This window comes from Apteryx mantelli, chromosome 15 (genome assembly GCF_036417845.1).
Source record: "Apteryx mantelli isolate bAptMan1 chromosome 15, bAptMan1.hap1, whole genome shotgun sequence".
Lineage (NCBI taxonomy): Eukaryota > Metazoa > Chordata > Aves > Apterygiformes > Apterygidae > Apteryx > Apteryx mantelli.
This window is the reverse complement of record NC_089992.1, coordinates 16,203,982-16,348,160: the sequence shown is the minus strand read 5'-3', so window position 1 is coordinate 16,348,160 and position 144,179 is coordinate 16,203,982. Positions and strand designations below refer to the sequence as shown.

The following is a 144,179-nucleotide window of genomic DNA, read 5'->3' as shown; positions in this document are numbered from 1 at the left end:
CTTGCTCTCCCCAAAACGGCTCTTTCAGTCTCTTTTTGAAGATCAGTGAATGTATTTGTCCTGCACAGCAGGATTTCATCACTTTTGAGTTAGAAAAGATGGGAATTTCAGTGCTAATACAGCAACATTAGTCTCTAGACTAGCGAAATGCATCTGTAGAAAGGGAATGCTCTGGGAATAGAGATATTAGAAGAGAAATCCCCTAGTCGTGTCTCGGCTGAGCTGTTGCACTCTTTAAAATAGACATTTGGAAAATGGTAAGTAAAATAAGTAAGAAATGATAAGTAAGATCCCAGTCCTGCAAACACTCTTAAGGCTTCTGCCCTAAGCACTTGTCTTTGTTTACAGTAATGGGACATAGAATTAAACCCAATGTATTCATTGTCATGGGTTTCTATGTTGTGCTGACCAGAAGCCTTGATACATGCATCAGACTTAGGTATTCCCAGCCACTGGGTACACGATTTCCAACAGAGAGCTGGGATGATCCTTGGGTGGATATTCCCAGAGGAACAGAAGTGAGGTCTCAGTCAGTTCACCTGAGTGCAGGTTAATCTCTTAGCAATTAAATAATTCCCTTCAGTGTCTTCAAGTTAATTGTGTCAGAACAAGCTCCTCTTTGCTTAAAAAAATTATTCTGGATCTATTTCTTCTTTGCATTAGGTCAGATGCAGTTGCATACAATCATGTAAACTGCATGGAAAAGGCTGCCATTTTTCTGTCACCCACTTTGCGCATGTGCACAGACCGTATAAAACGCAGTTGGTTGTACCACAGTGAGCTAAACTGGCCTCCATTTATTGGCCTACCTACTACATAAAGGAAAATATTCCTCATTCAGTGTTAATACAGGCATATAAAAAGCCTGGGCTGAATCCTGCGCTCAGTCACACTAAGAAAATGTGAAGAAAACACCACTAGTTTAAGTAAGAAGTTAAAAAAGGATCTTGGAGAGCAGAGTGCGGCCCTCTGTACTGCAGCATACCCCAGACCTGTCTGGGATAGACTTTGCAATACAAATCTTCAACAGCAATAATATTCATCAGCTGAATCAGTAATGGAGGAGGCTTAAAGGTGACATTTCACCTCTGCTGAGGCTGCGCGAGCGGGCAGTGGCTGCGGCTCGGCTGGCGTGGCACCCAGCGAGCCGTGGCAGGGCCAGGCCGGCATCCCGGCTGAGCGTGTCCCGCTCAGCAGTGGCATGAGGATGCCCAGTATCTTGCCAGTATCAGGCCGGAAAAAAAGTTAAATTCTTCTTTACTACTCAGGAAATCTCTTCTGTAGACAAAAGGGGACCCTGACCTTATTTTGGGCCTCTAGGCACTACTGGCGTAACTATCAAACCCGACACTAGAAATTGCCTTACAGCTGAACACACCAAAAAAGTAAAGAAATAAAAAAAAAAAAAAAAGAGGTGAACCGATGGTGAGATACGTGAGTACAGACATAGCTTTTGAGGCCCGGTGACCACTTCCACCACAAAAATGCAACCGGGAGTCTGGCCCACTTATTTAATGGCGGTGCCCAGTTAACGACACGCTGCCCACAGCAGCAGGCATGAGCAGAGTGCTGTGGGGTGCAAGGCCAGAGCCCAGGAGGGTTTTGGTGCCCTTTGGGAAAGCAGCGGCAGCGGGGGGTCAGCACAGGCGTGCTGCTGCAGGGCGCTGGGTCGCTACAGCAGGGGCTATGGGGTGTTGTTTAGTCTCCGGCACACCATCAATTTTGTGGAATAGATGCAACTAATTTCTTTTTTGGTCCTATGATGCCAATACTGCTGTAAATAAGCGTGATTACAATTTGACATTGCTGGGAACTAAATTCACAAGGCACTAAATAATAAATATATTTAGACTGAAAGCAACACTGAAATTATATATCCTGTACTTTCCAGTTTATCGCAGTACTCTATGATCCTGCAAAGATGATGCACATCTGCTGAGCTTTACTGCAGTGTGTGGGCCCATCAGTGTCTGTCGGGTACTGGTAGATGCACGTTTTCTGGAATGTTTTTAAGGCTGAGGTCCCAGTGGGTTTAGCTCTGTCCAGTTATTTAACAGGGTCAAACAAAAGATCTCAGCGGAGGCACTCCCAACTCTGTTTATGCGATTTGCACTAAGTAGAAATTGCCACAAAACTGGAAGATACCACCACGTACACAAACCTTTGTCCTACCGTGCCAGTTTACATGTGCACTGATGCGGTTTTACCGCAGAAGCACACCACTTAGGGATTTCAGATTGATCGAGCTGGGGGCGAAGACGCGGCGCAGGACGGGCTCCCGCCGCAGGGCTCCCCAGAAGCACGCCAGCGGCGGAAACGCTGTGTTTTGGGAGCAGGGCACTGCCCGGGCTCTTCGGGAACGCCGCCCGGCCCCGGGGCGATGCGCGCCCCGCGCAGCGGCGACGCGGCATCGCGTGTAGAGGCGCGCAGACACGCACGCTGCTTGCGGGGCCGGCGCGCCGTTTCCGCGGCCCCCCGCGCAGAGCCGCGCGCAGCGGGCGGCCGAGGCGCGGAGGCCGCGGGCCGCCCCGCAGCGCGGCTGCCGACCGAGGCGGCCCCCGCCGCGCCCCGCCCCGCCCGCGCCGGGCCTCCGCGGCCGCGCAGCGCCCCCGGCCCCCTCACGGCGGCGGCGGCGGCGGCGCGGGGCGGCCCGTGGGCGCGGGCAGCGCCGAGCCTGCGCACTGGGCGCCCAGGCTGGCACGGCGGCGGCGGCGGGGCGAGGAGCGGCGGCGGCGCGGGGCTGGGCCGGGCCGCGCCGGGCCAGGTGCTGCGAGGCGGCGGAGCGACCCTGCGCGGGGGCGGCGGCGGGAGGCCGGGCCGCCATGCGCCCTGCCCCGGGCCCGGCTCGCCATCCTGCGGCGTAGCGGCGGGAGCGGCTCGGCTCTGCGCCCGTGATGTCCCCCGGGCCGCGGGGCCAGGCGACTCACTCGAGGGCTGCGGCAGAGGCCTAGTGCGTCCCCCGCCGCCGCCGCCGCGCCGCCCATGGCCGAGGAGCAGCAGCCGGAGGCGCAGCCGCCGCGGCGGCTGGCCGGCACCCCCGCGCCCGGCGGGGCCCTGCCGGCCCTGGTGCCGGGGCTGCAGGGCGCCGAGGCCAGCGCGCTGCAGCACAAAATCCGCAGCTCCATCTGGTAAGGGCGGGCGGGCGGCGCGGCCCGCGGCGCTTCCCGGGCGCTGCGGTGTGGTGCGGGCGGGTGTGTGTGTGTGTGTGTGGGGGGGGGGAGATTGTTTGTTTAACGCGCCCGCCCGCAGGCGCTGCGCTCCCCCCGCGCGAAGGTCGGTTACGCGCTGCTGCGGGGGGGCGGCGCGGGCGCCTTTGTGCCGCGGAGCGCGGAGCCTTCCGCGCCCCTCCGCGCCCCGCGCAGGTGGGCTTTCTGCGGGGGCAGCACCTCCGTACTTCATTTTATTTCATTTCGCTTCATTTTGTTTCATTTTATTCCATTTCGGGTTTTTTATTTTTTATATTTTATTTTATTTTATTTTATCTCCTCCGGGAACAGCCTGCAGCCCCCGGTGCTCAGGGGCTTGGCTGGCGGCGTTGCGTGTTTATGTGCATTTGCATTCCGCGATAATGGCAATTTCGGCGTGGCCCTGTGGGGAGCGACGGGGACGGTCCCACCTGCCGCGGCGCGGCGGTTCCGCGGCGCGGTCCCGGGCTGCTGCCTGCGAGCCTGGTTTCTATATTCAAATGAGACCCCAAACGCGGAGCGCGAATGCAGCAAGGAATGCAGCACGTCGCAGTCGGGGGCATTTCCCAGCCCTTACAGACCTCTCCTCCTCTGAGTTTGCAGGCTGGCAATTGAAGTGCAATTTTGGCTGAAACTTGTCACCGTGGTCTGCAAGTACCTGCCCAGGAATCCTGTTTTTGTTTAAAAATTAAAACAATATTCATAATAAACCTGCATTTTGCTTAACTATGATACTGATTTTATGTGTGTTTGGGGGAAAGAGGTAAACTGGGTTTAGCTTGCCCTGCAAATAAAATTTATTATTATTTTTTTAATTCTGCAAGTGGCTGTCACCTGCAGTATGTACATTTTTTTGGTATTCTTTTAAAAGCTGCTTTTACCAGAGAGGGCTGATACAGTATTTTGAGTCTGGACCTGTGTAAATACAGGTTATTTGTTGTATATAGTATTTATGTATAATATACACATACACACATGTATATGCACTTTGTATGTGTGTGTATATATATATGCATTTATTCATCTTAATAAAGATATATTGATCTAGCCTGCATATTGCTTCATAGTACAGTTAGCTTTTATAGTCTGAGCTGATGTGGCTTTAAGAGAAAGAAAATCTAAATATAATGTTTCCTTCATTTATTTTACTGTATGGCATAGTGAAATTGCATTTATTCTTTTTTTTTTTAAATCTAAATAGTGAATAATAATTGTTACCTTTTGTTTTGTTTTGCTTTTCTATGCAACAAAGTGACCTTAAGAAGGAATACAAACTGCAGAATTTCCTGTCTATTTAGATGGTGAAATCTTCACACTGTCCTGATTTATTATGGGATTTTGTGATGTCCGTTTCTTCTCTGTCATTTTCTTCTCTTTCCATGAACATGCTGTCTGGAAAGCAGCCTGAGAGCGTGTTTACATTGCATTCAGATTAGGTATCATGTCCAAGTTGAAGACAAAATGGCTACTAAGTAAAACCTCTCCTTTTATTATGGGCTTTCTTTTAAAGGAAAACGAGTGCACGTGTTAGCATTTTATATCAGATTGCTCATTTGATTCAGGTAGGCTCGATGAACAGCCTGACTTTGCTTTCAGTGCACAGGAATGTAGAGTTTTGCCTCATGTAGGTGGCCAGGCTGGTGCCAAGTGTCTGTGTCCAGCAGCGGCTCCGCCAGTGCCTCCAGCCCTGTCTCCTGGCAGTTTAATAGATATTCCCCACATCGGCCTGACCTTTCCTCCCTGGCCACCCGACAGCTTTCTGCACGGGGCTGCAGCTTCTCTGCTCCTTTCAGACAGTATCAGTTCCTCGCAGCTTATACTCTAGATATGTGGTATTTGGAGATAAGGTTATTTTTATAATAAAACTTTTCTTTGATATGTTCAGATCTTACTTTTGTCTGCAAATAATAGAAATTCTGTGTGTTTCCCTGCTTCTGGATTACTAGCAAGCAGTCTTCATTTGAAACTCCAGTTTAATGTTAATTTGTGTCTTAGTGTAGATTCAGTTATTCTTTTTAAGCAGAAAGGATAAAGAGCATTGCAAAGGAAGTCATGCATGCTGCATTTAGAGTAAACACTGGAAGGTCTCTTCTTCCCTATTTGCCGCCTGGGATCTGGTATTCTTTTAGTAGGTGCAGGGTGCTGGTAGTTAATAAACTGCACAGGAGATTTGGGAAGGCTTGCTGTGAAAATGGCAGGACTCTATTGTTAAAAAGAACTAGGTATGACTTGTTGAGGAGAGCTTCCTCTTTTCTGTATTCCCTCCTCTTCCTCCCCCCTCTTCCCCTGCCTTTCCAGTTATATGTGCTGGGAGGCTGGTGGGTAGAATTCCTCCTTTGCTTCCCAAAGGACTTAGCACATCTAGATTAGTACTCTTTTGTGTAGTTTCCCCCACTCCTTCTCCTGCACTTGTTTGTGCATAGTGGATGGATGTTTTTAACTTTTTTTTTTTTTTAAAGTTTCTAGTCCTCAAAATGATTGTCAATGAAAACAGTATAGCAAAATATAGCAGCTACTAAAATACTGGACTTGAGGATGACAAACAAGTCTGTGCTTGTCCTTCCACTGTACAGACAAATATAAATATAGTATGTGATGTAGGCCTCAAGCGGGACAATGAGTTATTCATTATCGCAACTCATACTTAATTTGTTCTGTTTATTAAATTAAGATGTAGTTTGACAAAAGTAGCTCAAGCAGTTGTGAACATGCAGTGTCCCTTAAAATCAAACAATAGATGAAGGCCTGCTGGTTAAATTTGACGGCATGGTCAGTATATGTATTGAAGACTTTAAAATGTGCTGTCTGTATTTTTTTTTTTTTTTTTTTTTGCATACCAAGTCACCATTAGTTTGGACAGAGGAGAGGAAGACAGGAGTTTGTATGCTCATGGTTAAAAACAAATCAGGAAGTATTTATTTGCATTACAACTGTATGTACAGGTATGCCAGATAGTTACGGCTGATTAATTATTGTAACCAGACAGATGTTGAAGTTCATTACTGTCTAACCACATCTTTTTCCCAGCTGCCCCACTTGAACACATCCAGCGAAGTGTTGTCTGTTTTTATTTCTTATTATGTATATAACTTGCTCAGACAGTTGGATGTGTTCTTGCAGTGTCAATGAAAAGGACAGAAATAATATTAGACTTCTTTTCCCACTGATGGATTAGAAGTCTAGACGAGAAAGGCTACATCTTGCGGAGCCTAGACTGATTAAGGTTGGTTTGGGCGGGTTTGTGAATTGCCCCAGTCTTTGCTGGACATGGGTCCTTAATCTGCCTGTGTTTATTTCCCTTTAGATTCATTAAAGCTTTTTATATTTATTAATAGCTTTTTGTCCAGACGTTAGAGCCTGAGGGTGGGAAAACCTCCCCAGTCAGCTGTCTGAGCATATAGACTAACGGGCTTTCAATTATTTTCTTTGGTTGAGAATACCGTATTACCAAATGTGTGTTACTTGTGTGTGGTGCTTCTGTACACAAACATGTATTAGTAAAGACCGAGTCAACTCATTACTCCGTTAGGTCGCTGAAGAATATCCTATTGCTAAAGACGGCCAGTAACGTACATACGTAAAAGGAATGAGGCCGGAGGACTGAGCTGCGCAGATGACGGAGGGGGAAAAGTGTCTGCTGAGGTTCTGCTCTGACGGGGGTCAGTGAAAGAGGCCAGGGACTTCAGGCACTTCGATCCCTTTGCTCACTGCACTGAGCTACAATCCAGTCTGTACATGGCCTAGGAGCATTCAGACAGTAGGGTTTGTTTTCTTGTTCACTGTTTTGAATAACTGGGGATGATTCTTAAATGAGTACTTGTTTACTGTTGTAAATAGTAAACTACTGTTTGCATCTGTGCACGCGCTGGCCCCAGTTTCTTTCACCTAGCCTGGATCTCAGCTTTTTTGTCCTGAGGGCATCTGTTCTGATTTGAATATAATAATTTTGCCTGAGATTAATTTCCTTCCTCCCCCTCCCCAATATTTCACGTGTAAAGCATGCTGGAGACCAGGCAACGTGGATCTTGAAACACAAAGCGTTGCTGTTGCAGTATTTTGAACCAGCCGTGGGTGTGGGCTTCTGATCATAATTTTGTCCTCAAATCACTCTTCTAGCTAGTAGTTTTATTCCAAAGCCACATCAGCTGGGCCGCTTAGTGCCAAAATTATATATGTTCTAGGGCCCAGTTTGTCTTGTGTTGAAGGGAGTAGGAGGTGAATCGTGCCCCTGTTAGTTCTTGACTCGTGGTATTGTGTTAGAAAACCAGATTAGCTGATTTTAATAGCAGTATTTTCTAATCTTTTGAAAGCTCCATCCTTTCTTATGACTGAAATGAGTCCTGCTCCCTCCTGCAATTGCATCTATCGCTCCTCATTAGTCATCGTGCGCGAGTGGGGATTGTTGCTGATGGCTCTGCTGTCGAGTGAGCGTCCCACCATTTGGAAAATGCCATTGAGACTTCTCACAGTCGGAATTGCATCTTATCTGTATGCTTGGATGAGCAGGAAAAATGACTGACAGTGTTGGTATTTTTAATGAAATACCTGGCAATGAAGAGGGAAGCTCAGAGGGTATGTGTTTCAGGCTCTTTGCAAATGCAGGCGCAAACAACTTTTCAGCTGTTTTCTTCTGCAGTTGAAATTCCTGTAACACCCTTTTTTTTATGTTGGGGGTTTTTTTTGTTTGTTTTTTTTTTTTGGAGTCAGGTTGGATTTGTGTGTAGCCAGTCCATCTGTGTTTCCGTTTCCTGTTGCTTGGGAGAGGGGTGCAGGGAGTAAGAACAACAACTAGATTTTGTTAAGCAATCTATCAAAATTGAGTGGAGAACTTAAAGTTCCTGTAACTAATTACAGATTCTTTCTGGTTATCCTGTGCCTTCAGCCCCAAATCCACCAACCACCACTGTTCCCTTCTTGATCCTTGTTAGCTCACTGTTGGAGGTGGGAGCAAAACTTGTAATTCTTTTTTTAAAGATTTCCCTACTGTTGTGAGGAACAGTGGATTATTATTGACAGATATAACAGAAGGCCACATTTATTTCAGTAAATCTAAGTAACATTAGAATTGTATCTACTCCTTCTCAAAAAGTACTTTGAGCCCCTCAGTTAAGAGGTGCTGTAAAATTGTGAATATTTCTTGTCACTAGCCCAGTTTTCCCTGCCTTTATGGTTGTTATTTACAGATAGTTGTGAGACTTCCCTGTCCTGAATGTGTTTCCCTACGTGGTGTACAAGCAGTCAAATACAGGGAAAAATTTGAGTGGTGGGCTGTATTTCAGACTTGTTCTTGATTATTTCCATGGAGGCCAGCCTTCCTTGGCATAGCGTTTAGCTGAGTGTAAATCTCCTTCACCCTGTTTCCACAAATGGACAGGAACAGAAAGAGAGTTTTTTCATCCAACTCCATGTGTTTCTGTATGAGTTGGTCAAGGTAGCTCCTGGCAGCCGTTCTGCAGAAACATGCCCCGAAGGTGAGGGCCACCTCTAAGGGCAGATATTTCCTTTAAAAAGAGTCTGTTTTGTGCGCCTGTTTTGCTTTGACAGTAAATGAAGCTTAAACAGTGTGCCCAGGCATAATCATATGTGTTGCTGATCTCTCCAATTTGAGGGGAAAAAATCCTACACCATTTGTCACTTTTTCTCCTTGGTGTCCTTCCCTGGAGGATGGCCGCTCCACCGCTGTGGTGGGCATCCATCCCCTTGGGCAAAGCCCAGGTAGGGCAAAGCACTTGCTGTTCCTTGCTGAAAAGCAGCCCCTTGCTATTGAGCCTGGTCCTTCTTGGCAGCGTGGTGGCACGCGGTGGCCAGCAGTGCCCGGGCAGCGTGGGAGATGTGCACGGGGCGGCAGCTTTCCGGACGGGTCCTGGCCACCATGGTGGTGAAGTTTCTGGGTCAGCAGGTGTGGAAGCCAATTTGGTCTGCAGAAATTTTTACAAGGTTAGAAAATAAACCTGAATAAAATGAATGCTGACCTTTGTATAACCTTTGGAGAATGGAGTTGAGGTTTTATAAAATATCCTGGCTCCGAATATGGCAGAACAGCTTTATAGAAAGAAGCTGTTGTTAATTTACTTTTAGGAAGACTGGGACCACTCTTGTTTGTGATTTTGTTTTTCTTTGTTTTAAGAAACAATAGGATCTAATAAAGTATATGGGGGAGAAAAACAATATTTGAGTAATAAAGATTTGGCTAAGTTTTACTACTGTTCATTTAAAATGCATAGGAGTGCATTAAATTGTTGACTTCACAGCATCAAACATATGCAATTCCTTGTTTCATAAACATTTCACTTTCCACCATTGGAGTTCTCTTTACTGAAGAACATCAGACAGTGCAACGTTGTGGTGCTGAACAGCATTTCTAATGAGTTCTTAATAAGCACCAAATTGCAGGATTGTCTTCTCAGGCCTCCATAGCTGGATTCCCTGAACTTGGGTCAGTTCTGTTTGATTGGCACCCGTATGTATACCATTGGCAAGTAGGACTCCAAATCTCTATCTAAAAAGAACACTCAATCCCTCCTGAAATTTTCTGGATGCTGTATAAATTTATCAGAAAAATACTGTACCTGGGTAAGATGATGGTACACCTCAGGTTTGGGTGATCAGATTTATACTGAAGAACTGATTATTCTTTTAATTGTTTGGGACTTGGGGTGGTTTTCTTGGTCCCTTTTTTTCTTTTGTCATTTTGAGAGAGGGTGTTGAGCTTAATGTTTTTATACAGATCCTCTAACTTATGTATGTTGCCTTCTCTTGTTACTCCACTCTGCAGCTTGCCAAACAGAAGTATTTGGAGAAGGGCCAGAGCTGCAAAATTCAGATCAGGATCCAAATTTGGATTTTTGGTTCAAGCCTCTCTAATATCTAATATTACAAAGCCTCATATATAAATAAGATACTTCTTATTTTTTAATTGCAAAGATGGGGAGATGGACACAGCTTTCTCGCATGCCTCTCAAGCAAGTCAAAATAGAATGTTGCATTGCATGTTTGAAAAGTTATCATCAGGTCATTTAAAAGGTAAACTGAATAGATAAAAATACAATGTTCTGTCATCCAGAAGGAGCCCAATCAGAAAACCAGCACAAATTGGTTCTCTCAAGCCAACAAGAAAAATCCCTTGAACGCATCTAGAAATTCTGAAGGTGTTGGAATGTTTTGGGATTTTAGGGGGGTTGTTTTGTTTAAATGAAGTTAGTCAGTATCTCAATTTTAATGCTTTCTTGATTTAATGGAAAAAGGATTATCTGTCATCAAGTAGGATGCTCGTTATCAGCTGCTGTGCCATCAACAGGCTTTCTGTAAACTGCCAAGTGGTTTTTTTGTGTGTGTGTGTATTTAATCATTAAGACAGTGGAAAAACATTCAAAACTTTCCTAGTATTTTCCCTGTTGCCTGTTTTTAATTGCTTGTGGTTGCTGCACTGACGTTATTATCGGTGAAAGGCTGGGGAGACATTGGTGTGGTTGCAGTCAGGAGAGGAGATGGTCTCTGTCCATATGTGACCCACCCTGTGAGAACTCTTGCACTGCTCTTAAATGACCTGTGGAGTTCTCATTTTGTAGCTGTTTGGACTCACACCTAGAGAAAGGTCTAATTTTTCAGTTTAGAAAGGAGAAATAAATTTTGGGTACACAAACTATTTTCAGGCTACTTTTTAAAGCTGTTAAAAATACAGACTTTTTAAAACACCCGGATTCTGTTTGCTACATAATGTACATTACTAGATTCAGAGATTTTTGGAAGTTTTGTTGTGTGTTGTTTTTTCCGGTAATGTTTGTTACTGATACTGCAGTATTATGTGACTGTCTGACAGATTTCTCTTGAAGCTCCCTACTCTGAGGTGGCCATTTAGACAGGGATAATTTTAAGTCTGTTTTTCAATATATACTTTCAATATAATGTGCTGTCAACATTGTAGAGACAATTTCTTTTTTCATAGGTGAGCATAGGAATTGGCCCTTTTCTCCTTATGCTGCTTTAAATCTTTTATTTTTTTTTTCCCTTCCCTCTCCTGACCCTAGAAATAAATAAATTCCCAAACCACTTGGGAAAACATCAGGAAGCCCAAGTAACTGGGAGACGAAAGCAATACACACTAGTAAAACAAGAGTGGGATAGTAATGTTTAAAACTTCCTTTAGAACTTTGTGCATAGTAAACAAGGAATAGAATGTAAACTAGATGTTCTTTTTACATAAATGCTTTTATTTTTGCATCACATCCCATACATTAATTTGAGAAAACTGAAGGGTGTTTTCCTCTTACCTTTTAACAAAAGAATATACATTGTTTGCAGCTGCCATTTTAAGTGGGTACTGCTTACAGGCTAGAATATAAGTGCTTAAAATTGGCTGTGGATATTAATATGAACTTTTTTGGGAAGTGCCCCTACCACCCTAAGCATTTTGCTAAACAAAATGTTTTAACTATCTTATGTATAATGATAATTTGATACAGCTGCAGGGGAGAAAGGTCCTTGTTTTGGTTTTAGTTTAGCCCCATATAGTAGTTATGATGAGGAGCGACTTTCTGCTTGTCCAAAGTGGGTTGGGTGCCATTTCCTCCTTACTGAGCCACGAGGCAGTCGTAAATTAACTTCAGCTATTGGTTCAGTGACTTACGGACACTATTGGTGTGTTGAGAATGATGGTCTAGTTTGGTTTGTATGTAGAAGGAGATTAACCCAGCTGACACTGTAAAGGGATTTGAAGTGTGGCATCCTTTCAAGTTTTTATCTTGCCTTTATATATTGCTGAGGCTACGTGAGATGTTATCTTTTTCTCACTGTAGCCTATGAATGTACTCTGTTGTGAAGTACGTGGCTATTGCAGAGACAGAGGTTGTGTCTAAGGGCAGATGTTTCTTCGAACATGCCAGTGTTCCTCCAGAATGACAGATTCTGCTCTACTTTCCCTGCAGGTGAATGTGGATTATATCACTTACTGATTGTTAGGTACTTCCAGATTGGGAAGAAAATCTAGTTACTGGAGAGAGCTCTGTTATTAAATGAGGCATCTTCGTATTTCCCCTTAGAGGAAATTTGTGGTTAAATGTCAAGGTCCATAATTCATGGCTGTCCTTTTTGATGGATAGTCTCACAGGCATGGGCAATCCATATTTCTTAGTCAAAAATTCCTAAGTGCCATTAAAAGCTTGTTGGGACTCTTGCCAGTGAAAAAGTTGGATTGCACTGGACAGCAGGAATTACAGCAATTGCATTCATTACTTTGGTTGCCTATAAAGCAGTGAATTAACTTATTTTTAAAGCTGTCAGCAATACAGACAAACTATTGGAACTTCTTAATACCAGGTTGTCTGGAAGTGTCTGCCTCAAGAGCATCTTTCTTGGGCTTGAGCAAGAGTTAGCTTGTGCCTGTGTTGTGCTGTGTTCCAGGATAGGCGATTTGTTCCGCATCACCACCTTCTTGCCCTTGTTTGGAAGTCACCTGAAGTTACTTGGAGTAGTCTTTCTGGCTTTAATGAACCAAATCCTGTATATTTTCTCCTTCCTCTTCAAAAATGTTACCATATTAAAATACAGAGTTAAAAGAAAGTTATTCAGTACCAGAAATTACAGCCTACTTGATTTGAAAGCCCAAAAGTAGAAAGAAAAAAAAAAGATTTATCTACTACAAATTCCTTTTGTTGATGGAATCATAAGACCTTTTTAAATCTGTTTTGAAAAATAGTCATGGCTCCCTCCTCCAGAACCAGATGTTATGTTTTATTTCTAGTTCTGTTGAGAAAAGTATTCAAGTAGCTTGGCTTAAGCTGGGGGAAGAATTGGGCTTGGTGGTGCTTGGTCCTGTTCAAGTATGGAGTCTGAGGTATTTGGGAACGATCTGAAATAGGACTTGAAGCTTTTACTTCAGGGTTGGACATCCATTACATAGGACCACTTTATCATTCGTGCTGGGGATGTGCATGCTGCGGTTTCTTTAGCAGTGCACATCAGCATCAGGTGCCCGTGCGTTTTCCTGTTCCAGCCACGAGAAGGAGGCTGCCTTTCTGGACAGAAACGCTTGCCGAAGCGAGCTGTGTTTGTTGGTACTTACATAGGCAGGAGCTTCCGCCTACAACTACAATCTCCCACGCTCTGTTTAGATTCAGATGTTTCGTACTTCTAGCAGTGTTTCTCAATGAAAGGTAAACAATTACTCCATGAGCCTTATGCTGATTATATAAAAGTCTGTTGCTGCAGATGAGGAGCATGTGATTCGTCCCTCCTGTGCTCAGCCCTGGGAACCGCAGCACAGGCGTCTTTGGTGTTGGTGGACCTGTGTGAGTCGGCATGCGTCGGTTGGGCGAGCGCCTGTGGGCAGTGCTGTGCTGTGCACTGGGATTCTGCGTTTCTCTGCCTGCGCTGGAGCATGTGGTCTCGTAGGAGATGGCATGGGCTGGACATAGCAGAAAGTGTAGACCAGGGCAGGGCATTCGGCTTCTGAATGTAAGATCATGGGCTTTTGATGCTCCAGCTAAAGAAACACCTCTTTGGAGTAAAGTAGCGCCCATCACCTTGGGATACAGTCCCAAGAACAAGGGCAAGGAACCTTTCTTTTGCTGAGGGCTAAATGAACCTTAGGACTTCCAAAGACATTTGGTGGGTTGCAGATTTGTCATCCAGTGAAAAGCATGAGAAGCCCCTTGGGACTATGGGCCACATCCCTCCCTTCTGCTCTAGCAGGTTAGAGCAAGTGAGGGTTGCAGAAGCACTTTGCTGCTGTCCCCCAGAAAGAGTGGAGTGTCCAGATGAAGACCAGATTTGGATGTGTTGGAGCTGGGCCTGCTGAAAGGACCGTTGTGCCAGCTCTTACTCCATCTCTGATATGAAGAACAGTAGTGCATCACAGAGCAAGCAGTGTGAACGTACAGGTGTTGTAAGAGACACAGAAGGCCAAGTTCATGAAACGCTGGTGTTGGAGTTGCTACCAAGCTTGGTTAGTCTCACCCTGAACTACAGGTCATTGCGTGTGGAGTATGTCTGTGACTGTCTGTCTTTCCTTGCATGAAAGCTGCAGTTCTTTATACTATGAGACTGCTGGAAGCCAAAGCCAACAATCATTTTAAAATAATTTTGCAAGAGTCAGAGACTGTGCCCCAGGAACCTTTTATCTAAGCTCTGATGAAGTATGGTGTTTCTTTGATTAAGGATACATAAAAAGTTAGTGTGTTTTCTTTACAGTTTTGATTTTTTTTTTTTAATTAAACCTATTTGCATTTTAAATGGTAAGTGTGTTAGGGCCTACACTTGTTATTAGTGGTCATGTAAACTAAATAAATCAGTTGATATTTAAAAGACAAATTAGTCAGCTGACAGTAATCACTAGTTACGCACCTGGAACCATGGTGTGCGGGAGAACTAAGCCAGCTTTTGCCTTCAGGAGCCTGCTCTGCAGAAGGATATTCATTATGTTTGATTACAATGGTATAGTTCAATAATCATTTCATATACAGTTGAGAAATGAATTGACAGCTGAGAGAAAAGTGTATTTGCCTCTTCAAGTCAATGACCGAGTAAAGTGGGATTGTCAGATCTAGTTCTAAAAACTTGGAAAAGGGTATTTTGAACAGTTGAATTCAACAACTAGAGATAGCTTACTGAGTCAAATAAAAAATGCTAAGTAATTAATAAATGTGCTGAAGACATAAGAAAAAACTTTTTCACTTTTTACAGCCATTTGGAAATGCTGGTTTGTGTGTGTTTAGTTACAATGGACCAAAGTTTGTCTAAATGCAATTTAGAGTGGAATTTCAGTTAAAAATCAGTCTGGTGAATAATATTTCCATTTTCTCATACAAAAATACTAAAATGCTGGACCTGAAGACTTGGTAACCTGAAAAATTAAGTCCCTGACCCATGAAGATACTCAGACAACTATCTGTTATTGATTACTTCTGAGTAAAAGTTAGGTGTCTGATTACCTTTATAGATATGTGCCTGAATGTACACTATAAATAGTCAGTTCTCCTGGTTAATAAAACTTTACAAAAATTGTAACACCACTGAGAATCAGCATCTTTCAGACCAACTAAGAATAAAAGTGTGAAAAAAAGATAAACTTTTCTGTTTAGTACTATTAAGTTTAAGCAGTCCCCACTTAGCTTTCATTACACATGAAATGGGCAGTAACCTGCATCTTTTCCCTCCCAGAAGCTTGCTGCTTTTGGAGGCATCAAGAATGTGAAGGTTTCTCGTCATCATGGTTCTGTACATTGAAGTCAGTGAATCTTGTAGCTTAACTAAAAACCATTAAAAATTAGATGCATGTACAGTGCTTCAGTGTGTGAAAGTCCAGTTTCTATAAATGGTTAGACACATATGTACATACTGGGATGTTGCCTATCAACAATTCCTATATGTTCAGAGTAAACTATTTATCATGGGGTAGGTGTTTGCAGCACAACCTGATAATTTGTATTTGTCACTTTACAGTGATTCTTGTCATTTCAGAAAAGTTCTTAGTTACTACTGAATACTTTATTAGCTTTGTGTCAAAAGTTGACCCAAGATATTCAAGAATGGGGACCTAAAATTGAGCTTCTAAACCTTTGTTTGTGACACCACTTGGCTTCAGACTCCAACATGAATCTGCTGATCGGAGCTTTTAGATCTCTATTGGCAAAGATGGAGCTGCTTATATGTTTAGTAAGTTTATCTGCCCCCATGTTTGCATTTTGAGCTTGTGACTTTTTTATTACATTAAGAACATTAATGAGACCACTGATTTGTCCTTCAAAAACAGCATACAGTGTGTGAGGCAGAATTTTAGATTTTATGTAATAGTAGGACAATTTTAAGAAACAAGTAATAACATTCATATTAGTTACCTCATTTAATAAATTGTGAAGGAAAAACAAGTAGTAGTATGTTACTTGAGCCATTTTATTGAATCCATTTTGTTTCCAGAGCAAATGCATTACCCTGTAGAGGTAAGGAAATAGCTCAAACACACTGTATTTTTCTGGAGGAGATGGTCCTTTCCTCAATTCTGTCAAACTCAGAAAAGTGAGCTACAATTTTGACTTCGTTAATTCAGCTACTCAGTAAAGAAGTGACAAAGCAGCATACAGTTCACCCTGAAAATTGAAATCAAACTTAGTTATAATAATCAGTAAAAGACATTTTAATTTCCTTAACAGAGGCATCTACTCTCCCACTGGCACGTTCACACATGACCGTGGTTCACTGGAGTGAAAATCCGGAGTGACTGATTCTGTAGTGCTATTAGACGATGTCTCTTTTCAAAAAGAGCCATCAGATAGCAATCACAGGTAACATTAGTGTGAGACTTCCGTACAAGTATAGTTCAGTAAATTGTTAGATGCTTGATGATAGCCAGTTGTCTGCTGCAGCCTACAGGTGAGTTTCTACAGTGCGAGAATCTCAGTACATATTGCTTTAGTAACTTTCTGTATAAATCCATCCTAAACTTAATCTCTGGTGTTACGATTTTTGGAAATTCACAAGTTTAATGCAATTTTTCTGAGATCTGTTCTAGATTTAGTGATGGGCAGCCTTTTTTGTTTCTGCCTGCTTTACTAAGTAAGTCATGGTATAACTTCACGGTCTTTTGGGAGAAGTTTGGGATGGACATATTATGAATAATGAAACCATGAGAATGTTCTGCAAGTCATCCTAATATGGTGCTAAACCCAATTTATAACCTGCATGCTTTCAATATGCCATACGAGGGCAGAACGCGTGCTGTCTGCTATGTTTTTGCAAAGAAAACCGATAATATGAGAACTTTAAAATAGATTTCAAAATGTTTACTGGCAACACTATGCCTGCAAAGCAGGAATATTACTTAAGAAGATAATGGCCAATTTTTCTTTTCTTTTTTTTTTTTTTTTTCAGTTGTCTACAGAAGTAGGATGGGCAGTAGATCTGTAGTGCGATCTGCTTACAGGGCTGATACAGACTGCATAGGTGGTCCTCTGTGCTGAGGAGATGAAGCAGGGAACCCTAAAATTGTGGGTATTAAGTACTGATTAAGTGCCTGCTATTGATAATTTCCATTCCAAAGTTAGGTTTTAGAGGAAAGATGTAGTCTGATAGACTTGTTTGTTCATTCATCACAGTTGCAGAAGAATTCTAGCAATGAAGGAGGCAGTGGGTGGAGTGAAGGTGATTGAGTGAATGGTGCTAATCTTCCTTAAACTTGTCATTTATATAACACTGACAGTGCAGTTGCTTGTTCTGGTTGCTGTGAAGCTGCATAAGCCTTATGGGTTCACAAGTCAGGTAGTTTGCAAATGTAATCTTGTGTCAGAACAATTGGTTGCATAGCGCAGGCTGACATGCTCATTTGACACGTTTATTTAAACTCCTACCACCTCTGAGTGAATGCAGCTGTTCAAACGTAGCTTTGTAGGTACAGACTGAATTAGATGCATGCAGGTACAATCTTACATTGCTTTAACTTAATTAGATTTTGTATGGCTTTAATTTTAAGCCAGCACACAGGTTTAGACAAGCTCTTGAGCCTGCAAGTAAACTACAGTTCATCTGGGTTGCAAGTTAAGGGAGCTCAAGCTTTGCAAAAGAAATCCTTCAGAATTGGAGTAGCATGTGTTTGTAACTCTTCTCTGAAGTTCTTAAGCTTTGGAATTAAAAGCATTTTAAAACATGTCATTAGGAATTTTTCTTTTTTTCCCCAGAAAGAGGGAGGAAAACTTGCAGAATACACTACTCTAGTGTTCCATGAACTGACCTTTGAGGCAGGCAAGACACTTCTGGCTACTTGCCACTTCTTATTTGCAGATACCACACAGTTTCTGTGTTTGGAGTGGGATGAAGTCTGTAACTAGAGGCAAGTGAGAGATTCCCCAAGGTGCAGGTACAGGACTGAAGGATGGAGGCCTGAAGGAACCTATGACTGTTGAATGGAGATGAGGAATTTTTTGGTTTTGAGATGAGAGGTTGTATGGCTGCCACATGTCAGGCAGCAATGCCATATTAATCCTCTATACATTCAGCTTTTAAATTTTAACCACTCCAAAAAAGTCAAGAACAGGCAGCAGGGTTATGGGGTATGCCAGTGAGCCCTGGCATAGGTCAGAGAGATAAGTTGGTTTTCCTGTGATGGAGGACCCATGCCCATCTAGCGTAAAATAAATGAACCTTTGTGAGTAGGCAGGTGCTTGGAGAGTGCTTGTAGATATTCAGGGCATTACTCAGCATAGGGAAACCTCAGAGGTAGCAAGGATTGCATTCCCTGGAAATAATCAAGGTCAGCAGTTGGATCTGGCCCAAGGCCTACAGGTTGCTCCTTAAGGAGGGAAAAAAGTATGTAGAACAATTGTGTGGTGGAAAGCCATGAGAGGAGAGGAACTAACTGGAGAGAAGAAGGAAGACTGTACAAATACGGAGATCAGGGTGCTGGCAGAAGTGGTGGGAATAGGATATTGCAGGGAATGTCAGGAGGTGAGGGCTAGAGAAAAAGCTGGATTTATCTGTAGAAAAACAGGCTGTTGCCTGTAGGTGGATTGTTCAGTGTAAGAGAGGAAAGAAATGGGTGGCTGTGGCATGGAGGAAGAGGAAAAAGCGGGAGCATCAGAGAAGACAGCAGTGGGGTGTGCAATGGAGTGATTGTCCTATGGGTTAAGCTGAACCTCCTCAGTGCAGCATCTGTGGGGGCTAACCAGCCCCTATTATAGCCCTTAAAATCCTTTTGTACTTTCCTAGCATGTTTCAGGCCCCAGGTAGCATTGAAATAGTAGTGATAGTGTAAAGGGCCGCTTATACCTTGAGATGGGATCAAGCAACCTTTCCAGATTGGTAGCAGGAAACCTGCGGTTGTTGCTGACCCTGCTGGTTTTGTAGAGGGGCTGATTGCATGGAGTGTCTGGGTGCTAGTTTGTCGCTTTGAGACTCCTTGAGGCGTGGCGGTGGCGTTGGGTGCATGCTCAGCCCTGGCCTTTGGAGTATGGGAGGTGCTGCTTCGCTTTGTGGGCTAGCCCTCACTGGATAAAGCCATGAAAGAGGTTGGGTATGACTGGGTATGGCACTGCTAAACAGGGGATCCCTTCCTGGGTACCAAATTAACAGCTAGTAGCAAACCTGTTTGTTAACCTGTTTGTTAACAGAAGGCGACTAGGAAGGCTGCGGGTAGTGGAAGTGGCTAAGGGCATCATGAGGAGTAAACATGAAGAAACACACCTGCTATCAGCAGGCTTAAATCTGCTGTCCTGGCACCTGCGCCAGCATGGAGGAGTGTGTGTGCTTGCAGCCTGAAAGGGTAGGAAACCATTGGGATAGATCCTGTTAACATCATAGGCTTTTATAGTGGATTAATCTGAGCTTTGTATAACTATCTGTGTAATAAAAAAAACCAATCTGATGCAGATTTTTACATGTATGGGTGTGTATTAAAGCTAAGCAGAGTGTAGAACCATTCCCATCTTTTCAGGAGTATGTATGTCATTTCATTTTGCCATCAGCCGTTCATAGCCACCATTTCCACAGGAGAAGGATCCTACAGCACTAGGTCTTTATTCTGCTGCGTGATCTGTTGTGTAGCAAGGTGCTCCATTCTTCTCACCGCGTCCTGTTGGTGAGGGTGTATGGCTCTAAATTCATGGAAGTGAAGTGTTTTTGTCTTCTCTGAAGTTGGTAGTACAGGGGATTTTTGTGTGCACGTGTTTTGTGGTTTGTGTGTTTTTTTTCTTTTCGGGGTGGGGGTGGAGGCTGTGCTGATGGGGAACGTCACCTCTTTAGTTCACGGGGATTCCTGTCTGGAGTCTTGTAGGACAAAGGCCCGAGGCAAAAAAATCTCATCAAGGTTTATAGCATCTCCAGTTCTGACCCCTTAGAAATACTGCCCTTGAGTAATAATGTTGTAACAGGATAAGGCTTCTGCTGAATACGGGCAAAAATTCTGTAGCAGATCTTTTAGCTGTCTTTAGACCAAATTTAGAAACATCGAAAGATTTTTGTTTTAATTAGTTTTGAAACCCAGAAGGCTTCATCCTGAAATAGGTCAGCTATTATGATAGATGATTTGACATTTAGCCACAAACCTGCCTATCTGGTGACTGTATCCATGCTTTCTGCTTTTAGCAGGACCTACTTTAGATGCAGAGTTCCTATTCAAGTAGTCTTCCCCCCCACCCCCACCCATGTAGCTTTAGTGAGATCACCGTGTGCTTTCTGTATTTAGCCTTTCTAGGCAATTGATCTTTGCAGCCTGATCTTAGAATACCCTGCAGTGCCTCATCTAGATTGTTAATAATAAATATAGGATGCAGCTCCTCTGAAGTCGTATTATCTTCCCACATAATGTACAGAGGGCATCACATCCTTCGAATAGTGTGTCCTGGCTGGAGAGAGACCTCCTGAATACACACTGAACAATACGCACTGATTTTATTTCAGACCAGTGCTGAAAGAACCAAGGTGAAAGGTGCGTATAAGCATTTTCTTTGTCTATTCTAAGAGTTCATTAAAGTAACTTGTGGCAAAATACATATGTTAAAAAAGACAGGTACTTCAAATGTGAATATCTTGTTGCTGAAATAGAGCACCTGGCAGTAAGTGGTTGTATAAATTCTTCCCAGTTATTGTAAGAATTGTGGGACAAGTCTTTAGTGTTGAATACTGTTAGATTTCTTCAGAGAGCTAAAGGCATTGTTTAGAGATCTAAATTTCAGACCCAGGCATTCTGCTGTCTGCCAACTAATTACTTCTTGGTTGTTCTTCACAGTTCATTACAGTGGACTGAATTTGAGATTTGGGCATTTTATTAGCAGCCTTACCTTCTTTTTTTGTTTAGCTATTCATATAATTGGCATTACTTAGTACTCATAAAATTGTCATAGTCTTAGAAATAGTGAAGGGATTAAATTTAATGTTTATCCTGTGTTAAACACTTTGCTTGCGTTTGCTCTAATAACAAGTATTGAAGCCATATTGGACCAATTTTAACCTGCACTAACTTAAAATGTAGCAGCATGCCAAATATTACTTTTTTCAGCACTGTGATCCAGTATTGTTCCTTTTTTGTGTCTGATCTAAAACCGGTCTCACTTACTTTCTTCAGCAAGTGGAAGGACATAGGTTAGGTTACAGGGTACATCAGTCAGTTGCAGCTAGCCCTTGTTCCACTGTTTTATCAGTTTGCTGTTTTTGTTGCTTCCTTATTTTGCTAAGAAAAGTGGTTTGACTTGGATTAAGGAGGAGTCTGCCTTCAAGCTGAAAGAGCCAATATTTACCAGTTGGTGAATGCTGCCTTTGTTTACTCTTTGGAGACCTGAGAGTTGGATACCTCTGTAAGTCTCCAGTGGAGAGAACTCTGTGGCTATTTTTATGCTTTAGGGAAATAACAATACCTCTTGTACTTCCAAGGCACACTTAAAGTCCCTGTAGCTTTTATCTGGAGTAGGAATATTTTTGCATTTAAATACCAAAAGATTTAATTTGTCTTATATTAAATGTTTTGCTTGTGTTTGCTTGCTTTTGTACTGTGTTCAGGCAGCTTAAAAGAGTAGGTTGAGGTAAGTTTGCCACTACTGGTAGCTGTCTTGTTTACAGTTCTGGATCTGCTTGAGACCAGGTCTGTCTTCACTTGTACTAATATTACACTTATTCAAAGATTTCATGACCTGATGTTGTAAGTTGGCATTTTAGAAGTCAGCTGGGCTAGCTTAAAATTGCAACATACAGCAGAGGACAAGGTGCAGCTGGATGTGACAGAAAACTGCTGTTGCATATAAAATGAGTTATCAAATTTACTTTAACATACTTATTTCAGCGGATCTCTTGAAAAATTCTTGAGAGAACTTGGAGCGCGTGCAACAAGTAATTGTTTCCTTTCCGCCAGGAAGTCCAACTGTGTTTCCGGCAAGACGTGTGGCTTGTCTGATAAAGATTTTCTTTTTCCCTGTTTTAAAGTAGTCTTCAAATACAAGGAGGACTGTTATGTTCCTGTCTTCAGAACTTCCCCTATGACTCTCACTGTTTGTTTGTTTGTTTGTTTGTTTTTGTGTTTGGAATAGTGAATAGTCTGTTTTAGTAGTAGTATCCTGTGGTATCACTGAGAGGCTATTTCAGTGTTATGCTGAACAAGACCTAGCCACCACTGAAAGGACCGATCCTGCAGCTCTGCCCTTCTGCCTTGTGTTGCATCATGGGGCTGTAGGATGAGAAGGGTAAGTTAATTGATTCAGTGGAAAACTGATCTGTTAAAGAAATGATAAATTTTCTGTCAGCGACCAGATCCAACACAATTGAATCCAGCTTATCTCTGGCTGTGCGATTTGCGTGATCTTGCAGAAAGGCATTCTGATGTGGGGAGGAAAATGAACTGCTCCTGTTCAGTAACAGCTCGCAGTTAGGTGGGACTAAGCCTTGCTTGGAGTGGCACCTGCGGATGAGTGTACTAGGGTGTGACTGCATCTTAATATATGTATTGGCAAGGTATGTTTTTCCCACATCCTTCTTCCTTCAGTTGCACATGGTATTTAGCTGGAAGTGGGATAGGTAGTCTGACATAATTCTGTCTAAACTGATGTTTTGAGAATTCAGAAATAGAGTTTCGCTAATATAAGCTGGATTTCGGTGTATTGGGGTAGGAAGATTAAATAGTTTTGGACTAGATAGTGCTAATTTAATCCTTGAATATGTTTAAAGTCACATGGGGCCAGAAGTCATCGATTATTTTTGTTTACAAGTAGGCACATCTGAAAAGACCAACTTTTGTACACACTCAAACACCCCACCACACACACTGTCACTGAAGTCACTGAGAGCTGCAGAGCTTGAAACTTTCAAGGACTGGCCTGTAAAATGTCCTAACTGGTCTTTAAGACAAGGTTGAATATCTGCAGGGAGAGGAGGCTGCAGGCAGGGACAGAGCCCCTAGGTGGCATCTGAAGCCGTGATTTTTGGCTCTTTCAGTGTCGCACGGTAAGAGGTGAGGATGGGAGGAGAGTGGGTAATTCTGTAATGCCAAGGTTGAGCTGCGGAAGTGAGCTGCCCGGGTGCACTTTCCATGTGCAGTAACCATCTATAGCAGCCTTAGCTAGCCTAAACTCGTACTCCATTAACTGGAAGCGTATGTAATCATCACTTCAGTAATTCAGACACATGTATTAACCTTTTGTAACTCTGCTTTCTGAATATTTAATTGAAATGCTTTTACAGCCATTTTACATCTTGTATCAATGCGAGCCAAGCCAGACAATGTAACGTGGCATATGTTAAGATGTTAATTGAGTAGCAACACGCATAGGCGGCTGTTTCATAATTTTCTCCTTAGATGATCCTTGGCTCCCGTTTAACACTTCTTTGTGCTTCTGAGTGGAATGTTACATGAAGATATATTTAGAGCTGTTACTCTAAGAAAGAAAAGCATTAATTTAGTAAGATTAAGAATTAAGGGCCGAATCCTGCAGGCACTGTTGGGACGCAGTGCTTGTCATGGTAAGTCTGTAGTAATAGCACCTTTCCGATAGTACCACCTACTGCAGTGCGGTTGGTAATCCTGTTATTGAGTGGTTCCTCACAGCATGCAGAATAAATAGACTTTTCTTAAACATCCTCTGACATTGTCGGAGTTCTGGAAGAGGTATCTGGATCTCTCCAAAAGGATGTGTGTTCAGTTTAATAATTATTCCCTCTATTTTAACATGGCTTTCGCAAAGATGACTTATTCTGGATAAACACTGTTGGTATTTAGTAATGGAATATAACTTGCTTAACTTGGGAACGAAACAGATTTTTGGAAGAGTCAAAGAGGCAGCAGGAACCCGAGCAGGAAGAAGAGCTCCTGGTTGCTCTCAGCACCAAAATACCCCGTGACCAGGAGGCAAGAAGCCTGCTGCCCAGAGAGGCCAGGCCGGGCTGCGCACGTAGCATTGGCCCTCCACAGGAGCAGCCTTTTAAAGACTGCCTAGACCTTATCGTTAAATAGTTTGACAAATGGCTCTTGGCGATCACCTGGGGGAACGACTGATGCAGTGGGAAATGGAGACTTTTCATAGCTGAATAATTTTTAAAAGGCCATGTGGCCACAATATTTCTTCCTTGGCAGCCGGCTCCAACTGTTATCTTGGGCATTGTTCATTTTCATATGGAAGGCTTGTTTTCAGACAGCTGAGTAAAAATACTGGGGCAGCATTATGCCACCATACGGTATGAGTCGTACACGTGGGCTGCAAGTGAGCTTTTGGGAGAATTCCTTACGGCCGTTTGAGCAGGCCCTGCTCCTCTTCCTCCTTCAGGGCTCTGCTGGATGATTGCCTTTTTTCCTCTTCTTTCTCCCACAGAAAAAGAACTTGTGTTTTTTCCCACTTTTGCCAAAGAAAACTAATTTTAGAACTTTAGAAACCTCTTATTATTTTTAAAAATTTATTGATTTGGTTAGCTAAAGAAGCCTTTGTTAATTCTGTAGTATCTGGCACTAACAAGAGACTGTTCTGTGAGCATCAAGACTGCGGACAGTGGAGTAATGTGATTAACCATCTACTTTAGAGCTTAAATACTGGAATTTAGACTGGGTACTACAGTGTTCACTGTGCCATCTTAGGGTGTCTGTATGACCTTAGTATCAGCGGCAGGAGCCTTGCAGCTTCAAGGTTTTTCCTGCCCTCTTAGAAGGTAAGCTGTGTGTGTTGGTGGGTGGTTTTTAACCAAGAGGAAGAGCCAAAGCTCTTGCACCAATACTTAAATGGGAGAGGTGATAACCTTTAACAGACCAGATCCTGTGGTTGGTCTTTGGCATTAATGCACCCCGTCTGTTTCTGGTTGTTATAATCCTTGAGACTGTGAACAGTTGTAGGTGGAAGCTTTCAGGGAAAACGGCTTTGTGCCTTTGAAGAGGGTGCCCTGTTGCAGGCACTCTGGAAGAAAAGGTGATGGGAGGTTGAAGGCACTAAACCCGTCACCGGGGTTTGGAGAAAAGCTGCTGTGTGGAAGCTTTAGTAAACTGCTGTTACCTGCATGTAGGGATTTTTGTTTTTGTGTATTTTCTTGGGGTGGTGATTAGTTAACAGTGCTGGTGATAGGTAACTGCACACTCTGTTTTCTTTTTTCTTTCTAGCTTGCAGTTTTTCTTACTGTATACTGTATGGCAGGTGGTAATACAACTAGATGCATGTGTATTGGCAGCTTGGAAGCCCTGCAGTGGGAAATCCTTGCTGTCCGGTCAGCAGTGGTATCCTGTCTTTGTAATATCTGCGATGTGGTATTAGCAGTGACAGAAAGTGGTTCCTTTTCATGGATTGCATTAGGGTTAGGCACAAATAATGTTTTCCTTAGGCTGTCCAAAATGGAGCCAGCACAAGTAATAAAGCTACAGAGTCTGTTTTCAGGAGGATGTTCCAATTTTATGCAAATATTTGTAGTATTGGGCTAAAGAGGATACAGGATATTTGTTGTAACTTCACTGATAGCATTACAATCTTAATGAAAAAGTGACTCTGGGCTTCCCAAGGATCATCTAGTCAAGCTGTTAGGATGTTTTGAACAGTAATTGTGGCTCCGTTTCTCCCTTGAATTTTGCCAGATTGAATTTATTGACATTATTCACATCTTTCTTCGTCTGAGGGTTAATTTTATTACTCTATGGTCAAAACCTTGCCCTGTGTGACTTTTGGGGCTGGGACCTTCCCTGTGGGAGCTGTGTGCCAGTCTCCTCCTGGAGGTGGTGCTGTCCCACTCCTACCAGATCCAAAGCTGTGAGAGCTGGTTTGCTGGTGTCACCTGTACAGGGGGGCCTGTGAAACAGGAATGCTGCTGCAGCTGATTGGCATTCAAACAACGTGTTCACTGTGCATGCATGCTTCTGCAGGATTTGTTTTGCTGCTAGCTTTAATATTAAATGATGAACGATTTGCAATCAAAAAGCTGATAAGGGTTAGTTCCAGTGATTGCACAAGCTCTGAGAAGGCATATAGAGTTAACTGGGAAGTAGCTGGTAGGTTTGAGTGCTTTCTTTTTCTCCTCCCAAGTACCTTCCTTTTTCTGGTCTCAGACATAAGGCTTCTCATATCGCTTGTGGCTATATGACTTCAACTATTTACAGCATTAAGGAAATACTAAATATTCTTCGAGCAACTGGATTCTGCTGCCTCTTGTAACACGATATTCCCATATTGCTTAGAGTAGTTAAACTATTCCTGAAAGTTAGGTATTGCTTAATTTGAGAAAGGTTGGCAGCATCTGGTTTTATGCCACTTCGGAAAAAAATTAATTCTCCTTGCCCTCTCTCCGACTTTCCCCTCCATCTCTCCCTCAGTGCAAAATAAACCCAGCTGAGCACCTGAGAAGAGAACACACTCTTCATTCTGCTCGTGCCAAGTCAGGGTCATTAAAATGGAGCTGTTTGAGTAGAAATACATAAATAGGTCAGGGAAAGCAGACACACATACTTTGGCATAAGATAGAAGAGCAGTTTGAGGAAATGCTTTAGTCTGATTTTTTTCTTTTTTTCTTTTTTTTCTTTCCTTCCCCCAAGGTATCTTCAGGAATTTGTCAACGTGGCTTCAGCATTTAGGAGCTGAAGTTATTGCAGCATTCAAAACTTAAGTTCAAAATTCTCTCAAAGGTCTCAGGCTGGTCTCAGACCTAAAGGTTAAGTCAAAAACTGAGGATTTTAAGACTGGCTAGAGTCAGCTATCGAGCAAAAGCTGTCACCATGTCTTCCTTGAGAAGACAGAGGGCTGGAAGTCTCCTCTAATCACAGTGGGCTTTTGCAGGAAGCAGCTCTCTTAAGCACTTCTAAACCACAGGCTAAGAAATGCCCTTTTCTGTGCTGTTTTAATAGAAGCTGAGCTCTTGTTTTTGAGAATTCTGCCTGATGGCTGATGATATTTTTTCAGAGGTGTATTTGTTGAGTCAGGCTGTAGTTTTATTTTGGCGGAGTTCATGTTTTTGAGTAGGATTTCCCTTGACAGTAGAATGGAATTACATCTCTTAAGTAGTTTAGTGCATCTTAACTTTCCAACAGTTTACATGATAGCATCCACTTAATAAAAGTTTCGTCATTAATTGTGATAGTCATTAATTCTTTTGTTATAAAGTTTTGATTTATAGTTTTATACTGTCAGGTTCTTATGGTGAATTGAAACCTCTTGCAAACTGATAATTTGAGAACAGCTGTAAAAAGAAGTCTTCTTTATTATCACTCATAGGAGACAGCCTACCCTAGATTCAGGAAGGTTCCTTCTTATCCTAGATAAAATTGCTCGACTATGCCTGAATTAAGTTTTAGGTCTAGTAAGTGAACTAGTTTATTTTAACTTCAGGGAGACTTTCAGCATAAAGAGCTGCAAAGGAATGAACAGTGTTAGCTGTGCTTTTTGGTTGGGGCTGGTTAGTGACATGTAGATCACAGCAAGCCCCCAGGTGCTGCTAGAAGCAGCTGTCCAGGAGAAGCAATGTTAACTGTTGGCTTATAGTATAATTTCTATTTTTAGTTTTCAAATGGGCTCAAGTCACTAACAGATTCAAATAGTTATTTTCATTAGTGAGAACATTTATCGCTTTTGGTGCTCTCCTGCAGCCGTTATGAGACATGTAGCAAAGTGTGTGGATAACAGCCTCCAAATGTTAGAAATAACATCATATAGGGCTTGATTCTGCTGTGCTTTTGTGATTGCTGGATATAGGAGGCCTACAGAATTAACAGTTGCTGGAAGTTTTCCAAGACAGTTGACCAAGTTAAATCTTGGTGCCGGTAAAACTGAGCACAACTGGTGCAGTTACTGCAGCTGAAGTATTAAGTAGTGGATGCATTTCACAGAGACAGAAGCAGACTTATTTGTAAACTAACTTTCAGCTTTCAAAATACATCTGTCCTGTAAGCCTGCAAAGGAAAAGGTAGGGTGAAGTAAACAAAAGTGGCAGATAAATTGCAAATAGGATGATTGTTCCTTCACTGCATCTGTCACTTGCCCTTTTATTTTCCTGGTATAATGGAGATGGTGCATCTTGTGAGTTCACCAGGTGGAGCTTCTCTGGGCGATGTTCCGGACCATGGAATGGTCACTGTCCCAGCAAGTTCCCAGTATAAAGACTGGTTCTTCAGAGTTGCTGTTGCTTAATTTTCACATGGAACGACTCCACTGGCAGTAAATAGGACTACTTATGTTAGCGGGCAGAGGCTTTGTAGAATCAGGGTATGCTCACCTGTGCTCTGATTAGGGTGGAAGAAACCTCAGTTTACCAGTAAGAAATTTTAACAATGTCTCCCCTAATAAACTAGGGAGCACAGAACAGGAGATAAAAAAAATTGCTGTTAAAATAGACATCATGCCTGCTTAATGCATAGGACCTTTGCCTTTTAAATGGCATGACATCTGCTTGCACGTTGGAAGACATGAACTTGGCTATGCTTTTTGTGCCACCATTTGGCAAAAAGGAAACATTACTCCTGCCCACCAGAGTTCAGTACAGGGGGTGTGTGTGTGTATATGTATATGCATACATATATGTGTGTGTGTGCGCATGTATATATATGTATAAAAATTGTATTCACTGGTCCTATTATTGCTCTTCTGCTTGTCCTTCCAGACACTATTGGTCAGTACTGTGGGAACAGAGGTCAAAACTAGAAGAGCCTGAACCAAATTTGAGAGTTTCCATTTAGTGGCTCAGACTGATTTTTGGAGATAAAAGGAGAGCTCTAGGGGTCTCCTGCCCAGTTGCCTCCTGAAAAGAAAGACTTGCCTCTTTCTTTTTGCAAGAAGAAAATATAAATGCAAGCAGGCATGCTTATGGGCAGTGTGACACAGTCTAGTAGGGCTGTCAGTCATGCTGGCCGAAGCATATTCTCCTGAAAAATTTAACGCGTGATGTTGTGTGCAAGCCTGTGGAATACAGGCTGTGTTCGGCCTGAGTTTGGTCTGTTCATCTCCCTGCATCCCCTTACCTTCCACGCTCCTTTTCTGCATTAAGCTAGCATGTGAAGCCTATAGCAAGGTTTAGGTACCAAAATGGGCATGTGCGCCTGAGCCCTGTTGCCCACTGTCATGAGCAGCACTTTGTAAGAGAGGCTGTGGATTTGTAGCAGCCCAGGGGTCATGAGACCTGATAGGGACACAAGACAGGGGAACAGGGTGCATTCCTGGGTGAAGAAGGTGCTTGTGCCCAGAACAGTCGGATGTTTCGGTTGACTTTTGTCAACATGCCTTGGTCAGCTTTGAGTCTGGAGCAGTGATCTCCCTTAACAGCAGCAGCAGGTTTCTATGCTTGGTGTCATTTGATTTTTGTAGTAAGACAGTGAGATGACATTTGGGTGCTCTTTTCCTTCTTCAGATACTACATTAGACCTAGGCCCCTTCCCCGGGCTAAGAAAAGCTTCCATTTTACTGTCTTTAACACTCTCTTCTCACAAATCCCAGATGCTCTGCTTTATCCCTTCCTTGTCATCCTTGAGCATCTACCCAACTGACTGTCTTCTCCTAGTGCAAAATCAAATGCTGGTGTATCTGCTTCAGTAGATGTCTGCTCTTCTTACCTGTTGAAGTTTTGATTAAATTCTGTTGTTATAGCTATACGCAGTTCTTGTATGGGAATGGGCACTTCCACGTCAGTAATAGCAGCTCTGGCAGAACAGAATTTAGACCTGGTTTCAAAATGAGGTACTGTAGCAGACTGGACAGCCTAGCTCCTGCCTCTGAGCATCTGGTGCAACAGTAGATGTTGTTTCAGTGGGTCTGCTTTCTGTTTCCCCCCTACCACCCCTCCCCCCTGATACTAGAGACTTTTGTTTTCTTTATTTCTTGCTTGTGATTTAACATTTCCATCAGATACCTTACTTGATCTGTCTTGGTGACGTAGCGATGCCTGCATAAAAGTAAAATAATTGATAGTGATGGGCTTTGTTCTGTGTTAACAGTAGGCTGACTTGTATTTTATTCCAGTAGGAAAAGATTGCTCCCTAAACTCAGAAACTAGTTGTTTTAGTGCTTGTTCAGAAGGTGTCCAGCATTACAGACTATTGTTTTTTGCACATTAAAGCTCCTGCTGCTCTTCACAGCAATGGTAAATACCTTCAGATGATGCAGAGTCAGACCAAGCATGTGAAACACAGTCTTAAGAAACACAGAAGTTGCTTATGGGTGTGTTTATGTGAAGTATAAGAAGTTCCATACCATTTGCGCTCCTTGGCACATTTACTGAGGTCATTTATGGCATACTTTAATTTGAGTCTCCACCCAGTCTCTTTTTAATAAACCAACTGGGAGGTGGTGAGATGAAAGTGGAAAACTAAGTTTTCAGTGGAATACCAACTGTGCCTGCTTTGTACTAACTCTTTGGAAAACTAGAAACAAATGCCTTGAGGTGGTGGGATTTTTTGAAGCAGGGTTTTTTTTCTTTGTGCTCAGAGATGAACAGGTAAAATGCATCTGCATTGTGGAAGAGCATACAATCATCTGAACCCAGTGCTGCGAAGTAGTGACATCCCTCCCGACAGTTTGGCTACTTGGGTAGTAGCTCTCAATTGCAATGATACTTAATTAAAACATATACACAGTTTCTTATATAAACTGCTTTTATATAAAAGAGCAAAAAGGCAAGTATTATGACAAACAGTTACATTTGGAGTGACTTTCTACAAAAAAGTAGCAGGATGAGTATTCTTCCATAGATTAGCAGGATATTTCACAGCAAGAGATTAAGCCTCTAGTATAGCTATAGCAATTCTAAAATGTAATATTTTTGTCATTACTGTTTAGATTAATTCAAGATTTCTATTCTCTCTTTCTTCCCTCACATCTAGCAAAACTGTACAATCTAAAGTGGACTGCATTTTGGTAAGTACAACTCCAGAACGCTTTTTAATATTTGATAAAATTGTAAGGCCAAAATAGATGGCTCTGGAGACTGACAGCTATTATGAAGCCTTTTCTTGGTAATACTTTAATGTACTATGCTAAATGTGATCAAAAGTAGTTCCCATTGCCAAAAGAATATATGATGTGGGTTTAGTGTTCATTTTCAGGGGGATTTTGCCCTCTTCACAAATCAGCAGCATGATTACTATGCTGGCCATGGTTTCCACTTGTAGAGCTGTCCATATAGATAAGGCATGGAAAATGTGCCCTACTGCTTTTGTAAGCATGGTTATATTCAATACAGGGTTATGTATTGCACAGATCAGCATCTGCAAGAAGCAAATTGTGCCCTCAGGTTCCATTGCTCTTTTGGCTCTTTGTTTTGTTATAACAGTGATTATTGCCCTTGACTACTTGTTGCTGCTTCCTTAAAGCAGTTGATTAATGGCCAATATTACCTTTTAGGGAAGGAACTGTATTGAACTGCGTGTTTTTACAAAACCTGGCATGCTAATGTCCTGGTCCATGAAAATCTTGCAGGTGCCATAATTGTCAGATTTTTGTTTTGTTTCTTTAAATCCTGCCAACCTCAAAAGTTGCACACCATTTGAGGTATTTTCCCAGAAATGAGCAATACTACAGGTGCTGTTCAGTTATGCTTCTTAGGACAGAGAGATGTGCCATTTTTGAAGAAGAAAAGCCCTTTAAATGTATAAGCATCTCCTTCCTTTGTGCATTTGAAATAACAGGATCTAGACTGTCAGAAAATATTATTTCTGGGAAACAAATACCTAGGACTAACTCAGAAAGTGGTTTTGCCTGCTTCTTTAATAGTGAGCAAGCTCTAAGTTTCTTTAAATCAGAGTCTGAGTTCATAAATCTTAAGACTAGAAGGAACTACTTACTCTGACTTTCTGTCTTTGGCATTTCATCCAGAAGTACCAGCAGGTAAGATAAAATGATGACACAGACAACCATCTGGATACTATCAAATAGAATCTATCCAGCTGAGCAGAGCAGGAATACCTTAAAGTCAAGTTGTCAAAGGCTAATTCAGATGGCACGGAATTCTTTCCTTACAGTGTTGTCTTAATTTATTGTGTCCAGAAGTTTAAAGCTAACTGTATTGTTGTATTGCAAACAAACTTTGGACCCAGTTTTACCTATGCTTAAAAGAATTCTTGGCTGCATCTGACTAAACAAATGATGCAAAATGTCCTTTTTTGTTCCCCTCTTTATTTTTCAGTGGCATCTGTGGACACAAAGTAGGTGAATATAAGATCTTAAATTTGTCTTCAGTGGCAAAAGGGCAAATTGCACTTGCAAAACTACTTAACGCCAGCTTTTTCTGCAGTACAAAATGGGAAGTGGGGGAGGAATTCTTTTGTAGCATCAGAGAAGGAGTAAATAAGTAGCAGACTAATCTGCTTCTTGGAAATCATTTTTAAGATGAGAGTACAGTAGGACTATTCTTGTATTAAAATCTGCAGACTTGTGGGCCTAGACCACTGAAGCTGGGAGTAGGTGGCAGTTTGTCTAAGCCAGTATTTCCATTCACTCGTATAGGTCACTTGTGGTCCTCCATCAGATGGGCAGGCCGTTTTTCTGAATAGCGCCCTTGCACCCGAAGCAGGCTCCGTAGCCTGACTGTGAACAGAGCAGCAGTTTGATGGTCCGATTTTCTGTTTCTGATGCTTCCTTGCCTGTCCTGCTGATGAGTTCAGAGAAGTCCCATCAGCAATGGCAAGGCCACTCTAGCGTAGTAGAGGTTAGATCTAGTGCTGTTCAGATAGTTTAAAAGGCAAAATCCAAGGTCAGAATAGTTTCAGGAGGTAAATATGAAAGCAAGGTAAACATTCCAGAGAGAAACATTCTGCTAAGATGGTTTCTGCGGTTTCCATGGTTTTTTTAAAGCTGTGAGCTGCAGCACAGAGTCTAAAAGTGTTTAAAACTAAAAGGCCATGAATAAATTGTTCTAAATTGCTTGTGAGGAGCTTCCTTTCAGGCCTTTTTGTCCTGCAGAAGGTGAATGAGCAGGCTCCTCTCTGGTTGATATGATACGTATGGGTTTGTCGGAGTGCTCCTGTGATTGGGGTATTCAGACATCATCAGTACCCAACTGCCTGCAGAGAGTCTGAGTCCAAGTTTATGGCCAGATCCATACATTTCCTTTAAGTGCGTGTTCTTACACGTTGAGTTCAGATAGAAACCTCGTCAGAGTCTTTGAATCAGTCTCATGAAGCCTGCAGGGGCAATATCTGTGTTTCTTTTACCCTGAAAAGGAGGTCTGGGAGCAGCTTTCAGTTATATTGGAAGGGTGCTGATGATACCTTAAACTATTTAAACTTCATCAGTTTGCCAGCAACCTTAAAATAAAAAACACCAATGGAGGAAAAACTCAAACTGCACTTACTGTTGTTTGTGTTTGGCAGCACGAGCCCCAGCCGCAGTGCGCAGAGTAGCACACATACACGCAGAGACGATGCTCTTTAGCGTAGAGGCTGCCTAGTTTACAACAGGGTAACAACAAAGAAAAGGGAAGAGACAAAGCTAATGGCAGTGGTCTTTGCTGTGGGGGCAGCTAACAGCAGAGGACTATAGAAAACAGCTAGTAGTAAGGGTACTAAGACTGCAATTTTTATTTGTACAGGAGACCAGAGTTACCTGCCTTAAGTTTTGTGCTGCACCGTTTGCATTCTGACATATTGTCAGGTTCTGGAAGAGCATAAGAAAATCATTGTGTGCTGTGCAATCCAGAAAAGATAATTAGCAAGAACTGTGGTGTAAACAGCCATTAAAAATTCATTATAACATCTTTTTAACTGTAGTAAACGTGTCTAGAAGTAGATCCTCTTATGACTTTGCTTGTTATGTTTGTTGCCACATACTAATTGAACTCTTGAACCTGATTTAAAAAATGGTGTGATCCATATAATCACTTAGCAAGAAGGTGAAGGCTTCTTTCCTTAATCTGCTAAAAAGAGGTCAGTGCTGGTGAGAGATTGCTGGATAGATGGCAGTAATGACCAAAGCCACTGATTGTTGGAACAGTTATAGTGTAGGCAGCACAAATACATGGTCTGCTGCTGCTGAAGCAATATGCCCGAGTCCTGCTGCAGACAAGGTGGTTAGCTTGTCGCTGCTTTTTGGCCCTACAGAAAACAAGCAGAAGCTCTATGAAGCTTTGGCAGCTGTACTTGGATGCTTTGTCAGTACAAAGCTGCCATGTATTTTTAGGGCTTGTTTGGAATATTTAGCACCTGAAGTATGTTTCTGTTGCTTCTGTTCAGATATAGCATACCAGATGTGTTTATGAGCAGCTCTCTTTTAAAAATAATAGCTTCTGTTTGAAGTATTAGCAATCTTATAGCTATTTTCCAACTTGATCATATTCCCAACAAATCACCTGACCTTGAGCAAATTATTTAACCTTTACTTCTTGCTTCCCTTATTCAAAGTGGGGAGATTATTTGCTTGTCTACTTTGCTATTCTTAGTCTGATTGTTCAATAATAGATGTTTGTTCTGCTGAAATATGACAAGATTTAGAACCAGTCTGCCACTAGGTGCAAGTTACATTGCCATCACAATAGCCTTTTTTACTTTCCAGGCCTGAGAGTTTAGTTATAGTTGTATATAAATACCTAAAAATGTAGATCTGAATATGAAGATCAGTCCATTTTCTCTGAAATAGTAGTATTGCAAAAAGCTTGCAGCAGTGCCCCGGCCATTGACTCCTCTTCACCAAAATTCTAAGACAGAAATAACTTGTAGTTCTACCTTCATTATGGAAATGTAAAATCATTCAAATTTAATGCTGTTCATCGCTGTGTTAATTAAAGAAGCTCTAACTCTGCTCACCATTCCTTGTATTAGTAGTAGTATCCTTCCTCATCTTATTTTACAATTGGCCTGACTGAATATTTTCTTCTTTAAAACAACCCAGAAAAAGCACAATCCCTGGAGATTTCCCTGGTAATTCATTTTGACAACTTTAGGGTGAAACTTCCCTAACAGTTGAGAGCTGCCAGCAGATCAGCAGAGTGTTCTGTGATACTGGAGACTCAAGTTCAAATCTAGGTTCTCCAGTTCAAAGCAGGAACATGAATAAACTCATGTTTCCTACATCACAAATGAATTCCTTAACCACATTCTGGGTTGAGCTGGTGTTTGTCTCCGTGTGCTGTGAAAAGTTTCAGTGTCTGGTTATTGTCACTCAGAATGGAACCAGATGTCAAAAACTGCTATTAAAAAAAAAAAAAACGAAAAAATTATTTTGGCCATCCTGTTTTTCAAACCTGTTTATTTGCCCAAACAAAATGCCAATTAGAATGAAAAAGAAAGTTACTTTTGTTCCTGAGAGCCTTGTTCTGTATCTTTCTTAGGCAGCAAAAGGACAGATTCGTTTGGATCAGATCTGTGCAGTTGCTGTTTTACAAAGATAAATGGATCTCTGGTTTAATTTGTTTGCTATATGTTTTGTGTGTTTCTTTTGTGGAATCATGACTATTGAAACAAACAAACAAAAATCTCAGTAAAGACACCTGCTTCTTGATATGACACTTGAAAGTCTTTGCTGATCTGTGAGTTCAGGTTTCTAACTCTTTGTCCTTAGTTTTTCTGTGTCAAAGTATAAGATAGATAACTAAGATATTTAGAATAATGGACATATTTTTTGTGTTAACTGAAGGAAAGTTGTGAAATAAGTATGAACACTGCCTGCTCCACATCTTCACCGAATCTTCATTTGATGTAATTCCAGTTAGAGATTATAGGAGATGAACATAATGTGTGAAGACCTAAAATAGCAGAGGTGGTGCTTTGTGAGGGCTTTACACCTTGGTCCTGCAACCAGTTTAGCACTCTTATATAGCTTTCTAATGCAGCCTCAAGAAGCATGGTTTATAAATAACCTTTGGAGAATTAGACACCCTTTATTTAACTTGACAGAGAGACTCAAGCCTTTAAGGTCAGGAAACTTGAAGCAAAATTTTTGCTTAGGTCCTTTTAAGTAGTGGAAGAGGATTCCCCAGACATTTTACATTCTCTGTGGGTTTTAAAAACTATTGTAGCATAAGCTTTGAAGGGTTACACAAAGGGGAATGTTCTTCCAAGAAGATGCCTGCCTCGCAGTCTTCTCTTGATGGTGTGACTCTTTTCCCTGCTGTTCCACATAATACACAATTTTGATTTTCACCAAACATGATATTGACTATTTTCTTAGGAGAAAAAAGAAACTTTATATTTTGTGGTTTTTTTACTCGTTTATGTACACATCCAGCTTACCACAAAGGAAAACTCAGGATGAATGAATCTTTTAATTATTATTTTTTTCCTCTTTTTCTTTTTCCCTTGGTCAGAGATTCCTAGTCAGTAGGCCAGGTGAAATGATCCTCTGCTTTACCAATGCTTTTATGACTGCATTAAGAAATTCAAAGTTTTGATACTTTGAGCAGTCTCAATAATATAGTTGTTATTGAGTTTGCTGGAGACTTGGCACTGAGAACTGGTAGGTGTCAGCTGAGGTTAAAAAGAAATTATACTTACCAAGGTTGTGAACTAAATTTCGAGAGTTTTAGAAACATTTGGAGAAAATAGTCTACACAAAACATAGTAGTTCTGTTTCCTGAATCTACTTGTGCTGATTGCCAGGTTCCATCTCTTTGGTGCAGCTCCTTCGTTTTTAAGGTGGTTAAGTCTAAATAGATTCAGGCTCATCTAATAAGCTTAGGTTTATCTAATTATCACCCAGGTAGGATTACCTTCATGAACGGCCTCTGAATCCCGGCTGCATATTAATGTTCCTCTCTCCTGAAAGATCCTGCCTCCAGGGCTCCCCCCAAAATGCTGAAGGAGTTGTCCAAAATGTGCTGCCGGTGGCAAGGGGTAGAAAAGAGTGGGTTTTCGATGAAAACAGTGAGACAAAGTTATTACCCAGCTTTCTCAGCGGAAGACGTGAAAAATTCATAATCCTTAGCTGTCTGAACATCAAGGATGCAGTTTTGCTGACGAGTGAGTTGCTGGGTAGCTTCCACTGTCGAGAACGGTTTCTCTAATGTAATCCCAGTCACGTTTCTTCTCTTGACATAGGTTGTTTCTCAAACGAGGGGCTTCACCAGGGTGGCCTGCATAGCCGTGCCTCTGCCACTCGGGCAAGGCCTCCTGCCCCCAGCCCCTTCTTTCTGCCAGAGCTGCAGCTCCGGGAGAGCTAATGGGTTTAATATTTCCTAAACTCTTAATATTTCCTTAAAAACCTCACCCTTTATGTTGTACGGTAACACATTAGATTTGAAAGAGAGGCTATCTTCTAAGTCCTTTTGTGGATTAACACGTACCACATGAGGTTATCTTCTTACCTGAACCGTGTCCTGGGGCATGCTTCTCTGGCATTTGCCATTTAAACCTTTCCTTGAAGCAAAGGCGACATAATAAATGCAAATTTTCTTGCTGTTGTTATATTTCCTTTAAATTCTTTCATTGAAGAATTTGTTGCTGTTTTCAGTAGTTTCAATAGGGTTTGTTAAAGGGAAGACCAAAGGCTGTGATTTGTGCAGAGAGAATTTTGCAAAATGCACCCATTAAGAAATTGCTCTTTGGCTGTTTGGTGGTTTAAGCACCATTGCTGTGTAAGCTGCTGCAAAAGCCGCACAGAAATCGGTGTCAACAAATTTCAGGAGTTTGTCAGAGAAAGAAAACAAATGTTGTGGTTTGCTGCAGCTTATAGAAGCAACAAACCTAGCGTATGTTACCTGGCTGCTGCTGGAAATGTTTCTGTTGGCTCTGAGAACGTCTGTCACATTGCTGGTGGCCCACTTCTGTGAAGCTGTTTCTTCGTCATGTTAGACAGCTGGGACTAGAAAGCTCCTGCGTTCTCCACGCTCCCTTACCAGGCAGCGCTTTCCTGGTGGCGCGGGTGGCTTAGGGAACCCCCATGTTCAAGGCAGCCGCCAGCAGAGAGGAGGTGGGAGCTCGCCTCTGTCTTCTCCTCTCGTTAGTTATGAGCCACTGATGGGCGATGGGTCTTGACCTGGCTGGAGCTTGGGAAAGACTCTGCCCAGCCTTTGTCGGGTGGGGACCCCTGGCTTGAAATGCAGTTCAGGTTTTTAGTTTCTTCACTCAATTCTGTTCACTGCTGAAGGAAACTGTCAGGTCTCACTGGCCATTAGCCCTGCCGCCTTCTTTTCCCTTTAGAAAAGGCTACATTGGTTCTGCAGTATCTTCCTGAAGGAGTATCCCTTTGCTCCTTGCTGCATGGAGGCCAACCAATAAGGCTCAAGTACGTTACCACAACTGATTTTCCTAGTGTGCATAGAGGAAATCAAGGTTCTGCTCCCAGAACGCTCACAATTGCATTCTTTCACATCAGTAACTACTGCCGTTATCTGGAATATGCTGTTGTGTGACAGGTTCTGACTCTCAAACTCAACTCTTATTGTTTGGTTCCCCACCCCCTGCTTTTTCTCCCCCCTCCCTTTTTTTTTTTTTTTTTTAAACAAAACATTTTTGTTATCTAGCAAGAAGTTGAGAAGTTTACAGACCTAGAGAAACTCTACCTCTACCTTCAGCTGCCTTCGGGTCCCAACAATGGAGACAAAAGGTACGTGTGTGACTTGTGTGTGCGTAAAGGAAAGCAGCTAATTCTGAAAACTTTAACTTCCTTGGGACTTATCTGTTCAGAATGCATTTACATGCTGTGTTTGATAGAAACAGTCTTTAATAAATGTTAAGGACTTTTTTTTTCCTGTAAGTTTTTTTTTTTTTTTTAACTTTGAAATCTTTAGTGCGTGGGTAGTTTGTAAACATAAATCTCCTACCACATAAGGCTCATCAAAGAAAGTGTTTTGCAGTCTAAGCATGATTGTTCCTTCCCTTCTTATGTAGGAAGTGATAATGCAGCAACGCAAATGTGATGGTAGGGGAAAGAAAGAATTCATAGTATTTCTGGTAATATTTGTTTGGTTAAAGTAAGATCTAGAAAACCAACCTGGAGATCGCAACATCCCCAAATAGCACAGGATAATTATAGGCAGACAGGCGCCTACTGGAAGTACTCTGAGCTCTGCTGAGAAAGTTGGATGTTTCCAAAGACTGAGCAGGCTGAAGCTCAGGTGGTCGGTAAGAGACAATAAATGTAAGAGGGGAAATAGCTGAACTCTCACCCGTCAAAGACCCAGAGTATGGAGTCACTTTGCTAAACTGTAGGTGAGAGAGGAAGATGACAACTGCCCACTTGTGAAGGAAGAGCTAAATGTGTGAGGTGCTGGCTCTCTTTCTCTCTGGTATCTCTCCATCTGTGTAGGTGGTCCATTTTTAAGTTTTGTAACCAAGGAGGAGCTATAGAGTGAAGTCTTTTATCAGAACTGTTTCTTCTTTCACTAGTGATCAGATCTCCATGTCATCTAGCCGTGCGCAGCAAATGCATGCATTTTCTTGGATACGGAATACCTTGGAAGAACACCCTGAGACATCCCTTCCCAAACAGGAGGTTTATGATGAATACAAGTGAGTGCTCCTAAACTGAATCCATATATGCGGCTATAGCAAGTTCTGTGACACAAGCTCTACAGATACTCCGTTGATGTACATGTACAAGTGCATATAGAAGAATTAGGCCTTAGGTACTAATGTAACTAAGAATATGCTAGCTACAGCAAGGCAAATCCTGTTCATTATTTCTGCCATTGAGGGTAGGACTGTACTGTTTAAAATGTGCATTGCATACACTGAAATAAATGTATAAGTATTTCTTAAAAGGAAATATCAGTATTAATATTGCTTTTTTGTGAACAAACAGTGGCATTGGTTAAAAAGCATCAATTATTCTCTTACAATAAATTTTTCGTCTGGCTTTATGTACATATATACACATACACGTGTGTGTGTGTGTGTGTGTGACTGCCTTACCAGGATGAAGGGTTGAATTTCCAATTTCCTCCTGGAAGTGGAGCTATTCAAAACCTAAGATCAAGCCCATCATACCTTTCTCTCTGGAATAATGCATAACTACTGGACCTTCCTGTGGCAACCCTGATTTCTCTAAAGGCACAGTATATCTGAATGTGTATGGCACCAGTAACCAATCCACTGCAAGTCTGTGCTGTCAAGTCTCAAAGCTACCACGCAGCAAGGAAAGCGATTAGAACCGAGGAAGAGGGAGTATCTGACAGAGGTTGGATTTGAATTCATTTACAGTATGTTCCCCACAGGAGGAGGGGAAAAAAAAAAAAAAGCCCAGTTGCCTGAAGATAAATAAGAATAACAGATCTGTGATCTAGTATGAGTATTTCCATAATCTGAACAATTACAGTAATTTGCAGGGAGCCGAGTCCCTTCACCTCCTAAGTGCCTACAGAAATCAGCCCTTAGTAATTGTTATTGCTGGGTTTCCTTATGCGAATACTTCATTTTAATTAACTCTCTCTGGTAGAGTTTTTTTACTCTGGCTGAGCTGAAACATGATGGCATTAGCTTGCCTGGGGTTGATAAACATGCACGTACCTATTTCTGAAATCTCACCATCAACTCGAGCGGTGACGCAGCCTGGAAACACAGCCAATAGCACAGATGTGCTGGGCTGGCCAATCCCCGCACAGACAGCTACTCACGCAGACACAGCAACAGCGGCAGCAGCTGCTGGGCGGGAGAGGAGTGGAAGCGTTATTCTTAAATATATTTCTTATTAAATAATTTATGGCCTGCTTCAGCAACAAATCTGCTTGGCTTCCATGCTGTGCCAAGCTGCAGATGCCCGGAAAAAATCATCATCTACAGATTGTGTAGTGTGAAATTTGGATGGTTTTTCTATGTAGCTGCATCAAGTATTTGTGTATTGTATTTTTTCCTAACAAAATGAGGGTGGTAAGCAAATTTTCAGGAAAATATCAAATGTTTGGAATCTGTTCTCTTTGAAAGCATCTGTTCTGTTTTTAAAACACTCAGTTTCTCTGAATATTTTCATGAGTTATTCTTGCACACCAACGGAAGAATAGGCTTGGAGTGGGAGGTGGGGAGCAGGCATATAAATAGATATGGGAGTGAGTTTTGATAAATCATTTTCTTTACCTAGGGGGTTTAAGATATATCAAAACTCACTTCTGTCTCATTTATGTTACCATTTTCTCTCCTCTGCTTGCAAAGATAGATGTTGCTTGAGCTCACAGTAAGCAATTTTATGCATTCTACACACAAATCAGTGTTTCAGAAGCGTGCTGCATTGTGCTAGCATCTCAATTCCTGCTGTAAACTTGGGTCAAAATAAATCTTACAAAACTGCTGGGCTTCTGCATCACCTTTGATGTGATTTTTCTATCTTACTGAAATGAGACAGACAGGTACTCACACTCTACACGAATCCAGCATTGGCAAGTGTTAATAGCATTGCCAGCTCCTTTGCATTTCTGTAGGCTCTTGTCTCTGAACTAATTTAACACAGTGATTCTTCCTTTCTGTATTCTTTCTGCTTTCTTATTCTTCTAATTGTAAGCCCACGTCTCTAGGTAAAAGTGAATAGATTTATCTTGCTTTTAAAGGGGTAAAATAAATGAAAAATGCATCGGAGGATAAGGTACTAGTGCTTAAGAAGGTTGAGACCTCGCAGCTGAATTTCAGATGGGAGGTAGATGAGAGATACTTCACCTCTCTTGTTGGCATTGTCGTGATACTGTTTACACTGACAGCGTAAGTTGTGCCATAAGAAGATTTTTTTTCTATAGGGGACACGTTTCTTCTGTCAGCTTTGGGACTTATGGGAGAATACAGATTAGAAAATATTATAGGGACTCATGGGGAGCTGCTTAACATGTAATACAGAATGCAGAGAGTAGATGCTTCTGCCCATCAAATTCTTCCACTGTTTTCCTACAAATCAGTTTTACTGAGGCACCTTCTCCCTATTAGTAAAAATCCTTTCACAGGAATCCAGGTGTAGGTCTAGTTAAATCTAGAGACTTAGGATTTAGAGTCTGAGTGCAGTCCTGCAGTATTTATGCAGACAAAACCCCCATTTGCCCACAAAATGATTTGTTGAGCCTTCAGTAAACAGTTGTGTCCTCTTTCTTGCTGCTACTACAGTGATCCAAGGAAATGAGTCGTATCATTCATATTTATTTGGTGCCCAAAGATTCACTTGATACACTTAAGTACAAATTAGGAGGTCTTTGAGTCAGCCCATATCTCTTTCTTCTAGTCTGTAAATTGTTAATTTTTGCTTTACTGGCTGCTGGGCCTGCTACTTGATGTATAGGTTGCATGCACTAAATGTTAAGGATGTTAACCAATAAGTTAGAGGAACATTCAGAAGCTAGAACAGAAGAAGGCAGTAGATCTAGGAATACTATGTATGTTAAACAAATATATAGTATGTTAAACAAATGAAATGCACAAGAAATATGTTAATCTTGTTCGATAACACCTAACCAGTGTTTTATATAATACTCCCTGATAGGAACAGCATGGAACTTACTGTACTTCTGTCACGAGCAACTTCCTATATATTCCCTTTAAAAGCTGGTCAAATTCTGTCTAAAACAGTTGTTTCCCACCTCCATTGCTGCTGTTGGAAGTCTGACCTAGAATTTTATTTCTCTGATGGTTTTAAACCTTCTAGTTTCCATCCTACCTCGTTTGAAGGATTCATTTCTGTGCCAGCATTGTTCTTTTGCTTAAAGAGAGCCAAGCTCTTCCTAAGGTTCTTCACTCTAATCCATTTTTAGAGACCGGTTGTTTTGCTGGTTTAAGCCAAGGTCTTTGTTTCTTCTCATGTAATAGGCTCTTTATCAATTGCTATTCATAATAACCTTTCTGCACCTGTCTTGTTGAATTCATCTTTCCTGAATATGGCATGCAGAATGCATACAATATTCTGTGTGAGATTTTGCCTGTACCTACAGCGACAGTAATACTCTCCTATGTCTGCCTCAAATTCTGCTGTTGTTTTGCACTGAGATTGTATCCACCTTTTTATCAGCTGCTATTGATAGATCATAATTAATAACAGGATGACTAATACATTCATTTTCTCTTTTGCCATATTCGGTTGATGAGTGCCTACTTAACAGCAACAACTCTTGCTGATTCTCATGTGTATTATTTTGCATTTTGAACTATTTAATTTATTCTTTTTCTATTCCTTCATCAAGGCTTTTCAGCTTTTCCCTGTAACAACCTAATCACTTTCTGTATTAATGATGCCTCCAAACATTACAGAATGAGATGATTTTGCCACTTTTTTCTGCTGACATCATTTAATACAGCACTAAGCAAGATCAGTAGCAAGACAGATTTTTGAGGCACTGTGTATGTAGCTTTTCTCTGGCCCTTCTGTTTCAATACAGGCTTTTATCTCCATTTTATCCAGTTCCGTGCCCAGGAAGCTGTTTAAGCTGGGCTGTAGAGTCTGATGGTCTTTGCTGGCTTTTAGATAATCTTTTTGGTCATTTATTTCAAGTCTACACTCATTGTATTTTATGTCTTGAGTACATTTAATTTGAAGATCTCACAAAAAAATACTTTTCTTGCCAAATTTACTGTGTGGGGGAGCTCTGTGCAAAGGAACGCAAGCAGTCGTGTGTCCATTGTGGTTCCTGCCTCTGATTAGCGTTTCCCTCCCCCATCCGTTTCCCACCCATCCTTCGAATCGGCAGAACCGCTCCTGGGCTCAGCGATGTGCCAGGAGTGCAAGTAGCAGAGAGAAGAGCTGCAGGCAAGAGGCTCCTGGTACGTGTTGTCAAGTCAATAACAGACCACAGATGGACATGGAGGGATCTCGGCTGAGCCAGGAGGAGGAGGGGCCGTATGGAATGATCTGTCTGAAAACTGAAATTACATGATAATAATAATAATAGCTTAGAAATCACAAGCTTGCAGGAGCTGCCAGTATGGATACAAGGGGACCGTGTAACTGTATGTTTACTGCTGCTAGCAAGTAATTGTCCTGAAACAGATGTGCTAGGCTTGAGGGGCTGATTTTTTTTCCTTTTTTATTTATTCATTTTCTCCTGCGTAGAGAATAGTTTTCACTTTAAAACTGACTGACTGATAGGCTCCTAATTCTGTTGTTTGCTAAATTACTTTTTCTATTTTGTTTTGCATATATTGTATATTTTTCAGTCAACGATATTGCTGACTGCAGCAGAGAAATTTAGAGAGCCCTCCTTGGCGTGCTAGTTGAGACTTAATGTCCTGTAATCAGCATGACCAAGTGACAGTGTCCTACCTTTTAAGAATCTCCAAAGTGTAAATTTAAAATCTAGTGGAGCCTGATAAGAGGCCACGACAAAAGGCAAATAGAGACCTGTCTAGAGCAACATTATAACTGAAACAGCTTCTGATTTCTAAGAGGATGCAACAAAGCTGGAGAAGTATCCATTCCCTTGTATTAGCTTCAAAGGGACTTGTCCAGAAACCAGATACTGTGACTGAGGTTCACTTTAATGAAATTTGGTATATTAAATAGGTAAAAATTATTCAACAAACTTCCTGGATGTCCCGTATAGAAACATAGAACATTTCAAGTTGGAGGGGACCTCTGGAGGTCACCTGGTCCGGCCCCTTGCTCAAAGCAGGAGCAGCTTCAAAGTGCCATTAGGTTGCTCAGGGCTGTATCCAGTCAACGTATAAAGAAGGATAATTAAGCATTGGAACGGGAGCCCAGAGAGGCTGTGAAACCTCCATCCTTCTTTGCAAGACTAGGCTGGGCAAAGCCCTGAGCAGCCTAGTCTGGCCTCTAGCCGAGCCTGCTTTGGGCTGGAGGTTGGGCTGGAGCCCTGCCAAGGTGCCTTCCCACCGAAGGAAGGTGTGATGCCATGCCTCCAAGGATGGAGCCTCCATGGGCTCCCCTTCCCGTGGTCAGACACTTGTTGTGAATGCTTTTTTTCCCCCCCTACTTTCTGTTTCATTCCTGACTTTCTTTTAAATAAAAAAGGGTGCAAGTCTTCTCACAAGAGTGGGCTGAAAGTTTCCGCAAGGCTGACTCCTCTGAATTGCATTGCATTCACTTTTTTTTTTTTGGCTTTTGGAAGGAGAAATAAAAGTTTGGAGTTTTCTTAGTCTCATGGATAATGGCTGTCTATATACAGGTCTGCAGGTGACATCTCATGGTTTGGGCAATGTAGGCCAGGAGCGGTGGGAAGCGGGTGTAGATGAGCTCTGCAGGGGAGTGCTAGAACCAAATAGCATAAACCTTGCTGTTTATCATCAGACAGCATGACATTTGTGGTGGTGCTTTCCATGTGAAGGATACCCATCTCCAGCAAGGATAAGTGCAACAGATACCTACTCTGTAATAGCTAGGATTTTTGACAGAAAAAATAAATGCAGTGCAGTATCTCAAGAACTGCATACTGCTCTATATACAGCTGAAGTTTTCAGTCCCTTTGGCCTACTCTGATGCAAATGTCATTATTAATTGTTATGGTTTTAGTAGGTGATGATGGAAATGAAACTTCTGTTTCAGGAATGCTTTTTCTTTCTTGCCTTCTTTCTCTATGAGCAGAAATTTGTTTGCATACATGTACCTGGTTAGAGTAGCAGGCAGGTGGTGTATGAGGTAATTGTTTTTCTGCTCTCCTGCTATGATGCCGTACAGAACTGCATACAATCACCTCTTTTTTCAGAGACAGGTTGTTTTTATGTATTTCTGGTAGGAATTTTCACAGGAAAGGAGGTCATTGCTATCTGGTGCCGATTCCGTGACCTTGGGCATGTCATGGAAATCTGAATGAGAATGCTTTAGTGGTATGTTTTGGGACGTAGTGCATTAACATCTGTGAAATACCACAGGGGTCTTAAACAAAAGACAATATGTAATAGCATTCATATCTTTATGCAGCCTTCAGTGCTTGCTACATAGGTAAAAGTTCCTGAGCAGCTTCCATTTTTCTCCTGTGCTTTCATGTGATTGTAATTTTCCAGATTGTTCACATTTTGCAGTGAAATTAGCAATTCTTGTTCTCTGCCTCAAGGAGATATTTTTAAAATATCTCAGATGTTGAAACATCTGAATAGATGTTGAAACAAAATTCCTTCTGCAGTTTTTTGAGAACCTAAGACAGATAATTGTGCCCATTTCACTAGAACAGTGCCTTTAGAAAAATAAGCACCTTCTGTTGCTTTTTCTCCCCTATGTTCTCAGGAAGTATAGTCAGTAGTGTAAAGATTAACAGGTTTATGTTTGCAGTGGCCCGCAGAATCTCTGTTAATTTAGAACTGATTATAAGGATGTCTGTAAGGAGTTGGCATCTGCTTAATTTAACTTACATAGTTCAACGTGGGCAAATAGTTGCTTGTGCACTGGTAAGAGGACTAGGGCCTCAATACATGTTTGTTATACCTTATAAAAGCAAAGCTGGTGCCTTGGGAGGATATGCTTTAATAAATTGAGGTTGTCTAGGCAGAATGTCTGTCTGTACATGCAGGCAGATCTCTCACCTGCTGCTTTTCGAATAGCCATGCAAGACGTCAGGCCTTGCCACACACAAACCACGCTTCTGCCTAGAGAATGTCGCTGCTTTATGTCCTAAAATAAATGAATTGAAATGTAAGCTTCAAACTAAGTTGTGGAGTAAATCTTAACTGTGCCCTAGATAATGCCACTACTTGTTAAATCTCCACGTGACTTGCCTTTGAACTCAGAAGAGAACAAGGCAAAAACTATGGTATTAGTAGCTCTGACTATACATTTTTAACGTATTCAATTCATTGTGGATAGCTTCATTAATGTTAAATGTAGTTCTGAACATGGATGGGTATGAGTGTTTTCTTTTAAAAACCTTTGATGGAGCCCAACGCGTAGGCTGGCCTTTTGTATTAACTTTGGTTCCATTCACGTTTTCTTTCTCTTTGTTGCAGGAGCTATTGTGACAATCTTGGCTACCACCCATTAAGTGCTGCTGACTTTGGAAAGATCATGAAAAATGTCTTTCCAAATATGAAGGCCCGCCGTCTAGGCACAAGAGGCAAATCAAAATATCCTTTGCTAGAACACTTCCCAGTCATTTCTTCTGCGCTTGCCTGGAGAACATCTGTTGTTATGGCTGACCTACCAGCTAAATTTAGAAGTAATTTTAAATAAAAAATGCAAACATTTTCCCCAAAGTTCTTTAGAAGTTGTTAATCACTGTAGCATTAGGTTACAAGACATAACTTCAAGAAACAAGTGCTTAAGTTTGGGTTACACTAGTCCTTGTTGTGTTCTAATGCTTAGCTGTCAAACAGTGAGTAACCAAAGAAGCCTTGTCATTTAGTGCAAAGGAGGGGGGGGAGATAGTGGAAAAAAGGGATTTGCCTTACATGTGTGCAGTAACTAATAATTTATTAGTAACACAGGTCAGAACTATCGTAACATTCCTTGCTTGTTACATAATACCTGTGCACACCAATAACTTAAAAAGCTGGTTGTAAAGCCAGAGATCTTTCTTAAGCTGTGCTACAAATATAACATAACTAGACATACTGTTGTAGGCAGAACTACAGGCATTTTGATCTTGGGCCAAGTTAGTTAATCAATTGACAGGCAGCTACTGTGAAAAATTCAGGAAAATGCTGTGCAAAAGTGTCTACTCATACCGCTGGTGGTCCTGCTGCTTCAGTGTAAGGGCACAAAGCTCTGCTGGAGAAGAATTGCAGTGATCAAGTCTAAAGGCTGCAAGGATGTGTATTTTCCTCAGGCTTTTCTGAAATAAAGCTATTGTATTAAGTATATGGATAACTCCTTCCATCTAGTCTTTAGCACACTGAAGTGTTCCACTGGAAAATTAAAAGCTAGTAGTGATTTTTGAAAGGAGTTTATTCACCAGCAAAAATTTTGTCTTTCCAAATTTGAGAATCGCACCTCTCGAGTATCATCAGAAATCATTGTGAAGTAATGTAATACCTGCTGCCTGCTGTTGCCCCCCGCTCTATGTGCTTCATTGGATGTGCAGGGTGGGCTATGTCACTGCCGTAAGGTAGGGAGGCAGAGGGCATGAGAAGACCTAAGGGCATCAAGGTGCTTGTGGGCCCTAATTAAAAACCACTCAAACGAACCAGCAGTGATGATCAGTGGGCTCACTGTAGTACTGGTCTTTGCTAAGGTCTTACTGGAAGTAGGCACTTACAGAGAATTAAATGCTAGTGGGCAGCCCTGTATTGCTTGTCTTCCCTAGAGAAAAAGGTCTTCATATAGTAGTAAACAGGCAAATTTTGGGTCAGATAAATTGTTTCTTTGAATACAACATTGGATTATTTAGCAGTGGAATCCAAAAGTTATCAGTGGTCTTCAGGATGGAGATAAAGAGGTTTTAAGGAAGAAATTGTAACGTAATCATAAGGAAGGAAGAAATCATGGTATAATTAGAGCTTGGCCCAGGGTGTCTCTTTCAGTTCTGTTTCCTAAGTCTCTAATTCAGGATGATTAAAACGTGACCTTACTTCACACTTCTAAGGGGCTAGGTATTAAGACATTTAACTCACTGTAATTATACTCCATCCATGTTAATGCAAGCAAATGCAAGCTCCACTGTATAGTAAAGAGAAATAAAGACCATGTTTGCAGTGAAAAACTAGTGATTCTGGAAAGGATTTGGGGGTCATAGAGAACAGACACTGTACGTGAATTCCCAAAGAAATGCTAGGGAGAGGAAAAAAAGCTAATCTGACTCTTACATGTATAAACAAGAGAGAGTAAAGTAGGAAGTATATTTTTATGTACAGTGTTGATGAGAATGATGTAAGAATAAAGCTGGCTTTTTGTGTCCATATTTTTAGAGAATTGTCATGGGTGAGGAGAGGTCCACAAAAATGGTATGAGATCTTAGGAAAAAACACCTTCCTGTGAGAGGAGTTCAGTCACTTTATCGCGTCATGAGGCAACTTCTTCAGTTTGTTCAAATGCCTTATGAGAGGGAAATGTCAGTTACTTATAAAATTTAGCAAACGGGCAAAGTAAGAACTAAAACTGGAAGTAAAAACTAAATACAGGCTAGAAATTGTGCACAATTTTTTTTTATAGAGTGATTTGCTTCTGAAAATGATATATTTTCCATTTCTTTTTAGGTCTTGTTTAGTAAGGGCGTTTAGTCTGAATTTTGATTTACATCCAGGGTAGCTAGCTGAAGTTATTTGGCCTGGGCTAGTGGTTCTCGTAAGCCAAATTCAGATGAAGTTCATCATATCCAGCCTCAGTTGCTCCTCTGCGTAGTTGGGGGGCCACCTGTGTGCCCAGGAACGCAGCCATTCGTAGCCTTCTGGTCCTGGCCTGCTATGAGATTATGTTAATGACAGTAGATTTCAGATCTATTTTTTCAGTTTGCTTGAAAAACTTCATGGCGGGTGGGGAAGGAGTTAAAGCCTTTTTTTGTCCCCAAGCTAAGCAGAGACAATTTAGACCTTAATTCTTGATCACATATTGCTACAGTGGACTGAGGAAGAAAGCTTTTGTGCATATGCCAACACTGCCCAACCTTGACTTTCATAAAACTGGAGATGGGGTATGGTATATACTTGCTTATTTATATATATTTTTGCAAAATTACATTTCTTATGTTATTTTTACTGTCCGTCTAAAGTTTTCAAAACAAAATAAAGAGCTATGTAGTTTTTAATAAGATTTTTCTTTACAACGCTCTCATACTGGAAAACAAACCTTGGTTGATCTTTTTTCTTTAAAATTCAGAACAAATTACAGTGCTTTTTACAAAAAAAAAAAAATTGGAGGTGAAGCAGATTTTCACAGTGCTGCTACCCACGAGTTTGTCTTTTTAACTCTGATTCTCTGTTTTGCTTTTGCTGTATATATTTTTAAAAATATCACTGTTGGAACCCCAGGGATAGAAGTGGTTCTTGGGTAAGAGTGGCTGCTAAGTTGACTAGGATGCAGGAGGCATCAACTGTAGGTAGTCTGAATGTTAGGATTCTCTTTGCAGTTTTCTTCCAAAAATGTTAACTTCATATAATGCTTTTGGAAACAAGCAGTATATTAATGTTAAAGCATTTGATTTTCAATTGTATTGATGTTGTGATCTTTTTCTCCCAATTTTAGAAAAAATGAACGTATTTACTTAGAGCTTTGTGTGTTTCTGATCATCATTTGCTCTGTATTCATGTTGTTTTCACTCCTTAATAACTTTTAATATAAGTAACCTTTCCTTTTTCTTTGTTTAGTTGGATGGGACAGAGCCATCTGGGCAGCTACAAAGTGCTGATGAGGAAGTTGTCTCTGCGGCCTGCCGGCTTGTTTGTGAATGGGCCCAGAAAGTGCTAAGCCAGCCTTTCGATACGGTCTTGGAATTGGCTCGTTTCCTTGTAAAAAGTCACTATATCGGTACCAAGTCAATGGCAGCTTTAACAGTAATGGCAGGGGCACCAGCAGGTAATGGGTTAACTTAATTCTGAATCTATGAAAAGGGGGATCTTTAAAAAGAGGAATGCATTTTATGTAAGAGGGATTTCTTTAACATCAAATCTGAGGATGCCAAAGAAAGGGAGGCGTGAAGTGAGTGGGCAGCCCAGAACGATTAGGGGTGGAAGCAGCGTTTGTCCCCACCCTGTGTTGCAGTGTATCCCACTTCAGGCAGTGACATTTCAGTCCTTTCCCGTGAGTGTTAGATGAAATAAGGGGTGATAGTTCAGTTGCTCATGGTGACATGAGTAATAATCAGTTTGAGGAAGCACCTCTTTTCAGGACAGACTTTAAATGCTGGCTGGGTTTGACCCTCGAGCATGCATTTAAGCAATTTTTTTAGTCCACATTGCTGCAAGTTACTTTTCTTGCTGGTAGTCTGGAAGCAGGGGCTGAAAATAAGCTGTGGTCTAAGGTCTAGTCTGTGGTGTTAGCCTTACAGGCTCTGAAGGTGGCTTCATATGTCACTGTCATCTGTTTGACATTTTTTTGCTGCAGTTTAGATTTGTAATGTTAATGTTCATTTTGGAAGGACTGGGGGTAGGAATGTTTAGCAAAATATCTCTTGAGAGCTATTTGCTACCTGAGGGAGGAAAAGGGGAAAGGAAGAAGGGAGAGAGAGCTCTCAGGTGGCCTTGAAGTGATTACCTGATCACAACCAGCGTGAACCGTAGGTTATCTGGAGGGTGATCAGTGAGAGGACTTTGGAGACTTGATTACTTCTCCAGAAGTCGTTAGAGTTCAGTAAACACCTTAACAGCAGAGAAATCAAAGCGAGGAATACTGAGTCAAGGAAATTATTAATGGGATAATTCAGAGTGGTCTTTCACAAATCAGTTTTCTAGTTTGTGTTGTCTGATGTGAGGAAGGAGAGGAGTTGATCCATGATCGGAAACGGTCAGGATGTTGTGGGTCTTCCAGTCCATCCTGGCCGTTCAGATCAGCATCCACTGCCCAGAATTGAAGGCCGGGTGTGCAGCGCAGGTGGTGGGTTACTGGCAGTTCTGGGGAGGCGGCCTGTAGTAACTGTGGTTGTCGCTCGGATGGAAGATTACCTGTCCTTCCGGACCGAGTCCATGGTCTCCTGCGATTCCTCCAATAAGGACCTTGATCTTGCAAAGCACTTCAAGGCATGATTAACTTTAAGTGTGTGAGTAATGGCACTGAATTTCAAGTACTTTGCTAAATCAGGATTTTGGTGCCAGTACAGTGGGGGTTTGTAAGCATACTGCTGGTGTAGCTGTGTTTCTGTCTGATAACTTGTCCTAGTATGGAAACAATTGTCTGTCTTAATTTTCTCTCAAGAGCAGATTTTCTTACGGGCATTTTTGATATGTCAGATGCAAATTTTCCTGAGATGTTTGATCTGTGTCAGGTAGTACAACTAGGTCAGCTCTTGTTGTTATTGACCACATTAGAAATAAGGGTCTGAGGGGCATTGAGAGGGACAGGAGGGCCTTGTCTGGGGGTGCTTGTGTGACTGAGATTCCTGCACTCTTTCACACCTTTGTTAAGGTGAAGGGAAGAGGTGTTTTTTATTTCACTACACCAGATTAATTCCTGCAGTACTCAACCTCTGGAACAGGTTATATCTGATGTGGTTGTTTGTACATCTACATTTGTATTCTGTGTTTTCCTCTTCATTCTCAAAATGAATCATCAAAGCATCTGAAGTTTTCTCTGGTTGTGGATGACATAAATTGCAAAAGTGAGGGATGAGGAAGGAAGTATAGGTACACAACGCATCCCCCAAACTTCCCCCGGGAGGTTCTCCCCTACATCTCTTGAGAGAAATGTGTTTGAACCAAAGCAAATCTCTTGACTTCAAAAAGGGCAATTTCAAATGGAAGCTGATTGTCAGGGCTGTGGGTTCTGGTGATCCCCTTTTCTGGCCACTGGCTTCCGCGTCTTGTTCTTTCTCCTTCTAGCTGTCTTGTCTTTATTACAACTTAGAACCGAGAAATGATAGTGGAAGGCTTTACTCTCTGTACGCTCTTCTCTTTACATGTCCTTGCTTGGCTTCATTGGCTCTGCTAGCCATGCTGCTACAAGGAAAGTTGCATGTATGTATAGCTCTTTCGTTCGTACAGCTCCTCCCTGCCCTTACTTCCTCTGAGAAAAGATGGTGTTTCAAGGAAATGGGCAGTTATTTCTCTTTTGTGCCTCTGAGGCTTGGATGGTCATTTCAGGAGAGATGCTTTTATTGGTATGCACTAGAATGGCAAATAAAATACTCTCATTGCTCTTTCTCACAAGGAACTATAGTGTCTCTGTGCATTAATTGAGAAAAACAAAGTTTTACCCTCAAAGATGGTAAAAAAAAAAAAAAAGGGGGGGGAGGTCCTCATAAATGTTATTTGCCTTCAGTATTTAGCCCACATAGCTCTTTCATTGTTTTCCAGATATTGAAATATATTTGGGCATTTCACTGCTTCTGTGAAAAAGGAATTGAAGGCAGAAAGTGGAGACATGCTGCAGTATTACAGTTGTCATGGTACATGCAGACTGCTGCTGAGAGCATGATGTTGATTAATTTATAATTAAGAGTTGTTTAAAAACTGAGAAGCCTACGAAGTATAAAAGAAACAGTGTTAAAATTTCTTGACAGGGCAGTTCAACAGGATTAGGTGGTCACTGAGGGAATGTGCTAATCCTCTTGACTGTTAATAAATGAAAGATCATAGTTATGAGGTGATTTAGTAACAGGGATTGGTACCAGCTGCACCGATCAGACCAACTGTCTGTTGTTCTTCCTGGCAGCACCGTTGCTTGTGTGTGATCAGCAAAGGCGTTGTCTTCAGAAAAAATATTCTCTCGTTATAATTTCCATATTTTTTTCACTTTCTCCTTCTTTTGTTTCTCCTTCTTCTCTTGTCATTTCTCTTCTTGCCCTTTCAGCATTATCCCTGATCACACACTGGTTGTGATCCATTCCGACATTGTTATATGCGTTATATTTAACGTCCTGATCATGAGATAATATCATCTGCTCAGAGCTGCTCATCTATGGCACAGATCCACAGCTTTCTACAAAGATTTTTCATTTTTAAAAGTGCTTTAAATATTGATAACAAAACAAAAACATGATAGAAGATGAATTTTAAAGGTTCATATCCACTGCCCTCTACTGTCAGTTTAATGAAATGCATTGGTTTTAGATTTTGCTGGTAGAAAAGATGCAATTTGGGATTACTAGAAACAAGATGCCAGTACACAATATTTAGCTGCTAATGCCCAGCTAATGCCCCAATAGAGGATTTGACAGAATGTTGTAAATAAACTGAAACACTGAACAGATTTGAGCTTGAAATGCCCTCGTTGATGAGGTAGTCCCAGAATGGTTGTGGAGGTGCTGCCGTGTATTCTGTGTGCTTACATGCAGAAATGGCACTGCAACAGACACGGTATGTTTTATTATAATACTGCCTTTCTTTTTTGTGTTCAGGAATAAAAGGGATCCCCCAGCCCTCAGCTTTTATACCTACTGCTGAAAGTAATTCCTTTCAACCACAAGTGAAAACTCTGTCATCTCCTGTTGATGCCAAGCAGCAGCTGCAGCGTAAGATCCAGAAGAAGCAGCAAGAACAGAAACTGCAGTCTCCTTTGCCAGGGGAGTCTCCAGCAAAGAAAACGGAAGGCACCACAACCAACGGCGTGGCTAGTATATCTAATGGAAGTCCTGCAATTCTGTCTCCTCAGCCTATCGGTATTGTTGTGGCAGCTGTCCCCAGCCCGATACCGGTAAGGTCCTGCAGCGATTCTCTAGTGAAACCAACTTATGAAAGGATGGATTGTAAATTGTCAGTAACTAAGCAGTGATGTCAGTGGGATAGAAAAATTATTTCCTTCAGTTATTCAAAGACTTGGGTCCATTGACGCTTTTCTGTCCCAGTGACTTTGTTGTACCACAAGAGTAACAGTACGATCGAGTTTGTGATGGACATGGAACCAGTAGAATTTTAATTATACAGAATAAGCCAAGTTCATCTTTGTGGTCAGTGACAGTGGGATTTAAGCTTGCAATAATTTAGTTTATATATAGGAATAATCACCCTTGAGGTGAACTTTAACCAGACAGGAAAGCCAGCACAAGCAGTGTGGGTCACTGAGCCCCTAATATGGGATGTAAATTGACTTTGGTTGGTCGAGTGCATTTAGTGATGGCAGCAGTTTCATTTTTGCACAAATATCTGTAATATCCTTGTCTTTTAACTGTCCTTGTCTTTCAACCATACAAAAAGTCATACAAAAGTGGGGTGGGGGGAAGAAGGTTGTTTGTTTTTAAGGTGTTAGGTGTGTTGTTAATTTCAGTAGTAAGTCAGTTTTTCTGCCTGATACTGGGTTTACATTTAACTCACTTTAGAAACCTTAAAAATGATCAGTGTTTGAACACATCCTCTCCTCTTTATCCTTTTTATGTCTTTTTCTTCCACGTGCTGAAGGACTGCACGAGAGTGACCCTTTCTTTAAGGTCATGCAGAAGAGCAGAGTAGTGTATAGACCATTGCCTCATGCCTTAAAAATTGAGGCCATGTATCTGTCCACCAGTGCTAGGCAGCCAAATACACAGTTGTCTGTACATAGGTTGAAGAGCTTATTTTGTTTTGAACTGATGTTCACTAGGTTTGGTATATTCATCTGTGTTGGCCTTCACCTTTGAAATGCTTGGGGATGCGATTGTGGGCTTTGGGGACTTTCATCCTTCATCAACACACCTTTTCTTTTTCTCTCTAAACAGGTGCCAAGGACCAGGCAGTTGGTGACATCTCCAAGTCCTATGGGATCATCTGATAGCAAGGTCCTGCCGCTCAATGTTCAGGTGGTCACTCAGCACATGCAGTCAGTCAAACAGTCTCCAAAGACTCCCCAGAATGTTCCAGCCAGCCCGGTTGGTGACCGCTCTGCCCGACATCGCTACCCACAGATCTTACCGAAGCCAGCAAATACCAGTGCTCTCACCATCCGCTCTCCCACGACGGTGCTCTTCACCAGTAGCCCAATCAAGACTGTTGTGCCAGCTCCACATGTGAATTCCTTAAATGTGGTAAAAATGACAGCAATATCTCTCGCTCCGAGCAGCAGTAGTGTGCCCGTCAAACAGACACCTTCTGTTAACAGCAGCACAGGAGCAGGAGAAGAAGTGAGGACTGCTCCTCAGATCAAAAATGGATCTGTTGTTTCACTTCAGTCTCCAGGTTCCAAGCCTAGCACTGTTGTAGCTACATCTGCAGTCGAGATCAAACTGGAACCAGAAGCGTTGCTGGATGAGAACCCAATACAGGGCCAAGAGAGTTCTGATGTGTCTAAATCCATAAAGGGAGCCCCTGGCCTGCCTGCTGCTCAACAAATTAATTTTGAGGTTGCAACCTTGAAAGTTTCAGCTGATGGTGTTGTGGAGGCAAAAACAGCTAAGGGCTGTGATCAGGGAGCTGAAGAAGCAAGGACCAAATACAAAACACAGTCTAATGAGATCACACCAGTTTCTTCAGCAGGCAATAATCAAAGCACTCTAAAGCTGTCAGTTGCCAGTCAAAACTTGTCCAGCACCAGCATCAGTTCACCTCCTGGTGAGTCTACAATTAAAGACAAAACGTGCACTAAAAGTCCAAGAAAGCGACAACCTTCTACGCTTCAGGATTCCCAGGTACCACCTGTAAAGAAACCACTGGTGGGGCAGCTTTCAGCTGGTAATGCTATTGAGGGTCAAAAAGCCAACAGCGTTAAGAAAGCTCCGAAGGTTGTATCATTAGCACACAGTGACAGTACCGCAACACTTGCTCAAGTTCCCAGCAAGGTAAATTCTGCAGCTTTAGCAAACTTAGTGACAGACTGTTCTTTGAATACCAGTATAAATACCAGTGATTCTACTTTAGGACAGCAGCTTGCAGCGACAGCATCTCCAGATATAAAAGTAAAATTGGAAGGAAACATGTTTATCATAGAAAATGATTCAAAATCTGATGGCAGCTTTAACCCAAATACATGGCACCATGGCACCAAAACTTCTGACTTTGCATCTGTGAATTGTGAACAGCAGCAAGATATCAGTGTTATGACTATTGCAGCGCACACTGTCTCTAGTGACTTACCGGAGTCAGCCTGGGAGGCAGAGCACTGCGAAGGTATACAGCAGGATGCATACAACCAGCAGTTACAGAGCCAGATCCAGGACTCCTCCTTGGGTCAAATACAAGCACAGTCTTCAAATCAGTTACCTCTGCAGTCTGAGCTGAAAGAGTTTGAACATACAGTCCCTCAGTCAAACGAAAACTTCTTTTCGTTTGATGATGACCTTACCCAGGACAGCATTGTGGAGGAGCTGGTGCTAATGGAGGAGCAGATGTCAATGAGTAATTCTCATCCTTACAGTGGTTGTCTAGGAATGGCACTTCAGAGTCAGACAGCAGCGCAAGGAGCTCCCGTGTCATCTCATCCAAGCAGTGCGCACTTCTACCATTCGATCCATAACAACAGCACTCCAATTCACACTCCCACCCCCACCCCAACTCCCACCCCCACGCCCACCCCAACTCCGACACCCACTTCTGAAATGATTGCTGGATCTCAGAACGTGTCACGAGAGAGCCCTTGTTCCAGGCTGGCTCAGACGACTCCCGTCGACAGTGCTCTAGGAAGCAGCCGTCATACACCCATTGGCACGCCACATTCGAACTGCAGCAGCAGTGTCCCTCCGAGTCCTGTGGAGTGCCGAAACCCATTTGCATTTACTCCCATAAGCTCCAGTATGGCTTACCACGATGCCAGCATTGTCTCAAGTAGCCCTGTGAAGCCAATGCAGCGGCCTATGGCTACCCACCCTGACAAAACCAAGCTTGAGTGGATGAATAACGGGTACAGTGGTGTTAGTAACTCATCAGTTGCAAGCCATGGCATTCTCACGAGCTATCAGGAGCTAGTGGAAGACCGCTTCAGGAAACCTCATGCTTTTGCAGTTCCTGGCCAGTCATACCAGTCTCAGCCACGGCACCACGATACTCACTTTGGTCGCGTGACTCCTGTCTCGCCTGTGCAGCACCAGGCAGCCCCTGTTAGTAGCACCACCAAGCAAGAGGGCTTTGCTGTTCCTGCTCCTCTTGACAACAAAGGAGCTGGCTCCTCTCTCAACAACAGCCTGAGATGCCGGAGTGTGAGCCCCGCTGTCCATCGCCAGCGTAATCTCAGTGGCAGCACAGTCTACCCTGTTTCAAATATACCGCGCTCTAACTTGACACCTTTTGGAAGTCCAGTGACTCCTGAAGTTCACAATGTATTTACTAATATCCATGCAGACACCAGTGCCAATAATATAGCGCAAAGAAGCCAGTCAGTCCCATTGACTGTGATGATGCAGACGGCCTTTCCGTCTCTTCAGAAACAAACAAACACTAAAAAAATAACCAACGTGTTGTTAAACAAACTTGATTCTGATAGTGATGATGCAGTGAGAGGTTTGGGAATGAACAACATGCCCTCAAATTACACAGCCAGGATGAATCTCACTCAGATTTTAGAAACATCCACCGCTTTTCCTAGTGCCAACCCACAAAATATGATCAATTCCAGCACTTCAGTTTATGAATTCCAAACACCAAATTACCTCACGAAAAACAGCAGCACCGATCAGATCAGTTTTTCTTCTGGAGATAACCAAGCACAATCAGACATTGGAGAGCAGCAATTAGATTTTAGCAGCACTGTAAAAGACCTTTTAGGGGAGGACAGTCTGCCAACCAACCAGCAGCTGGTGAATCAGGTGGCATCAGATCTCAATAACGTTGCATCTGTCTTTTCCAGCGACATCAGGTTGTCTTCCGACCTCTCAGGCAGCATTAATGATCTGAACACTTTAGATACAAATCTACTGTTTGATCCAGGTCGTCAGCAGGGACAAGACGATGATGCTACACTGGAGGAATTAAAAAATGACCCCTTGTTTCAACAAATCTGCAATGAATCCATTAACTCAATGACTACATCTGGTTTTGAGTGGATGGAGAGTAAGGATCATCCTGCTGTTGAAATGTTGGGTTGATTTTGTTTTATAGTATGTATGTAGCACACTGTATCTAAAAGACAGACGTATTGTATTTGTCTTAATGGAAGTGCCTCCTGCAGCAGAAACACTTGCTATGTATTGTGGCATTTTTTTTAAAAGTTTGCTGTACCAGTTGCTCATTCTTCAGCAGGGAAAAGGCAGTCTTACCAATTTTAAATAGATCTCTGAAGGTGATGGGCTATCAAAGAGCCAGTATTAAAATTTGAATTTTATAGTGTTCCCACTCAACACTTCTTATTGTAGCAAATAAAGAAGTGGTTAATAGCCAGCCAGCACTGACAGCTATGGCTGAGGCTTTGGGAAGGTTGTAAGTCCAGCTTGTTACTAGGCTTTCCATACTTCGTATTGCTTGTTACTTCTTAGTAGATAATTCTTACTGACCTTTGTCATTCAGGTCTGAAATGCAGGGTGCTTGCAGATGTGTAGGTGATGGGGAATGGATGCAAGTGAACTATGTGACATGCAAGTGCTCGATCAGTGTGTAGCAATCTTGGGTACTGCGCAGTGGTGAACTGTGGGAAATCTCTGTAGCACCAGTGCCATTTACATCTCTAGTAAAGCACAGAGATAGGAAAAATTAACAGGAACAACGATCCAGGAAAAAGAAAGATGCACTAAAATTTTTATTTAAGAGAAGCAAATCTATGTAGTTGTTTTATCCATTAATATCCATGACATCACACTTGATATTTTAGTTCTCACTTCAATGTTTATATATTAGGTAAAATTCATGGAAAAAGATTTTGAGCACTGAAATTTAATCTAGGCATAACACCCTATTTTAAGATGATAGGTACTCTTTAATTATTTATCAAAGCTAGAGAAGGAACGTGATATTTTCCCTCTTTTTTAAAAGAGCTACTGGAGCTCATTAAAATACTATTTTTAAAGATTCATTTTTAAGTCCACTCTTTTCTAACCTAGTGGAGGGTGTAGGAAGATGTTCTTTTCTCTGTATGTTTCAGCAGGTTGAGCCCTTCTGTCTTTTTCACTCACTCTTTCTCTCAAACAAAAGATGATTAAAATATTAGAAAATGTGGTTGATCTAAAAATATTTTGTATAGAGCCATAATGCTGCCAGGCACTTTACAGATATACAGTAAGACATGTGAGCTCTCTTTTGGTAAAACTTCTTTTAAAAGTGCATACTGTTTTAGGAGCCTGAATTCCATTTTCATAAGTGATTTGATGGAACCGATAGATCTAATTTTTGTTAGAAGTCCTTAGCTCCCCCTTCCTGAAAATGGGATTTAGACTTTTACCTCACTAGCTCACTTAAACAAAACAACAACAACAACAAAACCCTTTGGTTTATCAGCATGGCATCTATCTCTCTAATGATGAAAAGAGAGAGGTACTTAACCAGCCATGGCCCTGATCCTACAAAGAGGACTTGCACAGGTAAGCTTTTACATTAAAAAGCACTGAGGATGCTATAGTACCATTCCTTAAACTTAGTATAAAACTGATTATTTCTTCTGTAAACTGATGCTTATAAAACTGAAAGCAGAGCAGAAAACATTTTCCTGTCTTGTGTTACTTCTTTGAATGAGAGGTCATGAACTCATGAAGGGGGAGGCCCCCTAGATTTAGTTAAGGAAAAGAGAATCAGATTTGTAGCTGATTGGAGTTTTTCATTTAAGTGTCTTGGTGATCTTCTGTTTCTACTAATGACTTGAGATCTCAGTTTTGTTTTGTTTTGTTTTGTTTTGCTGGTGCTGATTCGCTTTGTGCTGCTGCATTGGCACTTGAGATGCTGATACACCACGGCTCCTCTTGCTCGCGTCTCCCGCCCTGGCCCCTGACCAGTCTGTGGCCTCTTCTGCAGGGACAAACAATAGTGTCAAGCTGTAGCACCTTGCATGGGGCCTGATTTCACTGTGCTTAACATTAGGAGTTTGGCCATTTCATCAGGAACAGACTTATTAAGTGCATTGATGTACGATGGTGTGATTTGTTTTGTTCAGGATCAAGTGCTCCTAAGTTTTGTTAAGGAAACGGGGAGGAGACTAGAAGCTGGGTGGGAAAGTGCTGTTTGTGACCTTGTGAGGATCTGTGAGCAAGGCTGGGACCCAGGTCCTTTCACGCAGAGGTGGCTTAGGGCAGGGCCTGAACTCTACCTGTTGATGGCCTCTAGCCAGTGATGTGCTGAGCATCCTCCTATCACTTTGACTTCATTGGGCCTGAGACAGTCAGCACCTCTTTTTCTGACCCTAGATAAAGTGCCAGCATGACCGTGAATTTGTGAAACCCACCTTCCAGTGGAGATCAGTGGGGGAAAACGGGAGCACCGGTGCTGCAAGGAGCACCCACAGCATCTTGGGCAGTCTGTGCGTTTGCATGGCGTGCTGCCCTGACCTCCGCATTGCTAACACGGAGGCTCACACAGGCTTGGTAACAAAAAGTTCCTGCCTAACTCCTCTGTTTTTTTAGGAACATTTCTCAGTAAAGCAAGAGTCAATTTAAAAGCTGGTGCATTCTAAATTATGCAGTCATCACCAAAGGTTTTTAGAAGTGCATTTAAAATTATATTTAAATACAAGCATTACATTGGGCCTAACACAAGATTTAATTAGCAGGAATAATCTGTAATCAGTGTATTAAAGCAAATGTATTTTTAATTTAAGAAGTGTTCAATTCAATAAGGATTGTTTCAAGTAAAATCCCAGGCACAGAGGTAAAACATTTTCATTTCAATAAATGGTGCTAGGGCTAGTTCACACAGCTTTGTACATTGGTATGTATTATTTTAGAGGTGTTTGTGTGTTGGTGTTATAATCTGTTAGGTCCCTGTTCTTAGTGCTAGTTAGTTCTTTACTGTACATTGAGACAGAGCACTAGTGCACACCAAAGTATGCAATACCCAAAGGAAAATTCTGTGATTCTAGCAAATGGAAGCCTGTCTGTGTCAGATACTCCAAAACTAAGAATTTGAGACAGTTCTGACCCCTTGTTTACATTATTGGCTTCCTACTAACATAAGAAATAAATTATTTTGATAGCATTTTTTGCTAAAGTATACGAACTAGTGAATTTGTACCCTATGTACAGTATTGCAGCAAACACTTTAAATTTGGTTGGTTAGTCCAGCAAACTTTCTGGGTTCATATATTGCACTAAAATTCTGTTGAACCTGTGGCAGGCACATTCCTTAGGATAAATGCAACAAATACGGCCCACAGATTAAAAAAAAAAAAAAAAACTTTTTAATGTGTTTCATTATTAAAAGGCAAAATGTCATTAAAAGTGACAGGTGAAATTGTCTTATGTAGCAATGTGCATTGATCTCAATGAGATATTTCTATTTCTTATTCTCTTACATGAGAATATTACAGCAGGAAAAATTAAGTTTAGTTTGCTTCACCATGTTAATACATGATCACAAAACGTGCATGAGTGTTAATGACTTATCTTGTACAGTACTAGATATATTCCTGTAACCACTTTTATTTTTTTTATTCTTTTGCTGTATTGAAACTGGTTCAGTGTTAACCAGGTGAGCATAGTTATTCACAAGTTATTTACTTTTTTATGTTAACTAATTCAGCTTAGTTATTGTTGAATATGTTCCTTTCTTGGATTATTTTTTATTGTTCTGGTGTTGAAAAACATTTTTGCATCATTTTATCATGATAAGAATTCATGAAGTAAATAATTTGCAAATAATTGCAATAAGCACTGACTTCTGAACTGAAAAGAAGGAAAGCGTTTTTTGTGCAGTGCATCTGAGATTCATATAATAGTCTTGTACTATACTGTGCTTTCTTTACTGCACCATAAGGAAAGAAAAATCCCTGTTCCACGTTTTCATTTAGTGCAGGAAATCTAGTTTCTCCCCTCCTCCCCAGTGTTTTGTTGTCTGTTGTACTGCTGAAACTACAGTAGTTGAATATTGCAGTAGCATTTCAGTTATTTTTTTTATTGAAAGTGCTCAAAAATTGTTTTTTAAATGTTTTCAAAAACAATAAAAACATTTTATATTAAAATGACTTCTGGAGTTTTTTATTTATATGGAAAATGTGCATTAAGGTTGACCGAGCTTCCTGATTTGCGTGAAGACAGATCACAGCTGTCTAGTTGTACTGACTTACTGCAGTTGCTGAGCCCAGTTGTGTGCTTAAAGTTCAGCATGAAGCTCAGTCTTCCTAGGTTGGAGGCCTAGGTCAGTTTGTGATCTAAGAGTAGTCTTCTCTTGAGACAAGTTGGTGGTAACAGGCCTCTGATTATTCACTTTGTCTCTTTATATTCCAGTTCTGCTGCTATCCCTTTTAAGTGGTAAGTACCTGAGTGATAATACTTCTAAGTTTGGGGGCAAAAAACAGCTGCGACTTACTGATGAACCTGACAGTAGTTCAAATTTGCTGTCAGGCATTAAAGTAATACTTTGGGCTGGGCTGTATGTTGGAATGTAGTGGTGATAGCTGTGTTGGTTGGCACTGTGGTCATGGCCAGCTTGTTTGGGCAGCAGACATCCCAGTGTGGATATTGGTCAGAGAGTTTGTTTCACACCTGGGTGGTGGTTTTCACCATCGTGGCACACAGCCTCATTGATGGCGTAGCAATCCACTGTGGGAATGCTTGGCTGCTTTTGCTTTTTCATACTAGTAAAGCACTCCTGCAACATACTGTTATGGTCCAGCTTGACTTGCTGCCATACAAGCAGAAATACATTGTTTGATGCCTATGAAGTCCTTTACTTGCATTGTAAAATCATACATAAAATCCTATAGCAACATTCCTAGCTTAGTCTACATAAACACAATGGACGAGTATTGCCACTGAGCAGAAACTGGCTAAGAGAAAACAGGAGTAGGGATAGATAGTAAGTTTTGCATGCCAAGAAAGACAGCACTGGTTAACAATTAGACTCCATCCCAGACTACTGTGGTACAGAAATCAGCTGTCAGGTGACAGATTTCACGGTGACACAAAATCACTTAGATTAGTCAACAGAGGAGAAGACTGAGAATCATCAGGGAGACATAAATGAGGCAGGTGAAGGAGCATCAGAATGCATTTTAATGTAATGGTGGAGGGAACAGTGTTAATATATCTCACTGAGCTCTAAATTAACATGCCTAAAAAAATCCTGTAACTATGAACAATGCACTTAAGCTCTTCCTCAGTGTTCTACAGTCATAAAAAATGCAAATTAAAAATCCCCAAGGAATGGGATGGAAAAAAATATAGGAGATATAACAGGCTATTTTAAAATTGACAGTTTATCTTCATTGGAAGTGATAAAGTTGCTTTAAACAGACCCTCTCAGCCATAGACTGAAAAGAATTGGGCTTGATGGTAAACAAAAAGGATCAAAGGAGCAAACAAAACTATGACCATGAATGGAACTGGCATAACAGTAAAGACTTTGTGAAATAAGAAGGTGGAAATGTTGAACTAACTGCATGATCAAAATAAATACCTCCAAACATTGAAGTCAAGAACTTTGTACGTTTCAAAAAGACTGATGCTTATACGTTTAATAAGGATATCCAGAGTGTAAGTTCCAAACAATAGCTTAGAATTACTTACACATCTCCAGAAATACAAACCTGCATGTATGAATGCAGCTAGTATTCTGGTAAACTGAATTCCTCCTTGAGAATCGTAGGGATTGCTGTGTCGAATGAGCCAATGGTCCGTTCCATCTGTATGGTGTCTCTAGCAACTGGTGACACCAGCTACTCCAGAGAAAAAAGCCCTGCATGAGGTGGTTACAGAATGAACTGCCCCTGAGAGAGCTGCACTGATAGCTGGGTGCCCAACCTTGGCGTGGCGCCCGAGGGCAGGGTGTTGGACTAGGGGCCCCGGGCTCCTTCCAACCCAACTGCTGGCAGTGCATGCATCAAGGCTGGAGGCTTGAGCAAACCTGGCTGAGTCTGGCTTTGTAGCACAGCTGCTCTTATTCAAGTGAGTCCTATCTATGCATATTTGATGATCATCAAGTTGATTTGGCAGCAAACTCTTAATAAACCATGCTTCTTTCTTGTGATGGGTAGCCAGAAATAACCAATACTTGGATCTTGCTGACCCCTTCCCCCGTTACAAATGACTCGAGAGTTATACTTGGATAAAGAGATGAAATACAAGAAAAATGTGTAGTGAGATTTAATAAACTGTGGAGTAACTCCCAAGAATATTTTCAAACTTAAGAAACAAGCAGTGACCTGACTATACACTTCAGATGTAGTTGATGTTTCTAAATAATGCTTAGAAGGGAGTAAGATTTGTAAGTAATTTGCAAACTTCATGGTTTATGTAATATAATATATAATTTTTATTATATTTATTATATATTTATATAATATATAACAATGTTTCTAAGCTATCTAGTAGAATTACAAATCTGTTAGTCTCTTTGGCTTTTCCTGCTCAATTTGTTAAAAAGTAAAATGTAAACTAAGTATAGCTGGATCAATTAACGCAAGTCAAAAGTGAACTTAGTGGATGTGAGATTTGCTTAAAAAACAAATACTGCTAAAGAGACTGCAGTTTTATTCCTCCAGATTGTCCTGTTTAAACACCTAAAACAGAAAACCACACTGATATACAATGCAAGTGATTATAATTCTTGATACGTCTTCTGTTACGTGCTTTGAATATGCAAGAGAGATCCTACTAATGATGTAAACACTTGAGATGTGTCGCCTTGGAGCATTTGCATATCTCTTCTCCAGCTGCCTTCCCCTGGCTCCTCCTGAGTCTGTTCTCCCCGGTTCCGCCTACCCATTTTCTATATCTGGTAATGCCTTGGCTTTGCAATCATGAAAAAGTTCCATTTTTGTCCCTGTGCCTCCTTTCCTCTATTATCATTTTCATTTTAATGAATTGCTGCTTTCATATGGATTATGATAAGCTATGTATCATTGAAACCTCGTCTCTTCACACTAGCTAATCAGATGATGCCAATTAGGAAAAAAAAATTTCAGTGGATCTCAAGTAGCTGCCTCAAATAGTGTTCTCGCTTAGCAATATGCTACTGGTCTGGAGCACGTGTTAGGTTTTGTGGACCCAGACTTGAAAATTGTACCTGAAAAATGGGCCCCAAAATGGAAATGAGACTCAGTAGCTTGAGAGAAGGTTCCATTTTAATCTACCTATCCATGAAAGTAGTCACTTTTGGTAGAAATATTTTCATAGTAGTACAGAAATTAAACCAAATAAATTCATTTTTAAGGCCTCTAAAGCCTGTAAGATGTATATCTTACAGGTAGGAAAGATGAGAGACATGGGCAGCTGGAACTGCATCTCCATATATTGAGGAGCTGATAGCCTTATGTCCAGTTATTAACTCTGTGCTAGGGGAACTCTGTAAAGACTAAATTGAACTGGGCATTACATGGCTGCTGCTGGGGCTGAGTCTCTGTGTCCTCAGGTTTTCTGAGGGCTTGTGGAGGTGGCTGGTAGGAATCAAAAGACAAGGTGTCCCTGTAGCGTTCCCAGGTAGCTGGCCTAGCTGTCTCTACAAGTGTGCACATCTCAAAATATTTACTTTAGATGCTTGTTGGGCTCAGTCTTCTCAAATATCCTTCTTTGTTTTTTTAGTGTGGATGGGAAAACACAGCTGTATAAACTAACTGATTAGGACTCACTCATCATCTCCTTTCCCTATCAGAAATACCTTTGAATGTTCAATTCATCTGCTTCATATCAGTACTTCAAGAAGACACTTTTCCAAAGGCTGTAATAATCAGTTCCCAAAGGGATCAAGCCCAACTCCTCCTTGCTCTGAGACAAGAGGCATTTTGAAATGCTCTGTTTAAAAAGCTGTATATAAGCAATGATTATTTCTGACCAAAACAAAATGCTCCTTGCTTAGATTTTAAACTGCTTTGAAAATCAAAACACTCTCTCCTGGATAAAAATATCCACGGATACCGTGGAGATGAGATAGGAGATGAAACTTCGTCTCCTAAGAGGCCCAGTTCAGAGGTTACTAATTGAAATCCTCTCTGGCAAAGTTTGCTTGTGGAAGGAAAAGCCAAGGCTGGGACCTAAAACTGCTGCCTCTGCAAGAGCAAAATAAGAGATCTCAATACTTATTAATATGGAAGGACTGAAGACTGTTATGCTGCACATAATTTTAGAACTGGTTTGCTGCTTCAGGAATTATCTGGAGTTGCATTTTTTTATAAATAAGTTTTAACAAAAAGGTAGCTACTTAGTACAGCGGGGTACTTGCATTTCCCTTTGTGTGGCAGAAGTAATAGCCTCACCAGTGGGTATCCTTCTAGGGCATGCTCAGAGCCCTGCATCCCTGCCAGTCATCCTCCTCTTCAGGAGTACTGTCTTGTGGGGGGGGTTTTATGCCAGACCTGAAGATCCGTGGGACACCTTGGATGGCGTCCTGTTATGCCTGATTTGTTTGACCCTACCAAGAACTAATGCCCTGTGGCAACATTTTCAAGGTTATTGAAAATCAATCAGCAGGCCAAGGACAGCACATTGAAAATCTGTGTATTTTTAAAAGAACCATTTAGTATTTTTAATTAGAAAAACTCAAAAGTGAGTGAATTCAACTTATAATGGCAGTTATTTACTATTCAAATTTTCCTAATGGAATAAGGGAGCAACACTAAGAGAAGGGGATTCACTAAACATCTTGCATGAAAATGAGAGACACACAAAGACGAGAGTGCGAGTGCTGCCCCTCAGTCCTGTGTCCTAGTCAGAACAATAGGTTTCTCTGGTTTTATCAATGTTTTAGGCATTGGCAAAGAGCATATAGTGCATACTGTTTTATATGCATATGGAGAACAATAATCTGAAGGTATTTAAAGAAAAAAAAGCCAAAATACGTCATCCCCTAGAAGATCTTATTTCTGTAACATTGTGAAGGGTTGAGCTTTTAGCAGACGTACCCACAATGACTGCATTAACCATTGGATCACTGATGGTGAATTAATCTGGGAACAGAGTGACAGCAGTTGACTGGAGCTCAGCACCTCCAGGTTTCTGTTCTGGCAGCTCTCCTCCCCCTCAAGCTGAAAATAGAGAGAGAGAGATGACATTTGAGTGGTGGTGATTCAGACAAGTGTTTACCACTTCATTCAAATGCATATGCACAAAAGGAGTATGACTTACCACCTCCACTGTAGTTCTTCTTACTATGCGGGTTTGCTCATCAATCAGGAGAGATCTCCAAAAGAAATTGCTTGTAAACTGCTATATTAGTCACAGAAATTAGGAAAAACATTTCTTGCTGTACATCTTCCCCTTCTCACAGCCTTCCTCTGTGAGAGTTGGAGCTCTCCTCAGCAGCTTTCCTCGGGACAGGGAGTCTGCTGGGGGGATGGAGGGACTGGCCTAGGGCTGCTGTTAGTGTCTTGGGAGTACAGACCCACACTAAGAGAGCAGTGTGTGGAGGGGTGCTTGCTGCTAATCTTAAATTTTGTCTGCAAGCTGCCCCCAAAAGAAGGTATTTGACAGGGGAATTTCTGGTTCACATCTGGTCCTAAGGAACAAGAACCCAGGAAAGCTGAAAGGGAGAAAAAAATGGGGGAAAGCGGTGGGAGGAACTATAGCTTTTCCTCTGATACTAGCTGTGGACATTTGTAGATAACCCTTTAACTGGGTGCTGGTCACACTCCAAATCTGCAAAAATTCTTTACTCACAGCAAACGGAGTCCAGCCAAGGGTGTCCCCATACTGTTGCTGCATGGGAATGCTTCATGCTCCTGGTATATTTGAGGGTTCTGAAGAAATTTTGTAGCTCTTCCTTCTAGTTTTAGTCTTGATCTGGTATCTTCTAGGCCCTGAGGTGTCCACACTCTTGCATCTGTGAGAGTTCCTATCATCCTTGAAATACCACCAAAATCCCTTTACATGGATTCTTCTATCCACGACCTGGGCAAGTCTAGTGCCTCTGTCAGGGTCCATTTAGGACAAGAGCAGAAAATATGTAGGCAATGCAAATGTCTTTGTTCTTTCTCTGTCCCTAGATGACTGGCGATGCTTTGCTGTCATTCAGCATGGACAATCTGGGCTGCGGGGTTTGAGACAGCTGGAGTCAGCAGGCAACGCAGAACACAACAAGCATCCAAAGGGAAGAGAGGTTGCTTTTAAAGGAAAGAAGGGGCATTTAGAGTTGAAGAAAATACTCAGAACTGGTGACTTTGGAGAAATGAGAATGAAAAAGAACAAGAAGGGACTAGCAAAAAATCTGTGCGTTGGTTAATGGAAGTCTAGTTACAATGCAATGCAGAGAAAGTAGTCAGTCTGGGGTCAATTTTGCCAGTGAAATTATCACTTATACAATTTTAATTTTCTTTTTTGTATCAAATTCACATCTTGTTACCATGGTGTTTGAAATCTACTATTAAGGGCCAAGATCTAGTAAGTATTCGCACTTAACTGTACAGCTGAGAAAAGTGTTAAGTCCTGGGCTCTTAACTGTATCTCAGACATTAGTCTCATTAGTGAGTCATTGCCATGGTAGTAGGGGAATTGAGATTACTAGACTATCAATAGGTATTTACTTCTCTTAGTCATAGCAATGACTCACTAGCATATATTTTTTATTAATTCCCTCTTGTATGTAGTTTTCCATTTACCTGCCGCTGTGACGCTGTGAGTGGTTCATCACAATGTTTTCTATTGTATGACTCAGTAGAACAAAAGATAATAGGACAAAGATCTATACATGTGCCATTTGCATCCAGATTTTTTGTTTAATTGCAGTTAAAATCATTTCTGATTTCTTTGGTTTGAAGTAAGAGCAGTGAAGATATATTATCTGATTTAATTTAAAATCCTCAGTAGCAAAACTGTATCCTATTGAAAGATATTTAATAAGGTAAGACATACTTTGGATGTCCTGGCTTTTGTAACTTAACCATTACCACTGCTAATATATATTCATAAACTGAAGATTATTTTATTATCATAACCCTTTGAAATCCTGAAACCTATGTCCTCTTCTGACATTATTTCCTTCTTTAAACACAAACACTGGTGTGGGTTTTTTTCAAGACAGTTAAGTATTAGAGTGGTATGGATTCTCTTAAGGCCATAAAAGCATTTAGTATAAAGAAAGAAACAAACCAAATGTTGTAAATGTATATAAGATTCAGGCCACAAATTGTGTCTATCAGGCTAAATGCCACCATTTAAGAAACAGAAAAAAATTAAAAATTTGTAATTTTTCAGCCTTTCATGTGAATGAAGGTTAATTCAGACAGCAATAGAAGTCAAATTTCTTTGCTACCAGATGAGAACTCACTATTAGGATAGAGTAATGAGATTAAATATTCATTTGTTTTTAATGGTCTTGATGTAGGAGAAAGTGTTCCATAGTGTGCAAATGATCCAACTGTAGGTTTTTCTGTCCAGCTGAAAATCAATTATTTGCAGAAAGAAGAACTCTCAGAAGAGATCTCTTCCACTATTAGTTTGTGACTACGTAAGACTATAAAATATTAAATGCTGAAGATATATAAGAACTGAATGTATACTTAACAAACAGGTTGTGGATTTATTTTTCTCCTATTATTTTTTAGTACAGGAGAATTATTTTAACTTAAAACCCTATTTTGGGTGAACTGCTAGATGGCTTGCTGAGATACTGAAGACAATTCTTGATCCCACTGAAAATGCATGTAGACCTTTTCTCAGTGTATGCATGCCTCTGCATAACAAGATTGGAAACACAAGCCTTACTGATAGCAGGTCACTAGCTACGGATTTGGGATTTGACTGTGTTGTTGCTCCTGTTCTGGACACTTAGTGATCTTTCCACACAAAAATGAATCAGTGGGAAATAATTTGGGGCAGTGTTGCAATCTGCTCCTTTAAAAATTTGATATTACAAATTGAGTAGGCGAATGTCCTGTTATAAATTTCAGCAGTTCTTGAAATGACACTTTACTTGAAAATTAATGTTTGAGTTTTGATAGCTTACAAAAAAGCCCAATTACTTATATTGTGCTAGTAAAATATTCACAAACAAAATCCTTGTTAAATGGAACTTCAGGCTGCTTGAGACTGCTTCTTCTCGTAGCCTTCTAGTGTACAGAAAAGCTGAAACTTAAACTGCAGAAAAACAGACAATGCAGAGTTCAGGCAAGTGACAGTAGTGTTGTAGTAGGAGAGAAGTAGTTATAGGGAGAAATATTGTAGTTATAGGGAGAAATAAAATAACATCTTTTACTAGATTAACTGATGTAATTTGGAAAAACAAGCAAGCTTTTGGGTGAATTCAGAAGAAACAGCCTTTTAGGGTTTGATTCTTTCTCCCTGACTGGGTTTGTGCACAAACCCAGTGCAGAGGCAGCACTGCAAAACCAGATATTCATGCTTAACAGCAGCAAACCCACATGTTTTTCTTGCAAGCTGTAAGAAGAACAATTTACTAATCAACATTAGGCTCTATTACAGCACCAAGAGTGCTTTACAAAGTAACTGGACCAAGAAATTGTGCCTGCTGTAACTTAGGCAGGTTGTCTTTGCTTGGCAGTCACCCAGGAGCTTTCCTGCTTAAATTTGGAGACGCCTCTACATTAGTGCTGGGAAAGAGTGCTTTAAGCAGGGCTAAGTGAATGAGACTTGGAGAGAAAATGCTGGAGGTTTGACCCAGAAAAGGAAGGGGACTGTTTCTTTTGAATTTACCCAAAAGCTTATCCGGGTCTTTTTTCCAAATTTTATCAGTTGGTCTAATAAAAGGTATTGTTTCTCCATATAAATTTCTCTTGTTCATATTCATAGACCATCATGACTACAACGACACTATTGTCACTTGCCTGAAGGCCACATTGCCTGTTTTTCACCAGTTTAAGTGCACTCACCTGATTTTTCATAGGTTATACCCTACACTCCTTTCTGGAACACGCATAAACTGATGCTGGCAAAACAGATCTTTATTCACTGGCTGGTACTAGCCCTTACTCAGCTCATAAACTGGTGAGAGGAGAACAGGCCAAGGTACCAGCGTGTTTTGTTATCAACCTGTTAGGAAATGTCCCCATGGGAAATCTACACAGCACCTTTTCTGAAGTTAGGAAGTCTACTGAGTAATGTTATCAAGTAAACAAGCATACATGTGGTAACAGAAGTGCCCCTTTTGAATAGCTTTGCTCTGTCTTTGGAGGCGTGTTTACCTTGGTACTGAAAAGTTCCCAGGAGATTGTACATATATGATGTGATTCAGCATTGCTAAATCTTGCTGAACAGTTGTCATGCCCAGACCTAAAAAGAGGTTGCCTTAGAAAAGATCCTGCCAAGCAGAGTGCACAGTTAGGGAAGGTGGATCTAGACTGTATTCATTGGCATGGCCAACGGGCAGAGACCTCGTTTAAGGCTGACAGAAGCAATCAATCTGCCATGGGCTCATGAAGTCAGTTATCTGAAGGAAGCTCTTACAAGAAAGACTCCCAGATAGCTTTACAAAAGGCATTGTTATATACTACTCTTGCCTTCCAGTTTCTGCTGTAAAAGTAGCCTGAGAATGGTCAAGGACTCAGCTAGTCTGTTTTGATAATAACAAGCTTCGGACATCAGGTGAGAATGTTTGAAAATAGAGAGAATACCCGGGACTGGCTACAGTCTCCGTCTTGAGTTCAGTCTCAGCTGTTGGAAAAACCTGTCCTTTTTCATACATAGACAAAATGTATATTAGGAGCTAACAGAACTCTCTGGACAAAAGCATGTCCACACTCCGGGCCCTTGTGATCTTTCCACAACAATTCTTACCAATAATTAACGGAAAAAAAAAACATGAAGCAAGAGACAAGCAAGTGCAAAAGCAGGAGTTAATATGGATAGTCCAGACTCCACTGGAAGCAGCAGTGCATGTTGCAGCAGTAGGCTACAGTCCAGGCTGAGAGGACTGCTGGAGGAGTGAAAACTTTAACTAGAGGCTACATTATAGACCCAGACAGATACTCACGTAGAAACCAAGGATGAGTGACTAGAGTGCCTCACCTAGCTATACTGAAAGCTCTTTTCCTGTATCTCTTCCACGATGAGAACTGAAAGACTGCAAAGATGAAGGAAGGCTGCAGAATCCACCCTGTAAGTGAACAAATGAGAAAAAGCTGAAAGCAAAGGAGCACCAACATATGTTACAGATGATTACTAACTTTCTGTTAATGGTTGGTGACCTAAACTTCTGCAGAATGTAAATGATGCATGAAATACATAATTTCCTGAAAATTACCATAGCTAAGGTTTAAACAGAACATATGAGAACACTGACCATTAGGGTCAATGACCATGTATCATCTGGAGCTACCTAACTAGAGCTGCAAGCTTTCTATCCACAGACCTCAAAATGATGGACCAGGAAACGGGATGTGTAAACCCTACACAAGCTTGTCAGTGAGCTGCTGCGGGCTCATCCCTTCCCATAATATGAAGCAGCAGTCAGGCTCCAAGGCAGGAATTAAAAGAGTATAGGTTCGCTAGTGGGAGAACAAGTGTCTTGGGTGGTCTAGCTCTGTTGCTGAGACTGCTTTTTTTCGGAGCCTCCTGCTAGCCCTGGGAGGAGAGCGTAAGCATGTGTGATAACTGGCACGGGCTTGCCCAAGCCCTGGCGTGGATGTGTTAGCTACCTGGGTGTTTTGCAGTCTGCTAGGGGCATAGCCCAGAGAGAAGAGCCTGGGTCTGTGTTTGTTTTGAAAAGGGCATGTTTTTTTCCTCATGTGATGAGAGAAGTAGATGTGTGAGGGGCCAGGCAGGATGGGTGCAAAGATGGTGAAAAAAATTGCTTCTCTGCTAGCAGAGGTGCTGCTACATTTGCCCACCCTCAGGTACATATGTGATTTTCCATGTGTTCATCCTGAAATGAAGCTGTTTTCCAGCTTGCAGCCTGCTCAGTACCTGGAGAAGCTTAACTCAGGCTTGTAGGAACACAACTACAGAGCTCAGACTAAAACACCCCACTTAATTTATAGCTTTCCTAGCACAGCTCTTCGTGTTGTTCTCTGCTGGTTGGGAAGGCCAGTGGGCAGGGACTCCTGTGTGAAAGGCAGGACAAATTCAGACCATGTGCAAAAATATCATGGAACCAGACCCTTTAAATGGGAACGTATATAAAGAAAGACTACTCAGAAACACCACTGAATGGTGATTTGAGAATGACCTCAGATGTTCACTAGAAATGCTAATATGCTCCCTCATTAACATGCTGCTGCTGCTGCTTGTAAGTTTGAAAAAGGGTCTTTGGGGGGGGGGAAGAGAAAATGGAAAGTCTTCATGACATTGTTACACTGATTTCAAAGTAGGCTTTTGCAAGCTTTCCCTTTTCCTCCTCTGGTGCTCTAAGGCTCTCCAGGCTTGGCTGCTACCTCAGGTCAGCTCCTTGCACAATACGCGACTTCCTTCCTCCGCCGCGTACCCTCGGAAGGCAACACTGCCTCGGCCCCGCGTGGAAAGTCTTTTCTTCCTGTCAGTGATGGCTGTTTTCCCCTCCGCCAGTTCCTACCAAAGTTTGCGATTCCCCAAGGCGCCCTAGACTTGAAGCGGCTAGGCAGGACCCCCTGGCGCCCTGAGGAGAAGCACCTGGCCTTCAGAGGCGCGGGAAAGACACGAACCATCTCAACAGCACGGTTACGCAGAACATTAAAAAAGACAAAAACCCAGCCGAGGACGTCTTTTATTCATCTCATGGCTTGTGAGCTAAAACGAGCTCCTCGGGCAGGGGAGGGCTCGGCGCTGCCTCCGCGCCCCGGGGCCATCCGGGCGGGCGGCGGGGCGGGGCCCTGGGGCGGGGCGGGGCCCGCGGCCCCCCCAGGCGGCGCGTGTCTCCGGGCGGGCCGCGGAGCGGGCGCCAATCAGGAGGCGCGCCCGCCCTCGCGGGGGCCGCGGTGCGGCGTTGCCCACCAATCGGGGTGGGGGAGAGCGCGCGCGGGTCGCGGCGCGCGCGCGCTCTGGCGAGGCCGGCGGAGGGGGCGGCGGGGCCGGGGCCTGCGCGCGCGGCGGGCGGGCGGGGGCGGGGCCGGGGCGGGCCGGGGCGGGGCGGAGCGGAGCGGAGCGGAGCGGGCCGCGCGGCGGGGCGGCGGCGGCGGCAGCGGGGAGGGCGCGCGGCGCTCGCCGGCCCGGCCATGGCGGCCTCTCCCGTGGAGGTGTTCGGGCTGCCCAGCGAGGAGGTGAGGCTGGCGGGCCGCCCCGCTCTCCCGCGTCCTGTCTCGGCGGAAGGCGGGCGGCGGCTTCCCCGTGGGGCGCCCCTGGGGCCGGGGCGGCGGCGGGTGTCCCCGCGGGGCGGGGGCTTCCTGCGGGCGGCCGGGCGGGACCCTCGCAGCCGCGGAGCCCGGCGGCGCGGCCTTGCCCCGGCGCCGTGCGGGCCCGGGCAGCGGGGGGGGTCGTGTGCGCGGTGACCCGCCCGTTACCGCGCCCGACGGGCGGGACGCGGTTTCCGAAGTACCGGCGAATAAAGTCTTTGTTTCGGGTTGCGCCGGTGTCCCGGCGCTCGGCCCGGGCGGGCGCGCAGCTGCGGGGGACGCGTGCGGCGCTGCCTCTCGGCGCGGCTGCCCCGTTAGCCGGGGCGTCCGGCCCGGGGCGCGGGGCCGGGGCGCGAGGGCCGGGGGCGGCGGGGCGGCGGCGCCTGGTGCTGCAGCGCGCGTTTGTTGTGTGTCACCTGCTCCTGTGCTAGGCGGCGGGCGGGCGGGCGGGCGCGGTAAGCGGCCCGCGAGCGGGGCCGCCTGGGGTGCGGTGCTCAGTTCTGCTCCGCTTCTGACTGCAGCGCCCTCCGCCAGAAAGCCGTTAGGTGACCTGTGGGAAATGTCAGTGATGTTGTCTTCAAGCCAACGAGATATTTTACCGAGATTCTTTGATCCGCTCTTTTTGTGTATCGTCAATGATGTTCTCTGTGTCAACGCACATCGGTTGCATGCTTCGCAAGGTTTTTTTTTTTTTCACTTTGAAATATTATGCCTAGTTTGTTAGCCTGACTCTTTTAATTGGTGTGTTACTTCTCCAGAAGTAACCAAAAAGCTCTAATAAATTGTTTTTTCTTCTTAAAACTTCAGTTGGGTAGGAGTTTTCCTAGAGAATCAACACAACATGCTGTTAGGGTTGTCCAGCACTTCCATTGCAAGATTGTGTTTTCAGTTGCTTGTAACTTTTTGAGGCTCTCTAGTTGGGCTGAAATATTCCATGCTTTAGGCCCTGTATTTTAATTTATTTTATTAAATTTCAGTCAGCTTAGTTGTTGCTTAGCCTGTCTGCTGTGGGGAAAGAATTTTGAAATCAGCTCACAATTGAACAATTCTGCTTTTCCCTGCATCCTTTGGAACATTAATTCATTTGCGAGGGAAGGAAGAAAGTTTGCGTGTAACAATTCTATCACATTTAACTTTTTCCATAACTTCAAAAGCTTAGCCAAACTTTCTCAAGTTACAATTTTTGAAAATGCAGTTTGTTTACTATCAGACTTTGACGTTCGGTTGGTGTATATTGATAAGCGCTTAAAGAATGTGCTCAGTTTTCTTTGTAGTTCTAGTGTGTGATTGTGCATGCACAAATGACAAAATGAGTGATCTTGGGGTTATAGAAAAACTGCTGCCAGCTGCTTTGGGCTAGGATGCTAGAATTAAAACTAGAGTTTCTGTCTCCCTGGATTCTCTTTTTTTCTCCCCAGAGTTTAAATGTGGAAGATTGCATACACAAAATTACAGTAAAGACACAAAGTCAGAAAACCAAACCATATAGAAAGAAGTAGTATCAAGGAGCTGTCTGTAAACTCCCTCTCCACACATGTGCACCCGCACATTATTCTGCAGCCTCTCCATAGTTTGTATCTGCACCCCGCTTTTCCCACAGTGCTGCCGTTTCCCCCTTTCCACAAGAGGGATTTGCCTGGGGTATGGTTCAAAGCTGTCTGCTTACCTCTGGAGGGCTTGGTCTAATCACTGAGGCAGTTGAATACAGCACTGGAGATTTCTACATACACTCCCTTCCAGAATTTCTCTCTGATATCTTGCTTAATGGTGTATTAGTCGCTCAGACTCTTAACACAGGGTTGCTAATATCATGTTGTTGGCACAATTAAAATGATGGCAAGGAGGCGTGGGTCAGAAGGAAGCTGTAGCTTAGGGCACGGCAAATACAGTTGGATATTGTATATGCTATATTTAAGTATCTGAATATCAGTGCCCAAATCTAGCAAATGCAGGTGGTCTTAATTTTTCTGGTTCAGTTTTTCTGTAAAATGCATATAATACTATTTTGTCACCAACAGGACTTTTGTGGCTCACTTGGATGTTGAACTAGTGAGCACAAGAAAAGCCCTTAAGGAGAATTAATAAGTCTGTATTCGGAACGAGGTCTTAGCAGTATGCGCAAGACAAGGTCTGGGGTCATATGTTGAAAAAGAAGAGAGAGGAAAATATGGAATAGTTGCTTGTTGAATACTACCATTTTTTTTCCTTAATAAGGTAGTTGTCTCTTGAAAAATGTGACCTGTGATCGTATCAAAGATTCTAGCAGGATGAAATATGCAGTAGCAGGCTAAAATGAATATGCAGTAGGAACAAAATTATAGTTGCCCAATGATCACAATTCTTGGTACTTTTCAGCTTTTTTTCTTGACAAAGTTATATTGAAGAACAAGGTTGAATGTTAATCAAGTTTATGAAATCCTTTTTTATTGTAAATTATTCTACATTGCAGGAGTAGTATGTAGAAAAAAGACAAACGAAAAGAGACTACTTTCTACAGTCATTCTCAATGTAGAAAAATAAAGAGCTTTAAAAAGCTTTATTTTAAGATTAATTTTTCTCCTCTCATGTTTTTTAAAAGAGGAAAGAAATGCTTTAAAGTGCACTTCCCACCTTCAGGTCAGACTTTCTCTACATGCTCTTTGCCTGAGGCCACTTGAAAAAAATCAGTTGGGAGCATTCACTGCTGCAGACTTTGTCTTGACCTGTGAAGTGGTAACTGTTCCTGTTACTGCACACTCGGAATATGTCTGCCTTTGAATATAGTGCCAAGTGTTGGGCCATATATGTAGAAGCTGACGGACACAACTGCTGCTTTTCTTTCTGAAAGTAGTGATAATTTTGCTGATGTTCTTAAACATGCTTGTTGAGGTAGGGTGTCCTTAGCTAAAGATTTTTTGGCTGAGGGACTTCCAAATACAAAACTTTAAGCTTATTCAGGTTTAGATTTATGTAAGGTTAAACATTTTGATCAAGCATTTTCTGACACAGTCATTCGTTCTGAGTTAGTGTCTGTTTGTGACAATTGGCTGCTATAATAAATACAGCGTTTTCTAAGAGCAGTCATGAAATAATCTTCTAAAAATTAAAGGAAAAATAGTTGATGTATCAGCTAATGCTATGTTATTTCTTTAGTTACAGAAAAAAAAATCTTTTTCAGTGTTTTGCTAGATTAAAAATACCAGTGTTATAGAATTGTCTGGAATGATGAACTATCTGTTTCTGTTTTCTATTCAAAATACATGTTTTCTTCTGTAAGGCTTAGGAATGGAATTTTATAAAATGACACTGCTTCTCTCTATATATGTATTTCATAGTCAGTTTAATTCAAAAATTTATATATACCAAAGTTGTTATATTTCCAGCCTGAATTAAGGACTTTCTTATTTTGCTTAGTCTATTTCTATTGCCTATATAGCACGATAACATTAAGTTAGCTAGCTTTTTTTGATCTGTTTATATGGTGTTTTGGGGATCAAACTAGTAATAGAAACTTCTCGTGGATAAAAATACACTTCCTGTGTATTTGCTGTTTTAGATTTTACAATCACTTGAGAGCTGTGCTCTGTAAAACAAATGGTCTTATTTTCTGCAGGTCACGTAAGATCTCGCATAAGCATGTGGCATTTTGTCCTGGAGAATTTTAGATGTATTGTTTTATTCCTTTAGGACATACTACTGGACCAGGTAGTTTATGACTGGTTTGCTGCTGGTGAGCTGAATGTCTGGGATACACCCTTCTCTTCCTCCCCTTCCCCACAACCTCTCTCGTAGCACTGTATACCAGAGGTGATGCTGCTGATGAGAAATCTTTCAGAGATTACTTCTGAGACTGGCACGAACTGGTCTTCCTCTGGACTGCTTCTGACGAGGATGGTCATTCTGTTCGGCTCCTTCCTGCCTAAGCTTGAGGCAGCCCCGTGCTTCTGTTCCTGTTCAAACTCTGTGGCCTGCCCAGCGCTTCTGTGCTAGGTGTCTACTCGGGCTGACTCTGTTCTTATACAGGGCAGTCAGAAAGAAAAAGGGGGTGTGCATGCTTCTCTGCTTCAGAGGTACTCTGAAGTTAATCTAGGCTGTGAAGAACTTTCCCTTTGGAAGTTGGAACAAACAGTTCACGGAAATGCGGTGTATTCGGAATAGTTTAGGCACTTGTGGAAATGGTGACGCTTTTTTTTTTTTTTTTTTTTTTAACACCAATACAAATAGTGTAAACTTGTGATTTCCAGAAGTCCAGGTAGCCTTATGTAGATTTTTTTTTTGAAAAATCTGTCTTTTATGCTGATGAACTGTCTGTGACTGCTATGGATATTGTGCTGCACATGGAGAAGTTGAAAAAATACCTTAAGATTCTGTTGACAAGTGGATAAATCCATTAGTGGACTCTTCTGTTCTTGAATCTTTTCCTTAACTTGCACTTAACACCTCTGTTAAACTGTAACTTGTAGCAACATCAGGCATTTCCTGAAGAATGAGCCTTCCTTATGTATGAATAGCAAATGCTCCTATGGTATAATTAACTTCAAGTTTATTTAGTGGTTTTGTGAGACTGAACTGCAGATGCAGGTTAAGGACTCTGTTTACAAGATTGTTTAGTGTAGTTCTGTAATAGGAATCTTCCTGAAGCTAAAAGCTGCCTTGCTTGTTTTGAGAGAATTTCTCTAAAGAAAGATGCTTCACCTCTGCTGGTTGCGGTAGGAGGGGGAGAGGAGGGCTCTGCCGATTGAGGAGGAGTGGTCAAGACAGCAGTTTCCTTTCCACTTCCTAGCAAAAGAAACTGGTGATGCTAATTAATATTACCAAGAGGTCACCTAATATGTTACAAGTCTGCCTAATTTGCAAGATCTGAATATTGCAGTCACTATTTTCCTTTAGTTAAGGCTCACCATTCTGTGGGAAATAGTCTTTCAAATGAGATGTTAAGTTTGAACATTAGTGTTGTGGGGCCTGTTCCTCATGCTGACTGTCAGCTTTATCTGTCTCCTGAAGGAGTTGCTCAAGCTGTGTGTATCATGTAGAAGAGCTCTTAGCATGATCTTCTAATTCTGCTTTCTAGACAAAACTGAAGAATTTAATTAAATATTCTTAGTACTGCTTTCTCAATAATACATGAATCAGAACTGTTCTTAAATGCTATTTTTAAAGTTAGATAGTTGAAAACTATCAAATATTTTCTTCTGAAGCACTTAAGAGAAAATATTCCATGCTCACCTCCATGGAGATAATGGAAGAGTCAAGTCTCTAACCATTCAGCCTTTGAAACATTTATTATTTGAGATGAACAGAATGCTTATCACTAAAGTAAATATCATTAAGGAGTTTGTTTTCAGTGTGAAACACTTGGTCATGTTTTTTATAGTCACTAAGGATATCAAGGTAAAGAACTTCATTCAGATTTGAAATGAGCAAAGTGTTCTTGGATGGGAGGTACAGACTAGGAAGCTTACTAAGGTGTGGGTTTTTTATTTATAAAACACAACAGTGTTAAGTAGAATCAGGAGAAGTGAGAAGCTACCATTCAATTCAAATATGTATTCACTTGAGCTGTAAATAGTTTTCAACAGTATTTCCCAAATGCTCTTAGGCTTCAGAGCCTTTTATCTGATGATGTCCATCTTTAATCAGCAATTTTTGCTAGAAATGCAAGCTACTAATAGGGTAAAACTGAGTACCTTGAGTAAGATCTTTCACTGGTTTGAGGGGCATGCTGTAAAAAGAAACCATAAATTTGTGGTGTATATCTTTTATGCTCATACTTACTCTCTAATGGGCTCCTGGCTTTAGTGCGCTTCTATCCATAAAAGTGTCCTAACCTTTCTTGCACTTTATAGCTGTTTGTTAGTGATGTCAGCAGTCTGCGTAGATGCGCGCTGCAGAACGCTGCATAGTAGTTGATTATCCTCCTGTCCCCCCTTCCCCTCTACTGACTCTCTGGCCCTCAGAGCTTGGTAGCCTGAATGCCTCTGGCCTGTAGATCACCTGCAGACCGCTGAGCGGCCCTTCCTTTTTCCGCTCTTTCACTGAGCCGCGCTCTCTGTTGGTATCAGTTGTGAACTTCCCAACTGTTGGTGTGTTTGTTTCAACTTGCCGTATCTACACATGCCCAAATTAGTATTTTCTGTTCGCTTTTTATCTTTATGCTATATGCAGACCTGAAATGAAACTTATGAAAACCTTAATTTCAACGTTACTAGAATCTTTAAAGGTGGTGCTACTGAGCTGTTTGATAGTTGTAATACCCTTGATGCTGTTTTCTTGGCTAGGTTTAGTGCTAGCTGATTCTTGACCTATCTGATTAGAACAAAAGAATAACAGGATGTTATTGCCTAGAACAGTTGTTTACTACAAAATGTGCTCTGTTTAAGACTACTCAGACACTTTTACATTGGCTTCTTCAAAAGCTGACTAGCAGTCTAGCAGACATCACTGTTTTAAGTTTTACAGTAAATTAACCATTCTGTTTGTGGTGTTTCCTTATATTCTGTGTTAATCTTTTCTGTAGAGATATATTGAAGAAGCACAACCAAAAACTTGACCCAATGATAAAATATGAAAACAGAGTTAACTTTTTATATACTAATCTAATATGTACTCTGAAGACTCCTTCTACACTAGAACCTTTCTAACCTACTGCTATAAATTGTTTGATTTTGCATGAATTTTACATGCATCTTAGACATGTCTATTTGCTCTTTCTATATAGTAATTGTTTATCAGAGCCTATGACTCAAATCAGTCAAGTGCAGAAGGTTCAGAATGCTCCTGGAGTTATTGTTCAATCTGAAAAACAGATCAACAACTCATTGAAAACTGGTATGAAGTTGTTGGGACTTGAAGCATTTATATTAGCATCAGAGAGAGCCTTTATAGCCACTGGATTAGTTAATAGCATATTACAGTTTTTGTTTTGCTAATGGCTTCAAGCAAAGGACAGTTTGTAGTGTAATATTCATGGTTGAAATATTGGATATTGCAGACATTAATGATTGGCCAAGTGAAATACCTCTTGCTGATGTAACATTATAATATTCAGTGCATAAAATGGAAAATATGGAGCTCTTTTTCCTGACTGAGTTCTAGGCAGCAGCTAAATCTTGTAAGGTTACAAGTTAAAACTCTCCTTGTAACCTTGTTGTGAATTTTACCAGATTCACTTTGTGGGACATCCTGTATTTTACAATCTATGGAACTGGCTAAGCACTTGGAGTGCCCCCACGCCCCACCACTGGGATATACCTGTTGCTTTAGAGACTTAGACAAAGTTTGCACTTTATCATCATTATCTGGTTTAGTCAGTGCCTTGTACTTTATTCATCGCAGTGTGAGCATTTCTTAGTTTACTCCTTTTTTCTCACCCTTCTTTTCTATATTTGCCTTTCACAGTCTTTACTGTGTCCTGGACTTCCACCACTAAAATAAGTGCTGACTCTGTCAGTCACTCTCCCAACTGTCTTTAGCATTAATTCCTGGCCATATGAATTATGGAAGAGGGAAGGATGGGGTGGGGAAGAAGGACGGTGTTAATACCTGTCCTTTATAGTCATTGACTACAAACAGCAGTAACATAGTGAAGACCATTCTATTTGATAAACTTGTAGGAAAGTTTTAAACTTTCTAAAAGCTTGAAGTTTCTCTACAAACATGCCAAAAGTGAACATGTCCAAGAACTTTTTACTTTAATGTATAGTCACTGAATCTGTGTAGATTCATAGTGTCTTCTGTGAAAATAAAACATTACCCACTCTTGGAAATACCACTTTTTTTCTTCATTAGTTTGAATCTTGCTTTGCTATATAGGTAACAAACTTTAAATGTTTGATGTTTGACATCTGTTTTCATAGTCATATCTGAAAACTGTTTCTGCCTAGCTACCATTTCAAAGTATCAAAGGCTACCACACGCTGATTTGTAGCTTTAAGTTTTCTGATTGTCTGCGTATGTCAGCTAAGAAACCTTCTTTTTTAGCTCCTTTTTGATGCATGCTGTCTGTTAGTAATCAGATTCTTTGTTAGAAATTGTGAAGATAACTCTTTTGATGAGTTAGTCTTAAATGTACTTAATATACTAATAAGCTTAACAGTAGAATAATGATAAAACCTGGAAGTTCATAATAAGGCAACTAACCTGCTGGTTCACCTCTGTACAGGAAGTCTTATCTGATTTAATCAGGCCAAGGATTTTTTTGAAGAGCTCAGTTTCAATATGTGGCAGTCTTATTCCTTTCCTCCCCTGCCCTGGCCCCATCTTCAAATATATTGTATAACCCCTAAAAATAATTTACCCTTGACTTTATTAGGAGCAGACTAACTGATATAAACCCTCAGTATTGTTTGGCTTTCATTAGTATGCAGCTATTCCCTGATAAAATCAAAGTTTCACAAGTATTTTTTCTTTCCCACACAACTATAACTTGGTTCATATTGGGATATTGCATCCTTAGAGCAGCTTAATAGTTCTCCACTACAGAAAGTGCGAACTTGCCTCCCGCTGCTTGATGCGCGCGCTCTCAGCTTATCGAACGTGAGAGCGTTGGAGGACCCTTTTTTTTTTTTTTTTTTTTTTTTTAATAAACGTAGCCCTCCTGTGGGCAGGAGGAATGACGGAATGACTAGATCCATGCTTTGTAGTGTTGCTGCATTGTCTAAAGTGCCTGGTCCTGCATTGGCTGGACTGAATCTTTTGGGTGATATCAGAGAAGTGCTACATTGAGGATTACCTATATGATCAGTAAGACTTCTGGTAGCAGTGCTGAAGACTCCACTAATGACTGTTTCCCGTGAGCTCAGATTGCTTTATCAGCTTACAGGTTAGGAATTGCCAGTCTACTGCTTTTGACTTTGGCTGTGATAGCAAAGTTGCGGAGGGTGATGGTAAATGTGCGTTCATTTATGTTATATTTTTTTAATAGTGAAATGACCAGCTTGTATTTTTAAATATGCTGCTGTGTTATGGGCCACTACCATGTTCTCTTCTTTTTTCTTTCAGCCTCCAAAGTGGCTGGCAGTCAAATACTGACAAAAGAAGATAAAGGTCCTTGCTCCATTTACATGAACATCCTCCCTCCGCCTCATACAACTTTGTTTCCAGAATTGTTGCCTTTGATTATACTGTGTGTCTGTCCTACTCTCTTTCAGAAGTGCCAGTCTCTGTGTTACAGAACCACTTTACTAGGGCATTAAACCTGTAAGGTTCCAGTGTGGTCAAAAACAGCAGTAAATAGTCTCTCTTTAGCTGTAGTGATGTAAATACAGACTGATCCCTTCAAGTTAACTTCAGGAGTGCAAAAGCATAGGTAGGCATTTGCAGTTAGGGGGAGCCTTTTGGGGAGATAAATTGGACTTTGAGAGCGGTTTCGTGGACACACTGCAATGCTGCCAGGTGTAGCTGATGTGTTCCTGTTTGGTGACTAGGAGCCTATCCTCTTTTATGCTGGCAGAACCACTGGAAGCATCACAGTGTTATAGAGGAAGGCAAAAGGCAAATTTAAGAAGAGTGTCTACAGTCATTATAAAAATGGTACTGCTGCAGCGTGTTTGACACAGACCAAGAAAATGCTCTCAGGCTGCAGCTTCCTGCGTGTCTGCAGACACACTTACTCATCCACCATTTTTTGCATGTGTGGCTATGCACCTTTCATTCAGCAGGGTGAATGAAAAGGCAAGGTTCAAAATTACCTTCGAAACTGTGAAATGTTGGCTTCAAAACATTTCCCTGTAAATGCAGTAAAGTAGTTCTATCTGTCAGTGGAGCAGACGGCTGCCTAGTCAGGGTGTCAGAAGAAAGGTTGGGGGAGAATCTGATATGATCTTATCACCTTAAGGCTGTAAGGAGATGCTGAAAGAAATGGAAAGAAACTAGAAAGTACTCCCCCCACCCCCTTGATGAGCAGTTGCCCTTAATGGACTGTTAACTAAGGGTTACTGCCCCAGGTCTTGCCTTTCAGAGGCAACACCTGCAGTTCCCAGGTCATCAAGGATGTAGATGGTTACAGCCTTCTAACTTGAAGGCTTGAAACAGAGCAAGAAAATAATGTGCAGAGCTAACACTGGGTATGGATGCTGGGATGAAATAAGCATGTAGTACCACATGCAGGTAGTCAAACGATGAGTTGAACATTTACTCAGTAAAGGAAACTAGCTTGGGAGAGAAGAGCTGTACCAGGGAGATCCTAGCGATGCACAGGGCACAGCTGTCTCAAACCATGGTAATTACAAGTGTGGCATACTGTACAGAATGTTAACATGACGTAACACAACTGAAATCAGCAAAGGTGGTCCAGTGCTTTTTCTTCTGCACAGTTTACACTCCTCAGCTGAATCTGCTCGATCATGGCTGAAGTTTGCTTGCTGGTTGTACTACAGCTGTGTGAGAGAACCTTGTTCTGGGAGTGACTATATTTGAGTGGTTAGCTTCTGAGAGCAAAGCTGTTTTGGCACTTCAGTCCTTAGCTGGCTTTGCACACTGTTGCTCCAGGTTGTAGGGATTCTAGACTTACTGTAGGCGAAGAGCCTTCTCCTTTTTCTGTAATCCTGTGAGCAAAAGACTGAAGAGTTCCTTGGTCCCTGTAGTTTCTACTCTACTGTGTTGTCTGGCGAAGGTAGAAGAGAATGGACCCTTTGTGTTAGGTCTTCTATTCTTCACTCTTTGTAGTCTGTACAATCAAAACATTTAAATACACAACTGTTGACCTCATTGAAATCATCTGATTCTTTTCTTTTTTTTAATAAAACCTGTACAGCCATTATCCATAGAAGGAAGCAGAAGATTGCGGATAGGTCTGGAGAGTCCAAAGGGTCTTCCTACATTTCCCTCACAAACACTCTGCATCTGATGCAGACATAACCTGAGTCAAATCTCTAATGCTTTGTATCTAGGCTGATACTGAGCTTGTATTGCATAATCTTCAGCTGCATAAAATTAGATTCAAGCCCTCCTGGAACTCTTCCACTGATAATTGCTTACTGAGATCAGTGTATTTGGGCCAGATTTTGTGAGCCATAGCAGCAGTTACTTAGCAATTTTGCTGGTTATCAGTGAACGGGGAGAAAAGGCCATAGGGTCACACCACAGACCTGTATGCTGTCAGCAAGCCTCTGTGTCCTCTTCAGGATGTTCAGGGTAGTAGACTAATGGGTCATTCCAGTGTAATGCATTTCTTCTGACTGCATTTGTATTAAATTGTATGAATTTCTCATGACCTGCCTTGCTCAGCAAAGTGACTAGAGAATGGGTAACCTTAAGAGATGGAAGCGTCAGAGAGTGAAAGTATATATTCTGCTGAGCGATGTACAATCTCTTGTGATTAAGTATTGCCCTTGCATGTTAAATTGGGGTTTTCCTCAAGATTCCAGTGTTTATAACTTGGAAAAGGAAAGGGACAGTTCAATACTACCTACCAGTTTAAAAAACATACAAACAGAAAAAGATGGGGGTGGTGGGATTTTTTTGAGGGGAGGATTGGTAAACTGAAAAAGGATGTAGAATAAAAAAGTATTCAAATATATTGATGGTAAGCCCTCGGTTCTGGTGTTGCTCTATTTCAAGGAGATCTGTAGGGAAAAATTATTGTGAACAGTCTAGAGGTTTTTAGACTGTTAACCTAGAAGGATATTTCTACATGGCTGTTCATAAGCAGATGTCAGCTTGCTTCGTTGTTCTGCTGGGTTAACTAAAATCATATAGCGGCATTAGCTTGGCACTGACTCCAAACAAATATATTCTCTGTTTCAGCAATGCCTTGCAGCATGCCAACCGCAGGTTTGTGGCTGGTAGTTTTCAGAGACCATATACAAAGAAACTCTGTCTTTTTATAAAATACCATTTAGATATATTCAAAGATGTATTGTGATTCAAGAAAACAAACGGAATGGTTAAATAGGGATTGCCCAGCACCAACACTTGGTGGGGTATGGATCCTATTTCTGGGATTCCTCCCCCACCCCCTGTGTGGACTGTGTTGATGCTCTGGCAAGTCTGATTCTGAGTGATTTGTGTGTCCAGAAGTGGCTCTCTAACTCTCTTTACTCATGCTTGAGTGATGATGATAAAAGCTTGTGGTCTAAGCAACCAGATGCAGTTGCAAGAAGAGATATTTGTCTTTTGGGGCAGTATATCATACCTGAATATCTCTTCTTGGTTTCTTTTTGAGAAGAGGACAGTGGGATTTTCATGGGTTGGATTCTGTCAGCTGAATCACAGTGGCTGTGATTGGGGACTTTCTTCTTATTGTAAAAGGATGACTGTGTACTGAGTGAAATATGGAAATACTCAGAACAGAAGTACACAAGTGATAACTTTTAGCTTAGTCTCTGAAATTCATTGATGTTGGACGTTGCTGAAGTCATGAAACTGACAGAAAAGAAATTTGAAACTATTTTGGAATGTGACGGAAGGGTGGATTTTAAGATATTTGCAGTTTTTATATAAATGTTAACAAATGGAGTTTCTTGGTTTGATGCCAACATAGTTTTATACTTATTTTCCTTAAACCTGATCAGTTCTGTTGCTGTCATAAAGCATATTGCTAATGCTCTGTGCCTGAAATCCTGAGCATGACAAGGAATTTAGAAGGATTAGGACACCTACTAGTGGTCAGTGCTGGTGCAGATTTGTAGATAAATCTGTATTTTCCAAACTATTAGATTTCCTTATAGGAGACAGTTTTCTGTGAGGTAACAGTAGAAGACAGACTTGAGATGTGGCTGGAATTATCTAGGCCAACTGACTGTTTTGTTATGTAAGTGAACATTGTAGATGTTCATCTTAATGCACTGGCAATCTCCTCTAATTATATAGAGTACGTGAGAGAGCTTGTTTATTTTTTCTTAATTTAGTGGTTTGTTTTCACCTTTACCTTGTCATCCAACAGTCCCTGCCTCATGATCAGCACTCAGTAGTCTCTGTCAGCTTTAGGAACCCCTCCAATTGGTATTAGTCAGAAATGCAGCTCTGTGCTTATGGAGGAGATATAATATAAAGCAAACTTGCTCAGAGTGCTTCCTACATGTCTGCTTTTGAAGGCACTTTCAATCATATGTGGAATTCAGGGAGGCCCCAGGGACATCTGCTGCTTCACCACTTGCTCTTGGTTTCTGTTTAACTCTTAAGCACCTAGATCAGATCAGCTTTCCTCACAAGTGTCTGCACTTGTGAGGGGAGCCTCCACTTGCTGCAAACAGTCCTTCATCTGCAAAGCTTTCTGCTTTCCAAAGAAATGGTGGTTTTTGTCCTCCTCCTCCTGACATAGACGCGGCTGTTGGGCTTTATTTCCTTTTGAATTTGGTACCTGATCAGATGAACCACGTAACACTAATGGATCTACTCAGTTCTTCCTGGCTCTTGGATGAACTCTGCTAAAGTCACTAATACAGAATTCTTTGTGTAATCCAGAAGAGATGGCTTTTACAGTATATCTTAATATGCTTGTTAGATCAAGAGTTGCAAATCTTGTCATTTCCTCATGTAGTGTTTAATTTGAGAACGTGCAAATGTCACTTCACGGTTTATGTATTTTAACTTCAGGCTAGCCATTCAAAACAAGAAAAGTTAAAAGAATAGGTCTTTATTTTTGAGAACACTCTGAAGATTGTACCCTTTTAAGAGTTTTTTCTTCTTCATTGAATAGTATAGAATGCTGGTCTGGTGAAGTGTTCAGGAAAATTGAAAGCACTTGTGCTCCCTAAAGCAACTTGGAAAATCTTCTTTACTTTTCTAAGATGCTCTGAATTCTGAATCATCTTTGGAATGTGGCTTTTCTCCGTAAATCTTAACATACTGACTTTAAACTTACTGAATTCTGCATAAGAACAAACTTGTTTTAGGTAACAATTTCTAGGACTTGGATTACTTTAACTTACTTTTTAAGCTGTGGAATGATTTTTTTTTTTTTTTTTACTTTAACATTTGCTTTAAACTGTTCTATGGGTAGTTTGTATAAAGAATGCAGACATCGGTTATTAGACTTCTGGTTTTTGTTTCTTAAATTTCTTGATCTGTTGACCAAATAGCATGGGCAATGCTTATGAACTGTTAAATGAAATAACCACAATATCTTGTTTAGTTTTACTTTTTATAGTGGTAGAACTAACTGGTGAACCAAAATCTATTGTAGTTAGGAAGCACTTACTGAATTCTTGCTTCTATAATTTTTTTTTTTTTTGAGTCAACTCAGCTAAATTTAATGTAGTATGTTTCTTAGTGATCTAAGACATGGGGTAACAAAATATACCAACTTCATTTTGAATGTGCTCTTTTCATCTTTTGAATAACAATCTATACTTACTTCTCAGGTGTAAAACAACTAGAATTTAATGAAACTGAAATCCAGTATACCAAAAAAAAATTTGCTATAAATCTATACCAGCAATTTTTTTAGGGCATGCGTGTTAAATAGGAGGATTGTGATCACTAGTGTAACTTATCACTCCTATGAATCCCTAATTTGAATGATGTGTAATTGAAAGATTGTTTAAATTAAAAAAAAAAAATAGTCACATACCTTGCTGACACTTCACTTCTAAAGCACAGATTTCTTATGGGAGCCTGGCCTCTCAGCACCGTAAAATAAAAATAGATATAATAAAAATAAAAAAGCTCCTTGTTCTTATTTCCTTTGAGAATTCTCTACCGCTTTATTAATCTGTTCTGGCAAATTTGATACCCTTTTCATGTAGTCATAGGATATTTCCCACCCTCTTAAGAGTGCTGAGATACTGTTAGACCTAAACTTACGCTGCCCAGACACTTTTGCCTGTGTGTAAAATGCAACTCACTCGAATGGCTAATGAGATGTATGTGGCAACCCACCCCTTGTTTTGTAACAGCAGATCGTGGCCATGTGCACTAGAAGTTGTTGTACTGTACAGGACACGTTCCTGCAAAGGAACTTGCCTACTCTGTAGGAAAGACAGCTCAGAACTGCTTGCTGAGAAACGTAAGAACTGCTCATGGAAACTGCTCCCGGATGCTCTCCCCCAGGAGCAGCTGGGAGCTAGTGGAAGTACCTATGCCACATGAATTGTTCTGGCAGTGGCAGTAGCAGCTTGCTTTGCTTACCATTGTCCCCAGGAGATCTTTATGCATGGGCTACATAGCATGTGCATATCCAACGTGATAGGAATGTATTGCAGGCGGCTCAGGGAAAATGGTGACTGCCACAACCAGCACAATTCATCCAATTTTCATCTTGCTTATGAGGGGCTTTTGGGAAAGAAGGCTTGTGGGAACAGTTGTATACTACTAGCTTAACTATCCTGTCATGTAGCAGTAAGCACCTTAACTCAAAATAAAATCCCACTCCCTTAGAATGCTGAGAAACAAAATCTAATGGTGAACTGAAAAAAAGGAACAAGCTATTGTATTGACATTTCTGATTTATTAAGTTCTGTATTTATTATTCTAGGTGGATATCACAATGGTGATAATACTTTAAAAGGGGCAAAAGTAAAATAAATTTGATGCTGAATTCTAGAGCCATTTCCAACATAGAAAATAGCTGCATCAGGTTGGCTATTGCTTTCTGTGTGAATTGGAAGTTATGCCAATAATTGCTTTTAGCTTTGTAAATTAAAAATTAATCTGAAGTTTGGATTGAATGTCTCTTGAATGCATTATTTTGTATTTTAGGATAATACACGAATTGTCAGGGTGAAGATTATAGCTGGAATTGGCCTAGCCAAGAAGGATATCTTAGGAGCCAGGTAAGAATATATGTGATTAATGTATTAAGGGACAGATGATGCTTTGTTTTCTTTCCACAGCTGTTTATTGTGTATAGTGGGCAGTGATCTTAGTAAATCTTGCTATGCCTCTTTTCAAAAAATCGGAATCATTTTAACTGCTAACTTTATAAAGTGATTAGAGACTATATAAACATGAAGACATCTGTTTTCTTGCCCACGAGTCACTTGGACAGATATCTCATGCATTGGCAAAACAATGTGTAGGAGGGTTTAATTCTCTGCATGGTGAAATAGTTCTGCCATGGATGGGGTGTGTGTGTGTGTACATATGTGTATATAATGTATAATATTTTACTTCATCTGGGCTGCAGCTAAAATAACAATAGTTCAGAAGAACTAGCTGTAAATGCTTATAAACTAAGTTCTGTCTCATCTGTGCTTTAAAGACTTGGAATGAACACAACACTAAACCCTAGTAGAAACAAGACTATTTCAGCTCAATTTATATGCAGAAGAACATCATCCACCACTTCTACAGATGTGGTAAGCCATGCCAGTGGCTGCAGGCTCTTGATATGCAAAAATTTAGAAGTTAACAATCTATAAGGGAAGAAACAATCAAAGTAGTTTAAAATGTTAACCACAATAAAGATCAGTCTTTGTAATTGAAATGCTTTGCAGGATCTTGTCGAATTGGCAAGTGGCAACATGCAGCTTGTAGTAAAACTGCCTTTTCTCCTGGCCCATATACAGAGGGTCTAGAAAAGTACTGATGGGTATAGTACTAGTGCTACTGTCAGCTGTTTTGGCATGTGTACAGGAATGCTGTTATTTTAGAACTAGCAATATTATTGTTATATGTGACATCAGTTTAGCATGAGAGAAATTCTCATGTGATATTCATATTTTCCTTTAGCCAGGCAGTCTTTTTCCAGTTTGTTTTTTACATATGAACTTTTTACTTTAAAGAAAAATAGGGCAGTTTTTCTCATCATAACTTAAATATGTGAAAACTATATGCTCCTTTGCTATAAGGCAAAGGGCTGTAATCACCTGTGTTTGTAGCCTGTGTGAGCAATTGAATGGCTTGTGTTTATTCATGAAAAGTAGAGATTCATATAATCTGTTGCTTCTTGTAGCACAGGAAGGAAAAAAATTGAGGCAGTGGGCCATTTTAAGCAACCATATTAGACACCTTCATTGACAGAAAAATTCAGTTAAACTCAAACTCTGTGAAGCTGATACACATTTAGTAAAAATGTTGCATGTAGGAATGAGGAGTACCTCAAGTTCCGGATGTTTTAAAATGCTTTTTTTATTAAAAACCAAAGCCTTAATGCTTAAGGCTTTTCCAATCACAACTGAAGATTTTCATGTACATCTTATAGAAATGCATTAGAATTGCAGCAATATACAGAATGTAAAGTGGCATAGCTAGTATGGACATAATAACAATAATTAGATTAGTGTTATCTCAAGCTATTTAGAAAATGTTTGTTAAGTATAAGCACGTAAGATGTTCAAAAAGTGCTTGGAACTCCGAATTTCATGGCTTCTATTAATTTAAGCCTTCTCAAACTCAACTGCTAATAATGCTAACAAAAAGGTTTTCTAACAACTTCCTGTCTTTTTTGCTAGCGACCCATATGTGAAAGTGACGGTATATGATCCAGTGAATGGAGTCCTTACCAGCGTTCAAACAAAAACTATTAGAAAGGTTAGCCTTTTTATTTTTGTTCCTGCGGGGTGTGGAAATATGCCTAATGTACCTCTTGAGTGAAAGGACGTGGAAAACATTCCATGGTTTATCCTGATTCTCTGTTTATGACATTGCTTTACTATCTTCCTTTCAATAATTTATTAGTGAAAGGTAGAGAAACATTAAGGAGGATAAGGTGAGTACAGATTCAAAACTAAACCAGTCATGGAAATACTGAATTGTTCTGATTGTCTTAGATCTTTAATGATGTGAAATTACACAGAAAGAGACAGATTGTTATCTCTTCACCATCAAATTGCACACTTCACTTGAACCGTGGTACTGTGGTTTCTCTAGAATACCTGCAGGGAAAAGTCATTGTTGGTACTGATAGCTTACTTTGTCAACTAAGAAAATTATGTATATGAGAGGGAAAATATTCTTCCAAATTGTTGGTCTCAGATAGTGTCTGTGGCTTATATTATGAGATGACCCATGCGCTTCCTATTCATGTTGATGATTGTTAGTTTAGCTGTAATGAGGGTTCAAAGCATCAATAATATTTTTAAAAATAGCCAAACTTGAGAGAGATATTTGGTGGAGTGGGTGATGCTGTGTTTGGTCCACCTATGCATGGTCTGGCTAGATTATATGGTTGAGAGATTTGGCATTTGCTAAGAGAGCTCGTAATTTCAGGATTAAGAGTGCTTGCAGGTAAGCAGTGTGGATAGTGAGGGCATCTGGACTCAAGAGAAAGCAATGGCTATTACTGAAGACATAAGTTAACTGGTTTGGGTTGTATTATGGAGCTTTTTCTGCATCCATGGCATTAGCCAAAATCTGATAGTGCTTTCATAAATTGTCTTCTTTCAGCACTGTATTAAACAGCATAAGACTCCTGTCATTTTTATCTGCAAAAGCAAAATTAAAGCTTTTGTGCTTTCTTTTTAAGTGGATTATTACACAGGTTGAAACAGATGTAAAACATGAAATGGCACCAGTACAGAACTGTTAGTGTAACCAATGTTGTCTTTTTTTCCCCACTTATATAGTCCTTAAATCCAAAGTGGAATGAAGAACTTTTATTTAGAGTAAGTATTATTTTTTTTAATCTTATAACGTATGTTGGATATTAATATATTAGAAAAATACTTTCTCATTACTTGAGCTTAAAATCAGAAATGCAGTCTTTATTATTAATATTCAAATGCTAACAAATTATTTTCCATAGAAATACATTTGTCAGTGCTAAAGCTTAAAATTTAATTCTAACACAAATAAAAATCTTCCCATCTCCTTAATCCATGCTCATGTTTTTGAGCATTCAGGGAATAAAAAAAAACAGTTTGGGAATAGCACCAGTCTTGGTTCATCTGTTTTGATACAGGTGTTTTGCATAGTGAACATGGTATTACACTCAACCTACTATTGTTTTAGGAGCAAGGTGTAGATTTGCTATTTAATTTCGGTCTTGTTGGCTGAATGTGGACTGTGTTGTTCAGAATTGCAGGGACTCGAGGACCTGCTGTAAAAGGTGAATGCTTATGCAATGTAACCTAGCCTATGCACAGGCTCTGGCTTCTCTCTCAGAATCTGAGCATGTTTAACAAAATCAAATTTCTGAAATTCAAAGTGATGGTGAATTTCCCTCTCATATCTTGAATTTTATTTTATAACTGTGAATTTATACAATGTGTAACATCAGCATCCAGTCACTGGGTTTTATTACACTGTTTTCTGCAGCATTAAAAAGCTATAATATCAGATATCTTTACATGTGTGAGTACCTCTAGAAAGCAATCAATGTTTATTACAGTTTTCCATCTGAAAACGTGACCAGATTGAACTCCTTAAGCCTTGCACTCTTGGGGTGGTTCTGATCCTCTTTTTCACTCTTGTTGCTCTCTTTCAGACTCTCCCTAATACTGCTTTCTTTTTCTTGATGCTTAGAGGTACCATCCTCTTTCTTTTTGTCAGTATTGCATAAGGAAGAAAAAAGATCACTTCCCTACTTCTGTTTGATATTCCTTTTTTGACTGAGAATTGTTTTAGTTCTCTTTGCTACAGCATTATACTAAGACTTTTATTGAAACATTTATCAATGGTGATTTTTCAGTGCTTTACTGAATCGCCAATTTTAGTTATCTGCTCTATGTAGATGACATTCATTCTTTGTTCCCATCTGTATTGTGTTGAACTTGGCTGTGTTAAACCGTAGTTTGGTAGACTGAGTTAAACCACTGGATTTAAATCTTACACAGAAAATCAACTTGTAATTTGCCAGTCTTCCATCTGTAAAATTTATCAGAAATGTTTTTACATTGTATACCTAATTTAAAATACTGAACCACATCACATGAATAGATTCCTTGATGAATGATCTACTAACAGCCCAATTTATTTATATCATCTCACTTAAATTTTTTGTGATTTTTTTTTCACTAAGCAATATTTAGTCCATTAATATGATATATTGTGTGTTCAATTCAGTGTGGTTTAGATTCTCTAATAATGGTATCGTGTAATACAAAGACGTGTCTTCAATCATCTGTATTCTCCCTATTCATTTGCCTTTTATCAATAAGATGCATAATCTTTTTTTTTCCTTCTTTATAACAACACCTGTTTTTTCAAGGTCCATGTTGATGGTGTAATTAAGTTCAGAAAAGAGCTCTTCTCCAAGAGATACTCTTCTTCACTGGAATGTTTTTTTCATCTTGGATGGAAGCTCTAGTCTTCATTTTGTTTCATTTTTCTGGAATATTGGATCTCTCTTGTTCTGTTAATAATTTAAAGAATTCCAGTTTCATGCTATGACACTTTATTGCTCTAAGAACAGTTACCAAGATCCTTTTGGACCCCTAATATGGTCTATGATTCTAGTTAAAAGGACATACTTGCATACACTCTGAGATGCAATTGCTCAAGAATCAGAGTTATAATCTAGATGCCAAGATCATTCAGTTACTTTAATTATAAAAGTCTATTTTGTGTAATTCAGAAACTTAAGTTATATTCATATGTTAAATTAGGGGTAGCTCATTTCTGCTCAGATAGTCAAAATAAATCCAGTATTTTATCTTTGTCTGCAAGGATTTGTTCAAGCATCCAAAGGATAAAGAGATTCTTTATCAAATATCAGGCATCCTCTGCTTTCTGTGACTAGCAATTCTTGACAGCTGTAACAGCTGTTCTTATATTCAATATAGGAGGGCAGTCTTTTATTCTGTATTCAAAATGACTCCTAAGCAGGAACACTTATTGCTATAGTCAAGAAATATTTTAAAGAAAATGCATAGTAACTGTGGCTCTTTGAGGATTAGCCTGCTTCTTCTGCTCTTTTCTTAACACTTTGAAATCTTGACTGAGCTTTTCTGCTTGTAAACATGTCACGTGTAGCATGTAAACATGTATAAATTTAACATTTGAGACAGTTTTTAAACTTTGTTGGGACAAAGACTGCCTGTGAGGAATATGGAGACAGGAGTATATACTTACAGACAATTGAAAATGCTTATCTTCCAGAATATGGATCTGACGGATTGTTTTTTGTAAAAACAAGGTTACATTGTCAGTTATATTCCTGAGCTCACTTACCCGGCTCTATGAGACACTGTCATTTTTAATTTTGCATTTTTATTAGTCTTATGTGTACTCCCCCATGTACATTTGGACATTTTGCTAAATAAGACAAATGCTGAAATTTACCATATATTTTGGCTAATAATTAACACCTTTCTTTTTTCTAGGTTAATCCTCAGAAACACAGACTCCTTTTTGAAGTATTTGATGAAAACCGTTTGGTAGGTCCTTTTGCATTAATATTGCTATTTGTTAAAGACGAGTGAAAATAAGTTCATCTGAATGCAACATAGATTAAAATAACAAATTTTTAAAGTTTATTTAAAAAATTAAAGGTGCATCTGACTGTTACTTATGGGACATTAATGCACTTTGTGATTCTCTGAAGCAATAATATTACTACTGCTTAACTTTTAACTTGCTTTAACTTGTAAAAAGTCATTCTTTTATGGTGCTTCCCAAATGACATGGCTAAATCCTTCAGTGATTTTGAAAGCTATGCACCGAATTCTCATTTTTTACTACAGACAAAATAGTATTAAGAATGGAAATATCTCTGTATGTGTGTGAGAAGCTTCTTCTAAATGTGAGGAATAGCATAAAAGAGTGTGTGTGAATTTGTTTGAAAAACCAGCAAGAGGACAGTGGATGTTGACCTGGAAGGTAGGTGTCAGTCTCTGAATGGGAGGTCATAAGTAAGTTAGGGATAGGTTATGTATTTATTTCCTCAGAGAAATCATAACTCCTCCTCTGACCATGCTGTCATCTTCTGTGTGAAGATGTCTGCTGCTTATCTTTCTGTCTGTATGTTCTCCTGTAAATGAATAAGGGTGGTGCAATACAATTGTGACAGTTGCATCCTGGGGCCACTTAACAGTCAGACATTCCCTCTCACTGGAGAGGTACTATACCTTTTCCTTCTGCAATAGTTTGGGACTATTGTGTAAGATTGAGTGGTCTTTAGTTTGTACTCTTAACACAGTCTTCCTCTGATAGCCATTCTAAAGGATCTCTCTGTGCCTGAAGAATGTGTTGGCTATGAAGAACTTAATTTTTTTTTTTTTTTTTTTTAATGCTAGCTACATAGATTCAGTAATCCATTGTACCTTTTAAGGAGCTGCTGTTTTGTTGGAGAGTGAAAATGTCTGTGAATATAACTGCAAACTGTCTAGAAAATTAGATTTAAGAAAGAAGATGCTTATATTTTGGTTATAGGCATCTTTCAGTCCCCAAAGCATATACTTGTTGACTGGTGGTGATACTACCTGTCCCAGGTATTTCAAGTATGGTGCATCTTTATTATAAAAGTAAATTTCAAGGGAGTCAATAGTAATGGTACTTGATATGGCAGATTAAATATGATTTGTTAGGATGCTCGGTTTTTCTTCTCAAGGCAACAGTAGGGGCTACAGTATATTCTTTATCAGATCAAAGTATTGTCTGTTAGTCATTAGGACATCACTGCTGCCCCCTGGAATGTATGAGACGTGATTAGAAAGTCAAATTCCTCCAAATTTTGGGAAGGAAGGCCAATGCTTTCTATGTGATTTCCATCAAAATAATTCCTTAGCATTCTCTTTCTAATCTAGAGTAAAAAAGTTGCTTGACCTGTTCGTTTGCGGTAGAGGAACTAATAAAACATGTCATTAGCATCAATTTGGAAACAGTGCTTTGTTTCCTATGTGTGATTGTATTCTGATACCAAAATAGCAGAACCTGATCAGTCATTGTGTAGTTCTACGGTAGCCCCTACATTTTTCATCTTTTTCAGTTTCCTCATTTGTTGAATTGAAAAGACTATCTCCCTGTTCTCTTTTAGCTTGTTCTCTGGGTGATGAAGCACCAAATTTGTCTCAGATGTCTTTAGAAAACTCCTCTAAAACAGTAAAATAGCTGCTTTACCTGTGATTGTTTGGGATGGACAAGCTTCCCTAGTTCTGTTAATTCATATTCAGTTACCAGAAGTCAAGGGTGCCTCACGCTCCTTCATTAGGATGTGCAGCTATGATCCAAGGGTGTTTCATCTTCCATGGTTTTAGTAGACTTTAGTAGGTGTGTTAATTGGCCTTTCATTCTTCTTCCACCTACTGAATGGCTGTTTAAACTCTGTATGCAAGTGAGTTGATACAGCTGGAATTCTCTTCCATTTGTGAGACCTACCTCCCAACAGATTCTGTCCTTTTCTTAGAATTTTGTCCTGAGTGCATTTATTCCCTGTAATTTTGGGGGAGAAATTGAATTTTGAAATATCTCTTTTTTGTTTTTAAGAAAAGTTGCCTTCTTGAAAGGCAGGCTCAAAATCATCTTTTTCGAAGACAGGCTTAAATTCAAAGTCTACTGCATTGGTTATATCGCCAACAGCCGGAGTTTTAAAATCTTGCTGTAAGGGCTTTGAGTCTTCAAAGATCACCTGTCTTGGATCTGATTTGGTAAGAGAATGCTAAATCTTTCCGCTGACTTGTTGCAAACCCCTGACAGAATAAAGGACTTGAGTAGTTTGTGGAGTCCTCAGTTATGGTAGTCTTTAAATAAAAACGCATTAGAAAAATCTCCCCACCAGGAAGGGCAGTGATATCACTAAGGAGATGGGCCACTGGAGCCCATGGCCACTGGATTCTTGCTATCATTTCCAGTCTTATAATCATTTAGTCATTTGAAATATAAAGATGTGTGATAACTTAAGTTCCAAAAACTATTTTAATGATACTGAAGTAATTAATGATGTTAAAATTTCAGTGGGGCTATTTTTTTTTTTTAATGTCAACACTGATTCAGAAACACAGAAATTTGTATTAAAAAGCCATGTTACACCAACTAAGGAAGCTGTAGTTTGGTACTGGCTGTACCTACAGATTTATAGCGAAGAAGTGATGTATTGAGAAATCTGACTTAAATCTGAACCCTGAGTTACTAAAATCTGTCAGTTTATCATTTATGTAAGTATCACTTATATAAATATCTTAAGCAAAATTGGAAGAACACTTCAGATTATCCCTGGTGGGCAGGGGGAAAGTGTTGCTCCGTTCTACTAAAAGTAGTATCTCTCTAATAAAGTGATTGCAATTTGTTGTATATTAGACTAAAATCTAACAAACTATGCTACTAATAAATTTGTTGGAGAGAAAAGGAGCTTTAAGAAATGGATTGTTTCCTTTTTCTTGCATATCTTCAAGTTTTTGGTTTTATTTTTTAATATAGTGCTTGGAGTTCAAATGTAGCTTTTTGAAACTGTAACCAAAAAGCTTTTTTGACTTTTTACTTTCCTTCCCTCTTCCCCCTGCCTTTTTATAATATTTGAAGAAGTCCAGGTGGCGACATGTAATGAAATAGATGAGCTATTGTATTTGTTGGCTTTTTATGAATAAGCTAATATTCACTTACTGCTGCATTCTAATAACGGAATTCAGGTAAAGGAGGCTAAGTAAGCCCTGGAGTATAATTAGAAAACAAATTTGTTGCTTGCAAACAGAATACTGAGAGTTTGATTCTTGGCTGTTATGTGGGAAGGAGGTATAAACGTTAATTTTATTGCATTCTAGCTTAAAATACAGTAAAGGTTAAATAAATATGGAGCAGAAAAAAAATCTAGTAGTATGACCTATAAAAGTATAAATGGCCTAGTGTTCTCTTCTGTTTGCACTTTTTCAGCAGCAGTAAGTAATTTCATGTTAGTGTGGTAGAGTTTAGTACTGCATCATATATGGCTTCTGTATTCAAAAGTATGTTCATAACTGAATGTTTGTTTCTAAAAAACACTTAATAGCAAGATTGTCTTTTTTCAAAAGTCCCACTAGGTGCCAGCAAAGGACCTTTTCAGACAATATGAGACACTAAAACATTTGGAGGAATTCTCAGTCCTGTTACTCATACAAGAGTTGACAGTATATTAATTTCTTTGAATGCTGATCATTTCATCAAAAAAAATTACCACAGTAGTTAGCTGTGAATGTATGACTGTTAGGCTGTATGTAATAGATCATATTGGACAGCTTTTTTTTCCTGTGATTGTGCTCAGTAATCATATATTTATCTTAGATGTTCACTCTATGATTTTCATCTCAGTGTTTCAAAGTTTATGTAGCTGGTCATATATTTACATGCCAGATCTAACTCTAATGGATGTCCATTTACTCCTGACTTCCAGCAAACAATTTCAGGTAGTTCAGTTTGGAGTGTAAGAATTTTTTCTTTTTGTCTACCATTAACAGCTTTAGCTTGAAAAAAGCTTTAAAATATATTATTTAAAGTAGTAGGCTGAAAATAAGTGCTGAATTATTAATCAGAATAATTTTTGTGTTTCTAATCCAGTTGCATGGCACTGAGAAATACTAAACAGTTGACAGGAGAAGTTTGTACTATGTGCAAATCTGTATGAAGAGTGATTACTTAACAACGTTTAGATTATGAGATGCCTAGTTCTTGCAGGTTTTATTTAAATAGCATAGAAAAATATTTTTTTTAAGGGATGAGGCTTATTTCACTGGTTTATGCATAATTCAGACCTCAGCAGTTTGCTAGCATGGTTACTATTTGGAAATTCAATCCTAGACTTGATACTCAATTATATGGGACTTCATTCCTACCAACTTCCTGTAATTCTAAACCTATGGGTAAAAATATTAGTAGTCATACGCTGCTGAGGAAAGTACGGACACATTGACTCAGCTAGTGCAGCTGCAGCAGGAGTTGCTGTTTTAAACTTGAAGTACTGGGGGTTTATTATCGTATTCATTTATGCAAATTACTGAAGGTAGAATTGAAACAAGGTCGGCAGTGTTTGGCAGTGTGTTGCAGCTGAGGTCGTTGGAACGTAAGTGCTTTGTAAATGAATGCTTTCTGACTACAAGCAATCAAAGACAGTCCAGAAACTTCAGTTCAACGAATGGCTGACTTATTTCAAGAGGTACTTTTTTTTTCTTTTTTTTTTTTCCTCCCAACTAGTATTTTGTAGAAATTAGGACAAAGACTGCAACTTTTACGGGCTTTTACTCTTGTAATGTACTAGATCTAGGTTCTGTGCGACTGCCTGTAGCCTTTATGCTGAAGGATCTTTGTGGTTTTCATTTGCTAACATGCATGGAAATGAGAACAAATGGCACGACAGTTAAGATTGCATTTTGCAACCCAGAGAAGCAACACGGATCCATTATCAGAAACCTCTGAAGATGTTTTGGATAGTAGCAATCTCATGTACTTCAAAAAGCCTTCACAGAGTTCTGCACCTAATATTGTACAACTGAAGCCAACTCCTAGACAAGTTGCCTATGCACCTATAATGCAGGAAATAATTAATCAACAAGAAAATGCAACTATATCTTCATTACAAAAAAAAAGGAGCACCTCACTGCACATTTCTCTGCAGTCTAGAAAGTATAATGGATGTTTTCAGCCTGGTGATGGTGTAGCTACTAGTGAAGATGCTTCATTCATCAGTATTGGTAATGAAGGAAATTGTGGCACCAGAACTGTGGTCGATCATCGATCTAACGATAGCCATCTGAGCAGTACTGCTTTGTGCAATGGCAGTCTCAGCAGTATCGCAACCAGTGACAATGGATCCTTCAGTAGTGCTGGCAGTGACTATGGATCATGTACAAGTACCACAAGTGATGGAGGTTCATATACTAACAGTATCATCAGTGACAGTAGTAGTTGTACTCTTTCAATAGGTGATGGTACTTTCTGTAATAATGTTGTATATGGCAATTCTTCATATAGAAACATAGCAAACAAATGTAAACCCTGTAGGAACAGCTCATCTCAGGAAGCTCTGTGTAGAACCAATACTACTTTTGACCAGGATGCTTCCTCAGTGAGGAAGAAAACTAAAATTCCACTGCGACGTTGTTCATCGTTGGTGATCTTCCCTAGGAGTCCTTCCAGTACTCCTCCAACTTCTCCAATAAACTCAGGTCAGCTACCACAGAGAGGGGTCTATCAAACATCACATAAACTAGTTATTTCTCCTAGTGAGCTGGCACAAAAAGAAGATCAAACCATTCCCAAGGGATTCCTTTCAACAGCAGTCAATGGACTTCGACTGTCTAAAACAGTTTGCTCTTCTGGTGAAGTTAGAGACGTTCGACCACTTTGCTTGAATAGTTCATTACAGGACAAAAGTCAAATTTTGAATAGTTCTGAGCGGGCAACTTTGGAAGAAGTATCTGATGGCTTCTCTTGTATTTCAGTTCATCTCACTCAAAGAGCATTTGCATCCAGTAGTGAAATGGTTAATGGCTGTTGCAGTCCAGAGTTAAATCTGAACTCCAGTGCAAAATATCCTCGTATAAAACTGGCACGTAGCACATCTGCATGTTTACCCTCAAAAATAGATTCAGAATATCAGATTAATATAAATGAACTAGAAAGACCGAATGCACAGATGAGCAGAACCCACCATGTTTTGCAAAGAAGTGTTTCATTAGAAGGATCATGTCAAAAAGTTTCATGCTGTTTATCCAGTCTTAAATACAAGTGTCAAAATGCAAGGACGTCTCAGTTGCACATACAGTTCAAACCTGGAAATGAAGCAAAAACAAGTGGTGTAAAGAAAAGATATGGAACCTCTAAAAGGGAATTGTCTAGCAGCTCTTTGTGGAGGCCCCATGAGGTGAGTGTTGTGGTTTATAGAAAAACTTGACAGTATTTTACAAATTAAAGTTAACTGGAAAATAATGAATTTCATAATCAAGACAAACCCAACTATTTAAGAATTTCCTAATGGTGTCAAACTGTCACCATTAGGAAGTTAATTTTAACACTATTTGTAATGCTTGATTTTTAGATTTGTTTTTTAGACTATAGTACCTTTTGGTGAATAGTTCTTACAGTGAAATACCTGTATTTGATGTATTATAAACCATAATTTCCGGTTTACATGAACTTGAAGGGATTTTCTTGTGTAGTTATTTAGACATTTAAATTAAACTTCATCTGCAATTTAGATACAGTTTAAATACATAAATTGAATGTTCAATATGTATGTTCAATAAATTGATATTGAAATTGCATATAAAATGTGTAAAAATTAATAATTACTATAGTATCTTTTAGGTTTATTTATATAAACTTTACTTTACGGAACAGTTTGCTGTATGTAGAATTAAAGATAAGTCATATTTGAGCAGAGGAACTGTAAATACCATTTGTTTCTGTATACACCCTGAACCACAGGAATTTTCAGAGTTTCCTCTCCTTTTTTTCTTCCAACCACTAGTTCAGCCTGAGCAGTACGCTGTAACTTAATACCTCTCCCAACAACATTGCTGTCCAAATTATAGTACTTGAGTTTAGAAGGCTTATATTAAATATATTTTTTGGTAATGAAACTCACTTCCAACTAAGATTTAGAAATGTATTTGCTCTTATTAACTCTTGAGGCAGTTTATATTGGTAGTATAGCTTAAGCCGCAAGAAAGGTGGATTTAAAAACTTTTAAAATAACTTCACAAGGATTTAAAAGACCTGGATATTATATATTGGTTTAATTTTGAACACTGATAAAAATGTGTCAGTAATTATAAAAATGATTTGATTAAATTTTATGACCTCATTCTCCAAGAATCAATGCTACTACCTTTTAACTAACTTGCTTGTAGAAGCAAAGGGTTTTCTGCCAAAGATCTATAGTTATGACAGTGCCTTTTTAAACTAGTAATTTTACCTTGAAATACTATCCTGTAATTTTCAGTCTGTCATTCCCTTTACTGAGGGCATGGCCTGATGATTCCACACTTCTTGACTTCTCTGGAGTTTTATTTTGCTTTTCGATTAACAAGAGTTAGAGAAATGCATTTTTCTTATGAAATTTTGATCTCAGCATAAGCTTCATGATCACAAGTAATTACTATGCATATTGTTTGGGGATTCCTATTCCCAAAATCAAACTGCAAATCTGATGGCAAAATCCACAATAAGCACAAATAGATTATGAAATACTTTAAGTTGTCTAGATCTAGTTATTTTTAAAAAATATTGAAAAATGGCAAGCCTGTTGAGTCATGCCCTTCAAGTACATTTCTCACAAACGTGCACAGCTAGCTTTTGTTTAATGGCAGTTGATATCTAATAATAAGTAGTGAATTTTATTAAACTCAAATTAGATAGAATCCCAGTTCAGGAAAACAAAGTTTTGTTACTAAACATTTCCAGAAAACATCACAGCACAATGGACTGAAAATAACTTGTTTCAGTTCCCAGGAGCTGTGTTCACAATGGGTTGTCATAAAAATCAAAGGAGATTTAACTTTTAAAGCACTTGGTAACAAGCTTCTGTGATAGAGGAACATTTTTTACTGTAATAGTATGGCAGCATGTTTTAAACTTCCCGAATTCTTAAAATTTTCCCTTCCAGCTAGAAGGTGAAAGATAAATTTGGAGGGGAAGGAAAAAAAGAAAAAGCCAAGAGTCTGAATCGCAAATTGTTGCATCTATGCTGTATTCTTCATGTATTTGCAAATAGCTGGATTTGTGCTATGTTTACATATGAATTAAAAAGGTGCAAAAAACTGGACACTAAATGTTTTATAGCAATATCTTTGTTTCAGACTTCTTTACTCAAGGACAACAGGCACAAGAGCCTTTCAGTCCTGAAGTGGCCCTTTTCAATCTTAATGTAAAATTGGTTTTTGTATAATATTCTGTAAAACGTTATCGGAAGGAATAAAAACTCCACCAAACCAAACCAAAAACCCTCACTGACTTTATAGCAGTTGAGCAACCAACTACAAGAAATTTGATATATATATTATTGCATTTTCTATTAGTCTTTCTGGCAAATATAATGGGTTCTATGATAATTATTTAATTATATAGTCCAGCCAATTATCATGGTGTATTGTGACTCATTTAAAAATAAACAACTCCCGAAATATTTCTCTTGACTCCAGTTAGTCTGGCCTAGTATATTGATATGCTGAGTCTGAGTTCAAATTTAACAAGTTGATACTGGAGTAGCATTTAGTAATGTCAGCTATCTGTGCAGAGCAGTCATGAAATCAAATCAGTGCTTTGGTCAGAGACTGCAGAGTCTGAAGCAGTGAAAGGTCTATGCATTCTTTTCTTGTGTGCCTAGCTACTAGCCTTCAGCCACCTAATATCAAGTTTCCTGCTTTCTATAATCAACAGCTTGTTAAAGGCTGACTTAAAAAAAAAAAAAAAAAAAAAAATCAACCCCCCCCCCCAAAAGTTAGTGAGAGACACCGTTTCTGTGACAACAGGCCTCAGATTATTTTTAATTAAGTTGAAAAATGTGGAGAGGTGATGGCCCACATATCACTCACACTCATATTGAATGAGTTCTGCAGTAGATAGTGGAATTTCATTTATGTGAAGCAAGAGGCGGAGGTATAAAGGTCCATGATTGCAGCATTGAAGATTGTCCTTGACTCTCTATTTCTGTTTCTATTACTTTTCAGTGCATACATCTCTTGTTTAGGGTACAAGTCAATCTAGAGCAAAGGCACTTTCCCTGTTCACGCCTGTGCTGTCAGGGTAGCAGTGGGTAGGGGGGCAGGTTACATGTCTTCGTACGTATGCAAACATAAAGCAGTAGAAAGGACAGGAGGAGCAGTTAGTACAGTTCCACTTCTTGTAGACTATAAACATAGTATATGTATACTATAAGTATAATATCGTGTTGACTTCCCTTTTAGTGGTAGCCATTCCTTCCATGTCAGGATCACTGCTGGTTAGAAAATATGAACATCGGAAGTGTACTTACAAATCTGTTTTAGCAACAATATACCTTAAAATAATTTCTTATAAAATGAAGGGAAGCATTGTGGTGTTTTGTTTACAAGTAGTTTTACTTAAGCTTTATTGAATGAAATACACCAATATCGAAGCAAAAATCTTCAGAGGTAGTGTACAAAACATTTTTATATCATCATTCTTGTATGAAGAAAACTTTCAGTCAGAACTGTCAAGCAATTTTCATGAGGTTGTGGACAAACGGAACTCTACATTTAGTATTTGTAAAGGGAGATGCCATTTGAATCTTTCAATACTGATAGCAGAAGTAGTGCTGAACACCATCAACCATCTCATTCATTTCAATTTGGACCAAAGGTCATGATGGTTTGAGGGGGTATGTCCCTTTGCTAACCTGCTCCACGGCTGACTCAAACATGCTGAGGTGACCAGAACCTGTACTGGGAAGATCTTTGTCCCTCTGATAAGTGCTGCACCACAAGATGGTGCTTAGACTGGGATTGTTGTCTTCTCTTGCATCCTCTTGAAGTAAAGTATAGCTTCTGTCTTAGCAAAACTCCTTCACAGAACATCATGGTCCAACCCTCCTAGCCCTCAAACCATGCAGGCACATACAGCTGTTTGTTCTGCTTTGGCACACTGCATTGAGAAAAGGGAGACGGGAAAGACGACCGTGGCTCATCTCCAGCCGTCTCCATCTTTACATATTTTGAGCAAAGGGGCTGTATAGCTATCAGTGTCCCAAATCTGTGCAGGGAGTGAGGCAGATGAAGCAAAAAAGATCATGTGGGCAGTACAAGGCAAGTCGAACTGACATTTCTTTTTACCATTTTGCTATGATAACCTCAGCACCTAATAATTTTCATATTGTTCAGTATTTCATGTCTTGAAGGATCATATTACTGGGCTGTCTGTTTCCCGTCGCTATGTGGTGTATCCTTTTAGTCAGAGACCTGGGGAGGTGTTTCTGAAGAATCATGGTGGCAACTATGTTAGACTTAAATCACATAAAAACTTATTTTGAGGGGTGGTTCAGATTTTCATGGCTTCAGCAAAAATTGCTGTAAAAGTTTAGCTATTTTTCTGTATTCTATTTTGTAGTTATTTCCACATAATATATCATCTTTTGTTTTTCCTCTAATCTGTGAACCTGCTGTAAATATTTCTCACTATAACCTCTCTTCCACTGTCTTTCTCCCAGATTCTAATTTGCTTTTTTTTAATGCCAAAAAAATCAGTTCAACACATCAGTTCTTTCACTCCACAAGCTTTGAAGTAGAATGAGTTATTTGATCAGCAGGCCAAAGAAAGCAGTCTTTTTTGCATTAGCAATCTGATTATTGTAATAGAAATTTTGATTTTCGTGAAATCCTGGACAATGAGTTGTTTTCTTACTTTGAAACATTATATATAATATAATTAATTTCAGAGCTCCTGAAACAGCTATATATATTTTTAATCATCCTTCTGGTTGATTCATGGCCTTTTAATCTACTATGAGAGAGAGAGGGAAAAATTAATGGTGTGACTTCCTTAATAAAGTCACAAGCTATAATTATGCCATCTCTAAGGCCTGGGAAACACTTAAGAATATCTTATAAAGTGAAACTTGCTTCCAAGGAAAGATAGACACTCTTGCGTTTACTCCGAACTAGCCAAATAACTTGCAGGCTTTCAGATATATGACCGTGATCATTGGTCTACCTACTTATACCTACGGCTCATTTGCTTTTTATTATACATTAAATAACATTTTTGGGTTGAACAAAAACATTTCGTAGAAGGTGTGGTATTGCAGAAATCACAGTCCATGTAGGTACTATGGCATAAGAGAAAAGTTCTTAACACAGTTATCAGAACCTGCAGGTATTCTCCCAAGAACTGTCAAGAAGCTCAGCTATAAAATTGCTGAAATACTAACTGTAATGAATAATCTGTTAATCTATTAGACTCCTTTACTGAAGGAAGGGAAGGTGGTAAATAGCATGCCAGTATTTTTAAATGACCTAAAGGGGGATGAGGGGAATTACAGGTTCCTATAACAGGCCAATTTGGAAAAAGAGTATACTGAATAGAGTTAGTAGGCATATGACACTGTTTATAAGGAAGGAGATTAACTAGAGCTCTCACAAAAGGAAGTTATGTCTCGCAACCAACAGCATATGATGGTGGGTGATCTGGTTAATACAGGACACTTAAAATTTAAAAGAATACTTGACAAGAATTCTTAGAAAAAGTTCTCAAAAAATACTGTCAAGGCATAAGGGAGGAAAATGTATTCTCATGGATAACAACTATTTAGAAGATAAGAAAGAAAACAGAATTAGCTTGTCAACTGAAGTTGCAGAATATCTTGTGGTAGTGAGTGACTAGGCAATAGAACTGGAGGTTTGAAAATCAGTGTTGGTAAATGCCAAGTAATGCACACAGAGGAAAAATACCTAATGATGCATGCATTGTAATTGTCTTCAATACCACTCAGGAAATATTTTATGGCATGGTGAATGACTTGCTGAAAATGTTAGCTCAAATCTTGTTGGCAATTAAAAGGCAAATAGAAGGTTAGGATTAATTAGAAAAGGAATAAAGGAACTAAATTAAAAGCACCATTATGGAGTTGTATAAATCCATATATGCACATGCTGTGCATATTTATGGACATCCAGTTTCAGAAAGTATATATAAGAGAACTAGAAAAATACAGAAAAGGGTGACAAGATTGGGTGCATTTTAAGGGAGGAGACACTCAGTAGACTTAGGGCTGTTCAGCTTAGGAAAAAAAATGAGTGAAGGATATAATGTGAGTTTATAAAACTATTGTTGAGGGGAGGTGAAGGTGAACAGGGAATCTACTTTTTCTTACAAAACAAATACTAGGTGACACCCAATAAAACTACTAGTCATTACTAGTCAAGAGAATTTCATTCTCTTATTTGAGCTCACTGTTGCGAGATGTTGTTGGTTAAAAAGAAGTATAAATGGATTCCAAAAAGAGGTTAGGTAACTTAAAGGAAGAAAGGTCCATCAAATGCTACTTTAATCTCAGTATGGATTTTAGCTTCAGGATGAAGAATCTCTAAACAACTCTGTTAGAAACTGGAGGGTGTATCAGGGGAAGTGTTAATTCTTTACTTGCCTTGTTTCTCTTATTATTTCCTTCAACATCTGCTCTTTGTCGTTATCTGGGAAAGGATAAAAGACTACACAGAGCATTAGCCTGATTATTACATTATTTGGTGCCTGCCTGGCCCTTGCAGCAGCCTAGGAACAAATGGTAGAAATGCTCTTTAAAGTTCCCCTATCACCCTGGGCTGCGGGTTCTCGTCTGTGCTCCAGCACGTGTTTTCTCATCTTCCAGAAGTGGATGAATTTCACAGATTGAGCAAGCAAGCAAAACTGCCTGGCATCTTTCAAGCAAGTCAGTTGCTTACAACTGTTTTTACCCTTGTCTGAAGGGGACTGCCATGCATTTCTGTTAAGCGTTCTCTGTTTCAAATGAACCTTCTTCCTCACTTTCTCTGACAAACAGAACAGGCTAATTCGGGAGTGCAGCCAGCAAAATGTTTGTAGCTCATTTCAGTGTTAGTTTATGGATCTATAATTCAAGACTACATCACTGTTTTTCCATCATGGCAGTTTAAGGTAAACTGAAAGTCTACAGATAAATACAGTTATTGTATAAGCCCCAGGGCTGCTTTCCACTATATCAAATGGTACATAAGAAAACAGAATTTAAGAAGGGTATCAGCAAGTTCCTGGTTGAAATTATATGCAAACTTTAATTGGAGTCATTGAAGTTAGGGCATATTAAAATGCAAATGTTGACACTACAGCTACTCAGTAAGAGGAATCTAGGAAGAAACATGATACTGAATTCTCTTGGGCCTGCATGGCTTCTCTGGTAGTCTGTGATTTATTTATTTATTTTTTCTTCCCTTCCCCTCTCTTCTCTCCCCTCCTCCCCCCAGCATAAAGGAGAAGTCCTTGCTCAGTAATGTAAAAGCAATAGGGCTTTTCAAAGAAAAAGGTTTCTAGAATTTATTATGAACATTACTTATTCTGCAATAGAGATTCTACCTCAGCTAGTTGTATTTATTATTATTTCTAATAAGTTTGGTTTGGAATGAATACCTAATTTATAAAGAATAAATCCATAGTGCTTAACATTTGCTAAATAAACAACTAGAAACTATGTCTAATGTGGGAAGCATAATGTAACTTTAGTAAGAAATGCCAAAGAGCTCATCTAAAATGAATTGTTATACTGTTCTTGTCACAGAAGTAATTGTGGGTGGATTATTTGTGTTGTAGCTGCAGTGTGTCATAGAGGTTGAGGCATCCAAGGTCAGTTCATGCAGACCAGTTTAGGTCTGATAGGATTTATTAGCTTGAGCATAGCACGGCTGAAGACAAACCAGTAAGTTCTGCTGCAGCCAGGTATCTGTGAGCTATGTTTAGGACTGGTATAGGTTTGGAGCTGAGAGAGGTCCCCAGATTGGGATTAGGCTTCCAGTTCAAGTCAACAGGGGCTAAAGAGTAAGGGAGAGTGCAGAAGAGCATGCAAAGCTGGATCATGGCTGGCAGAGGCCACAAGTGATGCTTAGGTGTGGAGGTGATGGAGGTGATGGGAATTCCTGAGTCAGTGTTAATTTTCTGAAACAGCAGTAGCTGAGAACAGTGGATTTAAGACTGTTTTTGAAAACTGCCAGCCTAGTTTTCGATTAGGCAGACCCAGGGTGTTAGGTTGTAGTTAGGGGTCAAGTAAGAAGACTGTATCCTGTCCTGCTGTAGGGCTAGGGTCACAGAAATCTGGTAGAATGGGTCCATTGCTTGTACAGTCTGGGCCAGCTGTTTAAGGTTGTATCTAGGCTGAGCTGTGTGCAGAGACCTGCTGAGTAGCTTCCAGGCATAACCTAATTCTGTACAGTTGCATGGCATTGCTTTGGAGCTAATAAACTTTCCAGGAGTGAGACCATGATGCAGATGCTCCAATTGCCAAATTATTCATGTTGATTTTTGATCTTGTTTGTTCCCTCTTGTTCTGCATAACATAAAATTGACTGTATCTTGAGTCCTCTGGCTGAGTGCATTAGCCAGTGTGGCTAACATCTGTCATACCTGGTTTGATCCCCATTTCTCATTTCAGGGAGAGGATTACATATACAGTTTAACATTTGATAGGGCTTACATTTTTGAATATATCAGCTTTGATAATGTTAATTAGTGAAGGTAAAATTGCACCTGGAATTGTTACTATGAGCATTTGTTTTTCAAACTTTAATTGGGGTTGTAAGATTCACCATAAAAGCTCCTACAAATAGATGTAAAAGCTGCATGTTTTTAATACTGTTGTAAAGAAAATGGACTTGTCAGAAGAAGCTTATCAAAATAGTACCTAATGAAATATTTAGTACTGTTTTCTGAATGCTTTTTTAGCATTGGCGAGTTTATCACAGGAGGTCCAAATTTGGATTGGTTCTTGACTTATTATAAAACATAATATTCCTGCTTTTTATATAGTAGATCATTTGACACATCTGTCCATAAAACCAACAGAACTCAAATTCCTGATGAATAAACCATACACATTACTAGCTTTTGACTTGCTCTATATTTATATTGTGCTTAAGAATGCTTCAGTAATATCAAAAGACATCTCATCTTCCTGTGACCCATGTGAAGATGAGTAGTCTCGTACACACAAAAAAGCAAAAAATTGTCTTAAAGAAAATGCTTTGTTAATAGACTTGCAAGCATGAGTTCTCAAAGTAGCTAACATTGAACAGAATAATATAAGAATGTTATGATAAAATTACTGTAGACTAAATATGAACTTTCAAGGAAGTTATAAAATATTGGTTATAAATAAAAAGTATAAGCTATAAATAGAGGAACAGATGGTATTTTTGCTCTGGTCTATAAAGAGCAGCAGTTCTCTTTAGAAGTGAGTGAGAATTAGGGGAAAATAACTTCAGTATCATTCTAAATGGTGCCTGTTAGCCAGATGGTGAAACTGCTGAGGCATGTTATGCTGACTCCTTGCTCCTGAAGCAGTCAGCAGGGGTGAGGGTCCTACAGAAACACATCTTGCATAATAACTGTCTATCTGACAGTAGGCATTTTCTCTAGTTTGAAAATGCTAATAGGTTCCTGCATCTCAGTAGCTGTCAACTGTATTGTTGCCAGTTTGATCATAAATGACAATTAAAAAGAAATGCCTACATTTGATAAAAATTCTCCCTTCACCATCCATCTCTTCCCCCTTAAAAATACAGCAAACTGGGACTTGAATGTATTCCATGGAAGAGGATATTTATTGCTTTGCGCAGTAGAGAAAACTATTTTTTAGAATCCATGAATTTGGAAAGATCTTAACTTCATGTGATAATTCAGTTTTGCTTTTCTGAAACTTTTATTTTCCTGTGATGAATAGCATATGCTGACAGTGTTTTATGGAAGAAAAGCTCAACTTTCTTGATTTAAAGTTTGAGAGCCAAATAATATACCCAGTGCAGCATGAAAAGAAAAATACTTGAATTTGCTAGTGTAAATCATGAAAGTCTGGGGGTTTTTTTTTCTTTTTTTTTCTTCTTTCTCATTTTCATCAGGCTTGTAACTAACATTGATGTTTGGGTGTTTGAGCAAGAAGAATGTTGGTTTTATAAGGGATCTATTGAGCTCTTGTTTTCTTAAGCAGCGATAGTCCGGATCACTGTTTGTTTTTTCAGTTTGAATTGATACTTTATATTCCCTCCAATAAAAGCTGTATGTTTTCTCATTTTCCCATACAGCTGTAGATTTCAGTATGACGACCAACTTCATGTACAACTAGCTGTCTGTTATATTAAGAAAAACCTGGGAGTATACTTAGGTTGTACCTAGTGTACTAACATCAAAAAAATTATTTAGTCACAAAAGTTGGTAGAGAAAATGTTATTTTAACACCTTGGGCTTATACAAGAGGTGTTTCTAATGGTGCTGTGAAGAATCTAGCAATTAAGAAAGGCATTAAATTCAGTTAAGTATCTTCAGAACTGATAAATTATGGGTAAGGTTTTAAGTAATGTCCTTAAATGAGTGACTAAGATAAGCATGTGGATTAGTAGTTTAAAATCTATTTCCAATTTCTGGTAGGAAATGCAAAAAGTTTCAAAATCTTAATTGTTAAGGCTTATTAAGTACAAATTCATAAAATAGATGAGAATGAGTTTTTGATTTCAAGTAAGTCTGCATTACTTTTTTAAATGGTTTTCCTCCCTGAGCACTCACTTTGGCATTGCACTAGTTCTTTAAATATATTGTATACAGCAGCTGTCTCCCCTCGCATGTTTTTAATAACTTTCTATAGACTAAACCACGGGATCAGTAATGTAAAAGGCCTCTTTGTTAGTATACTGTATCATTAATTGAGGTTTATACGCTTTTGCTTTGGCAAGCAGAAAGTTTGAGTTCTCTGGCTGTCAAGAAATTAGAAGTTCACAACAAGAACTGACCAACTTGTCTTTTCTGGAGAAGCTGGGATGCCTGCTCTCGTGCAGCAGAGACCCAAACAGCTCAGACTCCGCCGGCGTTCGATTGTTCGCGTATGTGATGTCTGTTTTACAGCGGCTTTGGCACTTCTTTGAAGCCGGTTAGTCAGCTTGTCAGAGCGCAGCACATTGCTAAAGAGCATTCCTGCTATCTGATCTACGTATTAGTAGTCTGGAGGTCAACAAAAATCTCTACTAGAGGATTTTGCTTTCTGGCTGGAGGAGAAAGTACTGTTAAAGGTTGGTTATCAAGGCTAGCTCTGCTAAAAATAGCAGGAGAGACAGCAATAATAATAAAGTGAACAACAGGAGTCCGTGTGAAGATAATGCTGGTAACAAACACAATGTTCTGTGGTTTTCTAAAACGCAGCAGACTTTTGTCCCACATTCCAGTAATTTATTTGAAAGGCATGTTCCACTCGAGGATTGCCAAGAACTTCACAAATACTAAGCCTTTTAACATGTCTAAGGTATGTGCTGTGCCATTTTAAAAACAGTTTCATAGGCAAAAATGATAGCTACGTTTTTCCAGAAGCTTGTGGTCTTTAATGATACAGAGTTTTCCTTTGGTAGTTCAGGGAAACTTCAGGCACTTCAGGTATGAAGGCTGTTGTAGTTTTTTTTTATCCCAGACCAGTTTGTGAACTCAAAGTGGTTTTGTTCTCAAATCTAGATACAAGGCATACATAATTTTAAATTGAATTTACTGTATGATGTATCTCTAGATTTCTAGCATGTTGCCATCTATGATAAGCTCTGAAGTCTAGTTCCAAATTATGCTTTTTGAAGATGTAAAAATTTCAGAGCTTTAAGATAACATTCTCAATTAACTTTGTACAGATGGAAGGCAATGTTTCTCGGCGTACATGTACAATCTAAAGATGAAAGTGGCAAACTTAAGACCACAGACCTAAAGAATAAGGGTACCACAGTTAAGGGAGGAAGAACTGCTTGAAAAAATACCTATATCCCTGAAGTCAGAGATGTTAAAATGGAGTATGCTGTCAATGAGACAGAATGATTGAGTAGATTTGGAAGGGGGTTTTATTACCCTGAAGCTTTGGGCTTGAAAATGGTGATGCTAGAAGACAGGTAAAACACCCAGCTTTGCACTGAGGTAAAGGAATACATTTCAGTGAGATGCAGAGACTGGTAATGGAAGCATTATGGAAGAAGGTCATCAAAATCTTTAGGTGATGAGTTTGAGTAAAAGTTTGTGGTACACCAACAGATTTAGGAATGAACAAGTTATTGAATCTTTTGCTAGCTGGAAAAATCAGGAAGCCTAGAAATCTGGAGGCTGCACATGCTATGCTGTTAAAGACTGACAATTCTCTAGTCATCCTATGCAAAAATGTATGGTCTTGTTATATTGTAGATTTTTGAAAAATGCCATAGGTTCATCCATACCTTTCTGAAATGTGATGTCCTCTTGATTTTAGCTATATTTCTGCACACTGGCAGTGATGTGTCTTCTTGGTAAATGACCCGTACAATATATTTTCCTGCCTTTGTGAAGGTTTGTAAAGGCTTTCAAATCATAAGTGAAATCAAAACAACTCGGTGTATACTCCAGTAGTCCCAGAAGAACTCAAAGTATTTTGACTGTTGGCAGTGACTATTGACAAATACTGAAATTACCTTAGTTACTTAATGTAGACTATTTAAAATCTTAATTTCTTTGGCAGGCAAAAATCAATGATAAAAAGTATATTGTACAATGTTACTATGTATTATCAATCACTAGCTCGAAACTGCACAGCGCAGAGTGGAGAGAGCCAGGCTGTGAAGTTGCTGCATTTGTAGTCTAGATATCCTAAGTAAGGACAGAACCTTTTAGGTTTTAGCTGTTAAAACTAAACTTTGCAGAGGGTAGGTCAACAGTATTTGTCAGAGTTATAACTTAAATTTTAGCATGTTTTCAGATGTTAACAGGCATGTTGGGGGGGAGGGGGGGTGCACGCCAGATTTCAAGTTTTTGCTGCCAAGCATGGGACTGTTGGAATAACTGAAAATTCCAAAGAACTTGTTTGTTGCTTAGTCTTACTTTTCACAATAGCTATACTATTTTCAGTATTTCAAAACTTTCAATAAAGGCCTGTCTTAGATGTCTACCTAGGCTTACGGAAATTGTCAGGCAGTCTTAATAGGAAGGTCTGTAAACATTATTAACATGGATTAACATGGAATTAACATGGATTAACATGGAATTTTTAAGTGCTTAAACATATACTGAGATAATTGTTTTGCTGAAGCAGCTAAGGGAAATGTCTCTACGTTTTGCCCTTTAAAACAGTGTTTCTATTAGAGATACTGAGGATCTCAGTCCTGACACTGAACAGCTCTCTCTTGTTTGACTATCATTAGTCCATATGGTTAAAAAAAAAGGGGGGGGGGGCTGGGGGGAGAGGGGGTTGGTTAAATGCCCTTTTTTTTTTTTTTTTTTTTTTTTTTGAGGAAAGCATAATTGTCAAAGACTGAGTATTGCGTTCATCAACTTGGTCTGGTCAGAGCAAGTTTTATTGTCTGTAATTTAGTGTATCATCAAATTCTTAGAAAACGTTAATGTGTTATTGGGGTTGGGAACAACCTTTTTAAAACACTTTTGCAACTTTAAATGTCTGGTGATCTTATTTTTGTTTTTGTTTTTCCCTAGACTCGAGATGATTTTCTTGGGCAAGTGGATATTCCTCTTCATCACTTACCGGTTTGTGTATACATATATATATGTTTTTTAAGACTGTGAAAAGGAAAAGTGATTCTGTATGCAACTGCATTACAGTCACCTAAGGAAGTGAACCATAGTGATCCTGGTTTTTTTAGTGCTGGTATTTATCAAAAATAAAATAATGTGGTTTACCTTGCATTTAGATACTACTTTCTGCTGATAGAGTTAGGAGTGCTTTTAGCTTCTTCAAGAATAAAAATATAAGCTTTGAAATAGTCTTAAAGACAAAAAGAGATTGTAATTATTGTCATATTTCTTAACATCCTCTTTTTTAGAAGTTGTTTTAGTTGTTTAAAATAGTTAACCAAATTTACTTTTAATATCCCTTTTTCCCATAAACCAATACAGAAAAGCGTAAGTGGGGAAATGGAACCAGTATTGCTGTTTACATTTTTTAGTTTTGTTGTTCTACTCATTCTGCAAGGCATGTTGTTAGTTTTAAAGGAAGATCACCAAGAACATTAAAATAAGTAAGCTTTTTCATTTTCTTCTGAGCTCTCAAAACATTAGAAAATACTAACAGGTATATCAGCAACTATTTTAAATATAGGAAAACAACTATTGCAAAACCTTTCCAAGAGCAGTTGTTCTGCTGTTTCATTCTGAGATCATCTGTGCTAGGAGTAGTGATAGATGTGTTTTACATTTCCCACTGGAACTGGGATTTGAGATGTCCCACTAGCTCCGCTTCCTCGGTCAGGTAGGTTGGAAAGACTGGTGGAAATGCCCCTCATGGCAAAGCCAGCTATGGGCTGTGTCTCGTTTTGCTTCGTTATGCAAACACAAACTGTTCGTAACTGAAAAGAGCTGGTAATCAGGGATATGTGAAAAGGGTAAATAATCTATAAAGTAAGATAGTGATGAATTTTTATCTGGTCTTTCCAAAACCAAAATATACTGGTCTGAGTCTAAGCTGGTATTGAATCTAAGGCAACTCTTACTTTTGAAAAGTCAGAAAAATAGCATAAAACTTAGAGTAAGGAGGTTTGGGTGTTGTGGGGTTTTTTTTGGGGGGGAGAGGGGGGTTGTTTCTTTGGGGGGTTGTTTTTTGTTTTTTGGGTTTTTTTGAAACAGTGGATGATTCCAGAATCAGCCAGGAAAGTATTTATCTTAGCCTTAAGAGTTCTAAATGTATTTTACAAATGTAGAACCTAATTTTGCAGGTACTTCAGTCTGATACATGCGTTACTGTTACAGGACTGAAGATCTGCATTTTAATTCAGTGAAGATTGAACATTTCAACTTGAGTGTCATATCTCTTAATTGTATTGATAAGAACTTACACTGAAAAGCCTGAAACAAAGGAGTACATTTTTCTTTCTGAAATGCAATGCAATGCAGTAAAATTTAATTGGCTTCATTTTCTGGTTTATGACATCTTAGGACTTTATCATAAAAAGGCCTAACAGTTCCAAATAAAATTGTAGAATTTCTAATTTAATGAGTTAGACTCCCCTCAGATACTGGGATTTTTTGTTTCTTTTTAATCAAAAATCTTGACACAAGTAGATATTTTTGAAAATAATATTATGGAATTAGCTCAGCCTTCAAAGGATAATTTCCTGTAACATTGTTCTTAATTAATGGGCCTACAAATATATCAAATGCAATTTTTTTCTCGTATTGTACACTACCTTTATGAATTGTTAAAGTGTCTTAATTAACAAGGATTCTGAATTTACAAACAGCTGAAAAAGAAAAATCCGTTTTGACGTAAAACTCTCGATCAAGATTTACAAATGTTCCTAAACATACAGTATTGTAAAAATTAAATATTTTTGTGAGAATTGCAGAACAGACATCAGATGCAATAAATGTATATGTTAACAGCAAACTAGGTATCTATCTATCTATCTTTCTTTCTTTAATGACCCTTCACATATATTTAAAGAATTCTTTTGCCACATTTTTGTATCTGCCTCTGGGATGTATATTTATAAATGATATCTGTTTACCACTGTTTCTTTTTGTTGGTCAACTTCACTTCTGTGCATCAGAGCACAGAGACAAACGTTCTCAGAATGAATTCCTTGCTCTTCTGGGATTTTTAGCCCTAGGGGTAGAAACCAGTTTTTGTGTCTGTTCTATATAAATATATTTGAAAAATACTGAGGGAGGAAAGACTTATGGTAAAATTTTTAAACAGGAAAACTGAGAAACTGTTTCTTGATTCCAGACTAAGCAGTCATCTTTTTCTGTGCTTTAGAAACGGTAATATATAGAATGAAAGGTAAAGTTTTTTTTGTTGGACCTGGGAATTAGCTTTATTACTAAAACTAAAGCTGGTATCTTACTGCTATTACTGTGCACAAACCTATAATTTAAAATTTAAAAATGTTCTATAGACTTCAAAGAAAATGTATTTCACAGAAAACTGACCTAAAATCTCTGTTAATTTTTTAAATGCAAATGTTTGATGGTACAGACTTTTCTTGAGGAGGGAGGAAATTAAAAAAAAATGATCTTATTCCAGACAGAAAATCCCAGTATGGAGAGACCATATACATTTAAGGATTTTGTTCTTCATCCAAGAAGGTTAGTAAATACCAGGTAAAAATTCTGTCTTTCATATCTACACAGTGCTATTATGCAAGTACTACTTTTTTGTCTATATTTTCATGTTTTCATCAAAGGAGTTTAAGTATCAGTGGAATAACATGTTAATGGTTCTATTAAAAAGTCAGCATTTGTTTAAATACTTGAAAATCATTTATTAAGAGCAAGCAATTTTTTTCCAACCAAGACACAATTCATATAACCTCATCTGAACAATTTACTGTTCACTCAGTAGTGAAATTAGTGACCAATGTTATGCCATACTTCATTTATCTCTTTTCAAATTTAAGTTGTATTCTGCCTTCCTTTAAAAGATGTCTCTTTTGTTTGCCTGTTTCACATAAGCAGTTTCATTTGACCTTAATTATAAATATAACAAAATTTAAATTTAAAAGCTGCGTATATTTAAGAAGGTCTGTATTAAAGAAACAAGAAATTTTAAATGATATGTAATACTTTGACACTGATACTAGTGTTGCATGTTTTATTTCCATTTTTAAAACATAGATTCTTAACCTAGATCATCTGAGTGATATTTTACTAGGGGTAGCAATTTTTTTTAGAAACAAAATACAGAAAATTCATGTCAGCTCTTTTCAGAGAATGTATTCCAATTTGGAAGTAACAGCAGAAGATAAGGGGTCTATAGATCTTTCTCAGCCAGATAGTCAAAAAAGTATTTTAAAGTATATTATGTTTCTTGGTTTCCGATTTTTATCAGATTAAGGATATTAACAGATTTAATGACTGTCAAATTTCTTTTTTTGTCTACTTTTTCCCCCAAATTCAACGTTTCCTATCCTATAAATGAATGAAAAATACATATTTATTTATCTCTACATATATTACCCTCAACTGCTGTTTACGTTAGACAAGGATCTGATCTCTTCTTGTAGCTGTTTCTACCTGAATTTGGCAGTGCTTTGCAGTAAGAGATACTGCTACAGGTTCAGGCACTCTTCTGCAATTGAAACGTTTTAATAACTTCTAAATATCGTCTAGATATTTTCAATTAGCTTTCATTGACTGTGACTATCAGTATGAAAAAGAAAATAAGACAGATGAGATAATTTGGCTGATTTCTTTACCAAACAAAAATGCTAAATTAAATTGTATGGGAAAATCTTATTTTCAGGCTTCTAGTGATGCATTAAGCTAAATTCTGAGAGGCAGAAGTTGCAGTATGTAAGCTTGCTGTAACTTAGGGGTTTTGGAAGAGTAGTTCTGCAGGTAAAAATAGTGCTTAATAAGCTGTCTGCACACAATCAAATTCTTCTTATAATTATACAGTTTAAGTTGTCACTGTTCTTCTCTTCATTCTGTATTTTTACTTATTGGATACTAGGGAAGCTGTCAGGAGAGCCAAATGGAAAGAAAAGTTTCCAGTTGAGTTAAGTAATATCCAATGGTGTATTTGAAAGTCTGAAAACGCAATGCCACTGCAGAACTTCATTAATTAAAACTGTCAAAAGTCAAGTTTAAATGTTGAGAAACTTCAGAATAATCTTCCAGCCATGCTTTTTCAACTGTTATTTCCCAATACCAATTAAAAAAAACCAAAAACTGTTTTTAACAAGAAACCCTTTTCTTTAACACTTAACATACAGTTCATTGAGGAAAAATGACCTTTTCATGAACTGATTACATATATAAGTCTTTAGATATTTTTCAAAATGTTGTTGCATCTGTTTTAGTTGAGCTGTGGATCTTTTCCTAAGCTAATTAGTATTTTTAATAATGGTAGGATTTTGTGGTGATAACAGGAAAAAGAGTTCTATTCTGATCTCATGCTTTAGAGGATTTACCACTGTTTATCAGTACAACTAAGCAAGATTCCTACTTAAGCAACCGAGTCTTTAGATCAGCTTTGCACCTATTGAAAAATTTCAAGGTTATTTTAAAGACACTTGATCTTGAAAATATAAAGCCCAAGGTCTCACAGTATATTTTAATTATGTTGTGTTAGCTTGTAATACCTTTTGTAGATATTTCAAATGGAGACAAATTATATGCTTCTGGAAAGAATTGCTGGTTTAACTAAAAACATCAGGTATCTTTCACATGTGCATTGTAACAACATTTTATTTTCTCTCCTGCAGCCATAAATCAAGAGTTAAAGGCCACCTTAGATTAAAAATGACTTACTTACCTAAGAACAATGGATCTGAAGAAGAAACCACAGAACAGGCCGAAGAATTGGAGGTGGGAAAAGATGTGCTTACTGCTGAGAAACCTAGGAAATGCTTGGTCTTCAACTATTAAGGGTAGTTAACATAAAGATGAGTGTTAGAAATCGCTGATCTGTAAACAGTCTTTTAGAAATATGGCAAGTCAGTGTCAAAACAAAACCAAAAGCTTAATGTCCATTTTCTGTTTTTTGGTTATATTGGGAAAGCCTGTCCTTTAGTTAGAAAAATATTGCTCCAGAATTTTTTATGCCTTCTTACAATGTTATAGAAGATAGAAACAAACCAGTTAAAACTTACATGTAACTTTTATATAATTTTTAGGGGTTTAGAACTAATGGAAATATCATTTCTCAGTATTTTTGCTGCTTTTTAACGTGGCTAAAGCCTGCCAGCCAGACACTGACACTTTGCTATTTTTAGAATTTCAATTTTCTCCAATGAACAGGAGTATTTTACATTTGTAATCTTTAGTAAGCACATCCAATTTATATCAATGGATCTTTTTTCAGCACCTTAAACAACTCTTACCAGTTGTATCATTTTTGCTGTATTTAACTTTGTTACAAAATGGTAGGCTCATCAGACTAATACATTTACAGCAAATGTATGAAACTAATTTTATAAAATCCATTCCATTAAATCTATCTACTGTTCATATTCTTGAACTAAAGTAAATAACTTTCTATGCTAATATGTTTAAGGACCTTGAATTAAAAAAAAAAAAAAGATTTCTGCATGCATCACTTATTCTCTTGTCTCTTGAGAAATGCACACTATAAATTCCAAAGGTAAAACTATGTCCACATTGTATTCTCCCATCATTACCGTGAAAGAACTGGATTTCATGTAAAACTAGAATGTGATTCCACAGTATTTCAAACCATCTTAAGTCAGGGCTGTTGCCCATCTTACCCTTTCATTGAACAAGTATTACTACTTGTGCAACTAGGCTCCAGCTCAAGTAGCTGAGCAGACTGAAAATTGTCCACAAAAAAAGTGATTCGTTTTTCCTAGTTTAGCTTCTTGAATCAGCTCTTGCATAGTCACAGAAGTACCACCACTGGCACAAAAAAACTGCTGGGTTTATACTTCTGAAACAGGTAGAGGAAAGTGGGACCACAGCAGCTCCAGCTTAATTCATTTTGTAGTCTGTTGGCTTAAGATATAATGGAACTGCACCTTAAAAAGGTGTTGGCCTAATAAATTGATGCACTTTTTCAACTTTGGTAGTTTTAATTAAAGATGGTTAATATTATATCTCTTAGCCTGGGTGGATTATACTGGACCAACCAGATGCTGCTAGCCAGCCACAACAGCAGCAACAGGAATCTCCTCCACTGCCTCCAGGCTGGGAAGAAAGACAAGATATCCTCGGCAGGACCTACTATGTCAATCATGAATTCAGAAGAACACAGTGGAAAAGACCAACTGCTCAGTATGTCTTTTGTCCTGAAAATTCAGGTGTTACATTAATTGCCAGTTCACTCTAAATATGTTGAAAGCAAGAACTAGAAAGTAAACAGATTGGGATTTGGTAGTAGAGCTTTCCCCATTTTAATGTTCAAGCCCATGTTTAATGGTCACTGACTAGTGGTCAATTTAACTGCACAGTTCTCTTCCTGTCCTCTAGAAGGTGTATGTTCAAATGAAAACTTGTTCCAGTTGATAATTATAGTAATGGAAAGGAAAGGAAATTATTTTTTTCAGTTCAAGGACTAGTTCCTCCTTCCCAGCAGTGACTGAATGAAATTATCTGTCTTATTGTTTTTCAGCTTTTGTCCTTTAGTATTTGAGTTGCAAAAACTATCTGGTTCTTTAGTCTGACTTATGCTTCCTACTGTCATGGATGCTTATTCTTTTTAATCAGTGTACATTAATTTTACAGCTTATGACTGCTGCTTCTTCTGCCAAAATTAATATAATGCATATTTTTGGTGTTAGCCTAGCTTATTCATTACTGTTGAAAGATAAAAATGACTACTGTACTGCTATCAGCTGCTTCCCCCCCCCCCCAATAGGGACAATGTAGCTGTTGCAGATATTGGTAACATTCAGTTGGAGGCCCAACATGCATTCACCCATCGGCGACAGATATCGGAGGATACAGAAAATCTAGACAACAGAGATTCCCCTGAGGTAAAAACAGTATCAAAATGTTTCTGAAATGCAAAAAAATTTGCCTCTAGTTAAAAAAGCTTGTTTTAAATATTTGTAACTTGGAAATAATTTTTAAAAAATATATATCACTGTTTTCTTTTTAAAGAGCTGGGAAATTATAACAGAAGACGAGGCAACAATGTACAGCAATCAGAACCTTCAAATACCTCTCCCACAGAGTAATTGTGATATGCAGACTCATCTTGCAGAAGAACTGAATACCAGACTTACTACTTCTGGAAGTTCAGCTACTGGCCAGTCAGCAGTCTACACTGTAAATTATTTTTCTTATTGTTCTAACATATAGAGATATTTAGAATATTTTACCCAAAATGTTACTGCTGTTAGAATTAGATGCATAAGTACTCCATATTATCTGTGTTCATAATTTCATCTCAAATGCAGAGAATTTAAGAATGGTTTTGTACTGTAGAATTCCCCTCTAAGCAAACATTTTATTTTTCCCCACTTTGCTTATATAGAACAGGAATTTTTCTCTGAGACTAAAACAGATTTGCATTAACTATTTTTTTGATCTGTAATCTACCTTTTATTCTAGATATAACACTGTATGAATGTACTGATGAAAAGTACAGCTGAAGGAAATGTATATGATTATCCTGAAAGTATATTTATTTCTAAAGGAATAATGCTATATTGATATTTTCTTTCCACTTGGACAAGGTCTAAGATAACTCATTTTTCAATGCGAATAAAGTTTAGATGAGGATGAGGTTTTATGATTGGGCTGAGTAAACCTGATGACTTCATAGCACTGAAAGAAGGGGTCTCACTCATACAGTTCTGCAGCCTTTCATCAGCTATGACACTTGTCTAACTTCTTAGTGAGTCTGTTTCAGCTTGCTAACCCAGCAGCAAACTATTACCTCCCCCTGCCCTCCGTTTTCTGCTGTTTTAGCAAGCTGAAACAGCACCCTGGTCGCTGTTGCCAGTACGACAAATGCCATATTGGCAAAGGGGAAGCAGCAGGAGTACACAGCCAGCAGTGAGACTTCTCTTTTTGGTGCAGCAAGCAATTAAGCTCAGCTGTCTTGCGAAACCTGACCTTCACAAACAGCCTTGTTACCTGATATATATCTTGAGAAATCTACTCTCCATTGAGGAAAGCCTATACAGAGAAATAAGGTGACCCAGACCATCTAATCCTGAAGATTTTGGTGTTTAAATGAAGCCATTAGCTTTTATGATGCTGAGAATGCCAGTCCAAATGTGAGTTGAAAGTATTTTGTTTATGTTTTTAAGTTTGTAGATAGTCATCTCCAGTGTTGCTGGAAACAGCAAAGTGACAGTAACAAGACTTCACTCACCTTGATCTCCCTGCTCTTCAGAATCCTATGGACAGTGGTAAAACTGTCATTCATCTCAGCTTACTTGAGTAGCCTAAGCAAAGAAAGAGGCAGATACTTAAGTTATTTGCAAGATACAGCTGGAATGACAGTCTTGCCTCTCTTCACCTTTCCAAAAAATTGTAAAAACAGGATCATGCTCTTTCTTTGAAATGTCCTAAAAGGTAGGTAGATAGGGAAAATCCTTCAAATCAGCTTGGAACTTCTGGAGCAAGATGAAATACAGTTGCTTAATTATAGCAGATGAGGTATCTGAAAGATAGCTCTAGCCAGAAAGGTAGAGGCTTATACAAAGTCCAGGAATTGAATTGCCCTTCTCGGAAACTGGATGTGTCAGACTTTCATATCTTCTTATTACTAACTTAATCTGCTGTCTGAAAAGTTTTGTTATCTGATTGAGGCTTTAGCCTATTGACAAGATACAGTCAGCTCTGTACTAAAACTTCAGTTGTAATGTAACTGGTTGCTATTAAAAATAGTCTTAAATGCCAAAATGTCTATTGTTAGGATTTTCAGAGCTTTCCTGAGCTTATGTATTGTTCTGTTTTGAAGTTATAATAGGCACTGTGAACCAATGCTTAATTTTTCTTGGTGTGTTAAGACAATATTTTCCAAAAAGTTATATTACATGGACATTCCAAAACAAAATATGATAACTTGTTCAAGATGAAAACTGTAATAGTTTTAAGTGTGATAATCCTTATCGAGTGTTTGCTACCATACTCAAAGCTGCAGTTCTAACTAACATGACATTCCCTTTCACTACCTCAAGAACCATTCCAGCAGAAGAGGTAGTCTGCAAACATACAGAATTGAGGAACAGCCTGCACTTCCGGTGGTATGTCATTTTCCAAAAAAACACAAGCTGATGTAGCACAGAAGTTTAAAGATTTTCTTCATGTAGAACTTTCTTTTGACTATGGATTAAGTGCTGACATTTTAATGAATTTTTGCCTTCTGCTTCTGGCAGCTGTCCTGACAAAATTGCAGTTATACGAGTCTAGCAAGATTGGAGCTCAGTTGTAAAGCTTCCATCTTCCAACTTCATGTTTTTGGTTTAACATTAGCTTAATGGGTATAGCCTGCTGAAAGAAGTAATCTTCCCATGAAGATGTGAATTTTGTCTTTAAATTTTGCTTGCTTTACAATTAAAAGTTGTTCTACCATCCTTACGTTATGTTTCCATGGTGACATTGCAAATTTATGAGTTTATAGCCAGAAGTTCTAGGCTGGATCAGCCAATCCCAGTCCAGGTATATTAACAAACGCTTTTAATCCTTTTAGACAAGGAGCTTGAATTTAAAACAAAACAAACAAAAAAACCCACTTCTTTTTTCTGTCACTTCATACTGTTCAGTATGGATTTAAATACTGCTTTTCTATTTTATCCAGTTTGTAAAAAAATTATGAACTATCTAGATTACGGTATGTTAAAATTTGATAGTGGAAAGCCTTTCTGAGTTAGTTTCATAGTTTTCTTAACTGTTTTTCTTTTGTTATCACTAATGTTTAGTTACTGCCTACTTCATCTGGATTACCCCCAGGCTGGGAAGAAAGACAAGATGAAAAAGGAAGGTCGTATTATATAGATCACAATTCTAGAACTACTACTTGGATAAAGCCAGTTGTACAGGTACTTTATGTTGTACCTATTACTGTTTCCATTCATATAACCTTTTAAGTGCATCACATAATAGAATTTTGAAATTCATAAACTGATAAAGAACTACATAAAATATCTGATAGGATTCAGCTAGAGTTAGGAATGGTAATATTTATGATAAGTCACTCTAATGTAAAAACTTGATCCAGTATTCAGTATAATCCATAATCCAGTTTCTGAATAAGTAAGTGCTGTTTTCCTCCTCTGTCTGTTCTCTGGGTATGTAAAATATAGTGGGATATAAATTATACTTGTGTAATTCAAATTTTTAAACAAATTAAAACTTATCCAATCCTGGAGCTTTAAAATATGTATGTCAGTTGACATGTCACCTCCTTCTAGGCTCCTGATTTTTGTATACTGTCTCACAAATGAAAGGCTAAGATCCGGATCCAAAAAGGTGTGTCACTACTAAGTTCCAAAGCATGAATCAAAGCCTAGTCTTTCAAAGACTCATAGTCAAATACAAAACAAAATAGTAAATATAGACTTGTAGCACTGTTTCTTCTGCTGTCTTGGACTTGCTCCAAAATGTGCCAAAAATCTCCACCTTTAAATTGAAAATCTGAATATCATTAACTTTATTTCAGTGGTTACATGCCCCCATTCACAAATGCTTTAAAAACCTAATTTAACCGTCAAAAGCTATTGATGCATCAGAAAAGCCTTTTGGAGCGTGCCAGCTCTTTGAGAAGCCTGAAAGACTTTGGTTAACTTCTATAGCATAATCAGTGATTGTTAGTCAATGTTGCTCATATTAGACTAAATGAATCTGTTACAGTTTGGTATTTGCTTTATGAAACTGCTGTCATAAATCAAAACTATAGGTACCTTAATAGGAAAAAATATGTTGTTCTACTGGGTTTTGAATTTTTTTGTCTTTTGCCACAGATTGCTATGGAAGTAGGTCAACTGTCAACTGCCCAAAGTATTTCTATAGGACGGCAACCACAGGCAACATCGAGTGATTCATTACAACAGTCTTCTAAGCAGCAGCCTGAAATGGAACAAGGATTTCTCCCTAAAGGCTGGGAAGTCCGACATGCACCTAATGGGAGACCATTCTTTATTGACCACAATACTAAAACTACTACATGGGTAATGGAAAATTATTCTCATTGAGTAAAATTCTAGTTGTTCTAAAATCAGAATTTTGCTGCTTTCAGCAAGCTTCCATGGATTTCTTTAGTGCTAGGATTTCATTGCTAGTTTCTTTCTTTAAAAAACAAGCAAGAAAGAAGGGATATCTTCAAATGTAAATTATCATTTGTTGTCAGCAAACAAGGTATGGCAAGTAGCCTGTTTGATTCGTGCAAGATAGCTGTGTCATGTTTCTTAAGGACACATGCAGTAAATGCAAAGTCATTTTAAGTATCTATGATGGGTACAACACTGAGTTTTACAGACTGTATTTAGCACTTGGAAGTTTAGCTTGGAAGGAGGAAAACACTGATGTGTAAAGGAATCTGTTTTGCAGATGTTAAACATCTAAATGACACTTCTATCATAGCTGTAGAACTGTGATAACTTATATACACCATTAACAGAAATCAGTTTTGTAAACTTTTGTTCAGCAAGAAATCAACTATCTTGAATTTATCACATAGTACAGTATACAATGCAAATTTTATGTGAATTCTTTCAAGAGCAGGCCAGGTGCAGCTACAATATGGATGAGGGAGTTGTACAACTGTGCTTCCACTGAGTGACACTGCACACCATTAGGCAGTGCTAATGGACTTCAGCATTTAAAGAGTAGGTCAGTATTACTGTCAGGTGAAAGGGAAATATAGAAAAATACATCAAAATTGATTCAAAATAAATATTCATTTCCTCTAGACTGTGGAATGACATCACTTTAATTAAACATACACATGCAGTGTGCCAGACACCATGTGGAAAGATTAATTTGGCTCAATTACACTAAAACCAAGTTAAATGAGGGTTTCTTGTTTGGTTTTTTTTTTTTACAATAAAGTGAGAGGATTTAAATAACTTTGAGCATTAGAAGATGGCTATAAAACTACTAGAGGACTGAGAATCCCCAAGAGTCTGCCTGGCTGGGGAATATGTAACAATTATCTAGTTGGTACTTGGCATAATTCTTTACATGATCACTGGAAAAAGGAAAAGTGTTTTTTGTTGTTGTTGGGGTGGTGGTGGTTTTTTTTAATAATAACGTGCTGCTTGATTTCCTTTTCAAAGGAAGATCCAAGATTGAAAATTCCTGCTCATCTGAGGAGAAAAACTTCCCTAGATCCAGTTGACCTAGGGCCATTACCAGTAAGTAAAGCATTTTACTTGTTTTGCAGATGTAGTAATTTAAATATTAAGTTAGCACTATCAAAACATCTACATTAGAAAATGCAGTCTGCTCTTTTCATACAAATAATATCCAATTTTGAATTCCAGGGTTGAGAGTAGATGGGGAAAATATCCCTAGAACTACAAATCACCTTGGGTTCTATGCAAACAGTATAGTTAGGAATTTCTATTAAAAGTTTTATCTCCTTTTTATAGCCAGGGTGGGAAGAGAGAACTCACACAGATGGAAGAATATTCTACATAAATCACAGTATGTACAATGTAGTATTCTCTCACTACTTATCATTTTATTACTGAGCATTATCTAATTAGTGGAACTAATGAGGGGATGCCTTTCAGATACAAAGAAAACACAGTGGGAAGATCCTCGACTGCAGAATGTGGCAATAACTGGACCAGTAAGCTTTCCTTATGCAGCTTTATGCATTTTTTCAATAATTTTGTTAATAGAATCCAAGCAAAGTCTCATCATTTATCAGATACTTTGTCTATAAGATGAAACTTTTAGGATTTTTGAACAAGGCATTTTAATTTCTTTAGAGATGGTTTAGAAGGCTTTCTGTGGAAGTAGTTTTAAATGCCAGAAAGAAAAATCACAGTTGCCATAGTAGTAAGAAAAAATTTCCTCATAGATGAGGAGGAAGGGGCAATTTGAAGTGGGTAAGAAACTTCACTTATTTGTTATCCTGAGCAACACAATGTCCAAAATAAAACTAGCCCAATTTGTGAAATAAGCTTGCAAAACATGAAAATTGGCTTTACAAGGAATGAAATTCATTTCCAAATGAAAAAATAATTATCTAGCCTTAATACTTAATCTCAAGCACAAAATTACCAGGCCTAATTGCAAAGACGATACACATTATAATTATAGATGGGTTTTAGTGTTCAACTGATATCTGTGTTTATTAATAGCCTACATATGTAAACAACCTTCTCTGTCCATGGAAAACAGAGGTGTTTGTAGCCAGGTTTCTCATGATATGGCAAGGAAAGAGTATTCGTTATGTAAGTCACCAAAGGTATTTTGGTCATTTTGATCTGGGCCGGTCAGTGATTTTAGTCGGTCACATCAGTAAAATAGTAAAGTGCAGGACAAATTATATGGAGCAGATTAAAACAAATCTGTTGTGCAAGGCAGTATTTTGTTCCAGACACTTTGAATTGTCTATACATGTGTAAATTGAAAGTATACCCTAGTACTTAGTAAAACATATATTCCTGTTTTCTCAGAACTGAAATGTATTGTGCATGTGTCATAAATCTAGACCAGTTTATATAAAACTAATTGTTAGTAGAGTATCTCAAGTAGTATTTAATTGTTTTTTTCCAAAGGCTGTGCCTTACTCCAGGGACTATAAACGGAAGTATGAGTTCTTCAGAAAGAAATTGAAGAAACAGGTCAGTAGGGATTCTGACTTTATGGAGTGATGAGACTGAAAGCAATCTAATTTGAAAAAAATAGAAATTTTAAAAGGTTTAAAAAAAAAAAAAGGAAAAGTAAAGTTGTGAACCTGGAAGTAGACTGTCAGCAGAAAGCATTGGAAATCACTGATCTAGCATTTAACAGTTTTTGGAACTGGGGATATGGAAATAGAAATTCTTAGAATAGATTTTAGACTGTTGAGACAGAAATGAAAGGCTCAGTTTAGAAATCATGACCTATACTGTCATCTTGATCAGGCTCGATGACTGCAACAAATTTTTATAGTCTTAAAATCTTGTAAGTTTGTGAATCTCATTTGCAACTTCGAGTCTGAAGTGGCAATGCCAGGCATATTTATAATACAGAGCATAAAAGACCATGGATAGCATCTGGATATCCAGGTAATAACGAATCTTTGCACTGCTGCCATCAAATTTTGGTATCCCTAGGGGATATTTTATATATGCAATAGCATTTGAGATGAGACCCAAACTTCACCTTCTGCAAACCTGATCTCTAGCCTGTCTGAAACCTATGCATTTTGAGATGAAGCATAAATTGTGTACACTTAATTATATACACCTCACTTTACTTGCTCCTAATTAAACAAGTTTGCCATTCATTCAAATGTCATTATCCTAATCTGAGAAGTGATAGATAGATAGCACAGCCACACAATATAATCATATCAATTTAAGAATTAAACACACATGTAGCTTTTAAAGCATACATTACCATTGCCTGTTAAACATTCACAAATACATATATCATAATTAAGATAGTGGATTGATTTTAAGTTAAGACTTAATAATTAATGTTATTCAAATCAGCAAAGTTTGGTTTTATTAACCCATTTTAATATTGCTTGGACTTATTTTTCTGAAAAGTTGATTTGCAACTAAAAATAGGGTTTTCTTACTTCACTCGGGGATAATTATTTCTTGCTGAAATTATTTTAAAAAAAGTATGTATATTTATTTCAGCCACCGTGTAAATTTGAGATATAATATTATATGGTATTTTGTAGTTTGGAAAATGACAAATAATGCACTCCTGCATCCCCAAGTAATTATTTTCTGTTTGTAGTTTGGATCAAATTGTGGTAGGATACAAATAGGCATTACATTTAAATGCAGCATTCAAAGTGGGGTTTTTTTAGTTGAGCATTTAGGGTAGATTATTTAAGGAGAATATCTGAACATGTGCTCTTTAGATGGATTTCTTGAATATTTCTGCATTCATAAATTCATTATTTCTACTCAGTATGTGACTAGCTCTTTAAAAATTTTAAAGAATAGAAAATTTAAGAAATTTAAAAAATAGTCTCTTTGCATCATCCCATTCTAGTCATAGATAGAAACAGAGAAAAAGGTTTTTTCCTGTTTCCACTCTCATTGAATTTCTGAACTTTGCCTAAAGCAATCCCTGAAGTAAACTGGCTGAAAAGAAATGAAATCAAGAATATACTCTTTATTGTTCTCGGATAGCGATTTAGTGCTTCAGCAAAGTTTTATCCCTGGTTTATAGTATTTCAGCTTACTTTGAAACTTCAGCAAATGTGAGCCCTTTGGATATTTTGCACTGAAATGTTTTCATATAATAAATGTAAACCTAGTCATTTGTCCCTGTGATTTCAAACTTTAAGTAAGCTGATTTTGTTTTAATATTGTAGGAATACTTGTTTGTCCTGTATGCCTTATGTAAGAGAACAGGTCACCTAGTGGAAGTGGAGAGTGAAGTGGAAAGTGAAATAAATCACAGCAAATTGTTCCAAAATAATTTTATTTATGAACATCTGGACTTTTTAAATTAAGCTTATGGTGAATATGGTGAATTTTCAGATTTTCAGAAATTTCTCTGTAAAAAGATTCCATGCCTTGATGCATGCAAAACAACTGAACACATTATTAGCAAGGAATTATTTTAATCCAACTTCCTTAGGAGGAAATAGAACTTAATAATCTGAAATTCTTCATACTAGCTGAATCAGGTATAAATAGAGCCATTTCTTAATCATACTATGTTATTTTTCCACATTATTTAAGAAAAGGATGTGTGTGAGGCATTTTTTTTGGACTGTTCCTAGAATTTGCATACTCTGCAAGTCTGAAAGATACTGGGTTTTGTTCCATTATTCTGTGTTTTCCTATTTCTTTTTTAGAGTGATATTCCAAATAGATTTGAGATGAAAATTCATCGCACAACAATCCTTGAAGATTCTTACAGAAGAATTATAGCTGTAAAGAGAGCAGATTTCCTTAAAGCAAGACTTTGGATTGAATTTGATGGTGAAAAGGGTTTAGACTATGGAGGAGTGGCCAGGGAATGGTTCTTCCTTCTCTCTAAAGAAATGTTTAATCCTTATTATGGATTGTTTGAATATTCTGCTGCGTAAGTATACAGTTCTAGAAGACATGAATACCAGTTAGGAAATGCAGGTCAATTGTATTTCTCATAAATACTTTTAAAATGTAGTTAATTTTCTTTTATTTATTTCCCTAAACTGCATAGGGGGTTTTGGTTGATAATTGAAATATTCTGTACCTTTTTCTTGCTTTGGCTGATGAATGTGGAAAATAATGGAAATAGTATCTGTATATTTTTTCATCGGTCTAACATAATCCATGTAGTCTTTCTAGCGAAGTGTACACTTGCAACTTTTACATATATTGCAACCATCTACTCCTTACAGAAGAAGGAGGCAGAGAATATTATTATGACTACTTTTAAATTAATAGGAGCTAAGCCCTTCTCTTTAGTATATCTCTAGCTTACCATGGTAGTTTGTGGTGTTTCAAAACTGTTTCTGCTAATAGATGCTTACATTGAATATTATTCACTATTAAATTAGTGATTAGTCCAAATATATTTTTAACTTCATGAAAAGTAATACCTGATCTACATAGTGATGTCTTTCCGATCTTCAAATGTGAGATTGTTCATATGGTATAAAACTTTGTGTTTTTCTTTTTTTCCTCCCCGTACCCTACCCCACCTTCAGAGATAACTATACTCTGCAGATCAATCCAAACTCTGGACTGTGCAATGAAGATCATCTCTCTTATTTCAAGTTTATAGGTCGCGTAGCTGGAATGGCTGTTTACCATGGCAAACTTCTAGATGGTTAGTATTTACTTTACATAATATGACATTTAGATTAATATTGCGCATGTTTTGAATTTTAAGTTGCATACTATTCAATTTATTTGTTCTTCTTTAAAGCCTTTTTTATTCGTCCTTTCTACAAGATGATGCTCCAAAAACCAATAACACTTCATGATATGGAGTCTGTGGTATGTAATTTGCTTTATTGCATATGTTAGGTTTTTGTGTTTGTGTTAAGTTGTTTTTATATATTTTTAATGACATTGTGAAGATTGAAAGTGCAGGATTCAAGGAACTTCTAGGATAAGTTTTCTTTGTTTGTTTTTTTTAAATAAGTCCAAGTAGTTTAGAAGTTTGAACTTCCACTGAAAATCAGAGAGACCTCGACTAAGTCAGTTAAGCTGTATTGAAAACTTGATAATAAACTTTGTATGGTGTTTTCTTAAAACTATTTTCAGTCAGTAGGGGCTTTAGAATTAAATATAAATATAAATATTAAGATTAAATTAAAAGATTAAATATTAGAATTAAATATAAATATTTAGAACTTTTGGGTTCCCTGTCTCAACTCTTTCTCTAAATTAGTTTTATGCATCTTGATTATTTAAAAAAAAAAACTTCATAACATAACTTAATACATAATAACTTAACATAACTTCATAAGATAATAACATAACTTCATAACATAATGTTGTGACATCTTACGAGAATGTTGCTACGTGAGAGGTTTTGTTAGTCCTGAGAACGCTGGGTCTTCAGTTTCAACCATCTTTGAAGAGCTTTGTAGTTCTGTACAATAGCAGACTCTGTGTATCCAATATAGGATTATTCTAGATACTTTATTTTGTCTTTACTATTTTGAGATTGCAGTCTGGAACCTTATAAGATCTGTATGTTATGCTATTAATGAACAAAGTACTCTCCCTACTATCGAGAGGTTTTTTTCATTTTAGTTTAATGCTGAGAATATTCTGTGCTAATGAACATTGGATATTTATTTTTAGAAAAGATTAATAATAATTTCTCCTGTAGAAGAGATCTCTCCCTTTACATGTCTACCCATAGAAAAGCCTACTGCTCATATAAATACCATCTTGAATCTAACTTGCACAGTTACCTGTTTGGTAAAGGACACAAGAAGGATTTATATTTGTTCCGTTCTTAGTACCTGATACTTGGTCTAGCTGTGTGTGTGGGTTGGGTGTGTTTTTGTTTTTTTTGTTTTAAGAAGTGTAAGTGATTGTGTTTTAACAACTAACAAACCTGATTTCTGAGTTTGGAGGAGCAATGATTAAAATATATAATCATTCTCAAACAGACAGGACTTCATGTACTCACATTAGAGCTGCCTTTTTCAAAATTACTAGCTTGTGTATCCAATTTGAAGATTGACGTAATTTCTTTGCATTTTGGTCATCTTGCTTTGAAAAGCTGTATCGTGGTAGGAATGTCTGCATCCAAGCTGTAGAACTAAAGTTGTGAGCTCAAACATGATTATTCTGGGGAAAATAAATACACAAGTACTGATTAGGCCTTTTTATGACATTGGTTTGTCTAATTCTCCTCTCATATGTTGGCGAACCATTCATACCTGTTGGAGTGGGGGGAACGGGCCCGGAGTAACGATGAGTCTCAATATGAGTATGGTCGTTCTCCCTTTATTAGAGCTTACACAAAGTATATATATCGACAAGCAATACGCATGCGCTAGCAATAGTTACATGATTGGTTACAGTTTCTGTCCATACGCATAAAGCGGATATATGATTGGTGCAAGGTTGCTGTCCACGCTCCGTCGACATTTATGGAACCTAGTTCCGTCCAGACTTGTTTACCGGTTTTGTGAATACCTTCTTTTGTAGTGCTCAAGGCCACTATACGGCCACTTTCAGCAGGCTTCAGCAGGCTCGCTTGCCTTGGCCTAGATAAGGCCGCTTTCAGCAGGCTCGCTTGCCTTGGCCTAGATTCCTTCCCTTACCCTGAGAACGGGATTGCTCATCCCAATCAGATCATGCCCTCTCTCGCTTAACCATTCCTCCACACATACCAGTGCCATCTTTGGCACCAGCAGCAATTAGGCTGGCACAGTTCTTTTTAAAACTAAACTTGGCACCAAAATACTGAAAGGTTTACCATCGTTGTCCTGGACAGCTATGATACTTTAAACAGGAGTTTTCTCTGTAGCAAAGGACCAGGCCACGGGGTGCTGTATCTGTTAAAGAATAAGAACAGTACTGAAAAATCCAAAGGGAGTGTTATCATGTAGTTTTCAGTGTCCCATGAGGATAGTGATGAAAGTGATTGAAAGAAATGGAAGGATCTCATCTATAATTCATGTTTGGAAAATATTTTTACTATATAAAATGGAATTAAATATTTCTTATTTCTTAAATATTTCTTATATTTTATTTCTTATTATACACTTTTTCTATTTTAAACTTTACACTTTTTTGTTAATACTTCATTGCTAAATGTTTTCCAATATATCTTCTTTTTAAAACCCTTGAAAAATAATTATTCTGCCTTCAGTACTGAATGAAGTATGTGTTTGCAGGTTTTGACAGGTAAATACAAATAAAATTACTACTGCAGTTAACCTAGCAAACACCAAAAGCTTTTATTTAGTTGTATTAGGTTTAGAAATAGTTGGTGGTTTTTTGTTTTTCCTCCTGTGTCTACTTCAGATAAGTCTCCTGTATTCATTCACTAAACTTGTAATTCTCACTTTTAGGATAGTGAATATTACAATTCTCTGAGATGGATTCTTGAAAATGATCCAACAGAACTGGACCTCAGGTTTATAGTTGATGAAGAACTCTTTGGACAAGTTAGTATATTTATGTAAAGTAGAATATATAAAACATGAAACAAAACACTTTTCCTGGGAAATTAACTGATTTTATCTGTATAGTATTAAGAAAAAGAACACCTCTTTTCAGAGTCATGTTGGTTTATTCATTCGAACTCTTACTTTAGCTGGCACATGCCCATTCATTGTTTTATTAACTTGGCCATGATGTGAGAAATGACTTGGAAATAAGCTGAGCTTTAAAACAACAGCTCATGCTTTTTTCTTAAATCATACATTGAGATGTGGCTGTTGCTGTGAATGCAACAAAGACCAAGATATCCATGTTCCTGCCACTTGATCTGGGGAAGAGGTTGGTCTTGTGTGATTGGCATGGAAGGGATTTGCTCTTTTGGAAATGGTTGGAATAATAAATTCTTCTGAGAGGTAAGAATAGGGTTTTTCTTTAAACTGTACAAGAAAACTATGGAATAAACAAGTTTGATGTTGTATAGGAAATTGTCCAAGATAAGTCATGTGGAAATACCACAGGTCTTTGAACAAAAAGTCTAAATTGCAGGTACCAACTAGATCCAGGTACTGTAATAGCTCTTGTGGTCTTGTGTAGCTAAAATGATCCCAAGTAGGAGAATGAAAATGTGAATGCATGATAGACTGAAAAACAGGTATTTGTCTGCTGAGGTCTGGTAGTATAAATCATTATGTAACAGATATGCATATCAATTCGCTTGTTCACTGAAATCTCTACTGAAATTGTTTTGTGTTTTTTCCACATTATTTGAGAAAAAGGCTGGTTTATTGGAAGTGCAGATAGTGAAGTCAGCATTACTGAAAACTTATGTGCAAACTTAAGTTATTTATTGTAGTTGGTTAGAAGTAACAGAGGTTGCCACATTGCAGTCTGGCATCCATTAATTATACATGAAGAAAAAAAACTGTATTCTTTATTCAGGTGACCTGTGGAAGTGGTTCTGTTTCTCATACTTTTCAGATTCTGCACTCTTCAAGAGTTTACTAAATTACCTAATAGTCACACTTGAGTTGTTATATACATATACATATCTTATGTAAGACCTATTCTGTATATCACATTTAGACCCATCAGCATGAACTGAAAAGTGGTGGATCAGAAATAGTTGTCACCAACAAGAACAAGAGAGACTACATTCAGTAAGTAGTGTTGCTGTGTGCAATGTACCTGACTGGATAGTCTCCCTAACAGTAGGGGCTATATGTTGTTTGCTGTATTAACAAAAGAGAAGCTGTTGCTCTGTGGAAAATTTGAGTGTATCTTAAATGTTCAATTTTTTTTTTTTTTTTTTACAGTCTTGTAATTCAATGGAGATTTGTGAGCAGAGTTCAGAAACAAATGGCAGCCTTTAAAGAGGTATATTTTTAAATACAAAAGACATTCTTCTAAGAATTTGTTCCATGCAATTTTAAGATAAGTTTTTTTGGAACGCAGAATTCTAAAGACTCACAGATTGTATTGTTACAGGTATTAAAAAAGGCAGTGACAAAGTTTGCAGTGTCAACTTTGAATTATCTCAGATTAAAAATATATATAGCAATATTTCTTGATATATTTTCACTGAGATGTTTAATTTCTTTTAGAAAGTTTGCTTATTTCTTAGTTTTGGCAGACAGCTTTAGCTGTAATGCTAATTATTTAATCAGTTCTACAGAAATGAAAATTAAATCGAGCTAATAGGATTAAGTAAAATTAGCTGTTTTATCCATATTTGTATAAATGATGTACAACATTCAGTAGAGCAAAATAAAGAAACATGCAAGATCAAGTTAGAATTAGAAATACAGAGCCAAACTAGTGAGTACTGGTGCCCAAACATCTGTATTTCTTGCATTGCTATGTCTCTTGTTTCTTAAACCATGTAAACATAATTATTAGTAAATAAAAATGCTTAAATAATGTCTGCTTGATTTTTTTATTTTTTTCCCCCCCTCAACTTTTAGGGCTTTTTTGAACTAATACCACAGGATCTGATTAAAATTTTTGATGAAAATGAACTAGAGGTAAGTGTATCATGGAAAAGAAGACAAATTATGTTAAAATTTAATGCTACTGACTTAAACTTTTTTTTTCTTTTCTCTGATGTAGTTATTAATGTGTGGACTGGGAGATGTGGATGTGGCTGACTGGAAACTACATACAAAATATAAAAATGGCTACAACGTAAACCACCAAGTAATACAGTGGTTCTGGAAGGTATCACAAAGTTCTAATCTTTTGCTTAAGAAAATGTATTCAAAAGCTGCTGCTTTTCAGCTGAGCTAGTTTATCATGTGATTCATTGATAGGTAAATATTTGGCTATTAAAACTCCTGAGAAAGATGGTAAGAAAACCAAAGGTGAGATGTATGGTAAGAATGTAATATACAACTGATACTTTCAAAAAAAAAACCTGTGTGTCTGACTGGGGTTAAAAATACTTTTATGTAGCTCTTCCTGGCACAGTTACACTAAAGAGGTGTTAAACTCTTCTGTTTAATAAATTACAAGAATTTGGCTGCTAGTTCATAACATCAGGAAACTTCAAAGAAAGTAGGGGCCAAATCTTCAAGGGAAATATTTTAACAGCCTGCTAAGCCAGTAACCATATTCTTGTTACAGTGCCATAAAAAAATATTGACTTCATAGCTTTTAGCAATAGGCAGAAAAGTAGACTGTATGTGTCATAAAAAATATAAGGGGTAATGATTTAGAAATGGAAACTGTGTTGCTTAAATCTGCTAACTTAAAACCTTCATTTAAAATCTTTCAGCTAAATCTTTTATTGTAATTATTATCATATGTAGGCAGTCTTAATGATGGACTCTGAAAAGAGAATAAGATTACTTCAGTTTGTTACTGGCACATCACGTGTACCTATGAATGGGTTTGCTGAGCTGTATGGTGAGTACTTATGAATGTTTTCACAATATATGGATTAACTAACAGAGAATCTGATGTTGAAAGTGTCATGATATTTGACTTCAAACATAGGCACATTATTTCTCAATTTCTATTTTAAAAACTAGTATATATTGGCAGGTATAATTGTTATAACTAGTATATACTGGCAGTTACAGAAGCAAAGTTAGAGAGGAATCTCTTAGCCCGCATATGTATTTCCCATGTTCTGTAGCTAGTTCATTTTAGTTTTTTGGGGGGAAGTTTTTAAATGTATAGGACTTCTCTAATGAATCTAGGGTTTAAAGTTCTAAAGTGTTGCAGCAATCCCAGGGTAATATCTGACTGAGCTTGAAGAAAATTCTCAGTTATTTAAGATGTAACTACTAAGACATGCTGGCATCAGCTGTTAAGATTCTCATGAATTCCCTAACCGCTTTTCTCTGCTCCCAAGCCGCAGTTGTGTGGATTGTAGGGCTACAGTCTAAACCAGATCACTGAAATCACCCATGTTAAAAATAATGCCAAAAGAAAAGTAGTGAACCTACAAGGCAGAGGTTGAAACAAGCAGATGGCAGTGGGAACAGATTTTAACACCAAAACTGGTAAGCCCACTGTGGTAAGACTGTGGGCAAGCGAACAGAACGGTCCACGAAGCTTGGAGGTGGTTTGCTTATGGGAAATCTGCTTTCGGCTGCCATTGCTATTATGTTTTTTGCAGGACTACTTTATATTTATTAAGGCTAAAGGTCCTAAAGATCCTATGCAAATGACTGAACAGCCTAACTTGCATATTTGAATAAACATTTCCCTCTTTATAAACAAGATAGTAATTTGTTTATAAAACACTAGAATTCTGAACAAATACCATGCACTGTGTCCTCATTTCTTCCTCTCTTCATTTTCATTGTAAATACTTTGATTTTTATTTTTCCATTCCATCAGTCAATGACTTGTAAGTTCCAAAGAGAAAGCTGGTGCCTTCAGGGGACTTGAGCCTTGCATCTGCTGTTGCACCTAAACCTTGCTGCTATGGACATTGCAGCACATACTCATTGCAGTGCAACTTGATCAGGAGTCTACGGCCTGTGGATTTTTGTTTATTTGACTAAAAACACTTCCAGAGATAGAATTCAGGAATGATGTAGAGAAAAACTGTTGAAGCTCTTAGCTCCCTTTTGCCCAAGGATTAGGATATGTTCTGGCCGAGTCCCAGTTTGTGTAGTTCTATCCACTCTTTAATAAAAATTTTGATTAGCAGTTGTCTTGCATGGTGCTTTGCTTCTTTCTCTTGCAGTTATTTGTGCTTTACTGTGGCCAACATACTATCCTCACTAAACCCCAGTAATGATCACAATCACATTTACAATACCTGCTTGTATTTGAAGAACTAAGTGGTTCTTCACTGCTCCGTGTTGGTCCGTGGCTCTTTCTGCTGCAGGGCTGCCGCTGTGGCTGCTTCCCTTCCCTCGCCCGGTGGGGCTGTGTGTCTTGGAGGTCGCTTTGTAGCGGGAGATCTCCCTCTTGTGGCCAAGTAAGGGATTTCTAGTCATAAAAAGGGAGTCTTTTGTGTCGGGAGGAGAAGCCATTTAAATTTGAGAACTAGGATGCTAAACAGATGAGGCTTTCTTGTATTCTTTTTGTTTGTTTGTTTGTTTGTTTTTCTCTGCCCATGTCAGCCTCTGGTTAATTAGCTGGATGTCTAGACTGCAGACTTATTCCCACCTAGCTATTAAAAGTGAGTTTTATCTTCTTGCCACATTGCAGTAGAATGCACTATCAGTTGTAGAGTTGCTCCTCTGCTTCATCTTTCTTCCAAGCATTCTTTCTAGTTGCCTTTTCTAATCAATCTTCTGTGTTGAAGAAACATATTACCCAAATAAGAAAGTAAAGAAGAGGAGGTGGAAGTGTTCCCACAACTACTGATGTATCCTTCTCACTGCTTGTGTGATAGGATGAAGCACTCAGTGTCTGCTCTCATCTCTGTCTAGGCCATTCACTAGATTGGTAAAGAGTATAGCTTCTGCTCATAGGTATTCCCTGCCTTTTTGTGTATGTTAATAGTTGTGGGAGTGTTTTCTCCTCTTGTTTAATTTTCATCTTTGGAGTATATTGCCTTTTTCTTTTTTTTTTTTTTTTTTTTTTTACATATATGTTGGCTAACGTCTTCTTCCAGATCTACTTTTACAACTTCATTGTGTTTATTAATATCACTTGTTCTTTATATATTCTTGTGTATATAATTATGTTATATAATTTCCTTTGGTTATGAATACATAATATTTCAGTTTTCCTCATATCTCCATAAAACTGCAAATAAGATCTTTACTGAAAGTACACTAATATCTATAGTAGCAGTACTTAAAAATTTATAGTAAAATAAAATAATAAGTTTTTAGTAAAAACTTATAAATAAGGAAAACAAAGCAGTTCTCAAGACTGACTTGGATTTGGCACTCTTGTATGTGGGCCCCAAAAGCCCATACAATAGCCTTATTTTTTTTGAATTGCCAGTTGTAGCTTGTGTTACCAGAAAACATTCTGGAGAAGGCAGCTATCTGAATTATAAAACCAAATTCATTTCATAGGTCTTCCAGTAAAATGAAATAAAAATTGCCTCTCGGTTTCTCACTATAATTCCACAGCCGGACTCAAGCCATGGCAAGCTGTTGGGAAGCCTGCCGCTGGCCGGGAAGTGCCAGTGGAAACAGGCCGGATTCGCAGTACCACAGAACTTGTCATCACTTGGCACCAGTAACAAAACTGGTGTTAAGAGTACCTGTACCTCAGCTGTATTCATGGATCAACCTGTTTTCATTACTGCTGCTTGTCTTTAATCTGAAACGTGTTTCACATCTGGCATTTAAGAGGCAGAAGGCTGCTTATCCTGAGGAGTTTCCTGTTCATATCGACGGGCCCCTTGTCGAATAGTCAGAAGAGAAGCATTAAACCGAGAGGACACCCACCATCAGAGACAGTCTCCCTCTGTTCTTTGACAAGACAGTGATTTTTACCACACGGTCTTCTCCAGAAATATACAAATGCTTTAAATAGCTTAAGGAAATGGTTACAAAATGTCCTTTGGATCCACTTGGGGAGAGTTGAGAGGTTAAAAAAATTGTCAGATATCGCATGCTGTAAGACAGTTGCTGAGGGCATAGGTGTAGGTGGAATTGTACCTGTTAGCCAAAAAGTTCTGTCTCAGGTGCATGTGCACATCCCTGAAGTACACACATGGTCACTGCGTTTCAAATGTTCTCGGTTACTTTACTCTGTTCTTGTCTAGGCAAAGGTATACATTGAATAATTTGTCAGATTATATAACATATTTAGTAATGTCTGCATTTCTAAATTTATACATTCAAACCTTACACAGTTTAAAACTATCTTTTGCATACATTTGTTATGCCATCTATTTTACATATGTATTTAGGTCTTGGATTTCTGTATTTGAGGCATAAAAGTCTCTTAAAATTAAGATGTAGCAAGAAACAAAATACCAGTGAATTGGAATCATTGACCATTAGAGAATTTGCAATATATTCAATTCATGTAGACAGCTCCTACTAATGTCAGAAATGGATGACAAAAGAAGAGTAATGTATCTCATAACTTAAATTGCTAATGATGAAGAAAATCTCATAATGGAGTGAAAATTAACATACTTTTCCCTGCAGGTTCAAATGGACCACAGTTGTTTACAGTCGAACAGTGGGGTACCCCTGAAAAACTGCCAAGAGCTCATACCTGGTGAGTATTTATGTAAATTATGTGCTTAAGTAAGAGTGATAAAATACTTAGGAGTTCTCTTCTGTTTTTCAGCTTTAATCGCTTGGATTTGCCTCCATATGAATCATTTGAAGACTTATGGGACAAACTTCTTTTAGCGATTGAAAACACTCAGGGTTTTGATGGGGTTGATTAGGCCACAGGCATAAACTATATTGGTCCAGTGCTGCATTTTCATTTTAAGGGTTTACAAACAAATTTGAAATTTCCAGGGACTACCATTGTATTTAGTCACTTGGCTATTAAATCTTCATAGTATCGCTTGTAAAATAAGTAAGTATTAAAAGTTCACTAACTTTTGAAAATGTATTTTGCCATTTCCAGTTTTGTGTACTTTGCTAATAACCACAATATATACATTGGATAGGCTGGTGCCAAGTAAAGGTTAAAAACTAAAACATCTTTAAGCAGTTGCCTCTTCTACAATATTTGCCAGATTGTCCTACAGTAAACTACTGAAGTAAAATTGAGAGGGGAAAAAAAAAAAAAAACTTTGCAGAGGGTGTAAACTTGAATCGCTGCTTTAAGAGGAACAACTGAAATGATTTAAAAAATTTTTTTAAAAAATTTAAAGACTTTGTGTAATGCAATATTGTAATCTGTGCTGCTTCAGGCTGTTTGCTACAGATCTGCCCAAAGCACCTTACAATTCAGCATATTAGGTAAAACATTGGAAAGCATTTGTTTGCATTATCAGCTATCAGTTTGCAGAACATTGGCTTGTTAATACATTTTATTTGTTAGATTTCTGTTTCTGACTTACTTTTGTTAAAACAGTGTAACAAAATCAGGACTTTTTATATAAGACACTCGAGCAGTGTAATTCTGAATTGTAATGAGAAATTATATCCTTTTTTGTCTGAATTTGTATACTTTCATTGGTTTATTGAGTGTTCATCACTTTTTTGATAAATTTGTAGTTTAACGATGGATAATATTTTCAATTCAGCCTTTTGCAACAATCTTGAAGCAAAATTTGTATGGATATCACAGAGTATTAGTTACTGGTAGTTTGAGGCCTTTATTATCCATTCTTGCAGTATTGCACTACGTAACAATAAAGAACATGTTTACAGGGTTTTCTGGGCCAAATTCAGCAGTCTGATGTGTGCAGACTTCTGTGAACTCTGTGGAAGTTGTGCACATGTAACCAGAGGCAAAATTTGGTCCTGTAATATGTTTACAGGTTATGCTAGTTTCTATAGCTGCATTTTTATATTTTTATTTCTCCACTGTTAGTCTAGAAACCAAATTGTTAATACAATATAACCAAAGTCATAACCAACAACGTGCAATTTATTGTAGATCAGCTCTTCATATAAATATTAGTTTGATTTCTTTTGTAAATGTGGATATTTTTTGTATTAATGTTAGCACTCTTTGTTTGAGCAAGTGCTGGTTAAAATGATTATCAAGTCCAGTTCTAGAAAAAATACTGGTTCATATATCTTGACTTGCTTTAATTTGAACTTTTTGTTACCAATATGATCTGAGGAAATGACAGTACCTAGCTTTGGCCAGCAGATTTCTGTTTAATCACAGTCTTTATAAATATGCAAGAAGGAAGTGTAGCACATCTCTATAAAGATATGTAAATTATGTAACAAATGTAATGGGTCTTAAAGGGATATTTAAAATCCCCGTTTGTTTTATTCTTTGACTAGGTCTTTAGGGCTGAGAATATTACATGTAAATAAAGGTAACTTATACAAATTTCTGAATCTATATGCAGTTTTGTAAGACATGGAATGATATATCAGTAAATCTGTATAGATTTGAATGTAGCAGTATTTGTTGCATACTTTAAAGTATAAAATAAGGATCCTGAGAGCAGTAAATAAAAGTTTATTCTAATAAAAAGTTGTGACTCAGTTAATTGAAGTGCAAATCGGTAGTCTTGAAATAGCAGAATTCAGTAATTTTGGTACTTTTAAGTACACCACACTACAGGCAGAAGTTTCAGATTCCTATCTTCACCATAATACACTTCTATTTTTATGTAGGTGCCAAGGTGCAGAAGCACAGTGTTTCACTCCGAAGACATGCAATCTTTGTGTTTATAAAACATTCTAGATAACTGTGGGCATTCATCGTATTGTCGGCCTGAAAAGACTGACCCAGCAATCAGGGTGAGGCAGAGGCTCCACCAGGCTGAGCAGGCAGTGGGCACCATGGACTGCCCAGCAGCGGTGGCAGTGCGCCCCAGGGGGAGGTACCCTGGCACCTCGGAGGCCTCCGCGTGGATGGGGCTCCAGGGGAGGGATGCTGGGGTGCAGGTCTTGTCTGCGGGGAGTGCCTCTCCCGGGAGCTGGGGCAGCGGTGGCCTCCTCTGTGGGAACTGTGCTGTGGGCACGGCGCTTGGCTGCCATGAGAAAGAGCCGTGGGAGAGGATGCAAGCAGACTGT

At 39.1% G+C, this 144,179-nt stretch overlaps 2 protein-coding genes across 3 annotated transcripts; both read left to right on the top strand.

Annotated features, from left to right (window-relative positions):
• Nucleotides 1-2,900: 2,900 nt before the first annotated feature.
• RFX7 (regulatory factor X7) lies at nucleotides 2,901-62,380 on the top strand. The gene is made up of 9 exons (XM_067305309.1): nucleotides 2,901-3,128; nucleotides 30,916-30,949; nucleotides 38,484-38,566; nucleotides 39,349-39,471; nucleotides 46,816-46,932; nucleotides 49,349-49,433; nucleotides 50,107-50,314; nucleotides 53,790-54,085; nucleotides 55,083-62,380. Exons 1-9 carry the CDS (start codon nucleotides 2,983-2,985, stop codon nucleotides 58,374-58,376), a joined length of 4,386 nt encoding a protein of 1,461 aa, XP_067161410.1. The 5' UTR covers nucleotides 2,901-2,982; the 3' UTR covers nucleotides 58,377-62,380.
• Nucleotides 62,381-74,407: 12,027 nt separating this feature from the next.
• On the top strand, nucleotides 74,408-143,487 carry NEDD4 (NEDD4 E3 ubiquitin protein ligase). Of its 2 annotated transcripts, XM_067305830.1 has the most exons (29): nucleotides 74,408-74,482; nucleotides 90,173-90,246; nucleotides 91,867-91,945; nucleotides 92,980-93,018; nucleotides 95,677-95,730; nucleotides 115,406-115,456; nucleotides 117,951-118,012; nucleotides 120,133-120,235; nucleotides 121,488-121,657; nucleotides 122,241-122,358; nucleotides 122,486-122,653; nucleotides 124,519-124,584; nucleotides 125,260-125,379; nucleotides 126,301-126,507; nucleotides 127,615-127,692; nucleotides 127,930-127,984; nucleotides 128,074-128,132; nucleotides 129,070-129,135; nucleotides 131,322-131,551; nucleotides 132,162-132,283; nucleotides 132,383-132,453; nucleotides 134,997-135,092; nucleotides 136,171-136,244; nucleotides 136,401-136,461; nucleotides 137,049-137,108; nucleotides 137,194-137,301; nucleotides 137,892-137,988; nucleotides 141,663-141,735; nucleotides 141,808-143,487. In XM_067305830.1, exons 1-29 carry the CDS (start codon nucleotides 74,438-74,440, stop codon nucleotides 141,908-141,910), a joined length of 2,709 nt encoding a protein of 902 aa, XP_067161931.1. In that variant the 5' UTR covers nucleotides 74,408-74,437; the 3' UTR covers nucleotides 141,911-143,487. The 2 variants fall into 2 exon arrangements, with proteins under 2 accessions (XP_067161931.1, XP_013812668.1); XM_013957214.2 differs by lacking the exons at nucleotides 74,408-74,482; nucleotides 90,173-90,246; nucleotides 91,867-91,945; nucleotides 92,980-93,018; nucleotides 95,677-95,730 and adding an exon at nucleotides 100,241-102,119.
• The last annotated feature ends 692 nt before the right edge of the window (nucleotides 143,488-144,179 follow it).

Excerpts from the sequence above, each read along its gene's own strand:
- NEDD4 (XM_013957214.2), top strand. The coding sequence starts at position 100,602 with ATGGCACGACAGTTAAGATTGCATTTTGCAACCCAGAGAAGCAACACG. Across the intron at positions 128,133-129,069 it reads ATGTGGCAATAACTGGACCA|GCTGTGCCTTACTCCAGGGA; the intron begins GTAAGCTTTCCT and ends TTTTTTCCAAAG. Across the intron at positions 141,736-141,807 it reads CTGCCAAGAGCTCATACCTG|CTTTAATCGCTTGGATTTGC; the intron begins GTGAGTATTTAT and ends TCTGTTTTTCAG.
- RFX7 (XM_067305309.1), top strand. The coding sequence starts at position 2,983 with ATGGCCGAGGAGCAGCAGCCGGAGGCGCAGCCGCCGCGGCGGCTGGCC. Across the intron at positions 3,129-30,915 it reads AAAATCCGCAGCTCCATCTG|CAAAACTGTACAATCTAAAG; the intron begins GTAAGGGCGGGC and ends CCTCACATCTAG. Across the intron at positions 50,315-53,789 it reads AATGGCAGGGGCACCAGCAG|GAATAAAAGGGATCCCCCAG; the intron begins GTAATGGGTTAA and ends TTTTGTGTTCAG.